We start from the raw sequence: 144,179 nt of genomic DNA, 5'->3' as shown, positions 1-144,179 counted from the left end.
ACATGAGAAGTATCCAGGAATTTTACAGATTTTTTTTTTTTTTTTACTGCTTTGCCTCTACAGTTAATTTTATAAGCTGGTTCTTCAAAGCAGTAGGTAGACAGTCAGTATTTCAACACAGCTGATACATAAAGGTGCATACCTGGTGTTATCATGAAATGCAATGAGGAGTGAATCAACCAGTATCTGCCATGTGTGAGCTCAACATACTCATTAAACAGCCTTTTCAAACATTTTCTTTCTCAAATAGGAAATGATGATGTAAAAGAGGAATATGAAAGTAAACAAAGCACTAATATATTTAGGAAGTGTATATTACCTTTCTCCTCAAGATTTAAAAGTGTTTTATAAACTACTAAGACTGAAACCTAGCAGGGTGTTATTGTAATAAGTATTGAGACATCCCACTTCACCCTGAGTTGAAAATAGACTTAAGAATGCCAAAAAGTTTCTATTATAGATTTCCCTGTGTTAACAGGAGTTGAGATATTATGAATGGGATGGGCAGTCCAATATTCAGGTCAAAGTAAAAAATGTTGTGGTTTACAAAGACAACAAAAGTAGTTTCTTTTCCAAATGCCTCTGAGGAAAATAATATTTTGGGGTTTTTTTTAATAAATACAAATGTTGATTTACCCAGCAAGGGAAAAGATCTCCTTCTTAAAATTCCAATTGTAAATCAAGTTCCAAAGCCCATCTATGTTTTCATTGTTTAATTTGCTTAAATTTGTGGGGGAGAAGCTTTTTTTTTTTTAAAGCAGAAATGTTCACATCATCATGTGATTTCAGAAGGTCTAGTTTTAAGTAAAACACCAGATATTAAGAGTTTTATGATAAAATGATAAGATGTAGCAAAAATTACAAGAGAAATATTTATTGAGCCTAAACCAAGTCTTGTTCATTGTTTTCTTCATGGATCAATAGAAGTTTTAAAGGAATATGAATTGTTATAAAACAACGTTAGTGGGGGAGTAAGGAAGGTGATACAAAATTCTTGCATAGAAAAGAACAAAACCAGGAGCATTTTAAATTTCTGGATAGGATGTGACACTAACTATGTTGTAAAGAGCAAAGGTGTTGTGAATAAGTTTTAAGGAAAGTTTGCATTTCTAGTCTCACTGTAAGCAAGACTTTAGCATGTGTAACTTTGCTATAAATATCTCATCCCAATGGCACTGAACTTCAAAAACTGAAAATATGAATAAGGTCATAGAATTATGTTTTTGTCAGTATTTGCTGGTAAACTCAGAAGGAGCATGAAACTCTGCCAGAAAAGAGTTTTAAAGTGCCTTTAATGATCACATGGCATCCTTCAGGATTTTATCCAGGCCCAGGTCACTACAGCCCAGTACTTGCTGGATTCATCACAAATTAAACTAGTGATAATCCATTAAACATACTAATGATTGTTATTAATGGGTTTAGTACAGAATTATTGGATACTGTTCTCATATACATGATGGGCTTTTCACCCACTTAGACAAGGATATATTTTCTTTTGGAATTTACTGTATGAAAATTGTAGCTCTTCTACCCATATAAGCCCTTGAGGTTTCTAGCTAGCCAAGGGCTTTTTGTGTTCTAGTTTGATGTATTTTTCTGGCTTGGCCTATCTAATCATGCTACTATTCTGCCTTTCCTGTTACCCAGCAGAAAGATCAAGGAATGAGTTTCAAAACAATAAAAGATCCCTTCTGTCTCTTGATTCAACAACAAGAAGTAGACAGCTTGAAAAACCTGGAGGCTGATGCCTGCTATTTTATTTTCAGCTTTTTGCTCAGCTGGGAACATTTTTCTTATGCTACTTGACCAGACAAGTATGGTCCCCCCAGTATTCAGTACTTGCCTAATTTATGTGCAGGCATAAAGGCAGCTTCAAGGCAGTAGCTTTGAAGCACACACTTTATTGCCCATTTCTTGGTAAGATGTGACTCATCCTTGAAGATTACAAAAGCCACACTTACTGAAATTATTTGTGCCACCTTTCCTTTTTCTGTAACATTGCTGGGACAAGTCTCGTGCACACGACCATTGCCAGCACCACAGGGTGGTGCCCGGGGCAGTCGGGTGTGCAGCACTGACCACAGCTCTAGCTAATGAAATGAACTGTTTAAACCTGCAATGAGGCTTTCAAGTTTGTTAGGAACCTTTAATATCTGTGTGAGGTGGCACAGACAGAAATCTATTTCTCATGAGAAGAGGCCTCCATTCAACTATTCCTCTTCCCATCTAACTTGGTGGCAGATCTTAATGGTGCTGGGTGACAGAGATGTGGTACAACCTTCTCCCTGTCACAGACAGGTGATACAACTCTTGATTCAGCTGTGAAAATACCTGTATTTTTAATATGGAAATGAATGAACCCAACTACAGCATTCCTGTTTGTAAAGATTGGCTGAACCATTTTTCTGTGAAGAAAAATCCTGGTAGCCAGTGATACAGGGAACAGCTGAAAAGACCAAGTGGCTGGATACCAGTGCAAGAGGCAGTCCCAGTGCACTGCCCTACAAGCAAATTCTGTCTTTAGAATTATAGCAGAATCATATTAATTTCTTAAAATGCTTCTCTTGGCACATACTTATGTTCCAGCTTGGGAATCCACCAGCTGTATGACAATGTCCTGATGGATTTAGCTCTGCCTGTACCTCGGGGAAGGTTCACCATGGGTAGCACAAGGAGCTTGAAGGAGCACACCAGGAATAACCCTCCTAAGTCACAGCCACCCAGCTCAAGGGAGAGTGGGAGTCTACCCTGAGAGGGATGGAGGACAGAGGAGCTTCAGGCAGCCTCCCATTATGAGCTATGGGTTTAGCATTACTTCTAGAGCAGATGGAATTTAATCTTCTTTCAGTCGATACATGGACATTTCTGCTTAAGTCAGGTACATACCTCAGAAAGACATATAGAGCTATTATTCTAAAGCCACTTGGTCACTTTTCCTTGCACAGACAAAACAGTCGGGAACAAAATATGCTTGGATGTTTTCATAGATATATTTTTTGAGGAATGCTTTGGAAACATAAGGTAGCTGGCAGGAAAACACACCAACTCTGGGCTGCCTTCAAAATCTCTGCGTTTTTCACTCTTTTATTGATGTCTCTGGTTTTTTACCACAGATATTGATTCTGTCAATTCTGGTTTCAACCAGGCTGCATGTGGGAGAAAAGTGAGGTCTGAGCAGATGGATGGTTGACATGAAATGAACAGCAAAGAACTGCACAGCTGTAGGAAGTCCAGCACATTTTGCAATGCTCTGAGTCTACATGTAATACAGATGTCAAAGCAATCAGACTTGAGGGACACTCAAACATTTAGGAATAGATGGAAAGTATATAGCCTAAAGACTGAAATCCTTGATACTATGAATTGAAATGCTTTATCAAAATTTCTATAGATTGGACTTTTGTTCCAGTCATAATAAAGCAATTTTTACAGCATATGTTGGGGGAATATGTAGAAATCCAAATTTTATTTGTCTCTGCAGTAAAGCTTTCAGATCTCCCAAGGCATGGGGCTTGATTATTTTAAATGACTGAACAGGAGCTAGGAAAAGATTAGACAATTGTCTTGATAACAGCAGTACCTGCAACCAGAATAGATGGAGTGAAAGCAGTTGTGCAATAGATTTCTAGTTTATAGTTTTAGGTCGTAGGTTAATCAATACCTAAAGGACATAGAAGGAAACCATTTTTCAGTGCAAATCATTCATGAAAACCTTGAGGACAGCTCTTCAACTTCTGGACCCTCCAGAGATGGCTTTTCTCAGAGATGGAGGACCAGGCTTAAGGAGCTGAATGAGGTGAAGCTGACCCAGTAGTTCCTTGCTTGCTGTATGTCCTACCTAAATGCCTAATGGAAAAAAGCATTAAAATTGTGTGTGCTCACCATGAGAATGTGTTATGGCTGGCATCTGGCTCAAGTGGCTCCATCCCACCAATGTAGTACCCTTCTGTGGGTAGGAAGAGAGAGAACACAGCTTATGGTATCCTGCTTTTATGTCTCTATACAACACACCACGTGATTTCAGTCGTGAGTGAAATGGTCCCTGAGCCAAAGTTATCACAGCAGTTACTGACTTTGCAAAATATTTTGAAACCAAAAAGGTGAAACATACTAAATGAGTGCAGAATTTTCTTATTAAGTTGAAAATAAAGTAGTTCTTGGATGATCTGTCAGGACTAAATCCTAACAGTAATTTTCCTGGCCTGAAATGTTTCTTCCCCAGTTTATCTAGGTCACAGAAAAAGCTAATTCAATATTGCAGCCATGAGTACTCAGCCTGGGTGGATTAATGAACTGAACTGAGCTTCCACCTCTTCCCCCATGATACTGTGTTGAAGACCTTAGTCAGTAATTATTAATACTATTGGCCTACATTCCTGTCTACTTGTGAATGTATGTGTATATATATATGTATAGATACATATATATGTATATACATGTATGTATAAATTTCTTTTCTGTAAAATTATCTTCTTCAGTTTTAGCCTGGTGAAAGGGGTTTTTTGATGTTTTCATTCACAGGCAGAGAGCTGGATCACAGGCCATCACAGAACTAAGGCTCCTGGGCTGAACACAGCACTGCCTGTCTCCTCTAAATTTCAGTCTGATAGGCAGCAAAATATTTCCTCCATGCTGAGCTTTTAAAAGGCAGGCAGAGAGATTTGGGCCTGAAAATCTGGATAGAAGCTTTAACAGTCTTTAGATTTTGCAGTCTTAGAGACTGGCATAATATTAAGCCTGTTGGCCTAGGGAGAGCTGGGGAACTGGAAATGTTTCAGTGCTGACCACAAGTATAATCTATGAGGCCTTCTCTGGCATTTCCTTCCAGTGCTGTTTTCCACCACTATTCTTGCCTTTTTCCTACAGAAAAATGGGCTGATGTCCTTTGCTTGCCAAAGCAGTTGCCAGAGTGTTCTAGGACATGAGCATATGCCATAGGAGCATTTCACACAACTACACTGGATGGAATAGAGGATTCCTTGGGATGGAACCAGGTCTTCAAAACTGCCACACAGCTAATATTAAATTTTCATTTTCATTAGTGCTGTAACATCCAGTGCTCTGTAGGGAAATAGTGGCCAAACTTTACAGATGCCATTTAGCAACAATGAAGAAGGAGGTCAATTTACTAAGTGCTGGTCTTCGTGAGAGTTCACCTTCTCACATACTGCAGCTTCAAAAATGGAGAAAGCATGGGACCAATTTCCAATTGACTCTGACAATTATTTTCCTTCTGGAGGGCCTACATATACCATGAAGTTTTCAATAGGGATTGGGGAGAAGCTAAACAGAGGAATTTGGATAATACTGGAGGTTTTCGCAGGGTGTCAAATTGCTTGATTTTGGCTTATTCGCTTTGGAAGTTATTTACACTACTTGTTTATGTATTTTAAAAGACTGAACAATTAAATGCAGCCCTTGTGACACAGAAATAAAATCAGGTTTAATTTGATGAGAAAACAGGTGCTTTCTAACACACTTACTTCTTTCACCAGGGACATGGTTTAGGTACATTGAAAGTATGTTAAAGTATAGCATTCATGATTGTTGAAGTATAGCATTCATGGCTCACAATTAACTTCATAAATAAATACTCAAAAGTCTGTAAATAGGAAGATGATTTATCATGAGATCAAAAGGCCCATGAAGAGCTTTGATATAGTTCTTGTATGAAAGAATCACCATTATGAAAATGCATGTTTGGCTGCTGCTGCTTAGGGCAGCTAAATTTTCACAATCTGGATGGAAAATTGATGCATTTTTCAATGTTACTCATAATTTTCATCAGCAGACAGAACCATGCTTTTTCTGCTCTTGGGAGTGCAGCCTAAATGTCCTAATAAGTACACTTTCTTGTAAACTGGACAGATTATGATCAGTTGAAATACAGAGGGATACACCTAACAACTTCTTCAGACTCTTTTGCTTTATCTTTATTTTTTGATCTTGTTTTGGAGTGACCTTGGTAATAATGAGTAAGTTAGGAGACAAGATTTTTTAAGCCTTATATCAAATATGGCAAAGTTTATGGAACTGCATTTCTGTCTGTCAGTGAGTTATTTCCTCCAAATACTTCTAAAATCCACCTTTTTCATCAGCTTTGACTAAGATAAGGAGCCTGAAGTTTAGTAAATGTCAGTAAGTTTCAGAGAGGTAGAGAAGAGAGAAATCAGTCGGTCTTACCTCGGCAATAAAGTTGTCTGTGAGAGCTCCTTGGTTACGTGCTTGGTTTGACTCATCAGCTTTCTGCAAAAGCAAGAACATGGGGCAGCAGGAGTGTGCTGCCTAGGGCTTCTCTTCTGGTACTTTGGTTTTCTTCACCCCTGGAGCAAATTGAAAAATGATGTTTCTGTCTTGTATTCTGGATGAGCACAACCAGCTCCAAAGAAGTTCCTTGTGCATGGAAGGTTTTGTTACAGTGGGATACATCAAGTTTTTACAGCACCCAGCTAGAGGTATCTTGTCCAACAAGCAAGAAGTGATGTGCCAGAATAATGCCCTGGTAACACAGGTGGATTTTGTTGGCTATCCCAAGCTTTTATTGCCATCATTTTGCTCACAGACTTAGTATGACTTGAACAGCAACATGAGTGAGCTGGACTCATGGACACATCTGTGACAGCCCTGTCTCCCTGATAACAAATGTGATCACCCTTAGTCTGTGAGATACTAAACTACACTGAGCACCCTGCTTTCTCCCCATTCACCTTTCTAGGCCTTTCTTCCATAAGCACAAGGGCCCCCCTTTACCCCAGGATGCTGTAAGCACCAAAAAGGGGCTTACACAAGAACAAGAAAAGTCACCAAAAGGACCAAGAAATGGTGTTTAAGTATTTCCAAAGCAGTTTAATATCTTTTTTGTCCATATTTTTCTCCCTAAAATTTGCAGGCTGTCAGGTCTCCAAAATGTGTTCATGCAAAGGAGTTTGGGTGCCACAGCTGAAGTTGTCATCATGTAATTCAGCTGAGTCCGGTTTCTGGATTAGGGTACCAGAGGTCACCTCACAACGTGACTTGTAGAAAAGAATCTCTGAGTTCCCTTGCTCCTTTGATCACTCTCCAGCCCCAGAAGTTTTTCTCCAAGAACTAAGGGAAGTCAGAAAAAAAGTCCTCTATTTCCCAGATCTGCACTGGAAAAGGACAGCCTTTTCCTCCCTGTTTATTCTCAGCCTTAAGTGTTCAGAGACAGAGCATAAGTTCACAGAAAAAGCTCACTTTTTTTCCCTAGGAGAATGGGGAGGAAGGATCAACCAGAGCTCTTCCATGACACTGGGCTCTTGCTCTCCTTCACTATAGTTCCAGTCAGCTGCTCTTTCAAATTTTCTGTCCCAGTATCATGGCACAGTGGCTAAAGCAAAGCTCTATTAAAATGGTTGTGTTAGGTCTGGCCAGGGCACACAGCTTAGGTGGGGGGATCTGCAGCAGTGTTACGAAGCTGAAGCATTTTGATTTCACTTATAGTGCCTTTCCAAGGGTGAGTTTAGCAAGGCTATATTCCTTCCCTGCCTTCATCTTTCCCAATGGGATGTGCAACCTGCCGTTAGGACCCACCGTAATTGTGGTCCATATCCATCAGGTCTATGGATGTGCTGCAAATAACACCACCAGTATGGGGAAGCTGCAAGTCAGCAAAGCTATTTCCAGGAAAAGAAATTTCCCCTTGCTCTTCTGCCCTCTCAAACTATCCTCCTCAGAGCTCCTTTGAGTGGGGTGGCAGAGCACTGGGACAGCCAGCCAGAAATGCTGTCAGCTCTGCAGCTCTGCTCTCTGCCAAAAGCAAATCAGGAAACCTGCAGTGAATTCAGGAGCTCAGAGCTGACATGGAGAGCTGAAAGGATTTTGCAAAGTAGAGATTCATTTCTGGCAACGGATGTCTGACATTCATGAGCTATTAAAGCTTTTGGATATAAAAAGCACTGGCCTGTTTTATTAAGGGTGAGCCCAGCTAGATGGCTTTCTTTGCCATGGGAACTGAAATGCTGCTGCTTTCTGAACCCATGAGTCAGTTTTATAACTCTGCTTAATTGCCATTTCTTTGCTTGTACTCTTCACTGCATGTGCTTGGGTCAGAGCTGAGTGACATGAACTGGCATTCATTTGTTCACATTCATTTGTTACACATCTGGATCCTGTCACTAGAAATGAAGATATTTTTAGCCTGAGTTGAATCATTGCTATTCTTAGATTTTTGGCTGGAGTTTTTGCTGTATTCTTCCTTCTTCTCCATCTTCTATCTCCTGAAGGTTTTTTTGCTTTGTTTCTCCCAAAACTCACTAATGAGGATATTGGGAATATATCACTGCTAATAGAGGAGGGAGTCTTGGGATTGCTCTGAATTTTAAAAGACAAGAAGAATAATGTGCAAGCCTTTCTGTAAGAAACCATCATCACTACATTAACGGGGGGGGAGGGGAGGGAGGGAGGGTTGTTACTCTTAAAATCTGTCCCAAGATTTTTCTTACAGGTGGGGTCTAGTCTTGTAGTCTTGACTTGTTTGGAGTAGGAAAAGCATAAAGGTAAGATAGATATAGATCCTGACTTCTTAAATGGTGAAAAATGAAACACAGAAGTGAAATGGTCAGAGATCCCTGAATGCATCAGCACCACCACCAAACCCAGCTCTTCTCAGCTGGGAGTGAGGTTGTCTTTACCCTGTGTCTGAAGTTTCAAATTGTTCTTGCTCCCATTTTGCCCACCATTGTGTAACCTTTTGAGAGAGCTGGTAGTTTGAGATTGTGCTGTAGAGGAGAATAAATAAACCGATAACATGTTTATTTCCCATTTTTTAGAAGTAGATATCTTAATTTAATGCCAAAGTTGTTATTTAAGGTCTTTTTTTGGTGATAAGGTGTTAAGTGTCCCCTAAATTGTCTAATTTAAATTAGTTGGGGGGGAGATAATTTTACTGTAACTGGTTATAATAATATGTAATAATAAAGTTATCATTATCATTAATAATAATAAGAATACACAATGCTCAGGCATTAACAGAACTGGATTTTTCTTGAGATATTGCCATGCCATGAAGCTGCCAATTGGGGTCCATTCCCTGGGCTCTATGGTAGCCAAACACTAACTAGGAAGCACATGGGTGTTGTACTGAGATAGTTTTCAATGCAGAGGCACAACAGCTCCTTCCTTGCAGGAGCTCAGCTCAGTGGCTGTCTCTGAGCTGGTGGTCACTCAGGCTGGAAGGCAAGGAGAGAGTTCAGCCAACCCAGGCTTGCCACTCCTTCCTCCCACAGGGCATTTGGAACCTGGTGGATAATTATGCAGATCCCCATGAGAAAGGGATTGAGCAGCATGGTGACCCTCAGAGCTGCCTGTTTCCTACACTCTGTCCATTCATCAGGAGATACATCTGCCCTTACCAGGACCTCTGAGCAGCTTGTATTAGCAGCTACAGGTGCAGGAATAGCAACATACCCAGATAAACATCTCCCTTCTCTAGCTTCCCCAGTTTATGTTCAGTCGAGTTCGGTCCTTTCCTGTGACTAGGATATGATTTCCCACAAAATCCTCAGAACAGAAATGAGGAAATTATCCTTGTGGAAAAGTTAATTTTCCTTCAGAAATTAGGAACCAAAGAGTTTGCTGGAGACACAGTTGAGTGCAAGTATGTTGCTCTATGGAGAAGAAGAATTTTCAGAGCATTATAAAGAAAACAGAACATTGAAGATGAGAGATGGTCCCTCTTGGCCTCACAGGAGACTCTCTGGGAGCTCCTTATGGCTTCTTCAGCCTCTGCATCTTCAGGCCCATTGTCTGTCAAGGCTGCAGATTGCACAGGCCAGCAGAGGTGCTTTGCTGTGCACGGGCTGTAACAGCCTGTAGGGCTTTATCCTGCTCCTCATAAGCAGCTCTGTGGCAGCTGCCTCCAACTCAATGAACCTCCATGCAAGGGCTCCAGGGTGTGCTGGATGTGGGTCACTCCAACTTCAGCAGCACCTCAATACATCACCCATCCTCTCAGGGCATCCACTCCTCTGAGCACAGGGCTATGGTCTCCCCTTGACTTGTTTCTGACAGCCAGATTGAAATTGTTCTTCATAGGGAAATGATGAAAACTGACACCACAAAAGCAGTCTAAGATACCAGTCTTCCTTACCAAAAGGTTGTTACAAGCAGAAAAAATGGTAGCACATGAGAACAGACCTGTTACTGACAGTCATATGATTTTGAATGTCTATGTTTGGAAAATTCAAGGGTAAGATTAACTAGATTAACAAGGACATAGTTTTAAGCAGTGTGCCTGCCTGTGTGTATATGTAGCTGTGTGCATGCTTGTTTTCAGGTTTCTAAAATGCAAAAGTAGCAGAAAATAAGAAAAACCTTACAAGTTTTTGGGTTTACAACAAGGTAAATGCAGATACTTTTCTTCAATTCACATTTCTGCTTCTTTTGTTATCTGAAATAGACTTTCATTCCTTTATACTGTAATAGAACAGCAGGACCAGAGAGGAAAGCACATTTGCTGCCATTCCTTATCAAATCCCAGTGGCAGAGTAAGGAATTAGACTGTTTCTTGTGCCACAGCAGTCCTTTCAAACAAACTCTTTCAGAAGGAGAACACACACAGTGCACAACAGTGCATTACATGAAATTGCTTTCAAGGTGGGAAGAGCAAGATGTGCTGCTAAACCAAAGTGTGCTGCTAAACATAATAATAGATGTGATGCTGTTGGGTCACCTGACATAGCATTGCAATAACATAACAATGCATCACTGCTTCCCTAACTGGCCAGCCTGAAAGATAGATGTAGCTGTATCCTCTGTAAGACAGCTACACAAAAATAGATCACTTAATTTCATTTTAATGCATCTAAAATTATAAAGAGCTGAGCTTCAGGAGGGAGGCTTCAGTCCCATTTCTCTGTATTGGAGGTGATCAGATTTCTGTGTCTCTGAAGGTTTGCTGCCCACTTATGACCCTTACCAATTTCTCACACCCTACCCCAATCAGCTGTAGTATTTCTATGTGTGAAAATTCATGAAAGTTTGGGATTTTTCAGCTGGTGTTTGATTATTCAGCCACTTACACAAGAAAGCAGCTAGAGAGTTGAGAGAAGCCTGAGGGCATTTGGGACTGAGCTGTGACCTGACAGATTTCAGATGCTTACACACAAATGCATCATCTTAATGTGGGTCTTGGTTTGATAGAGCAGGGAGAGCAGGCTTCTCCTGGAGCTGCAGCATGAGAATAAAAGGAGAGGCAGGAGAGTTAGTGCTGAGCTGACCCTCCACACAGCTGGAGAAAGCAGCTTTCATGAGCTCTCTCACAAACTTTGTTTCCACATAGAAAAAAAGCAGAAAAATATGAGCCAGTCTTGAAGAGAAAATGTCTCTTTATAGTGCTATTGTCTATCCCTCTGTCCTCCTAGAGAACCCTCTGGGAAAGCAACAGGCTTTTGTAAGTATCACACGTCTCAGTACCAGGAGCCTTGCTTGGTCCTGGGGGGTCTCAGTTTGGATCTCTGAACTCTCCAGTGATCTAATGACCACATTAAACATAAGCAGGGACACATCAGCTCCTGGTCCTTCTCTAGTCACACAGCAAGCCCTGGCTGGTGACCTTGAAGGGTCACCTGGTCCAGCCAGGGAGCCTTGATGCAATTATGTAACCCCCCCTCCTCATCACAGCTTGAAACCCTTGGGTGCTGGGGCTCCACCACACCCCTGCAGAGGCTGTTACATTGTGTGATCATTCTCACTGTAAAAAATGTCTTTGTTACATGGAGATGAAACCTCTTCTTGTGCGACTTGTTGACCTCCTCTCCTTAGGGTGCCTTTGTGAAGACACTCCCATCCTCTTTGTAGCTTTCCTTTAGCTATTCAAATGGTCTGATGAGTCTCCCTCTGAAGACTGAGCCATCTCTTCTTCAGGGTGAAAAGAACCATCTCCTTCCACCTTCCTTCACAGGGCAGGTTCTTCAGCCCTTTGAACATCCCTGTGGCTCTCCTTTGGACCCTATCCAGTCTGTTAATGTCTTTTTTGAATTGTAGGAACCAGAACTGAACATAGTAGATGATCTCCAAGCACAGGTTCATCTTTATTGTCCTTGCTTTTGTTGTTATCCCTTTTATGACATTGTCATCCATGTACAGCTTTTCATACACAAGAACTGCAAATGAAGATTTTGAAAAAAAGGTCCATTTGAAGGAGTTTTGAAAGTTTGCAGAATCTGGGGAATATTCAGTACATAATACCTCAGAAAGTTTAGGTGAAAGGTTATTGTTCTTAGCTGTGAAATGACACTTCAGAATTAGAGCTGTAATGGCTGCAATTTTAATCTTAATGTGTGGCTTTAAAAGATGCACATAAACATTTGTTTATAGTCAGTGTCAAGTAGTAACTTCTGAAGCAGCTTCAGGGTGGTCTTGATAATGCTTAAAAATACATTCATCTCCATTGCAGAACAAGAAGGGTGACAAAGCAGGAGAAAGCACAGAAGTGCATTTTGAACTTGTCAAATAGCTGAATTGTAAACATCCTTTCCATAAGAAGTTAGGATTTGAAAATGTTCCTGAGAAAATATTTTTAACTGATGTGTTTTGAATGTATTGACAAAGATCCTGTTTACTATAAAAGGGCAGAATCATGCACTTAATGAAAATGCATGAGTTTGGAAAAGATAATTTCTCTCCTCCAGTCAGTTCCATAATATTTTGCTGCTGCAGCATCTCGTTGTAAAGCATTTCAGTAAGGTTGAATGTCAGGTTCACTGCTTGTCTCTTTCTTTAATACATATTTTGGTGTTTCAGTGTTGAGACTTTCTCTAATTAAAAATTATTTATGTGGCATAGAAAGCTTGTTCACCAGATTTTTTTTTTAATAGATTAATTCAATCACTTGCAACTTTGGCAATTAGTTAGCATGCAAATTGAGATGATCCTCAGACTACAAATTCACCACTTTGCCTTCCAACTCTTCTCTGGCTTTCCCTAGATCTTTTAATCATCAGGTTGTGCAGACAACCCTCTTGTGCTTGTGCCTCTGCCTCTTTCTTATTTTAGGCTTTGAGGCTTTTTTTCCTGGTATTCTCTTGAAATCTGATGTCAAAGTGCTCGGTGCTGCTGGAGTTAGCAGTGTAGCAAATAAACACCAAGTGAGGTTTTCCCCAGCAATAGAGACTGATTAAACATGTTTGCCTCTAGTACATCAATATGTGGAATAGTGTGTGTGGATCAGGTCACCCTGTCTCCCAAAAATAGAGTACAATTGAAATAGAACTGAGAAAGGCAACAAGGACAATCACACTGCTTTAGGAGGAAAGGCTTTAAAAGGGACTTCATACTGGAATGAAAATGAGAGTGGATGTGACAAAAGAGGAAAGGATTAATTCCTTCTCACAATCTGTGCCAGAGGCAGAACCCAGCTAAATTACTAGGTCATAGGTTCATAACAAAGAAGAGAACACACTGGTTAATAGGAAGTGCAACTTCACAGTTTGGCTTCTTAAAGGAGGTCAAAAAATAAAAACAGGCTCTGAAAGGGAATAGATAAACTGACACAGTAATGAACTATGAGCAGGTATGAGACATGGTTATCTGGGTGAAGCATCTGTCTAAGACATCATCAAAGCACTGTTTAAAAACATTAAAATTATTTCAGGATGGTTAATTTGAACTTGCTCCACTCTGGCTCTGAAGACTGAATACCCACCAGCAGTGGGAGTGCTTGGGGTGCTCCAGGAGAACAACTCAGATTTCATTTCAACTGAAAAGCTCAAATCCTGTCCAGCAACACTTGAAGCAGAATAAAACAATCAAGAAAATTTTTTTCTGAAGTGCTTAGATGTGAACTGTGACACATGTGAAGACTCACCATTATACAGTTATGGACAAGGTACCATGACTTCAGTGGATTCACTTTCTTCAGATGAGGAGGATGGAAGAAAAATGATCTCCCCTCATTAGTATTCAGATGGCATAAATGCATGAAATGCACTAAGTGCACCTAAATATAGGAAATGGCCTAAACATACAGTAACACTGTGGAGCACCCATAGAGGTGCTCATAATGACCATGTGGAAAACAGTCTTTGAGTGAAATATTATTTTCACTCTTATGGGTGAAAATGGGTTTGGCTTTTAAGGCTGTCACCAAAGTTTCAAATTTTGCACCTGCAGGGACCTCCTTTCATGGTATCTCTCTCTCTCTCTCTCTCTCTCTTCCTCATCCAACAGCATAAATTTGAAGGGTCACATAAAAGCATTCACTGATTAACAATTGACTGAGGATTAGATCCAGGCTAAGAAATTCTCTTCTTTTAAAACAATGTAGCACAAAAAGTTTTCTTGCTTTGATACACCAGAAAAGGAGAAATAAAACAAAGGAATGTTGAAATTATGAAATTTGATCCTATTTGATATGAAGATATTTCTGCTCTTCACAGTTAGTTTACCCCACATGTTCTTGGAGCATATAAAAAAAGTTTTTGAAATTAAAAATTCAGAATATATGTAGGAAAACATGTTTTCCTCAGGTGACTGGCTCCTAATGCCACAGTGACAATGTAGGAAAAAAGCTAGACATTTTTCCTGCCTTGTGATTTCTGTTTTTCTGGGTTTTTAGTGGGCTGCAGTGACATCTATTAGCTGATGAACAGTTATTTCTCTCTGAGCATCACTCTTTTTCTAGAGAGGGTAAATTGCATAGTGTGAGATATCAAGAACCTGTTGATTCTTCTGATGTTGAACCTTATGGTGTTGATTCTAGTTTTTGGTTGATGTTATTTAGGAAATTTTATTTCTTGTGTATTTATAATAATATCACCCTTTTTTCTGTTTTTAAAAGTCTCTCCTCCATGATAGGAGAAATTGAAAATACACCCAGAACACAATGTACAGGCTTGAGCAGTAGAAAGCAAGCAAAGAGATGTTAAAATATTTATATGAAGTCTTGGAAGAATTATATCAGGGACTGAATTTTTTTTTTTTTTTTGGCCGGAACAAAGATTTTTTAAATGCAGCCATTCACTTCCACCTCACCTGGGAATGTTCTTGGCCACGTGCATTTCTAAGAAACATGAATCCTTACAGGAGTCTCACTGGATTTGCTCTTAATTTGCTGATCAGTTAACATGAAAATGATATGCAAGTAGCAAGCTAACATTATTCAGTTGATTACTATACATAATTTTACATTAAATTGATAGTGTTTCTATAGAAATGTTAGAAAGTGGGCACAACATATAAACAGCTAGATTAAAAATAATCAAAGATAACCATCTTAAGCTTCAGAATTATAATTTAAGCACCCAACTTGTTGTAATAAAATGGCAAATAAAAGCAAATGAGAACAGACCACAAGACAGACTTGCAAAACTCCAGTCAGCTTCTTAGTGAGCAGTCAAAAAAGCATATTAAAGATTGCTGATGAGAAGCAGTATTCAGAAGAACATCTGGTTTGCCAAAATTATTTCTGTTTTGTACTTTTGTCAAAACTAATCACAAATGTTATTGTAGCCAGGAAAGAGGGAGAGCATCAGTATTAATTTCACAGGGACAGAGCTGTTTAGATCCACAGGTCATGTCAGTTCACTTCAGTCTCTGGGAGTTAGTAAATCTATTTATTTTTTTCCAGCTTTTTCACAGAGACAGATCAGTTCAAAGCTTAGCACATATCCCAGCTGAATTCTGTAATAGCTCCTTCAAAGCACCAGGTACTTCTGGAGGTTCTCACTAATTTGTTTCATGAGCACTACCAGAGAAACAACTATTCTCACTGCTGTTTTGCAGGTGGGTGGCAGTGCCATAGGCAGGGGAAGGACTCAGACACACAATCCAGTCACTGCTTCAGCAGATCCATGGTCCTTTTTCTCACTTTGGAGACTGTGGCAAATGGGATTCAATTGGATTTTCCTTGATCCTGACTCAGACACCAACCTGTTTGGAACTGTTTCACCAGAATAGCTGTCTTGCAAAGATGTATCATTATACATCATGAAACTCAGGCAAAATTATTCAGCAGCCTATTAATGCTGGAAATAATTCTTCAGGTAAATTCAGCAACTGGTCACAGCAGTAATGCTCTTTTCAGTCTGCCTGGTAGGTCACTGATGGAACAACAGCCAATATTTTTGCAAACCCTTCCTGCACCTTTTGGTAGTACTGCTGGATGGGAAAGGCCAGAGGTAACAGCCCAGCCTTGCAGCAGTTTCACTGTTCTTGGTGGTCTTGTAGACATCAGTGAAACTGCATGCCTTAGATCCTTGAAAATGTGAGTCCTGGCTTTTTGCAGCAAGAATCTATAGTTTCAGTTGAATGAAATTAAAAATACATATCTAATTACATCCCTTCCTTTTTCTGTCTGTTTTCCCATCTGTGCAAGTTACATACACACATTTTAATGCCTTTTTGGTTGTGAAGTTTCATGTCTAAGTCAAGTAGATTTATTCCACCACTGGAGAGATGGAGGGAGGAATCCAGCCTGACCTATCTGGCCTCTGTGCTGCCCCTTAGCTGCTCACCCATCCTCCATTCTCATCCTGTAAGCATGTTCAGAACTCCAAATGAGAAATATGGTTAGGAAAAACAGGATATGTTTTCATGGGTGATTGATAGAATTGCTTTGCCTAAACAATCTATTCAGAAAAGCCGGTTGTTTCCCGAGTCATGCTGGCTGCTGAGATGTATAAAGAACTTCAAACTATTAATTACTGAAGAATCAGTCAAACTGAGATTTGAAGTTCCCACAAGAGAGACAGCAAAGAGAAAATAATAAAGGAGCTGCATGTCCCCTGTTGGTGCATATGTTTGAAAGGAAGATGTAAAAGGGTTTTATATTAAGAATAACACAAAATTTCCATCCCTTCATGTCTGATCAGAGGGACTGCTCCAACTCTTGGCAGTTTGATTATTTTGTCATCTGTGTACATTCAGCCCTACAAATACACAAAATTGTCCCTAACAGAGGCAGCATGCAGAGTGACCCTGTCTTTCTACCATTTTGGCTTTATGTAGGAGAAAGGGCCTTTTTCTAAACTGTCAGCATGGTATTGTAATTCATTGTCTGAATAAATATATCCTCTGCTGGACATTCAACATTTCTAAGAAGGAACTGAGGGAAATCATTTTCCTATGATTAAAGGATTCTGAGATGTTGTTGAACATCCACTCCCACAGTTACTGCAGTGTAACTTGTCAGGCAGACTGTAAACAAACACTTAATTGTTGTTGACTAACTCAAAGTTTTTTGAACATCCATATGGGATGAACTTTTTCCATGCTGAAAAAAAATGACTGTAAAAACCAGCAAAAAGGAGGCAACCCCATCATTCAAAATCCAGTGTATGTAATTCATCCATGTAAAACCATGTCCCTCTGCCAATGAATGCAGCATCCTGCACCCTGCACCTCTAACCTGAAGCACAGGCATACTTTTGAGCTCTGTGAAACATTTCTATGTATCTGCTTCTAAAATACTACAAAGATTGACCATGAAGGTTCATTAGACAGTTTTATCTGTCGCAGTAAGAGTTTTTGGAAACCTCAATGCCTATAAGTCTCTTGCTCTTGCTAGTACAGGATAGCTGGGAATGTTGTGTACCCACTACAGGCCATTAATTTAATAAGTTTCTCCTGAACAGAACCCAATAGATTTTTTTTTAAACAAAGCAATAACATTGTTAAAATCATCATTCAATATGCCATTTCATAGCAGCTATAAAACCTAGGCTAAAGTTTAAAAACTCTGGTTATAGTTTCACATTTCTTGGGAAAAGTTTATCATCACATTCTAGGTTGATAAAACTAATCCTTGCTGTTGATGAGTTTGGATTGCTATAAACCTTTCATTTCTTGATAGTCTACAATTGGATGTTGTCATGATTTATGTGATGTGGGTAAAATGCAGGAAGAAAGGGATGCAATATTAGCATATTTAAATTCATTTACCTTTTGTTTCCACTCATATTTTTATCCCTGGTGAATGGTATTTAATAGTCCAAAACAACACTCTCATTGTGTTGATCTGAGTCCTGAGCAGACAAGTGATAACAAAGTGGCTGAAGACATTAGAAAAAGCCAAAGGGGAATGAGGTATCAAAAGTAAGTAAAATTTTCAGTTTGTTTTCAGTTATTATCCAGAAAGATGTCTGAAATGATTGATTAATTCTACATCCCATCTTCTGATGGCTGTTCTCACATGTCCCTAATCCCTGACTTAGATGGTTGTATTTGACACAGACCAGGTTCCTTGGTCTTTTGTGCTTGCAGTAAAACTTAAAAATTAACTTAATGACTTAAATATCAGACAGAATGCAAATTAAAAGGATATTTTTTCCTAGATATCACAGCTCAAAGACACCATTTGTGCATATGGTTCTTGGGGTGGTTTTTGGGTGGTTTTTTTTTGTGGTTTTTTTTTTTTTTTTTTTGTTTTTGTTTTTTTTTTTTTTTTTGTTTTTTACTTTTGGGACTATCATTCAGAAAGAAGGTCCCAAAATCTTAATATGGAAACCATTTGGATAGGAGCTCTTTATCCAGAGACCAGTGTATCCAGTGGTTATAAGCTCTGATCAATTTTTCACTGTATGAAAAATTCATCTTGCTGCCTAGAAAGGACCACAGAGTGCACTGCTGGTAGTGCCACATCCTCTCCTCCCTGTCTTGGGGCAGCTCTGGAGTGCTGCTGCAGACAGCCCGTGGGGTGACTGTCACTGAAGCTGTTCTGCATTCCTGTCTGTGACCACACGTCCTGCAGCATCCCAGCTGAGGAGGACTCATAAACAAGCAGACAGGAGGGATAGATCAGGGCCTGGGGAGACACTTGTTCCTTTTTTCTTACCTAAGATTTTGGCAGAAGAAAAGCTTTGTGTCAGTTTACAGCCTGGTTTGTTTCCAAAGTGAAATCTAACCCCTTCAAAATTATGAAACCATCTGTTTGTCCAAAGGCTGCATGGAACATTTTTGTACAAATGTGAAGTGAAATAAGGCAGGGCACCAGCCACATGAGGGACTGCATCATTCCCCATCCATCCCCATGAATGATGACAATAAGGAGTTGATTTGCTCCTGACACTGGCATGGCACACATGAGCTCAGTGCAGCCCTTTTTAGAGCCTGTGGAAGGACAAATGTTTGTGGAAGAGAGCCTGGGGTAACACAACCAATAGAGACTGGGGAAACAGGGGATCAGGTGGGAACTCATCAGAATTTCACCCCTTCTGCTGCCACCACACAGCACAGAGGGAAAAACCTCAGCACCAAAAAATCTGATCTTCCAAATTGCTTTCTACTGCAGTTGTTGGTAATATGGGCCATTGAATGGCTTCAAATGTCTTTCTTTTTAAAACCACATCAGCTCCCAGCTGTATGTAAGACTGAATGACCATAATGATTTTAGTGCCTTCTTAGTACCTTTTTTCCCCATCTGTAAACCAAAATTAATAACACTAAGCCCAACAGAAGATGTTGTGGGGCTAAATGAACTTCTGGCTCCCATGAAAGGATACAGTTTAGGGCCACTGCCTTTGATAATGCTACTCTTCACTAGATTTATCCCACTGGCTGTTTTATCTATCTCTTTGTATTGTAGGTGTTAGATAGAAAATAAATGGGAAAATATTTGCAGGCTGAAGAGTAAAGCCATTACCAATTTTGTCAACCATTTAATAAACAAGAAGTATCTGATAAACACCAAAAAAGATTATTTAGAAAACACTAACAAAAGCTAATGGGATTATTTTCACTTGCTATCTAGTTTTTATTCTTTAAATGCATAAATATTAAATCCAGCAAAGACGGTTAATTAATTCACTATGACAATCTGAATGGAAGGAGCTTAGACTTCCTCCTTTGGACTCTTGGATGAGACCTAACAGCATGTGTTTGAGTAAAACAAACCTTCCAGAAACACATCTTGTTCTGTGGAGATTTCCAGAGAGGCAGAAGAGTCTCAGGTCCACACTAAGGTTTAGAATGGGAACAGCTTACAGGTAAATATGAGATTTTTTCATTGCTAAATATGACCCACCTCAGCATCAGGGACTTCCAGAAAAATACATTGTGAAGCCACGAGAGTTGTCAGCTAGAGGAATTTGAAACAACTGATGTTCATTCTGTGTTGTTTGTGAACTATTAAGCAGGTGTTTGCACCTCTAGTTTCATGAAGACTTTCCACTTTTGCTCCTGGCCATTCACACAAATGCTCTCTCTGACAGGGAGTGTACAACCCATTTTGCTTGGAGCAATACCAAGAATTCATCCCCTGCCAATTTCAAGCCCTGTGTCAAAGCAGGTTGGTTTCATTTTTTCCTTTTTTTTATGAAAATAATTGTCTTCAACAAGGGATGCGTATGACAGATGAATAAAACAGGTTTTGAGACCACATGAAAGATATATCCTAACAGAAATGGAAAATGCACCCATAAATTTTCTAACTTGTGACATTTTGGTACAGATGGAAAAGATAATGGGCCATGACTCTTCTGCCTCATTCCCATCTCTGGTACAGCTGCAGTGTAGGGGCAGTGGGACCATCTAGCTTGCAAAAAGTGCTTTGCCACAGAAAGGCTCCCTTCAAATCAGAGGTCTCCTGATTTGGAGGCAAGGTCATGACTCCTGTTTCTAATTCTCAACTCTGGTCTGTTTTTCAGAGCTAACCAAGTATTACTTTATGGTTTACTGCAGCTGGTTGAAGATAGCTGTGTGAGCAGGACACCTTTTTGAGCTATTGCATGGCAGGCCCTGCTCCAGCCCTCGAGAGTGGAGAAGGCAGGAAGGCACATTCTCCACATTGTGGAGAAGGCATTATTTTCTCCTTCTGGATTGGATGACTGCATGATTTTGGTGTCAGATTTTGGGCATGGACCAGAATGGCACATGACAGATATTATGTCCTATGCAAACAGAATGAAAAGACAGTGTTGGATGGAGAGGGCATTGTTAAGAGTGTCTTATTTTGCTCTTTGTGTCAGTGCTGCAGACTGCGAACATAACAGAGTGAGGAACTCACTTCAGCTCGTGCTGAAACCACATTTTCTGTTATTTTCATATTTAATGGTCTGGCTTAGACCACACACAGATTACAAAGTGTGTTATGACACATGGCTGTTGCTGCTGATTGACCTTTGGTTTACCAATACCACAAAATTTCTCCCCAACTTCCTTCGGCTGATTTATAGTGTGGAAGAACAAGTTGGAGTACTGTTCTCATTGGGAAATGAATTCTCATCTCATTGTTCAAGTAGATTTTCAAGATGACAGTCCCGTGCTTCTTCCACATCCTGCAAGGACAGGAATAGCTCTTTTTGTTCAAATATGTGTATTTGTCTCTGGCCAAGCCATCCACTGAGGATCTACATGGCCCTGCAATCAATCATAATCTGTGCTAGAAGTGGATTTTTAAATGGGTCTTCAGTGTTAAGCTGTATAATTGATAATGTGGGGATGAGACAGAAAAACAAGGAAAATTAATGTAAGCCTGTTTAGGAATCTATGTTCCTTACAGACTTTGCCTATTTTTTTGAATGCAGAGTAAATTTTTTCTGTCTGTAGATACAGAAAAGAAATTGCCACATATGCAAATGATCATTGAAGGTGGAGCTTGGATTTTTCAGAATGACTGTCTGGCTCAGAGAGTAGCCAAACAGTGGAGATGGAACAAGTCACCTCTGGTCAGTAACTGTCCAAGTTACTACACTACAAGGTAAAGCCCCAAACAGGAGGTAGTAGGTCAAAATTCAGTGGAAGACAATACAGACCAACTTTAGGTACCAGATAAAAAAGCTTGTCCCATTACTTTCTGACTGGTAAGACATAGTTATTAATAGCCAAGTTTACTAAGGTTTGTCAAAATCACTTTGGATGCCCACAGAACATTCTTGAATATTGATCTGGTAGTCAATGAAGACAGACCTGTGGGGAGTAATTCTGCTTATTTAAACACCGTTGCAAACAGAAAAAAAAAACCCTGAATATTAAATCTTTCTGGTCTACTTTGCAGACTTGGAGGTGGAGACATGGATATGTAGAAGCCAGTATTTAGTCAGAAGAATACTGGTTGTTAATCCTCCCAGTTAAAGCTCCAAAACACACTATATATCTGGACTATGAGTTGCTTTGGATCATTTCAGATTATCTGATCCACATAAAATAAGAAAAGATTGAGTGATTTTTCAAATACCTGTCCAAAGACTGGAGATATGAACACAAGTGTGCACCAGAAATCCCAAAACCTCGAAATTCCAAAGTTAAGTCTATAAAACTATTACCACAAATTCATGCTGATTTTCATCAGTACCATTTATTATGTTGGAAAGTACTTAGAGGATTAAAGTAATTTAGTAGTAATCATGCTCTGAAATAGAATTAAATTACTTGAGATCTTTAAAGTTTTTCTTTAAGTTGAACTCTTCTTCCAGATTATGCACATTAGTTTTCCTTTTGGAAATGTGCACAACATCATAGCCCTGACTTCAATGCACAGCCAATACAGTCACGTGCATGGCTGTAGATTTTCTTGTGCAAGTGGGGTCTGGTCTTGTAACCACTGAATGTGAACAAAAGCATTTATTAACTCTGGTGTACAGGACCATGATCATGGGTACCTGTGAATGTGACTTTAGATTTTTCCCTACCACTATCACTCAGCTTCTAAGACTTGCAGGACCTAACTACACCAATTTTTCCACCATAGAAGTTCCACTCAATTGATGTGAAAGATATTCCTTTCATCAATGGAATAATGTGGCAAGAAAACAGACTACACATTGTAGTTTAGGTTTTTGGATCATGTCAGGAGAATTCACACAGTCTGGACACATAGTTGTAAATCTCTGTTGCCTTCCCCTCACAACCTGTGTACAGAAGAGACAGGTATTTAAAAGACTTGGGGAAACTGTTATAATCAAGTGACTGAATAGAGAGGATTTCCCCATCCTCCTTGCCCCCATGCTGCTCCTCCTCTCTCTGGGACTGTGAGAGCCAGCAAACACCAGCCCCTTCCTCCCCAGGCAGCATGTTTCAGAGAGGCTCCTGGTATTTGCAGGTTTCAGGCAGTTCCATCTGCCATGGGAAAAAAGGACTTAAGCAACTGACATCGGTGGAGGACAGAGTGCCACAGAGCTTGCCTGGCTCTGTTTGTGCCCCTGCTGCTGCTCCCTTTGGATTTGGCCCGTGCATTCCCCCCTGTGCTGTGCAAGCAGAAAGCAGTGCATGCCCAAGTGTCCTTGAACATTTCCCAGCACGTTGCACAACCTTGTGTCCGAGTGAGCTGGGAGGTACGTGACCTCCACACGTCTTGGGAGAACATTTGATACTGCCCACACAGCCTCACTGGCATAGCAAGTTCTGCCAATTTGCGATCAAAGAGTCCTCTGAGCTTCCTGGGAGCAGTGGGGTGAGGTGCAGTGCCAAGGGGGTTGTTCTTCTCCACCCACCTTGGTGCAGACCCAAGGGAACCACAGCTGATGTGTGCCAGCCTCCAGAAAATCCTCTGAGGATGGGGAAGTCCAATCACAAAGGCTGGGCCATTGTTCATTGGCCTCTAAGAAAACCCAAATCAAACAATTATGCAGTAAATACATGGTACCTTCCAGATGGAGTCCTGTGGGCTCTGGGGCTGGGTTTGGCTTGCCATGAACACAAGGATGCCCAATGCTTTTGTGAAACCAAGACTCTTTTGTGAAGCCAAGACCCAAACTGGAAGCATTAGAGCTTTTTCCAAGATATATTTGGTCTTTAACATGCAAAACATAAACCATGTCTCAGATGATGAAATGGGTTGAGCAACTGGTAAGAAAGTCTTCTCTTAAAGACTTTTAAAGCAGGAACATTTAGATACATAAAGACCATTGAGTAAAGGCCAACAAAAGCTCATCCCCTGACAAGCTGCTGCCTAAATTCTGCTACAATTTTTGACTCTCTGAGTCAAAATTCTAGACTCTGAGCATGCTCCTAGACTCTGAGCATTGCTCATGCACTGAACGCTGAAGACTTGGTGTCTCATTTTACTGTTGCAAAGTTGGAGTGATTTGGTACTAAAATTACTGGTGTTGCAGAGTGGTTGTGGACCTGCACAGCAACTGGACCCTGCAGGAGTGTGGGACAATGTGCATTCTGGGGACACTGACAGCCAGCATGTGGCCAGGTGGCCAAGAGGGTCAATGGCACCTGGCCTGCATCAGCAATAGTGTGGCCAGCAGGACCAGGGCAGTCCCCTTTTCTTGGCACTGGTGAGGTAACACCTCAAATTCTGTGTTCAGTTCTGGGTGCCTCACTATAAGGAGGACATTGAAGTGCTGGAACATATCCAAAAAGGGCAGCAAAGGGGAGGATCTAGGGGAAGCCTGATAAGGAACAGCTGAGGGATCTGGGGTTTTTTGGCTTGGATAAAAGGAGGCTCAGGGGAGACTTTATCAATCTCTTCAACTACCTGAAAGGAGGCTGTAGGGAAGTGGGGGTTGGTCTCTTCTCCCAGGTTAGAGGTGACAAAACTAGAGGAAATGGCCACAAGTTGTGCCAGGGGAGTTTTAGTTTGGATATTTTGAAATATTCCTTCACTGAAAGGGTTGTCAAGCATTGTACAGGGTGCCCAGGGAGGTGGCTGAGTCACCATCCCTTGAATTGTTAAAAAAACATGTGGCTGTAGCATTTGGGAATATGGTTTAGCGGTGAGCAAGACAGTATTAGGCTAATGTTTGGATTTGATGATCTTAAAGGTCTTTTCCAACTTAAATGATTCCATGGTCTCAGTGTTGAATGAGGACAGAAAATATTATTATCAATCCAATTCCTATCTTTAGGTGGATTCTTGCTTTTTCACAGGTGACATGCTTCTGTATCTAATGGTATAGAATTGTGCAGGACATATTTTATGATAAGGGATCTCTTTTGCCCTTATAATTGCCTAAAAGACTAAACTATCAGTGGGGTAGAGCAAATTTTTCTTTAAGCAGAGACTGAGCAGTAATGAGACACTGAAAAGGACTTGAATGCTGTTGTGAACATTAAGTTCCTTCTTCTGTTCTTTATTTAGATTATAGGTAAGCATGTAGCCAGTTAGATGATTAAAGACACAGAAATCATAGACTTTGGGGAAATGAAGGATTAGGGCTTGGCTTGACCTGAACTCATGTGACAAATTCCCTTTCAACATTTATTATTGTCTTGAACACTAGGAGTAGGCTGTGCTAAACACTGAGGGAAAAAACCCCAAACCCAACAACACAAAACTAAACAAAATCCCTGCTGGTATGAATTTACCATCTGGATGCAAATGACACTGTGCACAGACCACATGCAGGCTCTCTCCTGCCTGTGTTCAGAGCTGAGGTTTTGGTCCTGATCTATCTACCCTCAGATTCCCACAGCTATTGTTTCTCACCACATTTGTAGAATGATAGGAAAATTGAGTGGCAGGGGTTCTTGATTCTGAAAAGTGGGCCACAAATGTGTGATTGTATGGGATGCATTAGAAAGGAATTATATTAAATCCAGGTTTAAAATGTCTTAAACAAAAAAGGAGGTAGTGTTTCGAAAGAGATATGTACACTGCAGTTATACACAGCACTTGAAACCTCATTACCCTCCACATTTTGTGTGCTGTGTGAGGAGATCTGCACCAGAGCGTGGTGTCCTGTCCTGGCTGAATGCTCAGTCTGATCCTGAGTGACTGAACCCTCACTCACTCAGAGGAAACATGCATAATAATTAAGAAAAAGCAAATTACTAAAAATTTTCAGACAATAAACAAATCAGTTGTTGACTTGTGCTAAAAATACTTTCATGGTTAACATGGACATAGGACCACGAGATCCTGGATCATGCATGTGCCCCACAGGGCCTAGGGTCATGTGAATGAATGAGCAATAGTACTCAAATGACCTTTTTCCAGTGTGTTAGGGGAGCATGGCTGGAGGTATAAATCACTGTGAAAGCTACCAGCATTTGCAAGCTAACACAATGAACAGCTGTGGCTTTTTCCACTATTAAATCAAGTGCAATTACAAACTACAGCAATCAAATATGAAGATAATGTTTAAAATAAGAACAGTGTTAGGAAGTGGAAAGAAAATAGGAAACTGTGTGCTCTGTAGCCTGGAGGAAAGCAAAAGGAATTGGGACATATTTCTGGATTTTGTTCCTTTATGTCAGTCAGTTCCACACAGCATGTGCTGAGCAGGAACCAGAGAAACAGACATAAAATAGCAACAAGAACACAACATAAGAAGAAACGTAATCCCCAGTCCAGAGCAGGGTAGAACTGGGAGGTGTCACTGGGAGGGGTGTCAGTGGCTGTGGCAATTCCTTACAGACAGGAATTCAGCCAGTTTAAAAATAGAAGTTGTCAGGCAAAACAGAAAGTCCTGGAGACAAGCAGGTGGCTGCAGCAGATTTTTGTTTGAAATGATAAGGTGGAGGAAAATTACCATCTTCATCCAAATTTTCTGTTTCTTGAGATTGAGAAGAAGCCAGGAAAGTTCATGAAAGTCTCTTCCCTTCCCACTGAACACCCCTTTTCATGGAAAAATTAAGATAATGTGCAATATGAACTATTGCCTCTTCTCCAGTTAGTGTATTGACGTTCTCTTTGCTCCCACAGTTTGCAAGGTCACTTAGAGCCCAGATACTCTTCCAAATGTAAAATGTAATTTACTGCCTGTGTCAAAGGTTTTTTTTTAGTTTCCCCAGGGCTCTGAAACACTCATCCTCATCCCTACTAGCACTTGGAGACAGTTGCCTCTGGCAAGGAAGGAAGGGATCTATTCCTAAAGTAACCAGATTATGTCAGAAACAGGAACAGGCAGAAGCAGACATACAACAGCCAGAGCAATCTATCAGTGATTCCCAGGGGCTCTTAGCACACAGCCTTGACACACTCTGTGCAGGAATTTACCATCAGTGTAACCAAATAAAGTTCCATGCACTGCAAGAAGAACAAAAGCATTTTCATTCATTAGATGCTACATGCAAACCAATAAATATACTGTCAAAGTACATGCTTTTGGAGATAATTCATTTTTAAAAGAGTGGACATAGTTTTTTGTGTCAAAAGTACCTCTGCTGTACAGGGAAAGACACATCATTCCTAAGTTTGGGTGACAATAGTGCTTGTTTCTCTATCTGAGCTCCTGACACTGCCAATGGAAAGAAAAAGTAGTCAGTTTTAAATATGATTTATATAGTGTGTTTTAGACAGTGACTTTAGAGTGACATAACGGACAGTTATAACCACTGTTAAGAAAAGCCAGGTGAATGTCTCTGACATACTGTTCTCCACATCTGGTCACAAGGAAAGGAGTAGTTAACCCAAGAGACCTTGGCCTGTGTAGACCAGCACTGCCCAGTAACTATAATCTCCTGTCCCATGTGGATAGGCTGGTTTATTTAACCTGCAATGTTTTACAGTCATCTCGGGCAACATCACTAATCTGATTAAGCTAGCAATGGGAGGATTATGACCCCTGCCTTTTATAGGCTACCCCGGACCGAGTCCCGCAGGGTGGCCTTAGTTGGCTGTCAACGGGTGCCTGGATAGCGTAATTAAAATCCCCACCAGGAACATGGAAGGACTCTTGAGCTGCTGGAATCCGAGCGAGTTTATTGAGGATTGATCGAAGGAGTAGGGAGGCAGAAATAGGAGCAGGGGGACAACCACACTCAGGGGAGGCATTCTCCGAGAGCCCTGGGGAAGGAGGGGCCAGAGTCTATAACTGGGGAGGGAAGGAGTAACTAGGGTACAAATGATACAAGGGGAAGAGGGTGTAAGGGATGGGGTAACACAAACTGGGCCAATGAGGGAAAAGGGAAGGAGTGGTTTACAGAGGGAACCATTAGAAATAACAAGAACAGGGAACTTTCCAGAACTTGGGGAGATGACAACCACAAACTGACAGGTGATGGGCATGTGCTCATTTGCACTGGGGGGCAGAGGACTCTGGGGAAATGCCTTATGCTAAATGACTGTAGTTTCCCATGGCATTCCTACACTGTCCTCCCCATGGGCACATCCCACAGCCTTGGAGCAGCAGTGCCTGAACCAGGTCTCTTTTCTGGACTGCTGTATCTTTGTATTTTCAGGGATGCCTGAACACTCCACATTTCACTCCTCAGACAGTGATAGGGACTTCCAGAGCTGCACTTTGCAGTGTATCACCAGGAGGACAGGCAGTCTAGTCTTTTCCTGTTCCACTGAGAAAGGTATTGACAGCAATATATGAGCCTACAAGGTTCTGAGGCATAGATGAGTTCCCCCCCAATCCTTTGGTATTGAGCTGCACACCCTGATATACTCTGGTATGTAGGTGACTAATTTTCACTTGGTTTCTTCTGTAGATCTACCCTACTGTCTTCATCTTTCTCCTGAAGCTTCTTGCCATTTCTGTTATTTATTTTTCCACAAAATGTGTTCATATTGCAAATTTATAACTGTTCAAAGGGGGTATGGAAGGCATGCAGTAGGCCTGAAATCAGAGTCTGGATAGGACATTTCCAATTAATTTCCATCCTTTGAGTTCCTCAGAAATGGCAGTTTCTACCACTGGGAAACTCTAGCATTTCTGACCTTGTATTCCAAACTGAAAAAACCCAGACCAATCAGGAAATCTGAAATCTTATACCAGTACAGGCATTTTCACCTGTGGCTGTGTGATAAGAAATTAAGAGAGAAGTTTGAATTCTGCAAAATAAATATTTTTCAAAAGAAAAATGTTAGTCATTATATTTTCAGCCACAGCTAAATGAAGTCTATCTCTTTATTCAGATCTAAATTTCTTCACTAAATTCACTTGGCAGGATACTGGCTTAGGAGAGATTATTTTGCTGGCATGCTGTTCTGCATCATTTTCCAATTTTGCTCAAATAGCTTTTCCCCAGATAGCCCATGGGCAGGTGGTCTAAACAGTAGCATATGAATTGTGACTACCTTTCCATTTCAAAGAAAGTTCAAGTTAATTTGCTATTGCAGTGTCTATCTGGCAAATGACTTCTAGTCATAATCTATGATGCTACCTTCTGTGTTTGTGCAATTAAAAGGAGATGATCAATCTTAAAAATGTCACACTGTAATGCCAGTAATGACCTTGCGTGCACATTCAGGGGGGATGAACACTTTCCCTATGTTTCCTCTAATGGTAAAGAAGTGTCTTTGCTCTTGTTACTGCCTTTTCTGTGGCAAAGGCAGGAAATGTTGGATACATCTCTGGTGTAAACCAATGCACCTTATAAAGAGACAGATTTGATTAAGGGATTTTGAAGAGGTTTTCTCCAACTGATAGAAAATATGAAGTCTCAAAAGTTCAAGACAGGATACAAAGGGATTTTGCTCACTGCATCTGTTAGAGAAAGCAGTATGTGTGCACATATTTCCATACTCAGGATGCAGAAAGGAGGGGGTGTTAAGATCCAGTTATTAAAATTGTTAGCGTTATGCTTCTGCCCTGATCAAGGTGCAAATGAGACCATATGCCAAAGTCAATAGTATGGATTGTATTTCACAGTAAATGTGAGAGAGAGAAAGACAGAGAGGAAGAAATAGAGAAAAGGAGTGGGGAAAAGAGAAAAAGAGTGACAGAGAGGTAGATTAAGTAGAAAATATCTCCACTCCCTGGATCCCAGCAGTGTCCTGTTGATCCTCTTCTGGTCTTCTCGGTGTTGGGTGTCCTGCTAAACACAAAGTTCAGTGGATTAATCTATGTTCAGACTGGGTGGAAATACCCAGGTACCTCACCTTGTTAGGGGGAAGTTTGGAACTGTCTCTTGCAACAGACTCTGGATCTGTTGCATCATTTGGCATCACATGCAGCCCTCTGGAATGAGTCTGGGGGTGCTTTGGGTGTCTGATGGTTTATGGCACCTCCTCAGCTGCTTCTCACATAAATGTCCCGTGTGTAAGTGGCCTTCCCATGGTGGAGGGTTTTACAACAGATTCAGTTCGTGTAAGGTAGGATGGGTGTTCACAGCCTCTGACCAGAGGTTACACCACACATCAAAAAATTTTCCTTCTCCCTCTGTGCTTGGAGGGGAGCGTCTGCAAACCTGGCATCAGGGGCTATGGCCCCTCCCACCCAGAACCCAGCCAGGGCTGATTGTCAGGACAGGTGCTGGGTTTGGCTTTCCTTGTGGATAAATTCTCCTTAAACCTGGGGTGGTTTGACTCACAGTCCGGTTCCTATCAGGAGGCATATCTGAGTGGGGAGTGGGCTTTGGTGGTTGCAGCTTCTTTTGCAATGTTTAAGCCAATTACCATGACATTTCAGTCTCACAAAGGGGTTTTATATTGTGGGCACTAGAACAAGAACTTCTTCAGTATCTTCTGGGTCCTACCAGAAGCAGAGCACTGCCAAGCAAGCCAGTCCCATGGGGACTGTTCAGCCATCACCTCACTTCACCTCTGTCCTGGCCTTCTAATATTTCCTCTGTGAGCAACAGCTGCATGTCAGGGTAAGCTCTGTTCAGGACAAGGCTTGACTGGCATCTTCCTCCCACACCATCCTGCAGAGGGATTTCACTGGCAATAGATCTTTGACCTCTGCTCTTTTTCCCTTTCTTTCTCAGTCTGCTTACTGTAAGTTCAGTCCTAAGGGGAAAAAATATCATTGTGACACCTGTGAATGAAATGAATAACAGTAACTCCTTTTATCTGAGATTTTTGTGCTTCTCAAAACACTTCAGGGAAGTCTGTAAGTTGGCATCTCATTTTTCTTTGGCAGAGGTTTCTGAGGCATAAGGGCAAACCAAGGACTGTAGGGCAGTATCTGTGCCAGTCTTTAGACACTGGTTAGGAAAGGAATAGAATAGCATAGAACAGAATGGGACAGAATATTTTGGTTGGAAGGGGCCTACAAGGATCATCTAGTCCAACTGCCTAACCAATCCCTGGGCTGACCAAGCTAAACATTTTGTTAAGGGCATTATCCAAATGCCTCTTAAACACTGTTAGGCTTGGGGCATTTACCACCTCTCTAGGAAGCCTGTTCCAGTGTTTGGCCATTCTCTTGATACAGTAATGCTTCCCAGTATCCAGTCTAAACCTCTCCTGGTGCACCCTTGAGCTATTCCCACATGCTATCACCGGATCTCAGGGTAAGGAGTTCAGGCATCTCCCCCTGCCCTCGTCAGGAAGCTCTAGCAATGAGGTTGGTGCTCAGCTGCCTCTTCTCCAAACTAGACAAGCCCAGAGTCCATTGCCACTCCTCACAGGACATGTCACAGGATGTGTTACCAGCTTTGTTGTTCTTCTCTGAACATGCTGAAGGACTTTGACTTCCTTCTTAATTGTTGGGGCCAAGAACTGCAGAGTGCTCAGGGTGAGGCTACACTAAGAGCCTCAACAGAGGGATAATCAGCACTTTAGATGTCTCCATTTGAACTGGACCCCATAGCTTCCCTTTCCAAGTAGCAGAAGCAGATGATTCACCGTGCCTGTGGTAGATGAGATAACGGCACCATTCCTCCTCATTGATCGCAAAGGTAATGCAGTGATGACAAGCTTGGCAGCAGATGTGGATGTTTTAGAAACTGATGTGCAGTGAGCTGCATTTTCTTCATTGTGATAAATGTCAGCATTCTCTAGCATTACTTTTGACACACTATCAAGACTACCTGCTGCCCTGTGATAAATGTCATGTTCATCCAAGGTACGGATGAGACTGATGTTGTTTCATCTGGGGTGTAACTTCTAGGTCTTATCTAATGCCTTTGACAAACCTGGTGATTGAAAAGTTCCCCAAGGTAGTTGACAACAAAGGGCATTTGCCAACAATAACTTGTGTAAAAGGGTGAGAAAATAAGATGAAAGAACTATTTTTTGGTCTTGATATTACTCAGAGAGCTTTAGAACCAGTTAGCCTTGATTAAGGCAAACAGGAAAAAGAACATGCGAACAGGAAACAACTTTGTAGAGTGTTGTAGCTTCTGAAAGCTCAGTCCTTCCTACCCATCACATTCCAGTGTACATCTCTCAAGAGACACAGATTTTCCAAGTGTAGGCCATTGCCAATCCCAGGTAAAAAATGCCCTGTTCTGAATTACCACAGATTATCAAATTTACTCAGTGTTAGCTATTTCACCAGAATGTTTTGGAAAACAGCATTTGTAGGACTGGAATTTTGAGAGCCAAGATCTTTAGGTAGTAAGAAAATGTCATATTCCTTTCCACTTTATTCGCAGTTTTACAATCTTGCATGATAAACATAAAACATATCACTTCTCACTCATTAATCTTACAGCGGAGAAGACCCAAGCCATATCTCCAGGGTAAACAGTGTAAAAAGAGTCTCATAAAATTATGAGACACCTTGTCTCATCACAGCTAGCTGTCTTTGGCTGGGAGAAATTACAGTCATTCTGTCTTTGCCTGGTCAGCCACTGGGATACACATCTTCTTGAAGCAGTTACTCTTAAATTCCATTTGAGTCCCTCATGATAGTCATAGTACCACAGAAACCATTTATCAGTGCCTTAAAGGGACATTTTGATTTAACTAGGGGAATCAGGGAGATAAAATATTTTTTTTTCCAGATTAAAGAAACCCCAAATATCAGATTTCATTTTAATGGAGGGGGAGGGAGGGGTGTGTTTAAAGAATCATATCCATTTGGCTAAATTAATTATTGATATTAAAAGCTCTGACATAATCAAGCAGGAATGATGAAATCATACTGGGAAGCAAATATTGTATTTGGAAATCAAGACACTTATTTGCATATATGCCACGAGAGGAGGATTAAGGACAGATGGCTTCTTGATCATCAATTCAGTTTTCCTCTTGTCGAGTCTTACAGAGATGCCAGCTTCGCAGGCCAGGTCAAAAAAAAAAAAAAAAAACAAAACCAAAAACAAAGCAAAAGAACCCCACACTAAAACAGTAAACTGAAGTGTAAAGAAGGATTATGTTTGGTTTTTATATCAATCTTGTGATTCTCTGTGCAGGACAGAATCAGTTCTCCCTGAGCCATGCTGGGCTTGAAACCAGTTAATTGTGTAAGCACAATTTCTGGCTACTCTAATATCATCTTCAGATGAGCTCATACTTAAATTCATATCTGAATGTGAAAACAAAAAAAATACAAGCAAAAATACAACAAAAAATTGAGAGGAAGTGCAAAGCCCAGAGGAAAAGGATTTTTATGTCTTCTGTTCAGCCAAGTCTGAAAGTCCATGTGCTCAGTGTTCCAGTGGACCAACATTATCTTACAAGGCAGATAAGCCTCTCTTAGCAGGAGTAGCTCAGATCTCCTAGAGCTGCTCTCTCATCTCACAGTGCTCATGAACTGGCTCAGCTGTATTACAGGATCATGCTTGCTCTTCATAAAAACACAAGCAGAACAAGCAATTTTAGAGTTCAGGCTTTGCTTGTTGTCTAAAGGTCAGCTAGCTGATTAATTGATTGGATTCCTTTGTTAGCCAGAGAGGTGACTTCTCTAGACCTTACCTGCTGGCCAAATGTGGAAGGAAAGACTGAGCATGAACATGGAAAAAACTGAGATAACTGTATTAGCTATTTTCAGAAACAGGTTTCTGAAAAAGTGGACATGTCTTAAAATTCTGGGTACTGAGCTGAATCCTACAGAGGAGTCTTTGGGGAGATATGTGCTGACTTCAGTAGCAGCTGAACTGTGCCTAATTTCCCCAATGAATTATGATGGAGTATCCAACTTAACTTCTGTCTCATTTTATATATATAGGCCTGTAATCATTTAAAAATGGATATGATGAGAATATAAAGGAAAACAGAGATGTCCTGTGCTGTTATATTCACTTCTTGTGTCCCTGTACAGAGGGGAGGTTGCCTAGACAAACCAGTGTGAGTGTCAGCACAGGTGCCCACAAAGATGGAAAATCTCTGTCCTTGGAGATTTCCAAAACTCAGCTATGCAAAGTGCTGAGAATCCTTATCTAACTTTGAAAATATCTATTCTTTGAGCAGGAAGCTGGAGTAGATGACTTCCAGAGGACCCTTCCAAGATAAAAGTACCCAAATCAGGAGACTGTATAAAACTGCTGAGAAGTTTGAAAAGGCAGTAGGAATAGAAGAAACCTACCTGATGTTCTAAAATAGTAGAAACCTACCTGATGTTCTGAAAAGAAACAAAGAGGGGAAAGTTAGAACCCCAAAACTACAAACCTACAATTCTTCTCTCAAATTTTTCAACTGCCCATAATAATAATTTAAATCAGTCATCTTTTCCTCTCATTCCTCTCATCTTTTCCTTGCTGCTACAGTAGAGAACAAATTTTCCTTTTTGCAGCCCCTTTTTGCTTTTGTGTCCCACCCTTATACATCTTTGTAGTATCTGTTCACCACCATGAGAAAACACTACAAGAAGTTGCATCTATTGCCACAATCTGCAGTCCTTGAGTTTCATGAATTTGAATTCTTAGTGCAATATTTTCACAGAGTGACACCTTCCTGTATACTCCAACCCAAATTCTTGAGACTATTTTGTGCCCTCCTACTCCTTTAGGCAAGGTAGGCTGCCATGTAGGTGTCAGATCTTGCACAGCTCAGCCCATCACCCCAGTCTCTCAGATGTTACATTGCCCTGCCACTGAGGTTTTACAAATCCACTGACAGGGCCCTGCAGTGCCTACTTAGGGTTAGAGGCCCACAAAGCTGCAGGTAAGGGCCTCACACTGTGTTTGCCTTGAACAGGCTTCATCAAATCCTACTGGCACCTTCTGCTTGCTATTGGACCACCAGACAAAAGACATAAAAGTTCTCTCTCCAAAAAGTATCATATCTGGCTATATAAATGTAGTGGGATGGAGGAATATCAGCAGAAAGGGGGAGTGGGAGTGGGACACTGAGAGTGTGCGCAGAAAGGAGGCAGGATACCTAAGTAGGTGACTTGGAGGGAAATAGAGCATGAAGTCCTGTCTGGGACCTGTCTGTGGCTCATGACCCATCATCATTCATAAATCCCCATCCTTTATAGGAAAGATGTAGGTTCATGTGGGAGGATGGATTATGAGATAATAGAGAGAGTGCTGAAGGCAATCTCGCCCCTGAGGAATTGCAGCTCTACTAATTACCAAAGAGTAGGAACAGTCTTGCCTTTAACAGGTCACAACTGTGTCCAATAAGGATGGGTGTTATAAAAGAGTGCGTTAACTGCTGGAGAAGAGAGCTGGAGTTAGTTGCTTGTGCTGCTGTGAGGAGCAAGGATCAAGTGGTTGTGCTAGGGACAGAAAGGGTCAGCTGGCTGTGTAGAAGAAAGAGAAAAGGAGGCAGTGCTGTGAGGAGCTGCCTGTGAGAGCTCCCAGAGAGAAGGTATGAAAGTCTTACAGTAGGATAATAAACTGATAGTGACAGTTCACATCCACTGTTGACTGGTGCCAAGCACTGATGCCGACAGGCTCAAGGCTGAAACTTTCTAGAAGATGGTCAGAAGGACAAAGCTGAGCATGATCACATTTAAATCTTTAAAGATTTGGTGATAGGCACACCCTCCAGCTGGGTGGCCTCTGTTGTGGCGATGGAGTGACCAGCTCCCTGTGGGGGCAGCAGGGTGCTCAGAGATGAGGAGCATGATGAGTGCCTGATCTCTGTGCACCAGATCTTCACGGTGCAGGTGCCAGCAGAAGGCACTCAGATGTGCCCAGGGTGGCCAAGAAGTCTGTGCCCTGCCAATGGCTCCTTCTGTGCAGCACTTTCATGAGCTCCTCTCCAAACACAGCCAGAGAACAGGAAAACTGGTTTCATTTCATAGTGATTTTTTTTTTTTAATGGAGATTTATAAATATATTTAATTTTGTGACTGTGAAATAAAGACATTATTTCAGGCAGGATACTGGAGGGGAAAAAAAAAAGAAAACCAAATTAAGGTGGGAGCATGAATCAGATTATTTTCATCAAATTCCAATACTTCTGTGGAGAGGAGATAGATGGAGACTCTATTAAGTGCAAATTTTTTACCCTGGGGTTTAAATCAGCCTAGAGAGGACAGAAAAAAATAGGAATTATGTTGGATTTCCAAGTGGAAAATTTGTTGTATAGTTTTATTTTTCACAGAGAAAAATTAAAAGCAAGGAAGAACAAGTCACAAACCCCCAAGTGGAACTAACTTTTGCTCAGGTAGAGGGAGGCAGCTGTCCCAAATCACCAGAAGACCAGTTACACAGCTGGGACTGGACCTCCCACATGCACCTATTCTGCCTCCCCTGTGGCTCCCCTTCATCAATTCTCTTCCCTGTATATAAAACATTTTATCTGGTTATTAATTTCTAGAGCTCTTTTTGTCTTCCATATCACTTGTCCTGAATTAGGTGTGAGCTATAGATGAGATAATACGTGTATTGTGCCCCTGCACAGGGAAGGAAAGCTGCTTGTGCAGTCTTGCTTCCACAGTCCACATTTTCCAGACATAAAACTGTCTCTTTTTCCTAGGCTAATCCACCTTTTTTCTCTGCTTCCTTCTTGAACATTTCATTGCCTTTCACCTAAACATTTGAACTTTTGCCGATTTCCTTCCTCCTATCCTCAAAAGCAAGGGAAAAGAAGACAAGAAAAGGAAAAAAAAAAAAGGAGGCTGACATTTTTAATAGCTGAATTTTCTGGCTGAAGACTGCGATGCTGCAAATCCAGAGTAAAAAGTAAATTTCCCAATTTTCAGCATCTCAAAGCATGCCAGATATTGCTCACTGAAAGAAATTAGATATAAGGAACTTGGTGCTGTGAAGGAGGTTTTCATTGGCATTTTGTCCCTCCTGAATCTTCATCAGTGGAAAATTCTGAGCTCTTTTGTCCATGGTGATACATAAGGGATTCATTTGGTCTTTCCTGCTACTTTATAATGCTGTGGGGTGTTGTGTGACTCAGACTGAAGCCCACAGTGTGGCTGAGCTGTGGCTCATTGCCCGTCCCGCAGGGAAGGACCACAGCCTCCTCTTTTCCCAGGAGCTCACAGGACAAGGGCACAGATATCAGCATTGAAACTCCTTAAAATGGGCTGTAAGAGGAGCAAGGAGGAAGATGGAGGGAAAAGGTTAGCTCTAGAGTTGAGCACTTCTCCAAGTAGTGCCTGAGAAAACACAAGGGCACCATTCTTATTTACACCTGTGGCATTTGTGGAATATGGTTCATGGATCACACTGAGAATTGAAGGTTGAGCTCAGGAGTAGGGCTGGAGAGATGGGGCCAGTGCTTGAGTTCTGGTTCTGGGATAGTTTGTGCAACCAGTTCCCTTCATGGGCTTCATTCAGTCATCTATTAACTCTTCCATAGTGGGTCATTCCCAGGGTTTGCTTAATGTAATATCACACTTTTTTCTTACAAATCCTTTGTGTCTAACCCTTTAAATGTGACTTAACATGTAGCTATATCCTTCTAATATCCACTTACAATTTCCCTCTAGAAAACATAACATCAATTTCACAAACAGTATATTAATTAATATAATTAATTTCTTCCGCTAGTAGAAACAAGTTTCTCTTACACATTTCCTCTGTTCTAGCCTTGGAATATTTTCATGCTGCATTGACACAGATAAAAAACCTTTAGCACTCTGTAAACAATGTGGGAAAATATTTATCTTATTAAATCAAAGATTAATGCAAATGCATTAAAACAGAAAGATTTCAAAAAAGCTTCACTGGCTATGGTTAGTCAAGGTGCATCCTCTCACAGTGGAGTGCTCGTATCATTTTACTGACTTTATTAGAAATAAAAAGAACTGAGTGAAATTTTAAATGGATTCAAAAACTTTCCACCAACAAACTTCTCCAGAATTGCACTTAATTCAGTCCTTAATTTCTTTTCATTTGCCACTCTCTGGATAGCTGAATCACTGCCTTTTATTGCACCAGAAGAGGGATCATGAAATAATTTATAACAATAATTAATCTTCTGCCTAGCCTGTCACAAGTAATCCACTACCAACAGAAGTGGGAGGTTGAGTTTGCACTGTCTTTGGGGGATACTGTAATGTGGTACATTTTTTGTCTGCTCTATGAAGTTCACTTAATAATTGCTATCTGACCTGAGGTCAGGATAAGACATAGAATTTAGATGACAAATAGATGCAAATAAGTAATGTCTGCCCCTCTCTTGGTATTTGAAACTGTCTCTAAGTGAAGCTTTTTTTCTTAATATCTCCTCTGCTCAGATTCTGCATATAGTAGTACATAGTGTCACTCTGCATATAATGATATGTTGGAGTAAAAAGGATGTAGAAGTGTCCTGATACAATAAGACGTGTTCCACTCTTCAGTGTATTGTGCACTCCCAAAGTACCTTTCAACTGCAAAGCTTCAAGAACAGCCATATAGATCCACTGGGATTAACAATGGAGAAAATAACCTGATTTCTTTGACCATCTTGTTCCTTCTCCACGGCTGGCTGCAGTGCATGCCTAAGAAACAGGGACAACAGAGCAAGTGACTGGATCTGCCTGACTCCCCCACTTCTCCCCAAGCAATTCAGCTCAGCAGGTCACACCAGAATAATTATTAAGGTGACTTTTGCAGTTAGACTACATGGCCCCTGAGGTTACCCTGCTGCCGTGTTCAGCAGGAATGAGGTCTCAGCTGATGCATTTGGATACATTCAGAATCAATGACTCAGAAACAATAAAAAGGTCTTGAAATATGTCAAGTTTCAATAGGGGAGAAAGGAGCAATACCCACTTCCCTCTCAGGATGGGTAGGATAAGAAGCAGTCAAGGAAACATGAAAGAAATCACATATTGGAGAGAAGAAAACACTTTCTGTGAGAACAATAGATGTTCTACTACCTACTCATCTGCTTTGAAGACAGGATCCTTCTAATCCCAAAATTTAAAATTTGCTTTATAAGCACTTTTAAGTTTGCTTAATTGTAACTGTTCGACATAAAATTTTTCAGCCTGGGAAATCTCCCTGGGCCTGAGCTTTAGTGAAACTTTCAGCCCAAGTTGCAACAAAATTTTATGTTCTACTTCTCTTGGCTCCATTGCAAAGTTGGACTGGAAGGATTTGGGTTGGGAAAACTGCAGTCTTTGCTCTTCCCAGTCATCCAATCCAAACTGGAGGAGCTACTTTAAAAAAACCCCAAACCTCAGTACATACCCCAACAAAATTTGTATTTTGTGATTATCAAACAAAAGACATTGCATTCAGGGACTTGAGCTCAGCTCCTAATAGTTCTTCAAATAAGTGATGTTTCAGCAGGTGCTGAAGAAGTTCCTTCTATTGGTACTTTTAACAGAATGTGAAAGGCTCACAAGGTCTTTAATGACTCACATGTGGCTTTTCCCCCTTGTAAACAAAGTGAAAAAGTGATGCAAGTGTGGCTACATCTCCAATAATTGGTATAGAATCTATCTCAGGCCCTTATCTCCACTTACTTCAAACACTCTTCTTGAATTTGGAAACTGAGATGAAGCACAAACTTTTGCCATCGATTTGATGTCAGTCTGCCAGGATCACTAAAGCAGCTGTGCCTATTGCCAGAGTGCTGTAGAAAGCTTCTGCACCTTCCCCTGTCTGAGGGGAGATGGCCATTCAGATCCTGTCAGCCTTTCTGAACAGCATCTACTCTCTGCTACTATTCATGGAACCAGCATCCAACTTCTGGGCTGGTTTCAGGGTGAAATGGACTTTTTTAAAATCAAACATCTATTTGCAACACGGTTTAATTCTTCAGCTAGTTAGCTTTAATAATAGTAATTAGCAGATTGGATGAGCCTACTCAGCCTCTGAAGTCTCTGCAATGAAATTCTTGCTATTGAAGAACAGCAATGCCCTGAACTCCTGATAGGAATGTAAGAAATATCTGTATCAGAGCAGCTGTGAAAATATGACAATGATATCACCATTTGAAGAGAAATAAACAGATACCTGATATTGTCCAAAAGAGATTGATGGAAAAGTGCTGTGATGATAACAGATAATGGTATTTTTCCTTGGGGAAATAGAGAGGTAATTCCTACTTTCTTCATGTTATCTCAGATAGGTCATGCCCAAACATTGGCTGAGATGAGGCAGTGCAGCCCATGTGGGGAGAGAGAAATGCCTGCTGGGGCAGTTGTGCTGGGCCTGGGCTGTGACCTGACAGGATCAAAACACAGAAAATACATTCTGTAGGAGGAAAGACACGAGTGCTTTGAGGAATGCCATGCATAAAACTTTTCATTCCCTTAGACAAGGGAGGCATGTGCCAAGAGCAGACAATGAGAGAAGGGTGCTGGAGCTGGAAGCTGTCCCCTAGGTGCTGGAGAGGGACTTCTGTCTGGGAGCTGTCCCTGGGGAAAACTGCCCAGGGAGCTGCCTTTGAAGGTCTGCAGGAGGCACAGCCTCACTCGTCCTGGCTGGCAGGTCCCAGTGGTACTGCCTGTGCACATCTCCAACTCCCCTGATCTACGGGCTTCTCACTTTCCCAAGGCTTCTCACAAGGCAAGGCAGGGATGGGAACATGACAGGTTTAGTTCAGCCAAACCAAATTAAGGTAGCTGCACTTTAAGTAGGGGAAAAGATTACAGAAGAGAAAGGCAGAATAAATGAACCCAAACTCAGTTAAATGAACCCAATCTCAGATCCTATCTGTGCAGAAACCTTCCTCCCTGGTAGTTGCTGAGATGCCCTGAGGCTCTCAGAGAGAAAGGAGTTCAGGCGTTGACACTCCTCTTCCTGAGCGCTGCTATTCAGTGTTGAACCCTAAAGGGGTTTGAACTCCTGAGGTCTTAGCTCTGACCAAACACCTTCTGTCCCTCCTGTGGTGGCTGTGGTTGAAGTCCCTCTTGCTCTTTTTGTCTGTGGTGGGCCCCCTTTCCAGCTGCACTTGAATTCTGCTTGCTGGTTCTTTCCTGTGGCAGGAAGGCAGCATTGCTGGCTCAGATTGTTGTTATATTGGACTATCTGCTCTAACAAAAGACAGGCTCCAAAAGGCAGTCCTGGAGGGATAACGTGCAAATGTATCAGGAGCTCTCTTGTCCTCCTAGGCAGCCCCTCAGTTCTAGAATCATCTTAGGCCAAGGCTTTCCTTTTGAATTCCTGACTCACACTTTGTAAGATGCATTTATTGTACCAACACCACGGGAAACCCACGGCCCTGCCGAGCTTTATCTCTCTGCAGGGACTGAGAGCTACATCAGTAATGCAGAGGTTGGAGTTGTCCGAACTGCTCATTCCCACACCTGCCCACACACCTCTCACAGAGGGCCTGCTGGGAAGTCAATATCTATTTATTTATTGTGCCATGGGGTGCAGATGAAGCAGCTGAAAGGTTTCTCATTACCTTGGTCACTACCGAGACCAAACTTTTTCCTTGATTTAAATAACTATGAGGGCACACTTTCTGAGTGCCTCAAACTCTTTGAAGGGTTTTACCACTTCCCTGACTGTGACAGTGTGCTTCCCTCTCCCCCTTTTCCTTCTTATGCAATAGCCACTGGTGGTGGTCATGAAGGACAACAAAATAATTGAGGGCCATAAATCTTGTTCAACAGCCAAGGACTAGTTGAACATGTGCCAACCTAAAATAGAGCAGGTGTGTAAATATGACTAAGTCAATCACCCTACTCCATAAATAGCAGGCAGCCCAGGGTCCATTGGATTCTGCTGCAGGGCAGCAGGCTGCATGACACGATCTCCCCTTGTGTAGGGGTGCCTCTCAAGGTTACACCTCGAGGCTGACAGATGCTTACATGCTAAACTTTGAAATCTTACCTAAAGGACATAAAAAATTGATTGTGCCATATAACCCTCTAGATATAAATGGTTGATTGAGTCCGGGACTAAACTTGGATCTGCACCTACATCTCTATCTCATAACCACAAAAGTTTGATTGGTAGGGGTATTGAAACAGCTTGTTCTGGGTCAGTGCTGCTGCACAATCTGAACTCAGGAGCTCTCTCTCCACTGGCACTCTGAATTGCTCTGCTGTGTACTATTTGTTCCTTCTTCCAGCATTGAAATGCTCTTGACTAGGAGGGCTCAATTCTGCAGCCACTGACTGCTAAAAATGCTTTGTGGCATCTCCTGCCCCATCTCAGTATATCCCATAAGGTGTTATTTGCAGCCCCAGCTCATATCCAAGCTTGGATAAGCATCTGCAGGCCTCCTGGTGAGGCTGGGCTGGTGAGGTCCTTGCATCAGGTGCTGCAGGAGGGGTGGTGGGATGAGCACAGGCAGCTGACTGTGCTGCTCTGCTCTGCCTCCAGTGCTGCTCCACCTCACCTGTGCAAACGGAGCGTCTCATGGGAGCCCTGCCCTCATGTCCCCAGGGTGATGCCTCTCCATGCCACCCACTGCTTCAGATCTGCACCATGAGAGCCTGATGGGAAAAATGGATCTCCAGGGCTGCAGTCACACTGCAGGAGTTTAGAGAAGGTTGTTTTTTTTTTTTTTCTGGAGAGGTTTCTTGAGGGCTTTTTTTTATTTTTCCCAGCCCTCATGTTGAGTCCTGCACTACAAAAGTCTGCAAATGTGGAATACTGAAGGTACTTACAGCTTTTTTATAGCAGAACATTTGATCACAGTGGCTCTCTCTTTACTGTGTGTTCTGTTTCCTCCAACATATAAAACTATGAGAAGCATATATATTTGATGAGAACCAACAGAGGATTTTTTGCAAAGCCTTCAGCAGCAAAGTCACTTACTCTCAGTCTGCTGATTATTTGAAATCTAGCAGTCTCATGCCCCCCACACACCAGAAATACAACTCCCACTGTGTTCAGCAAGAGCAGCACTGCTTTCCTGTGTGATGCTTTGGCACAGAGTCGTTTCAGTTTAATGTTTAAGCTGTGCCAGGGATGATTGACCACACAAGCCATATTGTCTGTTAATTAGTTAATTGAGCATGAATGCTGTGGCATCCCAATGTTTTAGGGGCTCTTCTCTGATGGTGGGTCTCATTATCGGGGCTTTGTAAGATGTGAGCAGGATGATTGCAGCTGCACACAGTTCAGCAGATGCCTTGCAAATGGACAGATGCCCCACTTGGTTTGCTTCCTCTTCGGTGAAGTATGTAAAGTAAAGCCAACTCACAAATATTCTTGAATAAAAGACCATATTGCCCTGCAATGACAGGTATTTTGATGGATTAAAAAAAGGAGATCACAATCATGCACATTCATATATCAAGAGCCTGGTAAAAGTTCTGAGTTAATGTAATTATAAGCAGGGCAATCAAAGAGCAAGAGCTGTCCCATATGAAGTACTTGCCAGCTGCCCCAGGTTAAAAGAACATTTTTTGTTGACAAATTTGCCTTGCTCTCTCAAAAGCACTGAAAAAAAAAAACCATACCACCTGCTTTTCTGATACAGGGATCATCGTTTATTTAATTTAGTTACAAGAGAAACTGCCAGTGGTTTTGAATCAACCGTAGCCCTTGAAAAACTTGTAAAATATACTGAACTTCCCACAGACCCATAGAGTTGAGACAAGACCAGGTCATGTAGGGTTGAGCTATTGCTGTCAGACACTGACCCTGATCAGTGCTGAGGAGCCTTGGCATCATCAGAGCCTGTCCTCAACCACACATCCCACAGGGCAGCCTGTTCCAGTTGAAACTTGGAGGTAGCAGGATCAGCTGTGAAATTTGGAGTTGGTTCCTCCTTCATGCTTCTGCTGTGGGTTGGAATGCGCAGGAGCTGGATTCCAGGTCTGGGTCTGATTTGTGCTGCCAAACCTGCTCATAAAATGCATTTTCTGAAAGTAAATTTCACTTTTCTCCAAGCAGGCAATATTCCCAGTCCCAAGGACAGCAGAGATGTGAACCACCTGATTTTGTATTTTAATTTACAGCCAATACCTGAAAAAAGTCAATAATACAGGCTCAGTAATTAACATGCTGTGGGTACTTGGCCTCACAGGAAGCAATGATGAGCGTAGATAAACCAGGTGTGAGTCTGCTTTTCATTGCTTGTGGATGAAGAGCTTGTTCCATCAGTACTTAAAATGAAAGAAGAACCCAAGAGGTTGCTTTCATCTAAAGAGGGAATTACTTATCTGCTCTTGCAGTAGTGGGAACAGGTGGCATAGGGGAGAAGAAACAGGAGTTTTAGAAGGCCACTTGGCAATGGTGAGTGTTTAATTTTAGTAGTGAGTGAGAGCTGATTTGGAAACCTTGTCTTGTGATCAGGGATTGCAGGAAAACCTTTGTGCCCTTGAAGGAGAGGTCTGAAGGCAAGGAGTCACCCAAAGGTAATTAACAGGTAGGATTCACATCACTTGCTCTGCTTGTCCTTCAGCCCCACTGGATGGCTTCAATCAACAAAGCAAGGTGTGATCAGCAGGACTTGTTAAATATTGCAGTCCAAGACCAGACTCAAACAGAGAACTGACATTTCTCTCACAAGGGGTCAGTCCCCCAGCCTGTCTGGGAGTCCTCAGGATGCTAATGGGGACTCATGAGGAACTTCCTTGCAGGGTAGCAAAATGAATGGGAGTAAATTCAAAGGCAAACCTGTCACTTTTTTGTGAAGCTAATGAAATGTAAGTGATTGCAGGAACCAGGGTTTAGTTTTGTGTGGAGCAAGATCATTTTCTTCCCATGAATAAATTAGCATATCTGAATAATAACCAAGCAGAACAACCTTTCAGGCATTTATCAGACCTCTTTTATTCTGTGCCTAAAAAAGGTTTTGTGTGTGGCATAAGCAATGGACTACCTGGGGTCTGACACAGACTGAGATGCCACAGGGAATTGAATCAGCACCCCAGTGACCACAGGGGCAGGAAATCTATAGGTGCAACTTTCCTCTTTGGCTCCAATGGGAAGACCACCTTGGAAAATCTACCATCTGCTAGGAAATAATTTGCTCAACATAGTAATAAAAGGCTTTGGCATGAGGGAGTTCAGCTACATGAGATCTCATGCTCTGGAGTGTGTTTATGATACAGGCCCCCAAAGATTAATGGAAGAACTCAGCTCTTGCTGGGTGGGCAGATGACTTTAATGGCTCACAGTCCAGACAGAGACACTAAAACCAAGTTCTCATCAGTCTCTGCTTCCCTTTCCATAAATTCAGCTGACTTCTCAAACCACTAAATGGAAATGGAGCCACTAAAGCTGATCTATAAAATTTCAGCTCCCAAACTAAAGATACTGTGTGGGAAAGTGAGGTTTTTGGAGAAAAAGATGCTTTGGTCCTTGACCTGAGGGTCTGTAGGGGCTCTACAGTCACTTGAATTTTAGAGCACTGTAATAGGATTTGAACTACAAATATAGTCCTTCCCAAACTTTCCCTTTTTATCTGACTGCACAATCTTTGGTTTTACAAACTAAAAAGGCCCTGACTAGAACCTGTGGAGACAGTAGAAAGCATTAAGCCTTTACATCTTTCCTTTCCCCATCACAGATGTTATAAAAAAAGAAACAAATATGCTGACAAAGCATCCCAGCTTCACTTTGCAGGCTGAAAACTCTCTCCTGTCCAAAACTCCAACAACTATTTTTACAGCATTTGTGTTGGCTCCACACTGCAAAGGTCTGTGGTGGGCATGTCCTTCAAGGGCACATCTATCACCAGTGGTAGATGTTGAGCCAGGATCACATGGACAGCACTGGTTAATCAACTCTCTTAAGGTACTATCATGGCATTGGGAGGGAAAATCAGAATGCCTGGCTTTGAAACCCATCCTCCATATTGTCACATTTTAAATATTCAGTCCATAAGTGCTCCTCACAAATAGCTACTGCAGCTCCTTGTGCCAAGAACAGGGAGACCTGGCCATGGTACATCAAAATCCAATTTCCAGAGCCATGTGCAAATCCACTTTATGGTCATAGATGCTGATGGAATATCAGTGTGAGCTGCATACCATCAACATTCAGTCAAAGCTGAACTCGGGACCATTTCCAAATAAAGATAACGAAGGGGAAGAAATGCACTAACTGAGAAGAACAAATCCTCCTAAAGGGTTGCTCTTATAATCAGTCTTTTCTTAATATATTGACTTTTCTGTACTGTATTCACCACAGTTGTGTTCCACATACAATTAAACAGCCTTTGAAGCTGCTATGGTGTAGCACTTTTGCACAAGTTGTGTGCATCCATCTCTATGGTGGGTACCAGCCCCAGAGAGCCGTCGGTTGAAGGCAAAGCTGTTCTCTTGGGTGAAACTATTCACACACCAAGAGCCAAGAGCATATTGACAGTGTCAAGAGGCCTTTGAAAGTGTTTTGTTAAGTGCTTTGGTGAGGTTTTATTGCTATAGCTAATTAAAAGTTCATCACAAGCACTAAATGCAGCCAATGTTTATTTGCTGTACAGTCATATTGACAGGCCAGTGCTTTGTCAGTATATTAGAACTGTGTGCTGGTTTCTGGAGAGGATTAACTATCTGCCAGGGAAAAGAAACATCACTAACAAATAAGTAAACAAACATATAAATCCTTGCTTGTCTCTTATGTTGTATGGGCCTTTGCATTTGGCTCTTTTCCTAATATTTTTCTAAAATCTGGCATTAAGCAGCAGTGCAAAGCTAAGCAGTGTGTGCCAGCATGCTTTGGGCCCGACAAACCTATCTGGATTTTCTTGTGCCTGAAATATGTCCATTGCCCAGCAGGAGATTGCAGCTATAACCTCTGCTCATGGGTGCAAGATGCCTTGATCCAGGATGAAGAGTGGAGAGGCAGGGCTTCCAAATGAGACTGTAGCCACTTAGGCTGGAGGTAGAAAAGCGGGTGAAGGATTCCTCTGAGATGTGGTGTCCCAGGATAGCTGACTGCTCTGGTTCAGGGATTGAGGACACACAGAGACTCTCAATGGATGAGAACTTCAGAGAATGACAAAGAACTAAAGGAAAAGGAATCCACTGGAAGAGGGAGATGACAGTACATATATACTGTTTGACCATCCCACCTGGAAGTGTAGACATCTGACAGGTTTCTGATCTGTATTTGTTATATAATTTTGTATATATCTTACAGTATTTCCCAGTCTCCAGTGATTCTCAATTTTGCCCACTAGTGGATATCGAATTTCTGTATGTGCCTGTCTTAAAAGACATTTGGGAAAGAAATTTTACAGTACCTGTTGATATCACCTACAGGTCTGCCATGTTTTCAGTATCTGAATGGAGAGGGAAAATGCAGGCTGCACATGACATGTAAATGGGAGGTGATTTCCCTCCCCTCTGTCAGTCTCCCCTTCACTCCAGCTTCTGAAGCAGCAGTTGCCTGCAGTGCACTTGCAGCTTTCCAGTTGCTCCCCGGCAGGAGCCAGCTGCTTGGAAAAGAGCTCCAGCCACCCCTGCAGCAAAAGGAGGAGGCACTGCTGGGAGCAGTGTTCTCTTGTGCTGGTGGGTCAAGCCACCAGCAAGAGCCCTCTTGAGGAGCTGCTGTACGAAAAAAGGTCTGAGCTGTGATGGGCAGGCACTCTGGAAGAACAGGGTGTTGGAATTAGCCAGGTAATGAACTGTCAGTGTCATCACAGAGGGTTCAGCCAGGGCCACTCTCCAGTCAGAGGGAGGGAAGGAACATCCATAAATTTTTCTGGCTTTTTCCTAATGAAGGAGGCCTCTGTTCCTGTTGTGGAGTCCTGGAGTCATGGCAGAGACATCCAGGAAGCAGACACAGATTTCTGCTAATCAGTGTAGCTCTGATTAGTCCTCATAGCTGCTTACAGAAGTGCTTAAAAGAGAGGCTGTCTTGGAAGAGTTTTATTAATTATCCTTTCTCCATAGAAAATATATGAAAATTTATTTGTTTGCTATTGAGACAGATTAATTAGAAAATGGAAAGAAGAGGTGGCTGTCATATTCCAAATGCCTGGGAGGCTGGAACCAGATCCTGGGTTGAGCTCTTCCCCAGTCACAAATAGCTGATAAAAAAAGTATAAATTAGTCTGGAAGTAGACAGCTCTGCACTTTGGAGCTGATGGCAAGCAGGATATTCAGCCAAGATGATAAAAATCCCTTTGGAGCTGGCAGCTGGCACACAGAGCAATGAGGAGCTCTGCCTGGCAACCAAAAACCTTTCTGTGACTAAAATATGAAGAAAGCAAATTCTTATATCACCTTGTCAAGGGATTTCTTTCTTACAAATATAAAAGTAATTTTAACATAGTCATTAGTCACTAGGAGACCAATCTGCTGGGTCCAGTGCAGTTTGCAGACTGGGAGCAAGGCACAGAACAGTCTGCAAAAATCAGGACAGAGCAGACCACAGTCCATGGCAGCAAAAACAAACAAGCAGAATAAGGACAGATGAACTCAACAGCTGCCATGCAGCTCTGGACTTCTGACCTCACACAATGGAAAAAATTCAGATTCATTGCTTTTTGGCTGTCACAACATACTCCGGTCATCAATAATTATCTCTCATCTTTTGCACCAGAATAGTTTTATTACTCTTACTGGAGCTTTTAAATTGCATTTCCAAAATTCATGGTATGATGAAATATATCAGGAGAAACAACATTTTCTTTTCTGTTTCATACAGGTTCAGTTGCAAAATAGCACAAAATTGAAAAACGTGGTTTCAGAGGAGCATGTCACACATGGTGTGTGAGCAGAGACTGCACCAGACAATGGCCTGGTGCAGAGGGATATGAGATGAAGAGGGACTCAAGGGTGATCAGCACCTTTTCACATCATTGTCTTCCTACATTCAACTGGGGCAGATTTAACCATGTAATTGTGTTTTAATTTCTTGGTCAAAATAATAACTTCTAAAGGAAGATAAAACAGAAAAACTCACCCACTGCAGTCCTTTGCCACATGTCTAGTTCTAATATACTCACTCACATATCTGGATAATTTAGTTATATTTATTATATATTTAGAAGATCAAATTTAGAAGAAAAGCGATCTGCTGGATGGAGTAGGGATGGGATGCTTTCAGCTTTCCTTTAGCAATCTGCCTCTGTCATCAGTGGAATGGGGAAGAGCAAGTTGTCCCATCCAAAATAAGCCTCTAAAATGCTTTTCAAAGGTGAGATGTGTTGTCTGTGGAAGTTTCACTGATATCCATTTTCCAGACTAATGCAATTACCTGTGTTTTAGGCCAGAGAACAGAAACTCATTGCACAGCTTTAGGATCTCTTTTTGTTGCCTTTTGATACTTCGAAATGTGCAAAGGGTGCTCACACTTTGTGTGAGGGGTGCACGGTGGAAAGCATTTTCACAAAGGTTGTCTTTACAACAGATCTAACTGTGGGTGACACTGGAGGACATTTGGATGGCTATTTCAAATTCACAACCACTCATCTGAAGGCCAGATGGAATCATTGAGATATCAAGCCTTGCCTTGTGCATGACACAGGTGGCAACATTTTATGTATTCTTAAGTAGATGAGGATTTTCAATTGACAACAGTGTAAGGTTTTATTCCTTGTTTTCTTAATATGCCATGGTTTGTTCTGTTCTGCAGTCCATCTTTTTTCCATTGCTCTTTGTCTTTGCTTTACAAGCAGCAGGATTTTCCCTGTTCCCTGTCCTCTGCAAGGATCATTTGTTTCCACAATGCCCATGGACAAATCTTCATCTTCCTGATCCCTCTTCTCCAGAGATCAACAGCACATTCAATTTGCAGCTGGAAAAAGTTCTTTCAATCTCTGCTACTACATCCCTGTCATTGGCACTTAGCTCATTTATGAGTGTGTGAGATGTTTTTGTAGAGCACAGCATTTTTACTGAGAGGTGCAGAATAAATTCTACATGACACCAAATGAGACAATTTAACCTTAGAGTTCTTTTAATAATACCTTTTATCTAAAAATAATCATGCCATTATAAAGTTGTTGAAAAACAGTTAAAAGAATTCATTACAAAACTATGCAAAGACTGTATTATACATTTATCTTTGTGTAAAGATTTTGACCTTCATACTTAATGATTAATCTGTAATAATAAACACTTGACTGAGAAATTAATTTCTACATAGCATTGAAGAATTGACTCTTAAATTCAGTTTTTGGTGCATAACAACACTTTCAATAATAATGTCAATAAAGCTGCAGTAGTAATGACGTACATCATTAATATACACCATTAATGTACATTAATGTACATGAATGATAATGTACCTTAAGGATGGGTCTGAATGAGTATTCCAAGAAGACATTCCAATATTCTGAGAGCTCCAGTTTCTGATGTAAACAGTTACTTTTCTTTTTACAAGGTATGAGATGTGTTTAAGGTTAATTATTTCTTTTTGCCTTACTTATTTTTAGCAGAAATTTTCTTATTTGATTGACTAGAATGAGAGCCATGATCTATCCTCTTCCTATAACTATCCTTTCACTAATTGCACCTGGCAGTGTGTAGATAAAGAGAACCAGGAAGATAATGAGAATAAGCAGAATTATACCAATGATGATGTACTTCTTGTAATTCCTCCAGATCAGGTGATACAAACACTTGAAAGGGTTTACAAACCAAGAGAAGGATGTGTCTGGTCGGCTAAAGGGGAAGAAAGAAAAAGAAAATCTTTTGTTAAGGCAGATCCATCTCTTTCCAAAGTTATCTCACTACAAAATATATATTTGAGATTAGAAAGGACCTTTAACTCCTTGGAACCCACTACAGGGATCAGAGGGAATGTCCACCCAAGTGCACAAGCTGATGGGTCACTTTTCTTCCACCCATTCCCGAACCAAGCTCCACACACAACTTGTAATGAAATTCCAGTTCACACATCATAAATACTTCAATTTATGTCATGATATAGGGTTCAAAATTGAAAACAGGATCATGATAAACCCAAAAGAAGAAATACAGGCATCATACACTTGAGTACAAAAGCTTTCTAGTAATTTCAAGGAATTTAGCATCACAAAAGGCACTGCAAAATTAGTCACTACAAAAAATCTGATTGCACAGTGATTGTTATGGTGCCATAATAATCAGAGCCAGCTCAGGTTGGGCATGTGACCCAAATGGTGTATTTTCAGAAGGAAATTTAACACAGGCCTCATGAAAACAGGAAATGATGAAATGAAACCCAGATGGTTTGCCTGTGTACATAAAGAAGAGCTACCTTCTTCCAGTGGAGAATATCTGCATCCCACAATCCAAGTTTTTTCCAAATATTGCCCCATGTTGTGTTGTCCTCCACACCCAGAAGTTTCTTCCCACTGTACAACAAAGCTGACTGCACACAGAGAGGAAAACAGTGTTCTGTTCAGGAAAAATATTGTCCTGGTCTCTCTGGCATGACACCTGGACTGGGAGGGCACTGTGCTGCTGCTCCAACAGCCCTACCCAAGGCAGCATCTGCCAGCTTTTTCAATGGGATGATCAGATGAATGCAGTGGTGTTGGGCAGCATTAACACCTGCAAAACCTGGGCAGATTGTCTTTCTTATCCAATGTCACTGTAATTGTGCAGATGGTGCAGCAAAACTGAGGGTCATGTCTCACTCCAGAAAGGTGTTCCAGGAATTTAAGCAATGTCTCAATTATCTAGTGAACTCAGCATTAAGCCAGTGGAAGTGAATGCCAATGTGACAGAAAGTCTGTGAATGTAAAAGGCCAAGTGAGTATCTTTTTATGAAAGATACTTTTTATTGAGGTGGAAATGATTCAGAAATAAATCATCAAATTAGCCCTCCAGGTTAAAAGGAATTATTAAAAACCTGGACGACCTGAAGATTAAAACTACTTGAGTAACAAGACCCCTAGTCTGCATATACCAAATGTTTGAGGACTTTTCATAACCTTTAAAAACTGGGGAAAAAAAGCCAGACTCTAATTATTTAATTTGTTTCTTTTGCAATGTAGTCAATAGAACTCATTATCAGCTATAGCAGTGTATTTATTATAATAGACTGCATCCGGAAAGGCATCATGTCTTGATCAGCAGAACTGAAGAGATTAATAACCTCATAGTGCTTTGGCCAGCAGGAAATTACACTCATTTAACCTTATTATTTGTTTGCATGTTCCTCTCTCTAGTTCACATTTTATCTTTGTCCACCTTAGCTCTGGCACATTAAAGATTCTGCTACTGTCTATAGGTCCTCGAAAATAATTTTTTGTTTTGAAATTATTTTGTTTCTTAATTAAAAAGAATAACTTCACAAAACAATCTGAACATTTCTTTGCTTCTCTGGGTGTTCCTACATGATGAGCAAAAAAAAAAAAATAGAGTGAATCTATGAATCTGAGTACTGGCATAGAGATCTAGAGGTCCTGAGAAAAGAGGTCCTTGACATCCACTCCTTCCTGAAGAGAAGTCATTTGAAGGGTGGAATCAGTTATTTTTTTTCTCCCAGCTGATTGTGACTACTCTGCATGTATGAACCACATATTGCATCACCTGGGGGCACTGAGCTGGTAATCTTTAATATCTTTAAACTTTAATGAAACTGAGGCATGCTATGTCTTCAACTGTTAGTTTATTTTCTTTCCAGTGAGTGAGTGTCTAGCTAAAATAATTTTTACTATTCACATGCTGATATTGCTTTAATAACCTTAGGATTTATTCTGCCTAAATGTAAAGCCTGGGTGCTCAGTCTGGTTCTTCATGGGCTGTCTGCATGGGGAGAGGAAGGACCTTCAGGAAGCCAAGTCATCTCTTTCCCCAGCTCATATCTCAGGATATGTGTGCTAAGGAAATGGGACGACTCCTCCACCTGTACCATGAGCACCTACAAAAGGAACCTGAATGTTTTGCTTCTGAGATGGGTAGTGTCAAATGACATTATCCCCACCCTACTTTTGATTTAATTGAGGCATACATCTCAGTTGAGAGTAGAATTATGTTGAGCCATATGTTGGCTGTGTATTCACACCACAAAAACCACTGATTACTCAGTGCAAGATCTGGAGGAAGACTCTGGTTTTGTGGCTTCTGGGTCAAAACACCTTCAGGCTGTGCAGCAGAGAAGAGGCCACCAGGCTGCTGACAACTTTTTGGCCCAGCAGCACATTTGCAGATAAAATGTCCTTGAGCTGAAAACACAGGGAGCCCTAGGCAGCCATGGGTGCATGGGCTGGGTCTCAAACAATGAGAGGAAAATAAAACAGTGCCTCATGCATCCTGTTGACAACCTTCTGGAGGTGTAATTCTTCTATTCCACTTGACACTTCCTCTTAAAACTCCCTAGGCGGATTGCTTTCCACCATATGTATTTCAGAGCTATCCCAGTCCTCTCTCCTCTGAAAGAGCTGCTTTAGTTTCCATTACTGGGAATCTTTCAAACAGACCCCTGTCAGGCAAAGGTCATCCTGCCTTTGGGTAAAGGTGTTGGGTGAAATGATGGATTAAAGTCTTTCCAAGACTAGTTTTAAACAATGCTCTGATACCTCTGATCTGATAATTCCTTTATGCTGCTTCCTCCTTTCTCATGTTTATCCTGAGATGTATCTTAAACCAACAAGAATAAACAGAATGTGTAATCATTACCATTATGGCTAGCAATTGAATTTTAGAAGCTTTGGTAGCAGGAAATATAACATCAATTTCTCACACTCTTTTTTTTATCCAGCTCATAAAAAAAACTGCTCAAGTGTTTTAGTAGAACAAAGCACTTGAGCCAAAATAGATTAAAAGTACTTTTTTCCTGAATGCAAAAAACTCAGCTGATAATTTTAATGTGACAAATGCTGAAAGATAAACTGCTCCTTCTAGATCATTTGCCTTTGTTAAAACACTATGTCCTCATTAAACAGTCTTATGATGAAAAATAAGCATCTTCATTCTTGGAGTATGAAGTACAATAAAATTAGAGATGGAAGTCACACCCTTCGTGTGTCTAAGGAAGGGCAATGACCCTGGTGAAAGGTCTGGAGCAAGAGTCTTGTGAGAAGCAGCTGAAGGAACTAGAGTTGTTCATCCCGGAGAAAAAGAAGGCTTCCAAGGAGACCTTATTTCTGTTTACAACCACCTGAAAGGAGGCTGTAGCCAGGTGGGAATTGGTGTCTTCTCCCAAGTAACAAATGACAGAATGAGAGGAAATAACCTCAAGCTGCTCCAAGGAGGGTTTAGATTGTGTATTGGTGAAAAATTTACTGACCAAAAGGGCTGTCAAGCATTGGAACAAGTTTCCCAGGGAAGTGGTAGAGTCACCATTCCTGGAGGTATTCAAAAGACGTGTAGATGTCATGCTTAGAAACATGAGTTAGCAATGGACATGGAAGAGCTGGTTTAATGGTTGGACTCAATAATTTTAAAGATCATTTCCAACCTAAATGATTCTATTACTACTATAATAAATATAAACCAACTGATCTTTATAGGTAACCAAACTGAGATGTTGGCTGTATGTGTAAGCTATGATGATTTAAGATGTTATCACGTGCCAGGCCAGCTATGGAATGAGCTCATGTGTGAATTGCAGCTGAGGACAAATGCTCAGCAATACATTTTATTTGGGCTTCCAGAGGAAGACATTTCAGCAGACCTGAAGGTGCTGGAGCAGCAGTGCCAGCCACCAGGCCATGCACAAGCTGCACAATTTCTTGCTGAAAGTTGCAGCAGGAAAGAGAAGAAAATCCAGGAGACCAGAGAGGAGGTGTCCTGCAAGGAGGTCAGGTGGTTGCCCTTTCCCATCTCCTGCTGAATGCCATGTTTAATGAGTATGCTCCTACTCACTTGGGTTTTTCCAAGGGCTCAGGCTCCTTTCGAGCTTTGCCTACTGGATTCTTCTCAGCTTCTTCTGCTGTGACCAAGTGAAACTCAGCTTCCACCTTGCCCTGGATCAGAGAGAGAATATGTAAGCATTGAGTCCTGGGTTTTTATCACTAATTCACAGCAGGATTTGTCTTGTGGAGAAATGATGGAACCAATTGAGGACAAAGGAAATTGATTAAGGAAAATAAGAGAGTCTTTGCAGTTGAAAAGAAAGCACAAAGAAAAACCCAGGCAAAAATTGCTGATTTATGCTCAAGGGAAGAGAGGTCAGATATTTTCTTCCAGACCCACAAATACCTTTTCTGCTTCTTAAATTATCATGTAATTCATCTGAAAAGACATGTTTTCTATCTACCACACATCCTGGCAGAGATGAATGCCTGAGCTGGAAGCTGTGCTGCTGACATGGACCAGATGTAATCCATTAGCAGGGGGAAATTCAGCCAGTCAGAAGTGCTGGAGCATTGAGCTGTGGGGTCTCAGCTCACAAAAGGAAGATGGGATGTAAAGAATCCAGTTACAATTCAGAGTGGATAAATCAAATCAGCTTTATAGAATCTGTGATGGATGAAAAACAGACAAATGACTTTACACATATTTGTGATTTTCCTACCCTATACCTTTGTGGATGGTATTAATCTGAAGTGTTCATCTATGCCCACTGGCTGTGATTCAGCACAGAACAGGGCTGAAAGAAGGATGCCAATAAAGTATAAATGTAGAAGCAAGGTAGTGATTAAAGTGGGACTGGGAGAAAGGGAATCAATTGTACTAGAGTTGAGAATAGGGAAGTAAATCTGGGATTTGGAAGTGGAGTTCATTCACTAAATCCATGGAAAGTACACAGTCAACTTCAAGCTGAATAAGGCAATGAACTTGAAGATGGCACTTTTCATTAAAACATTCTTTTTGCTGGAATAGACAGAAATGTGAAGGAATGGTGAGCTTTAGGAACATCCTTGGAGAATCAATGAAAGTCTAGAGACAGGGGAAGAAACCCCCAAAAAAGGATCAAAGTAGGTGAATATATAGAGGGCTATCCTACTGGAAATGAGTAGCTGGTAGCTCTTGGTCTATGTACCCCTAGGGAACTGAATGCAGCTGAAAAGGCACTTTAGTACTCAGTTACCTGGGTTCTTCTGAACCAAATATCTGGAGAACCACTAAAGCGTTTGGAGGAATCTTATGGGTTGCCAGTGGTTCAAAATCCAAAATTAGCATATTAGTCCTAGAGAAAAGCTGTTCATTTGTAGTGAGCTGCTTACCGTGAGCTCCCCAGCCTTGATGAAAGGCCACCAGCCTCTGATGCGCTTCTGCTGAAATATGGAGATCTTGTTTTCTTCACTTGCTGCCACAACTGTGCCTAAGTCACAGCTCTTGGCTGTCTTTGCTGCTCGAGGGAACCCATTCAGGTCCAACTCAAGAGTACCTGGAGAAAAATAATTTGACAATACTCAAGACCAGACAGACACAAAGACATTCAAATAGCAGCTTCCAGATGATATCCGTGGAGGAATTTAGCAGCTGAGGATCTCTCTGTACTGTCAGTCATTCATTTGTATTGCCCTGGCATTCTCATCTAACTTAATTATTGGCTTTACAAGAAATGTGTAAGTTTGCAATGTGATGCTTCAGAAAGAGAAAAGCAAAAGTTGGGGCTCAGACACTACTTTGTGCATACCTCTGCAGAACACGGGTCTGGTGAGACCTCAGAGGGAGTTCAGGCAGATCCATTGCATACTTACCCAAGAAATCATCTGAAGAGAGTCTTTCAAAATCCCACACCTGAAGCACCAGCTCAGCAGGTATTTTGCGTTCTGTCTTTTCTAAGGAAAATATGTTTTCTCTTTTAGTAACCACCATTTGTTTCTCTGCTGGGAGGTAGTGGAATGGGAACACAAAGCGCCAGTTGAAGTTGCCCTCTCCTGTCAAGGAATTGTAATGTACATCTGTCTCCTGTTTGTCCTCTTCCAGGCCCTTTATCCACCTACAGCAAGCACACAGTGGAAAGCATTGCTGTCACCAGGGGATCTTGAAATGTAATTGTTAAAGTGTAATTTGGTTTCAGGCCTGAACATTTACTAATTCCTCCCTAACTAGTAAGAGACAACACAGTGTTCGGCACAGTGACAGGCAACAACAGCCCTGGCTTGGGGGATCTTGGGACACCAGCCACTGTAATGACCAGTGGTGATCAACAGTTGAGAATGAGAACATGGTTTTTATTTCAATCAGACCCCAAAGTACCACTTGGCCAGTACTAGTTTGCTATTGGCCAGGACACCTCTCTTCTTTGGGACAGGCAGTGGTGACAGCATCAATTATCCAGCACTAATCACCCTGTATTGATGTTTTGCCACACTAATAAATTCTGTGTCACTCTCTCAAGACTGTGATCAGTGCTCAGTATTAGAGCCTAAATTTTTTGCAATTCCTGTTTGCAGTTATAAACATGGTATTTATATGGCTGGAGAAGTCTCTCTTGGGTTTTTTTGTGATTTCCTCTTGGTTTCTGCTACAGTGTGCACAATATCAGATGTGCTGTGGTACAAAGGATGCTTTCTTAAACATAATTTTCTCATCTGAAGAGAGGTAATGACCCATGTTTTAGTTCTGTAGATGATTTATCACACCTTGAATAAAGATTAACATTTTTGTACTGTATCCAAAGAGCAGCTTTTCCCCTGCAACCCCAATATTTCAAAAAGGATTTGTGAAAAATGGTAACAACCTGAAACATGACACTGCCTCAAGTGCAAATCCATGCCTGGTGACAGATACAGTGCCACATGTACTGTTTGAACGTAATGAGATCTGTTTCTTTATCACTAAGGCACAGAAGCAAAAGTTTCCCACTCCTGCCTTCTCTGTCAGAGCACTCTGGCATTGATGTTGGATGTTCTCATCACACAGCTCAGCACAAAGGCTGGCTCCCCATTTAATTCCTCAAATTCGTGTTCTCAAAGCTACTCTGCTGCTGCTCTGAACACTCAATTCATATTGGCCTATTAAACTTACTCTCTAGGAGTGGAAAAATGGCAAGAAATCTAACCTGAGATTTTCAGTACTTTGTACTGCCACTTATGCCCATACTTTCCTCCCAGCCCTCCCTGGTACTCTTTTCTCTAATTATGTCAAACCTCTCTGCATCCATGTAAGCTCTTACAGTTCAAGTTCTGTAAGTGTTTGATCTCTGTACTAAACTCTGAGCTTGGTGCTTGTTGTGTGCCATCTCTGCCTGAGTAGGAATTAATGATTAGTGTCATTTTTGTTACTTGATTTTCAGAGGAAGTAAAACAGGACCAAAAAGGAGAAGTATCCAATATGGGTGAGTAATTTTGGCAGGCATTTAGTGCAAAGTGTGAAGATCACTGAATAGCTCATCAAATATTCTCACAACATATTTTTTTCCTCTGATTTTTGAGTGAAATATTGCATGTTGTTTTGAAGTGTGAAGAACTTACCCTTTTACATAGATATCACTTGATTTTTGCCCCGTAAAGATATTTTCATCTTCTAGAATGACATCCTCTGTATTCCAGATTATTACCCTCAGTTCATATCTGAAAAAGAAAAAAGGGTTGTGTGTAAAGCCCTGGTCAGACACTAATGCCAACCTCTATCAAATCATGTTCTTTATGAAGCAAGAAATATTGTCTTTGTGCATCAGTCTCAGGCCTCTTCTGTTTACAAGATTCTGGTGATAGAGTGGGGATGTTGGTTCCCCACAGCTCATGGACTATAATGGACAACAGCAGGATCACTGCCAGCTTTGGAGGGATGGAAAATTCCTCGCTTTTTATACGCCTGTTCATTTTCAACGTTTTTCACAAAAATCCTGCAGTGGAACAAGGCAAAGTTGATCTGAAAAACTTCATCAGAGCATCCAAAACAGTAATCAGCTTGCTAATAAATAATAGAGCTCCCTAAGAGATGCTTTTTAGAAGAAATGCCTAAAAACATTGCATTTTGTGCAATCTAGGGCATTAAAAGGGAAGAGGACTGCTTGGAGATATTTGCATTTAAGCAGGTACAATCATCTTTAGAAACAATTGTAAAAGGAATTAAAGTTTCTTCTTCCTTTCCACTCCCTATATGCAAACATTTGTGGTGGTCATCCAAAGCTCTCAAAACTTGAGCTGAAATACACATATTGCAGGTGACATAAAAATTTAATACTGAAAAATTTAGGTATTCCTTAAGTCATTGTATGAACTGCAAAATACATAAAAAAGACAATCTAACTATGCTTGATAACACCAACATACAGTTTCCCTGATATGACATGTTTTGTCTTGGAAATAACCTCAATCTCAGGGTGTGGCACAATTTGCTTCAGAAGTTACCAGACACTCTACATCATGGAGCTCCTAAGGAGCATGAAAACCAAGCCTCTGCAATAGCCAAAGAAACTCGAATCTGCAATGCCTCACCTGAGTCTTGTTCAATCAAAGATCATCAATAAGAGATGTTTTCACAAAATGTTTGAAGTTTTATAGAGGCTGGAGCCTGTTTTGCTGCAGCAAATATGCATTTGTCATCAAGACGTGTAACTTGTGTCTACATGTACTGGTGTTTTTTCCTCATAATGAATGTTCAACATTATTTTCCCCTACTACAGTAGACTGAAAAAAAAGGCAGCAACCATTTGGTTTTATGGGCTTGATTAGTTTTAAATCTTTTTGGATTGGAAAATGTTGTTAAGGAGTTTTATAGAAAGTGCTGGTCTGAAAGAAGTGATTGCTACATGGATTGTTTGTTTGTCTAATCAAAAAACATAGGAATAGTACCTGATGATGTTTCATACATGAAATTCTCAGGAAAGGCCTTGCTAAAATACAGGATGGGCTGAGAATTCTGTTTCTCATTTTTGTGTTTTCTTTACAATATTCAATTACCTTGAACAACTATGTGCAGTATTACATGTAAAGAAGGGAATGGGAGGAGGCTATTCCAAACAGATCTCTTCTATCTGTTGCTGCTGTATGTGTTTCTTGATCTTATTCTTGAACAAATTGCTGGAAATCCAATACATGTAATGCTATTGCGCTATTGCAGCAGATTTAAGAACTCAGCCAGGGTCGAGGAAGTTATCTCAGTGAAAAAGCTAGTGAAACTAGAATTAATTTTGCTGCTCAACAAGTAGATGATAACATCAGAATTACTTGCCTCTAGCCACCTGCAATCTCTTTATTATAAAGGATAAAGGGATAAAGGATAAAAAAGGACATCTTTGTTAGAGGTGTGTGATAGCTCTTGCTGAAAAATCACCAACAGTTCTTAGAGTTGTTTAATGGAGGAAACCAAACTAGATGCTCCTCTTTGATTTGAAGTCATGTGAACCAAAGAAAACTTTCCTCAGGACTGGAGAGGTTTGTTTTAGTAGTTAATTTTCTATTTATTTCCAGACACTTAAGAAAGACTTGGTCTTTGAAGAGTTATTGCCACTGTGGTGGGAGGAAAGCACAGAGTATTACCCTTTGGGTTTTCTTGGTGAAATGTCCACGGGGGGTCCTGGCAGAGGCATATCATTAGGAAACATGTCAACCCACATCTGTACACGACCCTTGAAAACAAAGAGATAAACATCTCTGTAACCCTATTTTACAGAGGCTTTAAAAGGCTTTCAATGTAGTTCTGACATCCAAAATCACCACTTCCTCTACAAGCATCAATCAGCTCAATATCCTGTAACTATGGTTTAATTTAGGAACTTTCTATACAATATTTTTTTCATGCACATATTCTTTCAATGTTTCAGATATTTGGTAAAGTTGAAATAGAGCTCAAACACTGTCAGCTTCAAGGTAAAACACATGCAAAAAACCACATGCAAAACACACGCAAAAATAGTATGTGATGAACAGAAAAAGGAAAACCAAGGTTTAGATACAAGCAGAGGCTTTGTTAACTTAATGAAGTAAAGCATTTAAAAGAATGAAAATTTGCAGTTACACCTTGTGTGATTACTGTGTATTTGGGTAAGTGGCTGTGTACACACATGGGTGACAATTTCCAGGTTAATACTGTACAAGGTCTCACGTTTGGTGCAGCACTGGAGTGCTGACTCTGTAGAATTGCAGTTACAAATAGAAACCACAATAACTGGAGGGAATGAAAACTGCTTCTGCTACCAGGAGCTGAGCTGCTCTACCTGTTCCATGCCTGGCTTGTCCTTGTGATAGAGAGGCCGAGTCTCAATGTGCTCTGGGACCAGCTTGTAGCCAGCTCCAGGGATTTCCTCCCAAGCACGTAAAACCTTTAAGGAGAGATGTTCGTATGATTCAACGGGCTCTTCTATAGGAAAGAGTGAAACAAAAAGAACAATGAGAGCTGAATTATAATGTTGAACCCTTTGGTAATATGTTTCATTAGTTATTAGAGGTACTCATTAAAAATTTGCTTGAGTTAAGAGGAAGGTGTTATGTATTCCAGCTAAATAAAGAAAGGCCTTGAAATGCTTCTAATTTGCATAAATAAGGGGACCCACTGGGTTAATTAGAAGATTAGCACTCAGGCAGCAGTTTTCCTGTAAAATATAGCAAATCATGCCACTGCTACAGCATCAGTTTTTAACAGGAAGATGGAAGAAACATGTCAGTTATTCTTTTGGCAGAAAATTGCAAAGCTTTAAAGCCTGTGAAAGACAAGGAGCCTTGGATTTGACAACGTTGACAGTAAATAGGCACTAGGAGTTAACTATGCCTCCTTTTACTTTTTGATGGCAACAGCAAAGACTGCCTTAAAGAATTGAATCACACCTCAGAGGAAGAGAGTTGAAGTCCATGGGCAAGAACATTTCACCTCCTGACCCTCTCACCTTGGCCACTGGAAGGGATACCCAAATAATTCCAGAGAATGGCACCTCAAGGAGGGACCAGTGCTAATATTGAATGTAGCATGGATGCTAGAAAGCAGAGAAAGCCCTTTGAGCTCTTGAGCTTCTCTTTCCTCCCTTTTTGTGTGGGCTCCGCACAAAAGGAGCCCAGACTTTTGACAAGTGATATCTTCTAGATTAGAAGTCCCTAAGTGAGAAGAAGGTTAAGATTTATTTGTGTCAACAAATTGTTATCACTTTTCCTACGCATGTTGCTATGCCTGAATTACTGATCGTTGGCAAAAGACTCTTTTGGAATTTAAACAGTAGATATTAAACCCTCCCTAATGACTCAGAGAGTGAGGAAGGATGATCTTGGTTCCCTCTTGTATACCAACATCTAATTTTAGCCAGCTAAAAGCAAGGTCTTTGCTGCTATTCAGTCAGGCAGCCTCAGTAACAATGACACAGATTATCCTACAATATCCTGTATCTTCTCAAAGAAACTTTTCTAAAGACTTTTTTTGTGGGTTTTTGTTTGCTTGTTTGTTTTTGTTTTGTTGGGGTTTTTTTTTTGTTTGTTTTGGTTTTGGTTTTGTTTTGTTTTTTTTACCTCTGAGGATGCATATTTCTTCCCATTGGCTACAGGTAATTCTAGACTACCTGGGAGTAGTGGTCAGGCAGTTGGACTAGATGATTGTTGTAGGTCTGTTCCAACCAGACTATTCCTTTCCTATCCTATCCTATCCTATCCTATCCTATCCTATCCTATCCTATCCTATCCAACTTCATTGTTCCTAAAGCAAAGTTAAATTTTTCCTTCCCCTGCAAGTTAAAGCTGGATGGATAATTATAATTTTCTCCATCTGTACAGGGGAAATGGGACTGCTTTCCCTTTTCAGTATGCCTCTAGAGCTCAAATCTGTGGCCTTTGTTAGTTTACAGATCCAAATGATGGCCACCACAGAAATCCATCAGGAAATAAGGACCTAGATGTACTTGTCAGAACAGCAATCTGGATAGAAATTATGTAAAGACTGCATGAGATAAACTATTTCTGTACAATATTGAAAAACTTGTGTACATAAGTCTTTTGGTCTTTGCCATCTGGTTCTATATTTCCTTGCTTCTAATTTCCATCATCTTATCTGACATTGGTTTGTCTGAATCTTATTTTAGTGAACCAGAATTTTGATTGAGACATCCTGTTGCTGGTAGCCACACTCAGTCATCTGCCAGTGAGGAAAACAAACAGCAATATTAGAGTAAAAAATCTCTTTCAGGCCAAGAAACCAAAAATGGATCAACTCTTCTCCCTTCAGCAGTGCTTTCTTGGCAGCCTTCCACTCAAGGTGTGAGCTGTATTTTGTAGTGCTAAGAAGAATTGTGTCAAAGAAAACCAACACTGATAAGGGACTGGAGGTTTTCTTACACTGCCACAGTGTCACTACTGTCTCCAAGACCAGCTCCTTTCACTCCCCTTGAAAGGCTCCATCCTCACATCTGTTTTCCTTATTCTGAGTACAAAATTGAGTCATAGAATGGTTTGGGTTCGAAGGAATGTTCAAAGACAATCTTGTTCATCTCCCCTGCCAGGGGCAGGGGCACCTTTCACTGATGACTCTGTCCCCTCCACCCCAATGTGATATGGACACTGGAGGTCTCAATTGCTTTGACCTCTTTTTAACCTGCGAGCTCTGACAGTAAGTTACATCCTGCCACCTGGATTCATGGACCCTACAGATACCTGGATCTATAGAGTGCTATGTCAGAAGGGGAATCAGGAAAAAAACAACACTGAGGAAAGACAAGTAGGTAATGTAGGACTGGCTGGTAAGTGGCCTGGAATATAACTATGGTCAGAAATTTGTCTGACCTTGAGTAACTCCCTTCAAAACAGTATTTCCTTTCCCTCTACTTCTCAGTTCCTGGGTCTGTCTATTCCAGTGTTTTAATTTAGACAGAGAATACATTCTCTGAAAGACTCTTCCTGACTTCCCCTGCTTTGATATTCTGTGGGGAAGGATTTCAGAGTATGCACAGACCAACAATAAGCCAGAAGACATGTTCCAAGAGGGTCCCCCACACTCCAACCAATCTTGGACATCCCATCCTTGGGATCAGGTAGGAGCTAGTCCAAGGTATTCCCCAATAGCCACCAGGAGGATATCAAATCATCAGCAGCAACTGTTTCACTCTACAGATTCTTTGCAATTAAGCTACAGCAAAAGCTAATACAGACACAGCCTTCATTGCCAGAGTTACATGAGCATTTAAGAGTAATCCAGCTTGAGAGTTCACAGCACAACAGGGCTCCAGCCACATCTTGGCAGGCTCCTGGTACTGCTACAATGCAAAGGGAGGATGCTGAACTACTTCGTTACCATTCTCATCTTCTTTGAAGACTGTCTGTCCCTTGAAGATTTTTGCTCCTACTTGTATCTCTCCTGGCCTCATGAAGGGTCCACTTATTCTGTAGTCCTTGCACAGCTTAGCGAGGATCTCGCTTGGCTTGGTTGCATCTCGCCATGCATTGTACCCTTCTCTGCAAGGAGCGGACAGAGTGAAGTGAAATGGGTGAGGTTTTCCTTCAGAATAGTACATTGACAGATCAGGAATTTCAATGCAGAGATTTGCTTTGTGGTCAGTGGCCTGATACCAGCTCAAACTTTTCCTTTCTCCAGCACTGCTTCTGATTTGAAACACTGCCTCTTTCTGCTCAGGACTTTGGAGATCAACCACTCCTTTCTCTTAAAACACAGGAGAGGCTGAGGCAGCCTTGCCTACAACTTAGATAAAGTAGTAGCATGGAATGCTTCCCATGAGGAAAAGGAACAGAGCTTGTTCCCTGTTGTACCTAAAAGATTTGAGATTACATGTGCTGCCTCCATTCAAGGAGAATTATTCTGCAGCTCCCAGATGCAAAGGATGAGCTCAGGTTATCTGGGACACACAATAAGCACATGAAGAAATATCTCACACTGGAGATTGAGCTGGCAAGGGAAGCTTTGGGGTTTGGTCTGTGTTCTTGGATTGCTTTTTGACATTATCCACCCTTGCTTTTTAGAAAAAAATGAGAAAATCATAGAAGAGCCCCAAACACACATCTCCCAGGTTAGTGCCCTACACCAGGGCAGCTGAGTTATTTTAGGTTGACTTTCTCTGCATGAATTAATTTTTATGCGCAAGGTCCTTGAGAGTGCAGCTGTCTGGCAGGGACCAGGAGCTCAGCCTCACTGCCCCACAGCTCACCCTGTCACAGAGGTCGTGTCAGAAGTTTCTGTTCCTGCTCCCCCCAGTGCCACCCCAGTGCCACCAGCCTTGCTGCAATCACTCCAGCTGCAGCGGAATAGCAGAGAGCAAAGTAGAGCCCTGGCATATTTTCTCTGAGAGATTTTTCCCATTTGCCCTTTATGCCTGTCCAAAGGCAGTTTATCAAGCAGGTATGTTGTAAACATCAGCTGTTTACTATCTAAAATACTTCTTGAACCAACAGTGCTGTTAATTTAAAAATATCCACTTCCCACTGAGGCTGGCAGCTACCCAAAGCCACCACTAAGCTCTTTGGTAAGTTTTAATTAAAATACCCTCTGTGACACTTTTGTGCTGGAGAAAGTACAAACATCTGGAACACATCTGTAATTTCTCCTTCAAGTCAAGTCACTCACTGTGAGCTCTGTTGCTGCCTGAAGAAGTACTTACATTTCATATTGACTCTGTAACCCACAGGTAGCTCGATGTCTGCTGTAGAAACGATTTTCCAAATCAATTTTAGTCTCTCCAATAAGATCATCTGTCCCAATGAAGTCATGGTCATAGATCAAGACTGTGAGCAATGAATCCTTGGGGAATGTGGCTTGGATTTCAAATGATCTGCAGGAAAAATTGAAACCTACATGAAGTCAAATCAATTTTGAAGCCTCAAAGTCTAGGCTAATTAATGCCATGCAAACAGTGTGTGAGTGGTGTCTCTTCTAACACAGCTTTTTTGGTAGTACTTTTTGCTTCAATTAAATACATGAACATGCTGGAAACACACAGTGCAAAAGTATATTCTTTCTCCAGCTTCCCTGGCACCCTGTGTACAGTCCTAAGATTGTTCCTACAATCCTGAATCCAATAATGCTAATACAGGTGTGGGTAATGGTTCTCACACATTTTTCAGAACCCCCAAAAGGGACATCTAAGTATTTTCTGTCTTCTCGCAAAAGCTGCAGGTTAAATATTGAATATAGGAATTTGGGGGCATCCAACAAAATGATCAGGCAAAAGTTTTAAATAAATCTCAAAAAAAACAAAGATAAGAACTCCCTTTTCACTTGGTGCATTTTTCAGGAATCAGTATTGTTGAGATGTGATAGGAAGTTGAAAATATAAATGTGATTGTAAAAGGGATTTGGCAAATTAGTGAAAGACAGGACATCCTGATTACAATACTGGCTCCAGATTTCTCCAAAGCACAGAAAAAACTGAGCTTTGTCTCCTCAAGGATGAGTTTTCTGCTTTCCCTCCCATTCTAGGGGTCTTTCAGTCCAAAATATTATCGTTTTTCTGTCTTAATGTTCTTCCACCCCAATTCAAAATATTTTCAACTTTCTTAAAATAGAAAAATTTACTGGAAAAAAAAAAATCACAGCTATTAGCATAAAAATATAAATAGCTACAAAGCATTGATAATAATAAACTGGATATTTACTGACAGTTTGCCCCTGGCTCCCCCATTCAGAAGGCTGCTGAGTTCAAAAAACTCATATGTCCTAGAATGATGAGATTTATTTAGCACTCTATTCAACCTGAAACAGCAACAAAGATTGTGAAATCACACTTTACTGTTCTGATATTTGTTTTGCTTTAAACTTAATGATTGTATTAATTTTCACAGACAATTATTATTTGTTGTCTCACTTCTTCTCACACATCATTTTGCAAAACCTCTCACAGATTTCATTATTTGGTATGTTTTGATGGGTATGAAAATGAAATATTTTATTATCATACAGTGTTACACCAATTCCCAACATTTTAACCATCAGAATTACAAAACATCCAAACAGGCTGAAATCAGCAAACAGCAACAGTGGTAGCAAGAGAGAAAGCACAAATTACACTGAATACAAAAATAAGTCATCACTGACCTTCCAAATATAGGGTTTAGCTGCTTGGGGATGTAGTTTTCCCTGTCTTTAATTTCTGTGTTGCCCAGCCTCAGCACAATGTAGGGATCTGACTTCCCATCTGGATCAGCTGGGCTGAGGTTAAATGCCTGTTAAGAAGAAAAATTGTGTCCTCAAGAAGTTTGCTTAAATACAGCAGGGTCCCTACACAGAACTATGGTTTTCCTGCCCAGTCCTGGGGGTTCTGGAAGTTCAGGGACTTTGCCTGCCTCATGTAATGTAAAATTTGGCTGTGGTTTTTTAGCCTATTATGAAAAGATGATCTGGAGAGTTTGCAAAGCTGGAAATGTTGTCTCATCACTAAGACAGAAAAAGCTGAGCAGGAGAGGCAATGCTGGAAGAAGCTGGATGCACAAGTGCAGGTAGGATTCAGGAAAGATTTACCCACAAATATTGAACATTTACCCACATGGAAGAAGCTGGATGCACAAGTGCAGGTAGGATTCAGGAAAGATTTACCCACAAATATTGAACAGTACAAACCAACTCTTTACAGAATCACGGAATTCTTAAGGTTGGAAAAGACCTCTAGGTCCTTATATGCATTCAGGAAGCAAAACTATCTCTTCACATTTTGTTGCCAAAGTCTCTCTGCATGCCATCTTTCTGCCTTATATACCTGAAACTCTCTTTTTTCTCTGAAATACCAGTTTCTTCTACCAATTTTACCTCTCATGCCATTCTCTCATCTCGTGCTCTGTGTTTCTACCTTAATCGACCCCAAATTTATTCACATGTAAAACTTTCATAGTATGCTATTCACAGCCCCTCAAAAATACACTACCATTTCCCCCTTACTGAGGTTTTGTTTAAATGTGTGTCATTTTTAACAACTCTGCTCATTAAAACTGGCTGCATTTGGATATTGTGGCTGGAACAGGTTATCTATAAGTTAGATACTATAGATCTATAGTATCTATAAGTTAGTTATGTATCCACAGCTTTTAGTTTGAACAAGTAAAGTGATTCTCCAATCTTGCAGAAATCTCCAGCTTTATTGTCAGGAATATATATAACATTTTCTACTCTTAACACATATTTCTACACTATGAAATGTTGCCTGAAATATAACCAGAAAAAAGCCCAAACGCCATGGATGAGGATTTTCAGAAGCTTCACTGCAAAGGCACTTAAAGTAAACTGAATTGAAAATGAAAATCCAAGTTACTCCAAGGTTAAAAGAGCATCTGTCTACTTACTGCCACAATATAAACCCTGATGAGCACTTTGACAGAGTGGTTTGGGGGTATCCCTTGCAGGATGCGGGGCTGCCCTCCATCCAGCAAGCTGCCATCCTCAGGACTTGGATATATGCAGAAGGAGCCCTGGAAATATACTGACTTTTATCTCCCTTGAAAACAGATCAAGTGCAATAAAAAAACAATCATTTGAATGAAAAAACCATCACTCATGCAACTTATTTTGTCGTAGCCCTCACAGGGAACCCAAACTGCATTGCACTAAACATCACCTTTTAAAATGTCTTTTCTATACAATATGGTACTATCATACCATAGATATGATATGTAAATATCATAGATATTTACAAGGAGTACCCCTGTGCTTATTGACTATTTTAAACGAATACCTGTAGGTGTTCTAAATCCAGTTTTCTTATCATGAATGTTTTAAAAATAATATTTTGACCTTAACTGTATATTGGCAAATTAATAATTCCATTGAGTAAGTTTCATAACAATGTGACAGGAATCCAAATTATTTTTGCAGCTCATATAAATCAATAGGGACTTATGTTGCTGAGTAGCTCATACTGCCTGAAACCAACTAACAAGTCATTTGGACAGAAATCTGCATTGCAAGCTAATTGAGATATCAATAATTTTAATCAGTTCCTATAAACTACAAACAAATCCTAATAACATTGCTCAGGCTTTGAACTTTTCAGATTGCCTGATGGAGCCCTGGATGAGGCTGTAGCTGTGAGGGCCTACACTTAAATTACACAAAATTACATATAAGGTTCTGTAACTGATAGTGTAGAAACCAAGTTACATTAGTGAAATCTGGACTACATAATATCTCTTCTTCCCCTTCTGTAATTTCAAACTCCTTGTGATTCCTTATTTCAAAACAGAAGTGAACACCTGATATTGGATGATGCTTTTTTCTATCAGATAATGGGAAAGGAAAAACCTTGACTCCAGATATAATAAAGCTAATTCTATTTACAACAGACTATTAATGTTTGTTTTGTTCATCCCTGGCACACCTGAAATATGTATTAAAACCTAAAGTCTCTAAATTATTACTCATTTAATCAACATTAAAGATTACCTTAAATTTTCCTATTATTCTGTCTTCAGCATCAGCATGAACTTCATCATTAGATTTTCCTCTTAAGAGCTGGAAAGTTTTCACCCAGTCCTCAAAGTTATTAAATTCACTCTCCAAGTCTCCTTCATAAATCTTTGAAAATAGAAGAATGCTAATATTTTGTGGTGCAGTGAATGTATTTATAGCAACTTTTTTATTAGAGAATGAATAGAAATTCATTTTCACCCAAAATGAAGATCTTAATAAAAACCAAGGTTTTGCAAAAGTCCTTGAGGGAAAAAAGTTAGTTCCCCATTTAAAACAGGACCAGTTTTGTCCTCAACCAAAGTCTTTCCCCAACTATTGAAATAACACATTAATGCAGCAGGTGGAAGTGAATCTGGAGGCCAAAATGAACATTTGTAGCCACTGGTGTCAGTGAAAAATTGTGGATGTGCTGCTCCTTGCTTCTATTTCCTTGCTGCATTGTGCCTTTGTTGAATGGACCCAGTCTATTGTGTTAATGTGTCAAAACTTGAGAGCAAAGCAGACAATAATAAAGTGCTGTGGGGACAGAGCTTTAAGATAGCCCAAAAGACCAAATAATTTTTCAAAGAACATGTTTTTTCAATACTGTCCCCCAGTAATTTATCAAGCGTGAAATAGAAGGGCCTAGATTACTGCCATCTTTTAAAAAATGGAAAGAGCAGTTTTAAATTACCATTTATTCAGCCACAATCTAATCCAAACTGTCCTAATCTTTTCAAACCTCTCATTTCTTCAGACATTTTGCACAGCCCATGTAGTTTTCTTTGAATTCCTTCTATCATTACCCAACCAAATCTAATTTGAGCGGAGTATTATTTCCCATCAAGGAGAATCCACTAGCCATCACAGTAATGCTCTCCACCTCTATTTTTAAGACATTCTTAATAGGCTGCAATATTTCTAACATGAAATTTGGGATTTCCAACTGCAGTACTTTACATGCAAACAACAAAACTGAATTTCACTGAAGTTTCTCTGGGTTTGTCGACACCAATAAATTATGTCTAAGACCAAGTGGGCCACATCCACCCTATGAGACCGTGGTCTCCTCTGTGTCCCTTGTGCTGAAGAGCATTATCACTATAATATAGTGTGTTTTATTAATTTTAAAGTTTCTCAAATATATCTAGGGAGGGTTTGCCCAACTCAGCTGCTGATGCCAAACTTTGGAGAGACAGTGAACAACAACAGCTTACCTCAGCCTTACTTTTCTCTTACCTGCAGTGTTGCTAGCTTTGGAGTTTCTTTCAGTATCCTTTTCAATGTCTTATCCTTCTTCTTTTTGTCTGGCTCATCCTCTATAATCAATGCTATGTGGTCAGAAGTCTGCTTATCTGCAGAAATTAATGAGATCATGTGTGTTTTAGTAAGCAAAGCATATAAAATGCTTCAGAGAAGGATGCAAAATACAATTTTTAGAGTCCCCCTTGCTCTTTCTCTATTTATTCCTCTACTGCCAGACATGGGGATCCTCTCTTTTACCACTGGTCCCCCCAGGCAGAGAGGTGGCAATTTATGCTCTCTGAGGCTGCCAGTCTTCATAAAGAACTTGCTGGACCAAATGTGATGGTCCTGTATGACCCCTCCCTGGCGGCCACCTCCCAGACCACCCTTTTCCTCCCTCTCTGACTCCTCCCCAGTGCAAATAAACAGATTTTATCAGCTTTCACATAAAATTTAAGGTTTATTTAAAACAGAAAGATGTTGTTTAGGCTGACAGCTGCTTCAGATATCAGGACCCAAGCCCTTCTCTGCTTAAAGATATCACAAAATAGGGTGTATATTACCTGGTGAAAGCCTGGAAGTGTGAGAAATGGGAGAAGGTACACCAGACTAAAGTCAGATTCCAAACACTGAGAGGGGATTTCCCAACAAAAAGAGGGTGAGCCCTCAAAAGTTACACTGAGATGGTTCAGTTCTTTGGCTGAAATCTGGATTTTGAGTTCACTTTACTTTCATTTTTTGAGTAGTTCCTGTGTGTTTAACAGCACTAAATATTTAGAGATACATATTTCATGCCAGAGATGTCTTGTATGTATAATGCTTATCATCACAGATGAAAATTTGTAACAAAAATTATCAGAAGAAAATTTACAAGGTCTGAAATCAGCAGTCAGAACCAATAAGCCACAACTGCCTAAATAGCCTATGAGTGGATGTCACAACTGTAAATGAACATCACATTTTTGTAGAACATTCTCTATGTAAATATTTCCTCCATTTGCACAAATGAGCTTCACTCAGAAACCAATCTTCTCATCTCTCAGCAGCCCTGATGATCACTGAAGCACGATTATCTGCTGTTCCCAAGCTGATGTCATGTGATGTATTTAGGTCATGTCTTCCATTCAGAGCAACCTCAACACCCCCTTTAAACCTTTAAATCACCTCAGTCATTGGGGGAGTGTGGTCAGCTCTGGCACGAAAAGGTCATTAATTTCATTCTGAATAGCAGCTCTGTGTAAACAGTAAATATTTCTTTATTTTCCCAGCCTTCTCAAGCAGTCATATTTGTCCAAAAATAAATTTTTCCAGAGTTTAGTTTGATTGTGGCAGGACCTGTTGAGCCCTGGAACATATATGTATGGAGACATACATACACACAGAGCCTGTTTCTGACCAATTCTTTTAGGTTCTTGTGAAAAAGAAAATTCCTAGAACCTAAGCTGGATAAAACTTTCCAGCTATGGAAAAAACACACATGACTACAAGTCTCCTAGCAGAAGCTGTTCCTGCATCACTGATCCTGAACTGGCTTCAAAATTGAGAGGAGTTTCTTTTCCGGAACCTGTTATAAGTGCAGCCTAAGATCAGGATAATCTCTATCTTGTATCCTTTAGGACTTTGACTTTGCTAATCTTTGTGCATGATATTTGAATGAGAGGAAATTCATGATAACCCATCACTGGCTATGAAGTTTTAACCTACCCAACATCTGATCAGCTGCAGAGGAAAGAGCCCAGTACACCAACAGTACTCTGTTACCAGATATTAATTGTTGCCAGCAAAATAGTAGAGAAGCAATACTAGAGACACTATTGGTGCAAAATAATAATAGAAAAAATGTAAATAATTTACTTACTGTCTTCAGGTTTTCCTTCACTGGAAAAAATTCCTTTTGCCTTTCAAAAGAAAAACCACAATGGACAAACTCCTCATTATGAGTGTAATATCGAAAAGTAATCATTCAGCAGTAAATCTACTTTTACAATATTGCTCATCTGTGAGAGTTTTGGGCATGCTGGTGACTCACCTTTTGCATTTTGAGCACAGAAGCATAGTATTTTGACCACCAGTCAATAACATTTTCAGCTGATTCATCTGCAATGGTTCTTTTTCTCCTCTTTGTTGACCGTCGGATGGATTTTTTCATCTCCTACCAAATGATGGCAAAAGCACTAGAACTGATTGAAACTAATCACCTGACTCATGACATTAAGCATGAACAGCTGTATACACAGAAAATTTCACCCTCCAAGAGTTAAATAAAATGCAATATGAATTCCTGTCTCTGTATTTTATTCCATGACACTTCATCATGATCATCATATTATTAAAGCGATTTCTGTATTTTATACTGACTATGCCATGACTTTAAACATTGGAGACATTGCCACAGGAGCAGCCCATACAACAGGCAAATCTACACAGATAATAAATAATGATGTTTCAAGGGATGCAAACATCCAGATACAAATTGGCTTCTCCCACTTGAATCTGCAAGTATTTTAAGAATCTATCAGTGGAAGTAACGAAATTCTGTGGGGTCAAAGCTGCATTGTTAACTACTTCTTTTGAGGGTCAGCAAGATAGTGTAGGTGTCAACATCAATACCCAAAATCTCTAAACCTGGGGTCAACAGGTTACCACTTTATAAGGAAGGGCTGAAATCTGCAAGACTTCAGGAGGAAGTTAGCTGGTAGCTTCAGCTGTACCCACCTTCTGTTTCTTCTCTTTCCCTGGCTCAGAGGCAGAGTGCTCTGGTTCAGTGGCAGGAAGTGCTGTGAGGGATGGGTCTGGTTCTACCACTGTCCATTTACCCTGCTCCACCTCTGCACAGATGTCATCAGCTAAAAATGGTTCTTCTTGGGGTAGCTCAGCAGGCTGGGATGATTCAGGGGAAGCTGCAATTGAAACTTTGCAAGTTAGGTAAGATTTTGCAGAAATACTGTCATAGCATTTGATGATCATCAAATAATCACGTGATTAAGGGTTTGATCCTATGCTCAACACAATAAAGCACACTTCTAAGTGTAAACCTCTAAGAAGGTCCTTTGTCCTTTTATTTGGGGTCAGAATTGAACACTTACCTTCCTCAGTTTCTGCAAAGTCTACTCTGTTAGGTGTAGCTTGAGGACCTAATGGGGTTTTACATAGGAATTGCTTAAGACAGTTGATGGTATGTGTTCCAACAAGAGTACTCCTCCCAAACGCTCTCCAGTCAACCACACAGATGCTTAGTGGTGGATGCAAGAGTTCATTTTCAGGCAGCTCCTAGTGCAGGGGGCAGACAGCAGCATGAGAGAATTGCTAGAGAACATAGGACACGTATAGAATATTTCTCATGCACAGCAATAAGGCTTCTACTCTTCCCTCCTTCCCTCCTTCCCTTCTCCTCCTTAGCAATGAACATATTCATAATGCAAAATGCATTCAGCATTGGCTGAATAGCTCTTAGGACAGTACAACAGGAGCTAGAAATACTGTAGAAACTGTACTTCAGTACCCATGTTATTGTTTTGATATACTTTTCTCAAGAGCAAATTGAACAGACTTACAGTTTTATTCTGCTGGTGACTGATTCTGAAAGTGCCAGCTCTTATAACCCAACCAACAGGTGATACATTACTTTGCAGTTCATAAAAGCAGGTGTGACAATATAAGAAGGTCCTGAGCTCAAAAGCCAGCAATTATCAATCCCCTTAATAGCCCAGTAACACACAAAGGAAAGTCAAAAGAATGGAAAGAAAACAAAGGAAACCAAACACTACCCAGAAAAACTGGAAAGGAGGAGGAAAAATACTAAATATATTTCTGTTAGCTGCCCACATGTTCCAATCTATCAGTAAAAATCTGATTGCAACATATTTTCTTATCTACTTGGGACTTAACATGAAAAACATCATCTTCTTTTATCATATGGTTGTAGCAAAAGTTTTTTAAAGCATTTTCAAATCAGTAGGTTTTGCACAAGAACTGATATCCCTTAGTATTTAATCAAGACACAGAAGAAATTATTTGACAAGAAAGGAAGATGATGGTAATTAACACCTTGTCTGACCAGAGAACAGACAGGCAAGGAGCAGCATGCTGTACACACCACTTCAAACCAGTCTGCAAGGCCAGTGAAATTGGGATTTTTCTTGTAGCTCTGTATGACAGAGGATTTGACTCCTTTCCCTGCACACTCGATGAGAACCTGGGGCCGATCCACCGAGAGGAGCTGGACTTTCTTCAGCTCTCGAACCCCCCAGAACAGGACCTGTGGTGTGCAGAGAGAAAAACTGTTAGCCTGCAGAAACCCTGGCTTGGCCTGGCCAAATGGGCTAACAAGCAGGTGGTGTGAAGGCTGCAGAATGAGTGGCAGTGCCCAGTGAGGCTGGGCAGCATCTGGCATTGCAGTGATAGGAAAAGCTGCCACTTTTCCCAGCTTTCTAATATAAGGCTACTTTGGACACAAATTGTACAAGAGAGAAGGCCAGGGAAGGTGTAGACATTTGTACACAGGCAGAAGGCATTGTTTGGCTTAAGCCAAGGAGCCAGAAAAAGCCTGTGAGATAGATAGCTGATGCCAAACTTCAGCTCCAGTGATGTCATTTGCAAGGGGAAGCTCTCCATCTCCTGTGGACACTTCCTTGGCTGCACAGAGTGTGGATCCATCAGCCATGCTCTGCCACAAGAGAAGTCCCTTCCCAGCAGGTCAGGATTGAGACACAGCCCCACTGTTTCCCTCAGTGGAAGCACAGCCATGCATGCCCTTATATGCTATTTGCATGTGAATCATATTGATCAAGATTGTAAAATCATCAGTTACTGTTATAGTTCAACAAGAGACTAAAAGGAGATGAGGTTAGGAAAGGGAAATAGTCAAAGTATCTCACCTCCACTCTGTATTTACTTAAAACAGGCCGTATGTTAGCTGGGACTGGGTAAATCTGGCCAATATCTGGTGGATCCAGTGGGGGAAGTCTGTCTGGATCTGACTCAGGAATCTGAAAAACAAAGCAGTTGTAACTCAGGCTGGTTTTTGGATGAATAAAACCAGTATTGGAAGTATCTGTTGATAATGACACATAGAACACACCAATTCAATCAATTTTGTAAGACAAGCTGCAGAGCAGAACTGTTGTGCTGTGAAAGGAATGTGACTTGAAATACTCTCTCTCATGCTGTGATGCTAAAACATATGGCAAAAAAAGTATTCAAGAGATTGGGTATATGTGCCTTTCTGAAAAAAGGGCTCCTTTTGGAGTCCTAGGGACATAGTTTGCCCTAAAGACATGCATGTACTAAAGCATGGGAATTCTGCTTACTAAAAATAGAAAGCATGGTAATTCTATTTAACAAAAATCCTGAGCAAAAATGCTCAGAAGATTTCCATAGGAAGATTATAGATGTGATTCTAGTTAAAAAGAGCTGGTGAACAGACAGTGCACTTCTGCAGAAACACACATTTGCTGGAGAGACAATATTCTCCAGCTGCTATGGAATAGTGTTCCTGCATTATTGCATGCTCTCACCATCTAAAAACTTCCAAACCACCTCTCCAACATTAGGGTTGAGCCTTCTCTGTACAGCCACTAAACTCTTGTGGCACTTCTGTTTTTTATGTTTGATTGTGCATGAGCCTGCCCCACTTTCAGGAGCATATTTGAGTGTACATGAGTGCCCTGTTCCAGCTGGGTGGGAGGACAGTAGACTCCAGAGCAGCTCTGAGGTGTGACCATCTCTGCCTCTTGTGTGCCCCAGGCTTTGGTGCACCTTCTGTGACAAAGCTCATTGGCTTCACTTCCCAACTCCTTCCTTATTTTTAAGTGTGTATTTATGACCTTCTCATTCCATAACAGGACGGAGCTGAAGCCTGGCCTGATTCAGAAAATTCCTACATAAAACAGTGGAAGCCAGCACATGATGATGAGTCCTGTCAGAAGCTCAGGCTGTGGCACCAGGGAACAACCTACAGACAGAGCTGTTCTCAGCTTTCACATGAAGCATGGTACCTAAGGAATACTGATGTGCAGCTTCTGGGAAAAGAAGCACAACTGCTGGAGTGCAGCAGTGCTCCTAAGCTAACTTGTCACTGCTGAGAGGTGAAGCAGGTGAGATACAGCTCTCAAAGTGTCTGTGAAGTTGAAGTCTTCTGCTTCATTTAACCAGGCAATCTGTCTATGTACAGTTGTGTGGGAGTCTAATTACTATAAGGGAGAAAGGATGGGTTCCTTGGTACCTTGTAGGTGGAGGAAGAGATGGGTGGAAAATATAATATCAAGAACTGCACCTGCAGCAGAGATGAGTATTCACATAATTACCAGCAATAATTCACATAATTACTAGCAATAATTCACATAATTAGCAGCAATAATTCACATGCACGTGTGATCTACATTTTATCAGTAAAAATCCAAAGCAATTAATTTAATAACTGCAGAGAACAAGAGGTGAAAAATTATCTACTACTCAAATGACAGTAGAGTGAAATACCTGCATGAAGGTTTACGAAGGGATTTTGCTTTTTTGATTAAAAAAAATCAATAAACCTTGAGCTCATTCTAAGCAAAAGCAAGACTCTCAGTATCCATTAGTCTGTATTTTTTTAGTTTACTCTTTCTCTGAATACCAGGATGCTTCATTGTAAGAATTAATTTTATTCCTTCAGCAAGACAAAGCATTCATTTTGAAAGGAGAAAGGAGCATTCACTTCTTCACAACACTCTTCAGCTGAACCAAACAGTACCTGCAGATCAGAGTTATCAAGAATGCTATGTCATAGGAAAAGTTACGGGTTCAGAATGAGAATAAATCAGTGATGAGAGAGGGTTTTTTTTCCTTCCTTACACAGAGCACCATGAGGAATCTCCTGATGTTGGAAAAAGCCAAGAGTATACCAGCTCTTGGAGTGCTTTGAGGCCAGGCAGTTTCATTTCATGAAAGAAAATCAAATCTTGAAATCAGAGAACAGACTGTAACAAACCCTTTGGAAAGGAGATAGAATAAAGCAAAATGCAGTTGAAAAAAATAAAGGAAATTTGGAAAATGAGTGAACACAACAAAATGGATTGGGATGAAACAAGGTGCACTAAAAAGAACCAAAAGAGGCCAAATTCATACTCCTTTTGTCTTGCAGCTGGAAACCATGTAGTGTTTCTTTTAATATAGTAGGGGTATCTAAAAACTCAGCCTCCCTAATCCAATCCTTATTATTCACCTTTTCATTTTCCTAAGAGTGAAAGCAGTATTGGGAGCTTCAAGGCTGGTAGTCAGGGCCATGTGCTACTCCAAACAGCAGGTCATTGCAACAGCAGTGGGATTTTCACAGTTTCTCAGGCCAGAGCAGAGTTTAGGGCAGGGCAAGTGACAGGCAAAAGAGACTTACAGCATGTGAAGGGCTGGCAGCGGTGGGTGTGTGTGGGCAGTAGCCCCTGACAAGGTGGAAGGGGTGACAAGAGTTGCATGGGAACTATGAGCCATTTAATTCAAAATGGTCATGGACCCTGATGCCATGGCAGCTTTTGTGAGCCCGTATTGATGCTTGGGGTCCCAGGGGTCCGTCCAGCCCCCCGGGCAGCCGCTGCCATCGGTGTCCTGGATAGCGCTGTGCTAATCAGCTCAGCCTTCTGGGCCCTCGGGCTGGCTCCCAGCCCCAGGCAACTTAGAGAGCAACTCTGCAGTGATTTCAGCTCTGGTGAATTCAGCTCTCAGTGATTTCGCTCTGTGCTCGCGAGTGCCTCGGCAGACGCAGGGATAGAGAGAGGAGAAGTCTGTGTGGAGTTCCGCAGCGGTGTCTTTTATTGGCAGTTCCTATGAAGGTTTCCAGTGACAGCTCTTCTGTCAAATTGGGCAGATATGGGGGTTTATGCAGGATACTGGGGTGTTGGAAATTGTCCAATGGCCAGGGTTGAGGAGAATACGACCTATAGCCTTACAGAGAGATAGCAAGGCTCCGAGGGCAGAAGAGGGGCTACTTTGGTCCACTCATCATGACTCCGCATTTCTTATCTTAGGCGAGTGACTGCCAGGGAGGCCTTGCAGGGCCTCTGACTGCTACAGGCCCCAGGGCATAAAAGTGTAATTGCTGAGAAAGTAAAATTTACCTCCAGAAGCTCAAATGTGGCAAGAAGGTCTCCTCCTGAAAGACTTCCACAGTGCACTGGGTGGTAACAAAGTTTTGGTGGCTCATAGTTTTGGTGAGCAAGTCTCACCACAGGGGCAGCCACTGTAGATCCAATATATTCTGCCTTACCCTAAATAAAGGAGAATACAGGGGTCAAATACATTTGGATTTCACAATGGTTATAGGAGCTGAGATGATGCAGAGCTTAGTATTTAGGAAAAAAAAAAAAAAAATTCTGAAGGAAAGTCCAAGGTAAGATGCAAGGCAGCTATGAAGAGGAAGAGCTGAGTACTTATTAGCTCTTCAGTGTACCCAAAATATCTGAGGTCTATATTTAGTCAGTGAGACTGCATCAGAGTCTGCATGGTTTTAACCGAGACTTAGATACAATATTAACAGAAGTGTTCAAGGGGCCTGGGGGCAAAATGCTTCTGATTTCTGTAAGCTGGTCTCTGGGAGCAAGATTCACTTGGGGAAAATAAAAGGCCGCATTTTTGCAAGGCCAAGTAGTGAATCTCAGAGCTGTTCCCAGATGTTAAACTGCAAACCACAGTAGCACTGAGCTCTATTCAGTAAGATGATCCATTTAAAGTTTATTCAGTGACATAGCTTTGCTTTCATGCTTGCAGTAGGATGTAAAAGCCCAGGTTTTTAGTGAGAAGAACTTTGAGTTTACCACTGCATCATCATCATACAGCTCGATGACAATCTCCGGTGGGAACTGGGCGATCTCCTCTTTGTCACCATGAAGCACAATGCTGTTGAAAAGCAGTGTCTGGTTCCAGGTGGGGGATAAGGTCTGTGAAATGATCTAATGGAAGAGAGGAAATGTTTAATGAGCTCTTTGGTTGAGTGCCCTTCAACAGGGCATGTTCATCTGCTGGTGACCTCCTTGTCCACAGCCTGAACAATGCCATGTCTGAGACACCACATTTTTCAGCAGCTCCTCCCAGCCAGGAGATTACAAATCTTTTGCTGTGAGGCTGGTACCTCCAATTTCTCCATTTCCCTGTTTGCCTCACAAATCCCTAAAAACAAATAAATACATGAAAACCGTGTAGACAAACTTCAGTATTAAAGTTAGAGGAAAGCTGTTGGTTTAGGAAAGCAGGCACATGCCAAGTGCTATTAAAATAAAGCTTTTGCCCCCACTGAGGCCTGTTTTCACTTCTCCAGGGCACATTTTTTTAATCTTATTTTTAGTTCTGTGTAATGACACCTAACACTTTATGAAAAAGAAAGAAAATATTTTCATGAATCACTCATAAGAAATCAGAAGTTTTTAATTTGTTGTAATTTGAATTAGGTGCATGCTTATAGCATTTCCTCATAGAGAATGTTTTAACTGACTAGGCAGGAAATATATTTAACAAAGGTAACAGTTAAAGAGGAAAATCGTGCCAACTGCAAAATTACTCATAACCCGCTATTATTCTTTTGAATGGGAATAAGGTTCTTTACCATTTATTGGCTCTTAATTGACACTTATGAAAATATGCAAGTTATCAGCTGCAATATTTTATTCAGGTAGTGAATAAACTTAACACTTCTGTGCCTATAAACACCTATTTTTCCTGGGCCAAATTCTACTTTCCAGAATCTGGTGCATCTAGACAGTAATTTAATTGGATTCATTCACCATCTTCTATTAGAAGTTAAAATCACATTACAGGAAAAAATCAATTAATAACCCTGAGGCAGAAGTAGCACAAGCAGGCATTTACAATTTAAAGAAAGGCTTTTATTTTTGCTGCCTTTGGCACATGCAACAGAACTTGCTTTGTAACAGAATAAAATGTCTGAGGAATATTAGAATTAATTAAATCGAAACAGTCTTCTGTGAAGTTTTAGTGGGGAGGGGCTGGATAAGAGGGTTAAATATTTTTTCTGATGCAAGACTGTATTTGATGTGAAGGAAGAGCCCATTTGGCTCAGCAAATTCTGTTTGTAGCATGATTGTCAGAATTCCTGCCCAATTTAAACTCCAGGGTAGTTGTAAAGGGCTCAGGACCTTTGAAAGTAAGTCTCCATGTTCTGTGAGGGACCATCCTCCTGCTCACTTGCCCAGGTTGTTCTTCAACCCTTCTTGCTGAAACTCTTTAAGTTTCCACTTCTCTCTAGAGGCTCCACGGGAGCCCACTGATCCCCGGACTTTCCTGAGGGAGATGGGAGACCATTCCCTACTGGGCATATTTCAGCAGCCTTTCAGTCTCCCTCCTCTCTGTTTTCAGCTCATTTCCATTTTAATGCTCTAAAACCACCAATGTGCTCTGCCACATTGCATCACAAAGGGCTGTGCTGGCTCACATGGCTGCAGAAGCCATAGAGAGGTCTTCACTCTGCCCAATGACTGAATGCACAGGCTAGAGGAAAAGAGACCCATGAGGGTTCATCCTTACACCCACATTTATACCTAGCAATGACAACAGTCCAAAACACAGAAATAAAAATGTGAAGAAAGGTACATTTACTACAAAGCCCCAGTAGTCCCAGAGAATATGATATCTGAGCTAAAATAAACTAATACTGCTGCACCTCTTATTAGAGTAGTGAGTAACATGTAAACTTTTGCCTGTTTGCAGTGGACTTTCAGGATCTGCTCTTTAACAGCAGGCATCTAACTTTTCCTTGCAAAACCAAGATTTTCCCTTTCCATGCCTTAATTGTTTAAAAAAACAAAAGAAAAAAAAAAAGGGAAAAAAAGTGTTTTCAGTCACCAAGAGAAGCTTTGGAATTTACCTTTGTGGTCTGGCAGCATGATGTGAAAGTAACTTTTGCAAAAGGATCAGAAAGTCCAGTGCTGTCAGCGGCAATGAGCCCCCTGGCCTGGTACATGTGGGCTCTCAGCTGGAAGAGGTGTGGGGCTGCATCATGGCAGAGAAAACAGCAACATCAGCTCCATGGAAACAGAACAGCACATGGGCAGGAGGAGAAGAGCCATCAGCTGCTCTCCAGCCAGGATCTGACAAGGGGAACTGTTGCTAGTGCTGTCTCACTGAAGAAGCACCTGAGACACTCAGAAGTTGTGCAAGAAATCTGAATTCACTTAAAATCAATTATGTAGGTCTCTACTGCAGGGCTATTAAATGCCAGTTTTTATCTCACATCACTCTTTTGTCTACTAGGTGTTCTGTGCATCATCAGGAGAACTGAGGGATGCTTCCTCTACAAGGAGAGAGATTCATGGGACAGGGAACAGAAATTGCAAGTGAACAAGTTCCTTCTTTCCCTGACACCTACAAAGTGTCAGTGGCAGAACTGATGACTTGGCAATGAAGCCAGACTTTTCTGATGAGAAGAAGCAAAGCCATTATCATCTTAGAACAGTTACTTTATATAGGGGTTGTGCCACACTGAACTAGAGCTTTTGGGGGCATTACTCTTAATTGTTAATAGGGAGAAGAAAGAGTGCCTTACTTTTATACAGCAGGCAAGCAGGTGAGGGCAACACACTGTGCCCTGAGCTGGTGTTAGATGGTAATTCAATCTCATATCCTACAGGCAAATTCTCCATGGCACTGTGGGCATAGCTGCTAGGTCCAAGCCATAGGTAGATGTCCACCTTTGCCTGCACAGTCCAGCCCAGAGGGCGTTTGCCTGGGAGCTGAAAAAAAAAATCCAGTGTTTACCAACAAGCTCAAGAGAGGTGGCTGGGTGCTGAGTCTTACCAAGCCAGAGTAAAATAAATAAGTGTTCTCTGAGCTGATATACTGATAAATGGCATTTCTTCAGTGAGTGGCTCTGAAACTCATTTAGTACAAGAAATTTCTGTGATTCTTAGGGAAGGAATTAGTAGGTTACTCAACTAACAGTCTGTGTAAACTGCATACTGCCTGATATGCACAGGTTTGTGCAGACTATCTTACAGCTGCACACATATAAGTGAAATTTTATGCTCTACTTTGCCCAGACTTCAGCCCACTTTCCATTTCATGCAGTTTTGCTGGTATCCAGTAGTTAGTCCCATGTATTACTAAAAATATTACTCCATTGGGCAGGTCAGAAAACATTTCCACTATAAAATATTACTAGTCTTGACCTATTATTTCCTTTTTCTTCCTTCCCACTTCATCTAGATCTGCTAAGTTCAGAGTTTAGTATTGTCTGTTCCTAAGGTAATTCTTGATACTGAAGGGGCTGGATAGTTAACTGCAGAATATTTTATTTTATGCAGGCAAATAGTACTTTGCTTAGCAAGTACCTATGGCAAGTATCTCAAGAACTTAGATGTTTTTATCTGCTCTTTAGCTCTGCTTTATGGGAGTATTCCCAGAAGTCCAAGGTGAAAACCCACTAAAAACTCATTATATGAAGTTACTGTTGTCTGGAGCATTTTTCCTGATGGTCACAGTAACAATTACATTGCACAATATTCCACTGTAGGTACTACTGGTCACACTGCCTTTGTAGGCATTCATCCACTAGGGCTTTCCTTTATCATGAATAATCCCATAACAGTACTTCGGACATACATTGTGCAAACTTAAGCATGTTTTAAATAGAAAGTATAAATAATTCCTGTATTACCCCTGAATATCTAGGTTTCCCCACTGAGTTGCTGAGAGCTGATCTCTCACCAGTCTCCTCACAGGCTTTCATGTGCTGCTGATGCTTTTGTCAGCAAAGAGGCTGTACCTTTTCTATTTGTTTAGTATACAGCCATTGACAAACAGTGTTCTATACTTGCCATAACAAGTAGGGAATTAATTACTCATACATAAAAAGCCTGGCAATGATAGAGTGATTAAAGAATGACAACCATAAACGTAAGAAGCAAATATTAATAAATGGTGGATACAAATCTGTACATATTTTTACATTACAAAGATTAATCTGTAAAATTGGAAGAAATCGGAATACCAAATGCTCCCCAGGCATTACCTGTGTTTGCAGTGTGCCACAGACTTACTTTCAGGAAATGAGTTTTAATCTTCCCACAGTCCTTGCCTCTCTGCTCTTTTGCTGGGGAGTAGAGTATGCTTTTTGCTGGGACTCTTGAATATGCAACTCTTTTGTTGTTGCTGATCATCCAGATGAACACATCAGGGACTGTATTCTGTGGCTGTTAAATAAGGCATATTGAACTAAAACTGAATTCTTTCTATGAGCCACCACCATCATATTTTTGTTGAAATACTCTTACTAAGAGCTGATGCCCTCATGGCTCCTGTGGAGTGGCAGATATGCCTCTGAACTAAACGAGGCTGTCACTTCATGCTTTGCAGTCCATACCTGAATTTCTAATTACAGCTGAAGGTAAGAGCTTTGTAGAGTGATTAATGATTACTTCATAAGTAATTTCAGGAGAAATTAAAGAAAATTATGAATCTGGGTATGGCTCTCTCCCAGGAAATAACCACAGACCACGTAAGTAACTACCATGTAAGTACCACCAATTTCATCTATACCAGCAAACCAAAAAGGTCCAGGACCATGCTCAAACACTGGCATATGATCATCTTTTCTGCTTGTGACAATGCTCAGTGAGACTGCCTTGCCCTGTCTCAGATAATGTTCCCCAAACAAAGCTTCAGTGTGCTTTGAAGAAAAGACCAGCCAAGGGGCTGCTCCCTGAAGGAGCTGTAAGCAGGGTCACCCTGTTTTAGGAAGGAAGAGAATTTGTGACATACCACTGTGCCACTTGCTCTCTGAGCCAGAGAATAGCCATGGCCCTCTTTGGTTTGCTAGCACAGGCAGCTCTCAGAGGCACAGCTTTCTAGTGGCTGGATTTTGGCCCAACCAAATATATTGATTTTTCTGTTATTCTCAGGCTAAATGATATAGGCACCCAGAGCTCATATCAGTCCAGATCCATACAGGTATCCATACAGGTGGAGACATGAGTTCATATCAGAAAGCTGGCTTCTCCAAGCCACCACGTATGGGATGACGTTATTTAAAAAATATATCTGTGGTGCATCCTCTCCATACCACAGAGCCCAACACTTCCTACCCTGGTTTGACAACAGCTCCATTTAATGCAAAAGAGAATAAGGTCCAGCTATCTGAAGGAGAACTCTTTGGATAACCAAGCCAGAAGTTATTATTCATATGGAATTATAAAAATCAAAGACATGTCCTAGATTTTAAATTTTTCTGAATTCTGTGTGGATTACCTCATCAGCCAAGAATCGAATTTTATCTATAAAGCTCTGAGTCTCACGAATCATTTCATCCACTGGCATCTTCTTTTTCTGCTGCTGAATGATTCCCTTAGCATCACTGGACATTGCTTCCTGCAGTGAGGAAATACAATATATACTTTCCATCTGTTATTAAGTAGTTTGAATTGGAAGAGAAACAGTATTTGATTCAATTTGAAAACAGAAGATGGGAGACACTATGTTCAATGTTTCTTTTGTCCCAACAGAAACTGATCAACTCTTTGGAGCTGGACAACAGAAAAATTGAATGTCCCCCATTTTGTCTTTGTTTGTTTGTATACTGCATGTATGGAAGTCCCAAAAAACATGTGATTGCCACCTGGAATTACCAGGCCTTGATCCAGACAGAAGCCACAATCTTTTGTACTACAAGCAGTAAAAAAAGGTAATAAATATTCAGATGACCTCCACCCAGTTCGGTTTCTTCTCACTCGTTCCCTGGAGGAGATTCCTAGGTCCAGTAAGGTCCTCCTCCTAAGGTCTTTACGAAAGCCAGACTTTACTAGTCTTGAAGTTCAGTAGCACCACAGTAGTGAGACACCTGACAGCAGTGTAAGTTTGGTGCTTTTACACTGAACTCAGCATCATTCCATGTTAAAATGTATGGACAAGAAAAATAATCTCATTATTATAATGACTTATTGGCATTTAAAAACATCTTCTGATTCATTTTAGTGTATCTGACAACTCTTTATTAAGCACAGTGGGATTTATTAAAATAACTGCTCATGGATACTATATTCATATGAATTTCAAAGCATTCCCATATGGTGCAACCAAATAGAAAATAAAATAGGAAAAAAAACCAAAGCAGTGTGCTTTCAGTAATCATCATTGCATCAATGTTTATAGGAAAGGAACAGCACATACCAGCTCTTGCTTGAACAGCATGAGCCTCTTTTTGTCCAAAGCAGTGCAGTTCAACCCTTTGGGCTTCTTTTCAGCAATGACCATGAATGCCCTAGGACACAGGAATAACATGGTTTTTAAATCTGTTATTTTTTTTTTATGTGAGGATACTAATGTGCTAAAATACATTGGACTGTTCTGTGTCTGCTGCAGTACATGAACCAGAAGACAAAGGTGCTGAAAATCTGTAAAATATTATGTACCTATAAGATTAAAGGAATAGAGTCCAAAACCTCTGCACCATACTTCCCAGAAATGGATTAATAATATCTAGAAATAAGGGCTTATATCTAGTTTGAGCCCAATCATGTCATTTGATACAGAGCCCTCTGGATCTATACCAATATGTGGTATCCTTTGCTTTTATATTAATCATGGTTGTTTTTTTTTTTTTTATGGTGTATCTATCACACACTTTATTAAATTCTACTTATCATCTATACAACGTATTCTTAGAGTTCTGAAAGCCAAAATAATATGACAATGATTGGCAGTTATCTATTGCCAATATTGAATATTGAAAATAACAATAAATATGTTGTTTGTCTACATAGAAACTGCATTTTGGGAAGATCTTTGCTTTTACAGAAAAAAAAAAATACATAGCTCAGTAAGTTTAGTGTACTTTTTAAAAATTATCATCAGTTTCCTTGTCTAGCCATGAATTTGTAGCCAACATTAAATTTAATTTTCTGTATGCATCTAGTAAAGGTTATTACCTGCTTTGATTGATAAAACCATTTAGGGTCTTCTTCATTTTCTCCTCAGCTGCGGTCTCTGAAACCTTGATCAAGTCCTTTACTTGCTCCAATGATTCTTCCTATGAAAAACACACAAGAAAGCCATTATGCACAGGAGGACACTTTGTCATTCTGTTGGTGTTACAGTGCTATTTATGACTAGCAAGAATGAGGGAGGCGATTTTGTGGCCTGACAGAAAGAACCTTTGATATATCACTATACTTGAAGTGCACAGAGAAAAGACTCCAACAGCATGATATATTTTGACCTTTTCCCAGTCTTTCCAATTACTTGTCCAAGCTATTACTGCTTGGAGCAACTTTGTGTTCTTAGCTCTTTGAGGAAGATCAGTAATTTGGAAACATTTTCTGCTAGGTAGAATTAAAAAATGGTTCTTCTTGGTTCTGTTTCTAATCTTGCTGCTTAACTTTAACAAGTTGCTGGAGTTAACATCTTAAAATTCAGTGATCACTTGAATTCATATGTAAGGTCCATCACAAAACCAGTAATTATCCATGAGGAATGGAGTCTGTTCCTAAAAGCTAAAATAAACATCTGGCTTTTCAGCAAGGCCTGTGGGTGTTGGGGTGCACTGACAAACATTATCTCTCCACATACATCTATTCAGATGTTTAATATTCAGATACCTGAGTTCAAAATGTTTCGTTATAAGTCATTGTCTTCTTCTGATACAACCTTGCATAAGTATGACTTCAAGTGTTGTTGCTCATGAGATATATATGGATGAATGAGGGATGAATCAGACTCTTAATCTGAGGCCCCACATTAAAATATTCAACATTAGGAGTCACTTAAAAAAAACCCCAAACAGCAACAAAACCTACTTTCTTGAGACTGTTGATAGTCAACTTTAAACAAAGGTAGAAAATAAAACATCATTGTGGGAAAACACTGTGACTAGGACATGAGAGTGACTGCCCATGAGATGATATGCCTTTCTGTCTCTGCCAATGTTTTAGGAAAACTAAGAGAAAATATTGTCCTTTAAGGAGTGCCCAGTATAAATATAAGGCATAAAGATATTAGAGGAAGAGCCATAGGAGACACAATTACTCTGTTTCTCATAATTTAATTGTTTGAAATGTTTTTACAAAGAATAAAACACTGCTGAGGAAAGAAAGCAGACCTATGGCCAAAAATAATTGTTGTGGTCAGGAATACTTGAGCAGCTCTAATAGTTCAAAGAAATTTGGGGGAAATAAAAATATATCAATTGCTTTCTCACAAAATGAACAACAAGAAATACAGCTGAGAGAAATTTTGAAGGTCTGATTTGGGAAGTGTGGCCTTTCACTGCCATACTTTGCTGAATAAATGAGCCTGGGGGGATGGTTGCCACTTACCAGGTGATCTGCCATTTTCTCAAGAGTGTTGGAAGAGTACAGCCGAAAGGTCTGGTTGCCCCAGTAGCTCTTTACACAGATACAGGGCTTCCTCTCATCATATGGCAGGTACTGGTAGTTCCTGTGGAAACAAGGTAGGGAGCAGATCATGAAGATGACAGAGTAGGTCAAGGGGTGGCAGAGCAAAGAAAAGTTGTTTGGTGCTCTCACAGCATAGAAACTGTAGGCACAACAGGATGTGCTCTCACGTGCTAACAAGTAAATCCTGGGAAGGGCAAACACAAACATCAATTATGCTACCAGTGAGATCCTTGAAGAGAAACAATTTTAAGTCAATGGATCTAATTTCAGTGCTTTCCAGGGTGGAAGAAAAGCCAAACAAAAAGGTATGCAGTGAAGCTCTGAAATACTATTAATGGTGGGAAACTATAAGGGAAAAAGGAGCAAAGATTAATATCTGATCACATCTTCAAAAGCAGTGGTTCCACACGCTGCACAGTGGGAGAGCCATGACAGAGTCTCAACACCACATTCCTTTCACAAGTTGCTCTTTTTCAGGGTCTGTGGAGACTGACATTCCCTGTCAGAAACTGATCTGCAAGGCTTGCTTGGTAAAAGTAATACCAAACTCCTAATAACTCAGTGATAAAATGCATCCACTGCTCTCTCTTCTCACACTTTTGATCTTAAGTCCAAGTTGTCATACTGACTCTTGTAACTCTGCTTTCCTTGTGTGTTCAGCTGCAGGAGTGACTTGCACTGAAAAAAAATGAGCAGGAGGCCAGCATAACCAGAGTCTCTGCAGACCTGCCACAAAGCTGCTGTTCTGATTAGATCTGCAGTACAGATCTGCAGTACACAAAGCTGCTGTTTTGATTAGATCTGCAGTAGGTACCATGCCAAGTCCGTGTACCCAATAAGCACGTTGTCCTCCTTTATACAAATACTGCAGCCTTATGAAACTTCATTGCTCAGCCACGCTGGATTTAGAAATAGAGGTCTCCTCATTTTCCATAGCAATGGTGGGACTGTGGAGACCTTTTTAATGTGTATGAACATTTGCAAACCACTTCATAGTCCTCTGGCCATGGATCTAATGGCCTCAGATAGTCTCAGTGACTTCAGGTAGAACTGGCAACATGTGTTAGATCACCAAGCCAAGACCATGGAAACCAAATCACTTTTTGCTCTTGAGTGTCATATCAATGACTCCAAACTTCCACACATCCCAAAGAGGTTTATGTGTGAATTTTTTCCGTTTAAAAAGATTAATATCTTCTCTATAACTTCATTTTCCTACCCTATGTGATATCAAAAGAGAGAGAATTTTCTATTTACTTTCTCCTCAATAACCTACAACAAGGTGAGGATTACCTGTTGAATTTGGTGCACAGCAGAGCTACACAAGCCTTGGGTGACATTAATTCTGGTGCTTTCAGAAGGGACAAAAACAATTCAACCATCTCCCGGGGCCTGAACTTCTTAACCTGAAATTCTTAGAGCTTATGAACCTTTTAATTTGATTTACTAAGAAGAGTATATAGCCATGAAAAAAATCAAATGGAAAACTGAAAATTCATGTCTATTATTCCCACTATTACAATTTTGAGGAATTGCTTTTTCAGTTTTAGCTCATCCTTAGTTTAAGTTTTGGCATAAATGTGGAAAACTCCTGGGAGTTTCATCGGGTCTGCTTTAGAAGTCTTCTGATTCTGTCTATTCCTTTAATTAGTTAGTGGTTTTAATCTCCAAAATATACTCTTCCTTTTGTTTTCCATTGCTCATTAATGAATCTCAAATGCAGTTTATCTCAGGTACTGGATATCCCATTAAGTACTTATTAATACTAAAAATATCCAGTGGTGAGACCACCAAGACATCATTATGAGGAGACAGTGAAAAACTCATTAATTGGTATCTGTGGCTGACCAAGCTGTTTTAAATGGCACAGGAGGGAATAAAAGATGCAGCATTCTACATAAATTTGAGGAAAAGGGATCTTTAATGAGAGAAAATTTTATTAATACTGGAGCAAGTCAAGAAGCAAATAGCTGATCTGAAGAGTGATTCATTCTTTTACAATGGCTCTTTAAATCTAAACTCCTGTTAAGGGAAAACTAAAAAATCCCAGCTTCTCTCAGGAAGATAATAACCCTCTGCATATACCCAAATTTGCAGTTCTGTTAACAAGGAAAGGCAACTGTCTTTCTATCAAAGCACTGATAGAAAGTGCTTTTCTCCTCTCTTTTTTTACTTGCAGCAAAACCAGAATTTTTTACCACGTTATTTTCATTCTTGTTTTCTTTCACTAGCTCCTATTTCATCTAAGTGAGCCATTGATTGCAGAAAAGAATTAAAGTGCTTTTTAAATTTAGAGACATCCAGAAACCAAACAGATCCAGGTCGATATTTTGCTCCTGGCCCTTACATCTGTTTACTGCTTGGCCTTCTAAAAGAAGAAGTGCCATCTATTCTTGGCAGTCACCAATACCAGGGATTGTTCTACCTACCAAAACAACAATGAAAATATTTATTTTTATTACAATCTTTCAAATGAATTAAACTTTTACTATTCTGTTTATAAACAAGGTTATTTAGAAGAACTGTTCTGCAGGTTTTCATCCATTGCTCCATTTCTTTTCTCAAAGCCTATTTCCTCCTTCCTCTGTTACTACTCGCTGTTTAAGTCTGTATCTGTAATTATTAGCTCTAGAAAGTGTTCTGGGAAGGTGGCTCTGCCTTGACCAGGTTTCAATGTTTACATGTGACATTGTGCTTCTGGAGCTGGACACTGACTGGGTGTTACTTGTGATCAGAGTGTGGGACCCTAAACCAGGGATGGCACTAAAGAAGTTGCATTTTGCTGTAGCTTTCCAATTTACAGCTGGTGCAACACACAACACTTTCAGAAAGGATTTAAGGGCCCATGAGGCCAAGATTAGATGCATAGCTCTGAGCCTGTTCACTTCAGTGAAGACAAGAAAATTTACTGTTGTGAAAGATGTAATTGAGGACCTGAAAGCCTCCATTTCACACAAACTCTTTAATGTTGCCTGGGTTCATCAATGAGTCCCACAGGATAATAAAATAAGAACTAGAGTCCTACATGATGAGGTTTTGAAACACAGATCCTCACCTGTTCCCACCTGTGATCAGTGGCTTCTCAGGGGGTGTGGTAGATACCAGGGGTACTCCAAGGTCATGAGAAATGTCATCTTCCCCCTCATGCAGAAGGCTTTCTTCTGCTTCTCCATCATGTGTCTTCTTTTTCCCTCCAGCTCCTGCTGACACTCCATCAGTAGTACTTCCAAAAATACCTAGAGACCCAGGGTTACAGGAGATGTCTAAATTGGAGGTGGTAAACATGAATGAGGTTTTAAAAAAAGAAAATGGCCAGTCATACCAGCGGAAAATCTTTGTCCCCTCCTGTTCATTCAGCTGTTTTAACCACACCACAGTTTATAAACGTTGTAACAGGTTATGTTTGTCCCTGGAATGTCAGGTTCTAGAACAGTGCTTCCTTGCCTGTCCCAAGTGACATATACCTAGCATATATCATTTAGTGATGTGATTGTCTGATTGCTGGCCCCAGGACCTTCAGCTTTTGGTAAAGAAATTCAGAAACCAAAGCAATACTGCTGTTGATACTTCTATACTCAGGAGCCCTCATATGGGATTGATTCACACAGAAAATGTATGTCTTCTTCATAGCATATGGATGATCATTCCAAAGTTTGATCTCAGAAGTGATAAACTCTTTTTCAGACAAGTAAATTTTGCACATTAGGGTTGCAAAGTTAGTAATAACAGTGCTTTGAGGCCTCAGCTTCAAGCCTAATGACAGACAGCTCTGCTAATGATACAATCATCTTCCCTAAAAGGATTTTGCCTTAAAGGGCAATTATCAGCACTGGGAAAGAGGTACATCCATCAAACTGATAATTACAGATTTTAAAAGAGACAGACAGAAAACATTCCCTGCAGGAGAAGGATGTGCTGAATCATCCCATATGACATCATGATCTGGATTTTTTGTTCGGCCTTTCATGTAAATAATGACAACTGGCCAAGTTTGGGTCCAAATTTCAGCTACACAGGGGGCTAAGAGATGTTCAGGTCCAGAATTCAGGGCCAGATTCATCTTTAGAATTAATTCTGACAAGGATCACTATAATTCCTTGCCCAACTATTTAAATGAGTTTCTTGTCATCCTCAGCTCAGCTTCCTGCTAAGTTTCAGCAGGAATCAGTATCACTCATTGATTCCCCTATTTTTACAGCATCTCTCCCTGCACACATAGCCTTATAGTTGAGCACAGTCATGGACAAGACAAGACAGTCACTTCCAAGACTGGAAGTGCCACTGTGCACCTGGACCCTTGGTGGGTCTGGTACGGAGATAATCAAATCCCTGCAAGGGAAAGGAGACCAATTCAAGCTTCCCTCTTAAGAGAAAGTTCCTCTGCTTTGAAAATATTGATGAAAATGTCTTCATTTTCTCTTTAATTTGCTTTGAGGGATAATTTAGCTCCATGATGAGGAGCTCATGGAGTATGGTCCTACTTTCCCCTGAAAGAGGAAAGGACTTACCAGGAGGATGTTAGAACAAGGTGGTGCCTGCAATTTGAGTCTTGGCTGTACCTCATCCCCCTGCCACACTCACAGACCCACAGGTAACTCACTGGGATTGGCCAAGACAATGGACAGGGATCATCCCCCACAAAGGGCTCCCTCACAGCCAGGAACTGATTGAAATGGACATCACAGAATGAACTCTGCCTGAAGTAAATTATCTGAGGTTGATCTCCCAAGTGGTTAAAAGGGTAAATACTGGCTAAGTTGCTGTAAGTTGCTGTATATATTGGGGGAGGGGATTTGCATTAATACAGGGCATCTGGGGAGTAAGACAGGCATCTGTATGTTCAGCTTGACTGTTATCCAGAGAAATTATAATCAGGGTTAACTCAAATGTAGGCTCTACTCTGAAGCTGATTCCTGAGCCCTGAGACACATCAGTCAGTAACACCTATCATCCCCTTGCTCCTGAGGCAGCCTCTCTCCTTTGGATAAGACCTTAACACACTCACCAACAGAAACCTCAAATGTTATTGGCTTGTCCCCACATTTTCTATCAATCATTGTGGCTTCAAAAAATGTCCCAAAGAGAAGGAATTCTTCAAATTTCTCTTCATAGATCTATTAGAGAAGAAGGAGGAAAATGTTGGCATTTATTTTATCTTCTATTTTTTACAGCATAAAAGAAAAGTGCAGTGGTCTTTTGTTGAATTTCAAGGCTCTGCTAGGCTCTGTTTACACCTCTTCGAAACCCAGCATCTGCTTGTGCCTGGCATGGACTCTCAGTCAAGAAGGGCCAGCTAACATTTCTGACACTCTTGGGTCATTAACAACAAAAGCTATTAACCCCAAGCCAAGACTAAGCTCACAGGAGATATGTTTTATGGTTTGAGTTCTCCCCAAATTTACACCCCAACTATAGCAATCTTCCCATCCAAACCCTTCTCATTTCACAACATCTGCAAACTGATGCCCATTAGGCAAGACCAGCCTTAATTCTTCTGCACTTAATTCTTCTGTGAGTGAGGCAATGAATAAAACATCAGCTCTACATGAATATTTGTTTCCCTGACTTCGCAAAGCAGGAACAGTTTTTGACACAGCCCATGATCTCTTCATTTTGAAAAACCTCTGCTATACACAGCAAAATATCATAGGTCTTCAGTGAAAGGATTAGCAGCATCATATGTCAAAATCAACAGCTCAAAAAGATTGCAGCTCTAGCGTAACTTTAGCTTTTTATACTTGTCCAGTATGAAACCCTAATAAAGCCAAGGCTCAAAGACTATGACACACACATCTATCTCCCATTACAAAGAAAACAAATTTTAATATCTTCTTGCTGTCAGAATAGGTCAATAAAGTTGTGCTGTGGGGATGGATACTTTGCCTCTGTTGTCTCAGAGGCTCTATGAGACATTTTTCGCATTATTGGTAATGTCTCCAGTTCCTGCTTTTCCTTTCAGAGAGTTGTAATACAATTACTGTCTACTGTAGCATAAAGTATTGCTGAATGTCAAAACTAAAAGAATATCAAACATCACTGTATCATGCTATTGCCTTTTATGTATTCTCTATTTGAAACAGCAGCTGGAAATAAATCCTTATTATTACTATTAATTTTTGTTGGTGGGTGTTACAGCAGGGTTTGTTTCTCTACCTGGGGTATTTAGCCAGGTCCAATAACATAGTGTCTGAGCTACTCATAATAATGGATTTCTTGCATATAAAGGATGGAAATAAATGTCTTTAAATGTCATCTCTATTAGTCTTCAGAGAAGAACTGAGAGACAGAGGTAATTTGCAACTATATAAATAAATAAAGTAACAGCAGAGCACAAGTTCACATAACTGGCTTGTAATTACCCACACCAGCTCTCTGCTAGCACACTCCTTGACCCACTCCAGCCAGCCCTCAGGCCAGAAATGCCAGGGCACAGGCCAAGGAAGTGCACTTCTCAAGGCTAGGCCTCAAGACCAAAGAACAATTGCTCCTCTCCTATTTACCTGTAGAGATGTAGTGGAAAGACCAAGAATCAGAACTAATAAAGGACACAAATAACTTAAGAAATGAGCTGGAACTGCCAGTACAAAAGACAAAGTTTTGATGAATGACATAGAATCACAGAATCATCAAGGCTGGAAAAGACCTCCAAAATCATCAAGTCCCAATTTGACTGAACATGCTCACCAAACTGTATCATGAAACACCACATCTACTCAATTTTTGAACATTTCCTGTAATGATGACTCCACCACTTCCTTGAGAACCTGTTCCAAAGCTTAACCACTCTCTCAGTGAAGACGTTTTTCCTAATATCCAACCTGAACCTCCTCTGGCACAACTCATGGCCATTTCCCCTTGTCCTACTGCTAGTTCACTGGGAGATGAGGCCAAGCCACCACCCCCCCATCCCCCCAGTCTCCTGTCAGGTAGTTGTAGTAGATATAGTGAAGTGGGAGGAAAATTGGTTATGAGAATATTTTTCCCCTATTTATTGGGTTAAAAAAAAAATGAGCTTGCATATGCAGCAATTGCTGTTGCTCCCAGAGAGTGATGTGGTGGAGCTGAGAATTAAAGCTCAAACATTGGCTCAGCTCCAAAGCCCACACACCCTGCCACAACTGCCCAACCTTCTCAAAGTACCATAGTGCAGATTTCCCCATGATGTAATCCTATACAACAGGTGGAATTAGGCGAACAACATCAGTTACCACTGGTTGAAACTGAGCACATAATTTTCAGCTCTTCTTCTAAAGAGATTATCAGTCTAACACTAACACCACATTGGCAATGCAGTATTAAAGGAAGAGACTAAATCAGGCTAGAATGTATCTATCTCTCTGCATTTGCACAGATTTTATGTCAGTGGTTCTCTATTGACTTCAATTGACAACTACAGATTTTCTTGAATGAATGTGTGACGTCAAGCTTTGTAATTCCCAGCTGTCCACACTGATTCTCTGTTCATTAATAGATATTATGTCAGAGAAGTTTCTAGTAGGAACATGTGGATGCAGCTAGTGCAAAAGTTATTATATGACAGGAGACTAAATTTTATGAAAACCAAATCCTACTTGAGAGTTGAATTACAGGTAGACATTAATGTTCCATTTGTGTATTATTGTGGGGAGGTCCCAAGACTGTGAAAGCATGCAGAAACTGCAGGGAGCACAAATAGCAGTGTTATATGGCCTGACCCCAAATACACACACCAGTGCCATTCTTGGCGGTTCAGAGACATATGACAACCAATCTCCTAATGTCATACTGACCTCTAAAGGTACATCAAATGGTTCAACTTCCACTTCAGTTGAGTTCATCTTGTCTGAAGGAGAAGCTGACTTTCGGTCCTCTCCTGCTTTGTCAGTTTTGTCTTTTCCTTTGAGTGCTTTGAAGTCTTTATCTTTAGATGATGATTTGATATCCTTGATAATGCTTGAAAACTTTGACTCACGGGCTCCTCCTGAAAGTATCTCCACAGCAATCTCCAGGAAGAGACGTCCCCTGAAGGACACCCCTTCTCCAAAACCTTCATTAAGCTCCTGGTGGTCATCAATGAGGCTGTGGTTCCTGGGTGAGCCATAGAGATTGATCCAGGCAGGCCCAAAGGTAGGCAAAAAACCTGGAGACAAAGTACATTTTGTGGCTTTTCTGTTGAGTATTAGTGTGCTCTCCTCATTGTCTGCTCCAAGAAATCTTGCCTCTAATGCCCCAAAAGCCAAACCTGGGCCCATTTCTGGGCAGTGGGGAATCACTTCATACAGAGCACTGCTTTGCAGGGCAATCCTTAGACACCAAGGAACCTCTGCCAATACCCGACCAACTCTGCTGGGTTGGAGTTCTTTCTCAGAAGATGATGGTACCACACCTGCTGGGCAGGAGGTCCATTGCATCTCTTGAAAAAGAGCTTTCAGTTGCAGACTAAAGATTGGGACATGACGGGAGAGGGTGGAGGCTTTCTCCTTTAGGTCAAACTGTTTCAACTCTGTGTCACTCAATTTATACAAATTTTTCTTTTATTTTCTGATTAAGGACTGAGATATAAATTTAAATTGGCAGGTTTAAGGAGTTACTGTGGCTTCACTGAGCTGTGATAACTGACCATGTTCCACATATAGGTCACACAACATAAACAAGGCTATACAAGTAGACTCAAACATCAGTGAAAAGACTCCAGATAGTGAGCCTCTCCTCAAAAGGAGCATAACACACTAGTCCATGGTGCCTCCATGGGCTGTGATAGCACCCAGCTGAGCCTTACCTAAACACTTTGCTTCCAGTGGGTAGATCCAAAATACAAGCCTGCTCTGCCTTTGATTTTTAGTGATTTTCAGTTAGTGACTTCATTGCTTAATAGAAACTCACATGAACTATAAACTTACATCTGTCATCCCCAATGGATTAGAGCAGACTATTGCCACAGTCACACAGATGGTAACAAATTATGCAGCAGCCCTTTAACAAGAAGAACAATGTCAGACCCTCCATGTGCTGGGCACAATGTAATATAATGTGAAATTAAGCAACAGAAGTTGTCTCAGAACCAACACTTGAACTCTGGACATCCCTAAATTAGGATTAGTCAGTGCCAAGATCCCATGCAGGTAGATTTTACCTTAAGGGTATATCCTGGAAGAGACATTTTCCCTTTTACCTTTGTCACCATCTTGTTCATTTGATATTTTCTTCAAATCAATGAAGTGGGTGGCTAAGGCCACGTCATTCATGCTGCCTTCATCCCAGACCTGGATTTTGACTCTTCGACAGAGTGGAGGGAACATTTCTTTGAAGATAATCTGTTCGTGCCACACTGGATCTGCACAGTTCTTTTGCACTGTTGTCCGGCCCTGAAAGGAAAGTCCAGCAAATTTAATTCCAGAGGGGTTGAACTCTGGAGAATGGCAATGAGTACAGCAGAAATTGCGCTTAGCAGCATCTCTCTGGCCATTTTTAAAGCACAAATATTCTATCTTGAAAGTACTTTGGCTTTTCTATTAGCTTCTTCATTTTGCACTCCATATCGAATAAAAGACCACATTATGGCTAAAGTATTCTCACATGCAAGCAGCAGAGCCTGGAATAAAATCTAATACTTCAGGACCCTTATTCACAAAATGTATCTGTAAAGCCAGACTTTGGCATTTCTACTACAATCTGCACATCTTCAAATGTCTTTTGAAATATCTGGGCAGTGGTGATGCAGCACAGTTTTTCTCATAAAAGACTAAATTCATTACAGATGCCAGGCTGTGTGTACCAATGGGATTACCTTAAATGAGGCAATTTATCTAGCATAAAATATTATTATTGTGGTTCATGTTCTGGACATATGCCTGTGTGCAAGAGGGGTAGGTCCTGGAGATGTTCCTCCAAACCTAAGGAGGCGGCAGGACTGTATCACAGTCTGTACAATCACTGGTTGTGGCAGGACTTAGACATTCACATTAAGTGGAGAGAACTGAGTCAGAAAACCCACCAACCCTCTCTATAAAACCTTAATTTGCACACCAGTGTGCAAACTCATGTCACTGACCCATTATTGTCTTCTTCAGCCCTCTATTCAACCTGAGGGTGCTGCATGCATTTCCCTGTTTTAACCAACAGTAGTACTTTACAATTTGGATTCATGACAAAACATGCAATCAGCACCAAGAGCCTCGTTCTCATGCCTGAAACATCTAAAAAGAACTAACTGGAGCTGTGCCTAAGGCTTCCTTGCATACAGAAAGCATTGCTGGCTTAAAATAGTTTCCATTTTGATCCTTTGTTTATTTACACCAATAATCAGGACAGGCTCCCTGACACAGGGTTTCATGGTGTGCCCCAGGGGAACCAGGCCCTGGACCTCCTCTGCATTCCTCTTCCACCAGAGTCAGAAGCGTCTCTAAGCCGTAATATGTCACACCATGTTTGATGCTGAGGTTGCTCTAGGAGCAATGAAGCCAGGCAACACTGCCAGTCGGCTAAAATGCTTACTCTACACAGGAAAGCTGAGAGGTTCCTGAATTTCAGCAGGGTAATTCAGAAATAAGTACATAGTCCTAAAACCCCAATTGAACCATATTCACTGATTTCAGCCCTGCTCACTTATTTCATTGGAGGGAGACCAAAACATAGCACTTACCTAATACAGTGCTGAGTAAATCACTGTCTTGTAACTCAGTGTTTTAGTAACAGTGCTACAGAATTCTCTTTCCCCTCCTGCTGCCTGCCTCTAACCTACTGCTGTGAGCCTGATATTAGATCTGCTGGCATTAAGTGTCTCTGTGACTTTATTTCTGCATAATTTAAGAACTGAACATTTTCTGATGACCAAGATACACGTTTTACCTAATTTATGTAACTATAAGTTAAAGGACATCAGCATAATCACCTGCCTGTAGCACAGCTAATAGGAAAGAAGGCCTACGTTTGTGATCAAGAGGATCCCAATTACCATTTGACCTGCAAACATGACCACCACATAGGGATCCACAAGGTCCTTACTGTCGCCTATGAATGCTTTGGTGACATTGGCCATGATGCTAGAGTTCATCTTTGGAAGTCCTTCAGCTTTGTAAATTCTCACATAAAATCTGGCCCATGGTCTTTCAGATGGAAAGCCTTTGGGGATCAAGAGATTCCTGAAAGGAAAAAAGCAGCTGTTTTCTTAAAATTGAAAACTTGGACAATGAAGTGATATTTTTTCCAACAGCACTGTGATCTTGGGTTAGCATGCACCTGAGAAGACACAAAAAGGTGTATGAATTTGCTTTTTCATCTGAACAACAACAAAAAAAATCCTTTTACCACAAGAAAATAATATGGCATTACTCAGCAAACTTTTCTATGTGATATAGAATCAGGTCCAGTGAGATAAGGTTCTCCAGACCTTGTTCAGTAAATTCTTAATATCGTCAAGGACAGCGATTTCCCGCTCTCTTTGAGCCTCTGTTTCGTTTGACTGTGTGCATGGTAAAAAACAATCTGTTCTGAAATTTCATTGTTCTTACCTGCCTCCAAAGCCTCTCATTCTTCTACTGAAAAGAGCCACTCATCTGAAAAGAGCCTGTATCTGCCCTCCTCATGTATGATGCCCCTTTTGAGCTCTCCTTTAGGCTCAAAAAACCAACACCCACCACCTTTCCCGATAGACCATGTGCTCCATCGGCTTGGTGACGTTCCAGAGACTTGATCCAGGATGTCATTACTGACCAGAAACATTGCTTCAGTAAAATTTAAAGTATGCTGATAGCATATTTACCACTTTGAACTTTGTATTTTACAAGGAGAACGATAATGTGCTTGAGTTTATCCAAGGATATGGAAATATCTGTACACTCACATCCTCATATATTTTCTTCTTGCTTCACTGCTTTAAGAAATCATGAAATGATTTTAGATCAATGAACATTCTGTCAGGGGTAACTTGGAACTTAGCCAACAGGACTTGTCAATTCTATCAGCTGCAGAGAAGCAACCCTAATGTGGTCTTCAATTTAGATGAGAGCATTGTAAAAACTCTCTTTGAGCATGTGAGAACAGCCAGGTGTACAATGTCATCCTGCTATTAACCCCAAGTTAAGAAGGAAAGGACTGAAATGAGGGCAGAGACTTATTGAGGTACCTAGTAAGGAAGAAAGCAGTAAAAAAAAAAAAACAAATTATTGCAGTACTTTTCAATCTGTTCCTCAGTATCAGCTGTTTTCTGTGTAGCTTGTATTGCATCACCTTTCCCCGTCACACTGAGGTCACACTTCAGGTACCCTTTGGCTCCTGTCCTAATGTCAGCAGGGTCTGTGAGAAGTGCCCACTTGTCACAAAACTGATGACCTGTAAGAAGGACAAACTTAAACACCCAAACAGAGGATATAAAAACATGCAAGTGTTTTCCTCTTCACTCACAGAAAAGGTACATCAAACAATGTTTGTGCTGTCAGGAGGATTGTGCTGAAATGTACTTGTTTACCAGACACCTCTAGAGGGTCCAAAATATTTTGTGATCAAAAAGGCAAGCAAAGGATTCATCCAGAGCTTGTCAGAAACAAGCTCATTTTCATCACTGTTTACTGAGATCAATGACTAAAGATCAGATTTCAGCAGCTGAACTAAGGCTGAGTCCTTATGAGGAAAGGCCACCTCTTTGATGAGAACTGTCTGAAGATCTCAGAACTCCAGCAGCAAAACCCTTGCTGGGTGCTGTGGCCACTGTAATGTTGGCAGAGAGCTGAGAAAGGGAAGGAGAGTGGACAGCCATCAGAAGAAGAAGAATGAACCAGAAGCACGTTCAGCTCCATCTTTCAAGGGGGAAAATGTACAAGGCAATTCACCAACAGCCCTTGCTGTAACCCTGTTTCAACAACCCCATCAAGAAAGGTCCTAAGAGCTCATGTTAAGTCATTGAACGTCACCTTGGGTGGGTAAAGGAGTGGAAAGGAGAAACCACAGAGTACCAGGGATATGAGCTCAAGATCAACCCTCAGACACCACCCTCCTGTTAAAGTGTGAGTAGGAGATATGGACAGAATTCAAGACTAACACAGCCTGAGCATGGACGTAGACTGCTCATTTCAGATAGGCCATTCCTCTCTGACTCTTACAGGAACCCTGCAGAGAGGGTGGTCCAAATGACTCTACACTCTTGCTATAACTGTGTCACATCTACAGCAAGTGGCCTAAATATGTTCTTTCCCAAAGACAAAGAAGAGACCATGTCCTTGAGTAATTATGGAAGAGAAAAAAGTATATGTTTTGTGGACGGTTGTAAAAACACCAAAAGAGAGGTAGGTGATCTTTTTTTAGGTTCCAATGTCAGAAAGCAGTGAACAGCTCTGAAGATGACAAGTGGACCCATGGTCACCTCTTTGTCATCTTCTCTCTCCTGTTACGGTCTGCTTCTCCTCTTGTCTTGTGCTCTCCTCATCATTCCTTCCACTCTCCATCCTCGTCTCCCTCCCTCTGCTCCTTCTACCCCAACACAGGTGAAAGAGCTTTGGATGCTCTGTAACAAATGAGTGAAGTTGGGTTTTGTGGAATATTCAGCTGCCCACTCTGAGCACTTAAAGAAATGCCATCCTTGAAAAGTGCTACCCACCAATGGGCAGATTGCCAAGGTGTTTTCAGTGTTGAACTTCTTTCCAACAGTTTGGCTGGTACGCTGCTATCCAAATAGGAAAACAACTCTCCCAAAAGCTTTAAGTTGGTATAAACCACAACCATCTGAGTGGAAAAGCAGCACATCTCTGTCTCCTCCCCTTCCCTGCCTCAAATCTCTCTTAGCAGACAAAAAGGGCAGAAAATGCACCACTTACCTGGCTGAATGTACACCGTCCCCAGGTCCACTTTAAAGGAGCCTATCAGCACACTCCCAATCAGTTTATTGTGCATAACCTGTTAGAAAAAGCTGATTAAAGAATGTCACTACCTCTCTTCCCAGTCAGCCTAAGAAAGAGAATCCTAAGATCACATTTGGTTCAGGGGCAAACATCCAGCCCTACCCAAAACTGGAGGCACATAGCCACAGCAGATACAGCAAGTATTTGAAATATGTTTTTGACCCAACACTGTGCCAGTTTAGAAAACAATATAATTGCATCTGGGTGGAATCGCACAGGTTCATCCCAGGTCCCTGGGATATAGAGAGCAGGAATTAGATCAATGCTCCTTCAGAGCAGGTGCAGTTATATTACTTATCCTGGCAGTTTTAACTAAATCATAATGAATATAAACACATGGGACATACTGGTTTCACACTAGGCTGCAGAAATCCTATCACTTTCTGTGCAATAGCTGAATTGCCATAAAAACTGAGTATGCTTGAAGGGGAAAGAATATGTTTCTTGGTAACATTTTAATGTACACATAAACCAAGAGATTCAATTCTAATCTACTCCTCCACAATATTAATGAAAACAGAGAAGTGATATAGATGGATATTAGAAGGCAAGCAGGCCCCAGCAAGTCTGTCTCTGTATTCTTCCTGCCAAGTGATAAATTTAATTTAATTTAATTTAATTCAAATTTAATTAATAATTTTCAATTGCCACGATTCCCAGACCTATGTATTTCTGTGTCTCGTTTTCAAATACTTGCGTATGGTTCACTTTACAGACAAGGCAGAGGCTTCTTCTAAGGGAAGATTTGCTCTAGAACTGTATTTCTCAAAAAATGTGTCTCATCTCATTTCAGAATAGCTTAAAAGGTTGAAACCTATTCCTTGGTTGTGGAAAAGCCTCTGAAAGAGGCTGAATTTTCTGAAACACCTTGCCCAAATTGCAAAGAGAAACTAAGCTCTTTTAAGTCTACAGAAGTTAAATCTATATACTGGAAGTAAATAATCAAGCCTCCAACAGCATTTCAGGAGTCTGGAATACATCACATTCTCTCTTTGGATCTACACACTGTAGATAAGGATATTTCTCTGGATAGGAAGACTTCTGCAATTTTGCACTGGATTGGTCATGTGACTTTATTTTCAACATTTTTCAAGAGCTGGAGACATATATTTCTAAGTAAAGATAACTGACACCTTCATCAAGATTCACCAGAAAATTCAGGAAGTTTCTAATTGCAATATAATGTTTTTCCCCATTAAGGGTCTATGGCCACTGTGACCTAAGGAGCACACTAAGCTGTCCTTGGTAATTCCTCACTTCAACACAGAAGCAGTTTCTAGAGCTGAAAAATCAACAATGGACAAAGGAGCAGTTTTATTTTATTATTAAGCTGAAAAAATTAAACAACTTTCATGTGGAAGAGGAGTTAGTGTGAAGTTAGTGCTTCAAGCACAATTACTGCTTTTCCTCAATCCCTGGTGCTGTCAGGTCCGATCATAGCACTGGACCCTCCCTTCTAAGAGGTTGGATGAGAGCACACACAGGGTTGGGAAGAAGCCTTGAAACCTGTTGGGCTTCTCCCTGAAGCCAGGCAATATTATAGCTTTGGAGGAAGTACATGGGAATGCCCAAATCAACAGATCCAACTAAGATAGATTAAAGGGGGAAGAAGGTTGTAGCCTTTCTGTAGGGAAAAAAACCCCACAAGATTCTTCAAGACTCAAAAACTAGATGAGGGTATGTGGTGAGTCCAAAGTGGTGCTGCCTCATTGCTCTTTGCTCATTTGCTCTCCATGACAGCCTGTCCAGAGATCTTTAAATGTTAAATGTGTAAAACTCATTTCTCTGTCCCTGAGATTTGCTTTGTGAAATGTAAATGCCTCTGTGCCACTGAAATAATGCAGGTTTCCACTCCCTGCAGTGCATGTTGCTTTTAATGTTGAGGAAAAAACTAACTGCTTCCATCAAACACTCTACATCTTTTCTCATCCTCTTTTTTCCAAGTGTATTTTCTTCTAATGCAACAAAGCAAGTGAGCATGAAGTTTATAGCAAACACCTCTTGTCTCCTCTGAGGGGGAGCATCACATCCACACCATATCTAATTAAAGATTTTTGTCTTTTCACACTTGATTGTATATGACTGAAGGATTTTCTTCAGAATTTCTGAATGAGCACAAACATGCATAGTGTTACACTGAGGAATATTTCAGTAAGGGAGATACAGGTTTAGCACACAAGGGTCACCTTAGTTTTACTATGGCATTACTACAAGTTTGCTGAAATGTACAGGAAGATAATAATGAAGAAAAAAACCTAGTAATTAGCAGGTGCTGGGAAATTGAGTGTCTCATTTGTCTCTCAAATGCAGTGTTTGAATACAGCTAGACTAACTGCTAAACTGATGGACAAGGGCACTAATCTATTTTGTTTTCCTTGAGCTTCCATATGCAGATAAGTCCATAATGGAGGCTGCCAGCCTTTGTTTCTTCTTAAGTAAGATTCATACTAAGCAAGTGCTGTGAAACTTTCCATCCCTCAGGCTTTCCTTCACTCCCAGCACACATATTTCCTCTCTTTGTTTCTATTCCCCTAATAGATTGCATTCTCCAAAACTATGTTGCAAGGTAATGCCCAAGGTTAGTTCATTGCTGCTACTGAGCTTTTTCCTAAAGTCATTTTTACCTAGAATACCTTTAATTTCTTAGTGTTGCACCTTCACCAGCTATAAACAAAATAAGTTTGCTGAGCTTGATGAAACTGTGCAGATATACAGCAGGTAATGGTAACATGTTTTCCCACACCCCCATTGCAGTCAGAAGAAAGCTGGCACTTTCCCCTCCACCACTGGATATATGGAATCTTTATCAAAATAATGTGAGATTGGAAAGACTGGCCATATCTCAGAGAAAAATAACTGTACAACCCCAACAGCATCAGCAGCACACAGGACCTGGTGCCTTGGCAGTGTGCTGATACAGGAACCATGTCTGAAACGCCTATGGGGCCACAGGATGTGATATGTCACAGCAGTGAGGTGATATCTACTCCCATGCCATTGTCAGCCTGTAGTAAATTCTGTCCTCACAGATGAGATCAGATCTACAGATACCTTATGTAGGTATGAACTTCATACATTTGAGCTGTGAGTGTGATACAGTGGATGTTAATGGAACTTTAGGATTCCAACTGTCAGTTTACTCCCAGCATTGAAAACCTAGTTGTCCAGTTGTCCATGTGTAAACAAATACATTTTATTCTGTTGCTAGGAAAAGTCACTCTATTAGCAGCTCAGGAAAGGAAGTAGACAGTGATGTGTCCTATAGCTCCTGAGTTCTGCTTGCTTCTGTCAAGCTCAACCAGCACAGATCTTTTCCTGGTGTACATTATTGAAAAAGATAAAGCACTTCAGAGAAAAACAAAAAATTCCTGGAGCAACAATACACTGTTTATTTGCCAGAGAAATCTCTGACAAAATGGATGGACTTTTAGCCAAAAAAAAGGGTTCATGAAGGGCACCGCTGTTGAAGTTTCCAAATAATACAAATACAGCACTGTCCAGAGTCTCATGAGATCTCTAACTCCTTAGCAGCTTTGCTACATGTGGTGATGAGTTTTGGACAAGATAATTAACATGGCTCCATAGACTGGGCCTTCCAATCTGCACAGCATTATCTAATGTCCAAGCCCAAGAGCATGTGTGTCTTCCATCAGGACTGTTCTGAGATGTCACAGAAACATAGAATCATTTACGCTGGAAAAGATCTTTAAGATGGAGCCCAATCATTAACCCAGCATTGCCAAGTCCACCACTAAACCATGCTACATCCACATGCCTTTTAAATCCCTCTGGGAATGGTGATTCCACCACCTCTCTGGGCAGTCTATTCCAATGTCTGTCTACCCTTTCAGTGAAGAAATTTTTCCTAACATCCAGTCTAAATTTCTCCTGGTCCAACTTGAGGCCATTTCCTCTTGTCCTGTCGCTTGTTATGTGAGAGAAGAGACCAAGCCACACCTGTCTCTAACCTTGTTTCAGGTATTTGTAGAGAGCAATAAGGTCTCCCTACAGTTTTGCTGTGACTTGCAGTGAGCAGTGGAAGGAGCACTGACTCTTGGAGAGCACTCCCACGCTAATAGCAACCAACCAGTGACGCTCCCAGACAGCCCGAGAGCCCCTGCTGAGGAAAAGTGTCTGCATTAGTTTAGTTTCATTTAGTTAGAAACAGTTGTATCTGAGGAACTGATGTAAACAATAAGTTTCAACTCAGTCACTTGAATCAAGTGGCAGGTTGAAAATTAGATGGATGAAGACAGCGAGGAGAAGAGAGAGCTAAGCTGAATTTTCTCATTCTACCTTGAAGTTTGCCACACCAGCAATGAGTGTCCCTGAAAATGCGGACTAAATCTTCCCTTTGGGTATGTTCCTTCAAATCTCTGCCAGCAGACTCCTCTTCCTTATCTTCTCCTCTGTCCTCTTTCCTATACTTCATGGTGACTTTCTAGCACTCTTGGTACCTAAAATTATTTATTTTTAACTACATTAAGAATCATTTAGAGTTGAAGTGACACAAAAACAATGACCTTTACTTACTGTGCTAAGCTTTCCTAGGTACTTACAGAGATGTTGATTATTTTGTCAAACAGCAACACCTGCGGTCCAACGAAATCAAACACGAAGTACTGTGGGAAGAGGGGACAGCAGATAAGAACCATCCCTGGGCAGGTAGCCAGCACTGTCAGCTGCATGGCTCAGCATTTTGTGTTACTGCACAGAGCCTCAGTGAGATGCTGGGGGTGCAGGGGGGCAGTGGTGGACAAAGCAAAATTCTTTCCTTGCCCCTGACATGTTTCTGCCATGGCCCAGGCTTGTTTTCTACTCTATTCCTTGCATGGCTGCACAAGACTTGCTTTACAAATGCCCATGGGCCTCAGTCTGCATCAAAAGGTATTGTCAGACAGGAGGTACAAGGAAACCCAAAGGACTTGTTGGTTTTGGGGATTGTTTTCGTGTCATTTGTTACCAGTTGGAACAAACATATGTCAAGGAAAGGCTGAAACCATGAAATAGTAGAAAAGGCATGGAAGTATGGGGGGGTGCAGTACAGACAAAGTTCCTAAATGGATGATTTAAAAAACTGCAGCAGCAGTGACAGTAAAGCAGAATGTGCAGGAGAGGGTGGGGAACAGGTTGGACAGACCTTGAGAAGAGAAAGACCAAACAGATCTAAAACCCAAGGGAGCTATTGCTGGTGCTTTGTCTCCTGGAGAGACCTCCCTGCTCAGACATGGAAGTGCTATAAACTTAATTCATCCCCTCATGAGCTACCAAATGGCAGAGTCCACCCAGAACCATTGAAGAAAGTGTCTTCTTTAAGAGAAAGCACCTACTTCATTGTAGAAAGGGGCATTTGTGCCTTCCTTTACTGTTGTTTGCTTCTTCTCATCACCTATCTCGATGATCACCACAGGGTCGATGTTCTCGCCCACCAGCTGCCTGGCCTCAATGATGGTGATGGCAATCTGTGGGGCACAAGGACACCATGGACACTCCTGGGCTCAGGTCCAGCCTACCTAGGGAATTCACAGTCACGTAAGTGCTGTCACCCCCTGCTCACCTGGTAGTTCTGGGATTTCATCTCCTCTTCATGAATTCTGGTCACCAGCTTTGCCCTGTTCAAATGACAGAAGTCATTAGACATCTCTAGGCAAGAGCTGGTACTTGGACACACATTGGAAAGACTTCTTAACAGTAAACAAGTATTATTTATGGCAGACAGCTTTGTTGTGAACTGTTAGGCTTGATTTCATCAGGAGAGACCATCTCTGTCCATCTCATATACTTTTTGAAAGGGACATGTTTTGCATCCACACAAACCAGTGCAGCTACCTATCATGGCAAGGATTTCACTTGTTGATCCCATCAAGCTTGACTCAATTCCTCCCCAGACTGCATTCCTCTCCTGTTTGAAAACCACAGCTACAAAGCTCTTTGCTATAGAGATCACTGCTCCCTTTGGCTTGTTTTGTTTAGCAGAGCTCCTTAACACAGTTGAGGCACACTCAAGATCCACTTCAACCTCTCCCTGCACTGGATAGCATCTTGTGATATCACTGAGTGACAAATAGCATCTGGTGGTATCACTGAGCTGACAAATGCATTCCACTCTGTCATGTGGGAGAGCAGGAGTGAAGGGATCACTGCTATCAGCAATGGGATTTTCTGTCAGATGTTTTGTTCAAGGGTAATGCTCTTCCCCAGAAGGGCAGAAGAGATGTTTAGGGGGATGTTAGGTAAGATACATGAAGGAGTACCTTTTCCTATTTGGGTTTAAGGATCCAAAAGCAGTGGACAGAGCATCACTGTTCATTAGGTCTTCCTCTACCTCTTCCTGTCTTCCAAGAGTGTCGTGCAGAAAATTTGCAATCTCATCATGATTACCTGATAAAGAAAACAGACAAGGAAGTAAAACCCACGTCTGATTTCTAGTAGCAAAAAGCTCACTTGGAGAAGAGCAGTGAATTTATCATCATGAACTGAATATTTTATTTATTTGGGTGTCCCAGTTAGAGACACTTTCGTGGTCTGTATCGAGGAGCATTGATAACAGCAGCAGTTCCCCTCCTGTGCAAAAACATTTCCCATATCTATGTGGCTGTAGCCACTCTGCTCACCCTGTGTGCACTCACAACAGGCACATACACACTACTGAGTCAAGCTGCCAGCTTTATTGAGCCAGCCCATCCAGCCATCACAGCCTATGCAGGTTGTGTATTTACGGTTTCTAAAAGAAGCAGAACTTTGGGAGGAATTACACACTTGTAGTAAATTATCTACCTGTAAAGTAGAAAAAAAAACCTCAAAAATGTGCCATCTCTCTATGGTAAGAGGCAGGCTGACATTTTTAGTTTACTCTACCAGATAGAGCAGTATGAACTCACAGAATCTGAATGTGAACTTCATGAAACAGTTAATATAAAAAGAATTAGCTGACTGTTTATTTGGGAGTGATAAAGAGTTTACTGCCTGTTTTATCAACGCTAAGCCTTGAGACACAATTCAAATGAGTTCACATGAAATCAGATCTAATATAATCCCCCACCACCTGCTCATCCCTGTTGAAATATTGATTTATGAGGCTTACCTAATGCATCTTTGTTTGCAATAGTCAGCCCTTTCTCGCCTTTTTTCTTTTTCTTCAGCTTCATGCCAGCAAACAGCCCTTTTCTGAAAAAGTAAAGAAAATTGATCAGTGCAGTATTTTCAAACCTTTCTCTGTACTGGATTCTAATTTAACTCCAGGAGTTGTTAAGAGGGAGTTTTGATTTCCAAGCAAGATCGTTATATTCTGTATTTCCTTTTATCGACAGCAAACAAGAGAAAGCTCTGACTTTTTGCTTCATCTAATGTAGTTTCTTTTTAAAATTTGGCCATGTACAGGCAAACATAATGTGACAAGAACCAAAACTTCTGTTCAAACCAAGACGGCAGATGCAAAGAAAGGAAATCAAAGATAAGTTTCCAATCTACTGACTTCCCACACATGTAGCTCATTCCTTATGCCTGTGACAAGACCAGAGATAAAAGGCAGATTAGAGGATGCAGAACAAAAGCAGTTTTCCACTGAATTGAGATAAAGTCATTTGTGTAAATACCTTGGTCAGGACACCCACTACACCCACGGTATCAGTGGCACATACACCAGATAATTTGGGTAGTTCTCACTCCCCTTCAGCAGCAAAGCAATGAACAAGCCTGAACAAGCTGTGTTAGAGAGGTGTTTCTGCCTAGCATCAGTTCTTCCAAGAAAATAAATATGCCACATGTTTCAGAGGGAGAAACAATCCATGCTGCTTGAGAATTTTGTGCTATTAACAGTACTGACAAACAAACCAGTGGTGAGAGGTAAACACAAAGGATTTCATATAACAGCAGCATTTTTCAGGTTCTTTGTTGGCCACAAGCATGCAGTGACAAATATTCAGCAAATTTTCTTCCCCCTGTTATCAGAGGATTTATTTGCTTAAATTATTGTAGGTATAAAAATTTACCTGCATAAGCACACAGTCCAACTAGCCAAAACCAGCAGGCACCTGCAAGCTGAGTAAATCTGATAGTGACCAGTGCTCAAACATCTGAAATCATCTGCAAACTCAAGCTGTGGATGAAAAGATACTGCAAACTGGAAAGGGAAGTTGGTTATGTTTAAAGGTTGTATTCAGAGCAAGCAAATTAAGTTTACTGGCCAGCCCAAGAGGAATGTCAGCAATGTAGGGCACAACAGCAGAAAATGTACGACTTCTTTCTGCCAAAGAATCCTAAAATCTGGTCAGTATGAGTGGAAATGTAGCACCCAGACAAATACAGGCCTCAAGCAAAACAGTCAGAGGGTGACTGCAGCAAATGGCCATTAATAAAGCCAGATGTGTTCACTGGGTTGTCTTCCATGATTCTTATGTTTACATAACACTTGAAACTGCTTAAAGACAGAGCTGCAGAAGGTGCCATAAGGGAAACAGAAAGAGAACTAGCCAGGCTTTGGATAACTGCATGGTGCCAAGAGCAAAATCCATCTTTGAAGTAAACCAGATTTCAGTCTCAGCTTTTCAGTCTGTCAGAGGTTTGGGCACAAATGACATCAGGCTGCATCTGAGCTCTTCTGCACCCCTGACCCCAGAGGTTAGCCAAGATAACCATGCAGAGATGTGTCCCTCAACAGCAGCAAAGAGGCAGCAACCATAGGTCACTTGCAGGCTCAGCTATGGGAAAGAAGAGCGTGGGTTTGTTCAGCAGGAGATCAGGGCGATGTTCCCTGTACATGGGATTTGCCAGAGAGAATCTAAGAGTCTAAGCTAAGTAAATTAAGTCTTCAGGGAACTGAATGAATCAATCCTTCACAACAGGCTCCATCACTTTGGTATGTAAACTACTTGTCAGCCAGTGTCAGTGTACACATCCTAATACTGTGCACATGGGTAACATCCACACTGCTTAATATAACCAGTTAGGCTTCCTGAAAGTGTTCTGTGGATATGCTTGTTGTCATAGACAGTTTGTTCTCATGGAAGGAATAAAAAAAAGTAAACTTTCTTCAGATTTCCACAAAATGTTTTTCCCTGCAGTTTTGACATTAATTCAATCAACTGCTGAAAATTTGAAAATTATTCTACCCCTTCTTCCTCAAGATAGTGTAAATTTTAACAAGAGAAAGTTTGGATCTTCTATGCAATTATACCAGATTTGAGAATGACCCCAAAGTTATCCATACCCATCTGTATCCCTAAGCCAGGCATAAAACTTTGTGCCACCTCTAGGTAAGATACAAAGATATTGTAAGGAAATGTCTCCTGTGTTCCCCCAGGATCTCCTGGCTATCAGTGAGGCATAAACATGGGAAATCAGGAGAGACTTGGGGCGCAGAAAAACTCATTCACCTGTCATGGACGTGTGGGGAGGTTGGAGGTTGTTTGTGTTGAGGTATTTCTCACAAACTTAAGTGAAGATTTAACCCCCACATGCTACATAATGCACAAGTAGAGGTTTTGCTCCTTACTGGATCCTACAAGCTAATTTGAGATAGAATAAAGCAATTTCATGCCCAAAGAGAAGGCAGATGAAAGAATTCTTACAAAGAGGTTTCCTGTTTTAAGTGCTTTGATTAGAAGCAATTAAAAATCAGCCATCTCAGCTAATCAAGAACATTTCTTAGTTCAAAGAAGACCAAGTGTCCCAGGTCCTTTCACATGGGGTTTGTAAAAAAATCTGAAGTTTGGGGAACATTTTCTTTTCTGCATATGCACAGTACAATGTAGACCTTAGTTTATGACTGTGATTCATTGAGGTTTCCCTGATATAAATAGTAAATAAGAGTGAGACATCAACCATACCACAGCATTTGCCTATACTCAGACCATGTTGAATTTGCGCTTCTGTAAACACAACTGTTCATTTCCTGTTATCAGTGCCACAGGTCCACTGGGTCTCTGAATTAATTTTCATACCTTGAAAAAAAGACTCACAAATTTCATTCTCCTCTTGTCAAGGTTCATCCATGGCAGCCTCCAGCTCTCAAAAAATTGCTTTCATGCTCTTCCTTTTCATCTAAGCTATCCCATCATCACAGAGGCTTTATGATCAGTTCTTGCACAGCATAATGTTCTCTTAGATATCCAATAATTGCAATTTGTAGTCTAATTTAAAGGAAAGTTGGCAAAAAAATCTGCTTCAGAGCTGTCAGCAGGAGAGTTCAAATGACCTTACTAATACTGAACCTCAGAGTTTCTCCACATTGTTTAAACTTAGTATTTTCTTGCAGCAAAATCTTTGAGAAGTCTGTTTGCTTGAAGAGTTGACTTAAGAGGAGACTGGCTTCCTGCTGTGGGAATGGTTACAAGCCATCCAGAGACAAACAGGCACTTCTGGGGTGCAGGCTATCTACCTCACTCTAGGCACTCACTGTGGGATGGCAGAAAATATTTCTCCATCACTTATGAAGCTGGAAGAATAAACTGACCCATTTAAACACAGGCATGTGTAGCTTGAGGAGGGACCTTCTGTTCCCTTCCTCAGAGCCCCCTCTCCGTGCAGTTTTTCAGAACTCAGTCAAGCAAAACCCAGGCTTGGGCTTAGCTACATTAAGCCAAGATATTTGCCAAGTTCCATTTCTGTAGCCTTGGGATGCCCTTCCCTTGTGCTGGTGTGTGAGCTGTGCTCCTGGTGGGCAGAAAGGAATGAAACCAGGGAGTGGGATCTGCACACACAGAGGACAGACACAGATACAAAGCCTGTTTTATCCAGTACAAATCCCAAGACCCTCCAGCTCTCACATGGACAGGCTGAGTGAGCTGCCAGCTGAGTGAGCTGCCAGTGCTCTTGGCAGCAGAAAATCCTTATTGGAGCAGCTACCCTGCTTTTTCCCCCAAGTCCCTTCCTCCTTGGAAGAAGAAGTCTCAGCAAACCTTTTGGAACCATCAAAAGGATTTAGTTCAGGGATAATGGTTTGTGCACCTCATCTCTGAGCCAGCTCCAGTGCCTCAAGATTGTAAGCCATGGGTACAGTGATTGCCTTGGCTGGGGAAGCAGAAACTGAAAAAAGAGGAAAAAAACCCCTTCTGCCTTCCTACATATGAACATAAAATTTGATAGGTAGGTTTTTATCTCTAGATTTTGTTATTTGCATTTTTTAAGATGTCTTGGTGGGGTTATTATTCAGCTCCTTAAAATTCCACTTCTTTCAATGTAAGTTCATTTTCCAGAGTCTTTCAGTAGATCAAACAGTACTGCACTAGCTGAATGAGCTATCTACAGATGAGTAGTTCTAATTTCCATTAAATAAACACAAGTTCTCTAAGTTATAAAAATGTTACTTATTTTCATTTCAAATGAAAAAAAAAAAAACCCACCAAAAAAAACCAAAAAAAAAACCCAAAAAAACCAAACAAATCTGCAATGTAGGAATTACTCTTGGCTCATTTTAATGCTCCCACAAATATGTACTAATCAAGAAAATTATCTCATACCTTAAATCTCTTTTTCCAAAGAATAAAATATAATTACAATACAAAGATGTGGCTTCAAAATGAAAAGTCTACTAAATCTAAAACAGCCACATAAGCACAGTTGGTTAATCACAACCATTTTTATTAAGACACTATGTCATTTGTGATAGTAAGTGAAGTCCCAGAGAAGAAATTTATTGCACTACATTTAATTATCAAGGAGGGATAAATAAAATAAATTCTGTGATCTTGGGCATATGGAAAGCAAAAAAATCTTAATGAGTGGTTAAAATGTATTCATTTCATGCCTTCTTTTCTCAGGATTATAGAAGTTAAGGGAAGATTTCACCAATTTAGTAATTTAATTTACTCTGTTTCCCAGTGTAGGATTGCTTTGTTCAGTATACTGTCAAATCCTACATCCTGCTTCAGCAAAGAACCTCCCTTTATCCCCAAGTCCATAATTTCTGATGTGGTTCTTTCAAAGCTTGGAGCTTTTATGAGCTGTCTTAACTTGTTTATACTTTTCCTGATTTCCCCCTGGTTCTGCTGTTTTGACAGGTCCAAGGATTTGCAATAGGAAAGCTTCAGCTCTTCAAGAAGGTGAATACAGAATCCTGTATGACAAGCTGCAATTTAAAAAACAGCTGTGGCAGCCACAGGTATCAGTTCTGAATCTTGGGGTTTTTCATATCTATGTAGCGCTGTGACTTTACATGTCTTGTCTCAACTATTAATATCTCCTCCATAAGAAAAGAAAATTGCAAGTTGACAATACAGTGGTCAGGATTAGTTACACGCTGGCTCTGTGCATTCAAGAACAGGCTATAAAATAGCTATTCAGGAGAAATTCTGCTGTCTTTGTGGATATTTCTGTGTAAAACTTCTCTTTCTTGCACTGCAGCAGTCAAAGCCTGAAATCAGCCATTAGAAAGCATAAGAAATTAAATAAAAATATGGCAGGGAACATCTTATGCCACTAAATTACTGCATTTTGGCTACAGCTTGCTGCTTTGTCTTCCAATCTCAAAAGGAACCTAAAATTCAGAAATGCAGAGAAAACACTGTGAAGTGTGATCAAAAGAGGGTCCTGGCAGTCTATTTAGCCTAAGAAAGAGATGATAGCTTGAGCTTTTCAGGTGGTGCAGTGAGGTAAAAATAATGAAGCATATGTGAGAAATTCTGAACTGGCTACCAAACACTAGAAGATGGTCCCAGAATTAGCAGCTCAGTGTGCAGCATCAGTTAAAAACATCCACAGTGTGCTGGGTGTTGTCAGAACAGGTGACAGAAAGAAGGGAGTGAGTGTCAGTTTGCCTCTAAAGCCCTGGTGAACCTACACAGGGTCATTACACAGGATCGCAGAATAAATCAGTTTAACATCTCACATTCTGGGTGCAGCTTTGGTCTCCATATCTCAAATAAGGCAACAGAGTTAGAGAAGGCACAGAAAAAAGGTGGGAAAAGTCAGTTTACGATAGACTGAAACAGCTGTAACTCTTCATTTGGAGAGGAGATGACTGAGTCAGAATAGGATGAAATTTTATAAATTTCAGCTGGCAAATAGGGTGAAAGCAGAGCTGCTTCTTACACAGCATAACACACAACACTAGAATGAGGATGCACTTGATGAAACAAGACTGAAAATACTAAAAGGACTGGATGGGGATGTACCCATTAACGCTCATGATAAAAATGTTCTGGATGCTAAGGAGAATAGACCACAGAAAGTGCCCAGGCTCATGTGCTCTCCCTGAATCCCATCCTTTTGCCATTGCTGGAGAAGAGCACAGTGCCAGATGGATATGAGATCTGACCTCATAGGATGTTTCTCCCGTTCTGGTTATTCCCTGATCATAAATATCAAATCCATGCATGGCTGGGTCACCTGGCATGGATTTGAATCAGGTATGGGTTGATTATTGTGTTTCTGTCTGAATGATCAAAGCATATAGCACAAGCTTTAGCCAAAATTATACCTAATCCAGCCTGATAGTGAAAAAATGAATCCATTCTTGGAGCACACTTGAGCAGGAAGGTGAATTCCCAATTATCACAGTCCCATGTGATCACCATGTCTTTGAGAGGCATCTGGGTTTACTAAATTGTTTAACCACACCTGAAGTGTTCTTTGGAAGTGAGCTATAAAACAATGAGTGACATGGAAAGAGGGATAGAAAAGGAGTGTCTCAGTTTCACTCCCCAGGCCACAAAACCACAGTGCTCAATGACATTATCAGGCAACAATTTTAAAACAAATGAGGGTGTGAACAAATGGGGATTTCTTCAGTGAGACGTATATATCACACATGGCAAAGAAGAGAATTGAGTTAGAGAATTCAAGGAGATTTCAGGCACATTTATGGAGTTTGTGGACAGAGGGTCTAATATGCATCCAGCTCATAAACTTTCTAAGTCTATGAAACTGCTGAGGGCCTTGCTCACACCAGTAAGCAAGTTTTTTTCACAATCTATACTTCCAATTATTCACCTTTGGCCCTTCTTGGCAGGCAGAAACTGGTTTGGCACAGTTGCTTCCACGTTTTTCAGCATTTTCATTTAAAAAAATTATTTCCCTAGATGCAGAAGAAATACCAGGTCTACTGATATGCACTCTGAGCAACCTATAATTTGAACTTTTGAACTGTGCACAGTTCTGCCACAAATGATCTAAAACTCCAAGCTCTGAGAAGGCTTCAGGAAGAGGAGCACCACAGCAAGGTATCTCTGCAAACACCAGCCATCTACCCTGGCACATTCAACCTCAGCTCTTCCAAACCCTGGCCCTCCTGCAGAAAACCAATGACTTTTTATTGACATTTAGCATCCTTATGCATCATGAGTCATGACAACAAGGAAGCTACATCCTGAACAGATGCAAATTATTGGTCATATTCAACAACATTTCTCATGTCAATACACAAGACCCGGGTAACAGATCTACTAAATACTAACACAGGCCTGCAAAATAAAGAATGCAGGTGTAGAATGTAGAGTTGTAGAATGTAGAATGCAGAGACGTCCTTTCTTTTGTTCCTGCACCTCTTAGAGTTCTTAGTTGCCTCTACAGGGATCTTGACCCCTCACTTGCTGAACTGTGAAAGACTTCCCATGACTTTGTGCAGTTAGAAATTATTAAAGACAGCACAAGGCATTACAGACTAGATCTTACCAAGAATAATAATCACACCCCCCAGGAGCAGCTAAAACAAGCATTAAAGGACTTGTTGATTTCCTTCAAGAAAAAGTCGTTAGTTATAATTAGCTGGATTTAATTTAAACCTTGGAAGAATTTCCTGAGGGTATTAGACATACCTGTGGGCCTGAGGTACCACTGTTGAGGGCTCCATCCTGCTATTTTTCTTTCAGTCTCTACCTTTTACATTGTGAACAGGCTTTCCAAGCTTATAGAACCCATTAGGCTGGAAAAGACCTCCAAGACCATCAAGTCCAACCGTTAACCTGAGACTGCCAAGTTCACCACTAAACCATGTCCCTGAGTGCCACATCTACAAGTCTTTTAAATACCTCCAGGGATGGTGACTCAGCCACTTCCCTGGGCAGCCTGTTTCATCGCTTGATAACCCTTTCAGTGAAGAAATTTTTTTAAATATCCAATCTAAAACCTCCCTGATCACATTTGAGGCTGTGTCCTCTTGTTCTATTTGCATTTAAGTTTGCTTCTTGCTAGTAGCAAATGTGGTGCCTCAGTCAATCTGGTAAACACTGAACAAGAACAAAGACTTATCTCAGTGCAAACATTAACTCCTCTTGCTCTGCAGAGATCTGCAGGAGCCAGTCTGTTGTGGAAGCCATGCACTGCTCTTGAACAACAGCCCCGAGCTAAAAGGCCACCAGGCTTACCACACCCACCAAGACACCTAGAAAAGTTTAGATTTCAGACAGTCTTAGTAACCACTCTCTGAAAAATAGGCCTATCTAAAGTATTCTTGTATTTGCATTCATTTCTTTTTTAATAAGGACATAATTTCTTTTTTCTTTTTCCACCCATATCTCGCCTAACTTCTCTCTATTGCAGCTCAATGTACAAGGCTCTGGATTGTGGTTCCCCCTTCTACTCCTCTAACCTCCCCAGTTCTAAGGCTTAATATCTGTTATTCTTAGTTAATAAACCATCATATTAGTCACAGTTCTTGTCTCCAGTCTTGTAAGTACATCTACTTCCTTGACATTTCCTCTTGGACATACTTCAGCCCTTGCTGAGAACGAATTACAGAGGCACAAGATCGCTTTTGTTCTGCACTTCTCAAAGACAATTTTCACATTGTTCTTAACCTTGTCTGGTGGCAGCTGGCCTTTATAGAGGACACTATATTACTGTGAGGCAAACATCTCGTTAAGGACACCTTTTGAATGAGGTATTTGAACCCCAGCAGGAGGATTCATTATTCGCAAAATACACACTTAAGATCCCTGCAGTGATGAAGCACCTATACCACGTGAGGTATCAGTAATTTTTCTGGAGTGAAAAATGCAGAGAAATTAAACTACAATAGGCAGCTTAACCCAAATGGTCAACAAGGGTCAAAATTCTCTATCCTTTTGTTTCTTTCAGTGGAATCTGGGCAGATGGCTACCTCTGAAGGTAAGGCTTATTTGCTCTTCTTCTGTTCAAGAAGATTCCAGCGTAGCTGTCCAGAAGCTGCCCTGCCCTTCCCAGCATCCATCATACTCTTGTTTGACTTAAGTGATTGAGCACAGCTCTGCTCAAAGGAGAAATGGTAATTAAATCAGAAATCTCATATGCTCCTGTATCTTTAGAAAGCATAGGCAAAATTCCCTCTTCTCCACTGGAGCAGAAAATAAATGTTTGTTTTTTTTCATTCATCCTTCTGAATTTTGCAATTAGCCCCAAGTTCTTGTGCTGGCTTTTACTGGGGATACTCTTCTTCAATTTCTTTTCTTACTTTTTTGTGGATAACAGCACACCCAGTCCAGACAGACTGGGCTGCCAGCAGAGTGGTGTGGTCTCCTGGGACACCCCACACAGCACAGCCATTCCAAAGCACTTTCACCAAAGTGAGGTTTTAAAGCACCCTGTTCCTAGATGAAATCCTAAACACCAGGTGAGGTCAGTGAGCCCTTTCATGGACTGCTAAAATTAAAACAAAAAAATTCCCTCTTGCAGGGCTGAATTGAGAAATGATCCATGACCTCCACAGAATGGTTTCACTACCCTGTCCTAGAAATTGCAACCAAGTATGCAGAACTGCAGGAGAAAGCTGTCAGGGAGAGTCCTGGGCACCCAAGTACACTCAGTGGATGATCAGTTTTGCTTACCAACATCCTGTCAGGCAACCAAACTCTGCTTACCTCTCCAGAAAGCTTCTCTGTCAGGCTGCAAGCCCCCTACACCATCCAGGTCTCAAAAAGCTTACTTTCTGACTGGGCAAAGCTTCCCATAAAACCTGAAATAATCCAATAGTATCCCCTTCGCTCAGCTGGACATGGTGGCTCTGTGTTGAGGACTCAATTAATGTTTGAGTGGCAAAAGCTGAGGCAGCTGCCCTGACCTATTATTTTTCTCCTCCTTTTCTTTTCTTTCTTTTCTTTTTCTTTTCTTTTCTTTTCTTTTCTTTTCTTTTCTTTTCTTTTCTTTTCTTTTCTTTTCTTTTCTTTTCTTTTCTTTTCTTTTCTTTTCTTTTCTTTTCTTTTCTTTTCTTTTCTTTTCTTTTCTTTTTTTTTCTTTTCTTCTCTCGCTTTGTTGAAGGAGAAAGTAGAGAGTAAGTTTGTCTCGACTGCTTCATTTTCTATAGGATATGTTTTCAGACTTACAAAATTTAACAGTTAAGATTCACTGTGTAAAGAGGTGTAAATCAGCCTTCAGGCCATATGGGATGCCTGCCTTGAGCTGCCAACAGGGTGGATGTAAACATGTACACTGCTCCTCAGTCTATGTGCCTCCAGACTGGCAGGGCTGGCAAGAAATCTCACAGATTATTTTATAACTGAGCACTGTAACAGCAGGGAAAGGCTGTGAAGGTGGTATCTCCTGTTCTTGTTGCTGTAAGGACCACGTTGCGGGTGCAACCTCAGCCCATGTTTTCTGAAGTTTATGTTTCCAGAACTGCTGTGCAACAAGTAGGGCAGGAGCAGACTCCATGTGTGTATCTATACATACTCTGAAATCAAGCCATGTTTGCAGAGCACATGGTGCAATGGAGAGTCTTCTTCCAGGAACAACCCTTTCCATTTATTACTACTCACTAGAAAAGCCATGGGTGCCATGTAGAAGCTAGACATTAAACTAGTGACATCAGACCATGTGATCCTTCCTAGCTGTATGACCACAGTACTGACAATTCCATTCCTCTCACCCTTTGCTAGTGAAACTAAAAACTCTTCAAGGCTTCCTCAGAGACTCTGTGAGACTCTCTGAGACTTTCTGTGAGCATCCCCATGACCCAAACACAGTGAGGTGCTGGTCTTTACCTGCCATTGTATCAAAGACAGTGAAACATGTCACCATAATAATCCTGCTGGTTGCTGTGGCACACAGTAAGTGCTGGGTGAGGGGCACCATCCCCGAGGATGGAAGAACAAGGCTTCAGGGTGGGGATAGCCAAAAGTGAAACTTTCATCAGCAGGTGATTAAGAGCATCCTATTAAAATTGGTGGAAGACAAAGGGAGCAGTTTCCAGCTGGAGTGTTCATTCAGGAGAGCAGCAGCAAAGAGCCCCACAGGAACCCTGCCTTCACCAGCTGCCCATCACAGATCACAAAACACATCACAAATCACTGCCTGAGGGGGAACACTTTCCCGAGCCTTGCCCCTTTTCTCCCCTCCCATAGTAAATCCAACCTCAGAAATACTTGTTAAAATAATTTTTCCCCCACCATGCTCAAAGTTCAGCTTTGCATCTCCCACTGTCACCCAGCAGGAACAACCCTGCACCAGCTGTGAGCCTCAACCCACCAGCCAGGCACCACAGGACAGTAGTTTCTCTGCCTCATGGATTGCTCTGTGCCACAGGAACAGCAGGACAGAAAGTTCTGGCATGTTCATTTTATGAATCTGAGGCTGAACAGAAACTCCCTTGTATTTACAGAGTGGGTGTTTCTCTCAGCTGCCTGATAAATCAAGGTGGGGGCTGTGCCCAGTACCAAGTCATAGGATACTTGGCAACTTAGGAGCGTCAAGAAATAGAAAGCTTACATAAGGGGAGGTTTTCAATAAGTCAATATGTTAAAAAAGTGACTCAGCCCCTCTCCTGTCATAAAAAAAAGTAGACCAGAGCTGGGCTAAGTCCAGCCTCCAGTGGAAGGGCAGGGATGAGAAGAAAGTCAACATACAGAGTCTATTTCCAGCCTCATTCCTGCCATATCAATAAAGTTGTGTAGCTTTGAGTGGTCTCTTCAGTTGAGGGATTTAAAAGATTTACCTGTCCCATGGGAAGAGAGCCAGACTTCAGTGTTTTGAAAAGTGCTCTGATCAAACCATAGCATTTATAGAGATGGGCTGGTGCATCTGAGGACAAGATGGTTCCTCCCAAATACCCCGGGCACTTAGTGATCCATATGTTTCATGTTTGGTTTCTTAAATGGGTGCAGAATATTGTTCTCAATCATCTCTGAGACCCTGAGGGACCTGGTCCCATTTGTTCCACTGAGACAGGTGGTAGATGCCCCATCTCTACATTCAAGGACAGGCTGGGCAGTTCCCTGAGCAGCCAGATCTAGTTGAAGGTGTCCCATCCTATGTCAGGGCATTGGGAGCAGATGACCATTAAAGATCTCTTTCAACCCAAACCATTCTATGGCTCCAGATGGGACCAAACCGGGCGTGTTCCTGCCAATGCAAGCAGCGATAAACAGTCATCACTTCATTTTGTGGCAAGTCAGAGAACAAGAAGCATAAATTGTCTGCTGACAGGGAGTCCTCAAAGCATTGGAACAAGCTCTTTTGGAGAAAGTGATACTTGGTTAGGAAAAGACATTAAATAGGCTGTCCACTCAGCAGGTATAAATTGGTGTGTTCTCTCATGACTGCATAGCCCTATAAATGGGTTTTCTCTAATTTTTCAGAGAAGACTGCATATGTCAAAAACAATACAGGATCATCTAACTAATGATCCAGCTGAAAAGAAATAAAGAAATTTGATAGAGCCAAGTATAAAGAGCAGAATTTGGCTTTTGTAAGTGATGCTGCAAAGCTGGCCAAGGGACAAGAGAAGTGCAGATATGGAAGTGGCTGTACAGGGCCATAAGAGCAAGAACATTTCCCCAATGCTTCCTACAGCTTTGGGGAGCAGGTTGCAAGGTGGTTACACTGGGAAGGAGAGTCAGAACCTGCCAGCCTCTACAAGACCTGGCTGGTGTGGGACAATGCTGTTGGATTTCCCTCAGTGAGTGTATTTCTTCCTGAATATTGAACAGATGGATGCTTTGATGTAAAGGAAAATATTTCAAATTTGAGAAATATAAGTGCTTGTGGAAGTGAAGTATTACATTCAGTGCCCTGCCCAGGGGTACCTCTGTGTTCTGATACCATCCCTAACTCAATCTTTCAGCACTTGCTTTACTAAAAACTTTTCTTTCAGGGAGATAAAGACATACAAAAGAGCAGAGGAAGTGTACTCAAAAGTCCTGTAATCCCAGCTTTGCTCAAGGCAGGTGAGCAGCTGCTGGAAGGTCTCTGTGCCCCTGCTTCCTCTTCCACCTCCCTGCTTGTACAGCAGGTGTTGCAGCGTGGCTTAGGCAGCACAAAGTGACTCAGACCCCCCTAATGCTTTTGGCTCTACTTCTGCAGTCATAAAAACTACTCTATCTGCAGAAATAATGAAGCATCAGTGACAAACTTAGGCTGTGCTGGTCTGCAAAAGAAACCTGCTCAGCAGCCAAGTCACAGAGCAGTCTCAGTGCCAGCTCAGCCAGGAGGGTCTGTAATCAGCCTATAGTCAGTGATGATACCTTAGTGCCCTGTGAGTGTTAAAACAAGCCTGGGGCAGGAACTGTTCCTGGCCAAGCCTTGTTCTGTGGAGCCAGGCAGACAAGCATCCCTTGCTGAGCCATTTCTCACAGGCAGTGGCTCAACCCTTCCCAGGCCATGCCAGATCTCAGTATTCAGCCCAGTCTTTGCAGCTCAGCTGTGCAATCTACCTCTTCCCAGGGACCATGTTATTTACAGTACTCACAATATACCTACTCTTTGACTTTACAAAGTCCATTAGCAAGATTTGTCAGCAAATTATTGTGGAGCTAGAAGAGGAGAGGAATCATAAATCCCATCTGGGTGCACTTGGCCCACAATATTATGTATGCTTTGGATGTGGTTGTTAATCCCAAGTCAGAGGTTAGTCTCTTGTCAATTTATGAGTTAAATCACAGTGGTTTAATTCCTCTCTGTCCCTTGCATTCCTGGTTCTAGAAGGCTTCCTGGGCCATGGATATGAAACACACTTAGGGCTGCCCTGTTTTGTACCAAACCTTGTCAGTGCCAACAGCAGCGCTGCGAGCTCTCACATGCTCTGATGGGGAAACAAGGCTCTGCCTTCTGCCCAGTACAGCCATCACCAAAAAATGCAGCCCACCAATATAGCCCCAAGACTGCTGTCTGGGTCATCACCCTCCAGTGGTGACATAAAATATACTGTGAATGTCAATTAAACAGTGACATTTGCAAAGATGCTTCTGCTTTATCAGTAGATTGTCTGCACTGGAACATAATCATTGACATTGTGCAGAGAAGTATTAATCCCTGTAAATAAATCCTTTCTGACACAGGAACAAAGTCAGACTGTTTGCTGAGGGAAGTGCTCAACATCTCAGTTTATCTCACACACAGTGAGATTCTCTACCAAGCAGACATGAAGTTCAAACACTGCTCAGGAGGACAAGCAGGTTGGTTTCCATATACAGAAAGCTGTAAGCACAGAGCAGCTCTGAAGTCACTACACCTGGCACAGAGCTGCTTTTTTATTCCTGCCTCAGGTTGTAGCCCACCTTACCAAGACAAGTACAGACATCCAGTAGCAGGGGTACTGGTGGGCAAATGTGGAGGATAAGGAATGTACATTGCCCTCACAGAGTTTTACCAAAAGCTACTGACAATTCCTGAGTACATAACACAGTTCTCTATTTACAAATGCCTATGTATGAGATTAAAGTTATGATTTTTGCATTGCCCACGGACTGACAACACTTTTTCACTTCCTATGTCTCTGTGATCCCACACTGCCAACATTAGATCTCTTTTCATTTTAGATCTCTTCTTCCATTATAAATCTGTTCTTATTGTCCCTTCCTCAGTTCCAGTCCAAAAAAAGTGAAAAGACTATCATTGACCAATGTAAAAGATGCTCCTAGATGAAGAGGCAAGCAGCTTGTGATTCTGACATTTCTTGAAACAGGATGCGTATCTCACTTATCTTAAAGTGCAGAGGACTCTTATTTCTGGCTCAGTGGGACTGTAAAATGCTAGAGCTTACCAGTCACATATTCCAGAATAACCTCCTGTTCTGCAAAACTTTCAAATTAATCTTCAGTATGATTTTAGAGGATTATCTTCACAAAAGACATATCTTTTGAAAAGTGGATGCTGCCTTCAGCATTTCTATAGATACCAAGTTTAAAGGGAATATTTTATGGAATAGCTGCTGCAGTAATTGTGTTCTGGTCCAGACAGCAATCATTTCAAGGTGACTTGATTTTCACTATGGATAGCCTGTGCCCTGCCATGCCAAATAATCTTCTTTATTCTCCAGTCCTGAACCAGTCATAAGAGAGAGAGAGAGAAAAATAGTAACACCTTGAACAATTACTTAAAGAGCATGAGGATAATTGCCTGTGGAAATCCCAGGGAGCTCAAAGGCTATGAGTGGGACCCAGGGCTGCTGACACCCAGCACCAAGTGACCCTCTGTAAGTGCTGATCAGTGCCACACTACACGTGAATTCTGGGTTACCCTGGCAGGCAGCTGAACACCACACAGCCATTCACTCACCACCCCTCAGTGGATGGGGGACAGAACAGGAAAGAAGAAGGGAAAACTCTTTCATTGAGATAAAGAAGTTTAATAGGACAAAAATGAAGGGCAAATACTACTACTAATAATTATTATTAATAATAATAATTGTTGTTGTTATTATTTACAAAACAAATTATGCACAATGCAGTTTGCTCACCACCCACTGACTGATGCCCAGCCAGTCCCTGAGCAGCAGGTCACCACCTGCAGTCAGTTCCCCCAGTATATTGTTCAGCAAGATGCCACGTGGTATGGAGTATCCCTTGGATCAGCTGGGGTCAGCTGTCCCAGCTGTGTCCACTCACAACTTTTTGTGCACCTCCAGACTCCTCACTGGCAGGGCAGTGAGAAGCTGAAAAGTCCTTGACAGAGTGTAAGTACTTCTCAAGAACAACTAAATCAGTGTGTTACCAACATTATTCTCAATCCTAAATCTGAATCTTGCAACACTGTACCAGCTACTAACTATCCCAGCTGAAACCAGGACTATGTGCTTCGCACTGATGCTGCAAAATGTCTTTAAACTGGACTAGCAAACCTAGCCTTTAAACTGGTCTTCTCTGGTGCTGCAGCAACTCAGTTTCCATTTGCTACCAGAAAACCCAAACTTGTAAAAAGAAAGTGTGTGACCAGTCCAGATTTTCCACAAAATCACCCTTTAATTCAAAGACAGTTTTATCTTTCAAAGGAGAGGGCCTGAAAGCTCTGGACAAATATCTTCTCTCACACCTTTTACACAGCCATCAATATGACATTGTTTATCAGTATTATTCCTTTGTTTCACTGTTGCTAGAGGGAAGCTGCTCAAATAAAGGCTGTATAAAATGTCTACAACACTACTAATGCCTACAGTAACATCTTTATGTGCCAATATTCCAGTCTCATCAATGTCCTTGAGAGCATCCTCCCCTCACAGGGTAGAACTCAAAGAAGTTTGCTGTTTGGGGGTATGAGTCACACTTTATCAAAAATAAGCACATTTGGTTGAACCAAGTTCTTCTGGTTATTGCAGTATTTCTCAAGATGTTTGGAAGCAGCCAAGTCACTGGAATTGTCACAAGCCTTGTTAGTGTCAGAGATGGAAATGGCTGGTCAAAAATACCTGTCCATGCAGTCTAGCAAGGAGCCTGTCTCCACATAAAAATTGATCCTCTTGTGAGGAATCAGGTCTGCATCAAATTTAATTCATATTTTACCAGGACTATTTAACAAAGAAGAAAAGCAAACATACATGAAAGAAGGTACTGATTATTATATGAAGAAAGATTGATGGTGGAATTACTAATATGCCCCTTTGTATATAAACATACAGAGGAATAATTAATCTTCTATTCACAGAATCACAGAATAGTAGATAGATTTGGGTTGAAAGGGAACTTTGAAAATTATTCAGCCCAAACCCTCCACCACAGACATGGACCTTTTTCACCAGAACAGGTTTCCCCAAGCCCTATCCAACCTGGTCTTGAGCACTTCCCAGTCTGGAGTATCTACCACTCCTCTGGACAACCTGCTCCAGTGTCTCACTGCCCTCATCAAAAGGATTCTTCCTTATGTCCAACTTAAACCTACTGACCTTCAGTTTAAAACCATTGCCCCTTGTCCAGCCACTACAGCTCCTGGTAAAAAGTCTTTCTCTGTTTTTCTCTAAGTGCCCTCTGTACACTGAGAGGCTGCAATAAGGTCTCCCTTGACCTTTCTCTTCTCCAGGCTGAATAACCTCAATTCTCTCAGCTTTTCTTCACAGGAGAGGTGCTCCAGCCCCCCATCATTGCCATGGCCTCCTCTGGACCCTCTCCAAGAGTCTTTCTTATGCTGAAGACCTCAGAGCTGGAGACAGAGGGAGCAGGGGACTCCAGGTGGGCTCTCACAAGAGCACAGCAGAGGGGAGGAATCACCAGCTGGCCATGTGTCTTTTGATGCAGCCCAGGACATGCTTGGCTTTCTGGACTGCAAGTGCACATTGCCAGCTCGTGTCCAATATTTCACCAGCCAGGATCTCTAAGTCTTTCTCCTTGGGGCTGCTCTCAACCCACTCATTCTGCAGTTCTGATATTGGGGATTGCCCCAGCCCATGCACAGGACCTTGCACTTGGCCTTGCTGAACTTCATGAAGTTCACATAGACCCACTCCTCAAGCCTGCCCCTCTGGATGACATCCCTTCCTTCAGGTGAATCAGCTGCAGCTTTGTGTTGTCTGCAAACTTTCTGAGGATATTTGTATGACTCAAAGAGGAAAGCAATATATGCCTGAAGTAATTTTCCATATTCACTATTTCAAAAACTTTTCATCCCTAGCACAACTGCTTTGCTTTTCCTTGTGCTGCAGTCCCTAACAGAGCTGCTGAGCTGTAGTGAACAGGAATAAAGCTCCAAACTAGAAATAAAGGCCCCCTCTATGTTCACCATTGCTGAACATAGTGGATTGAGGGAGGGAGCCAGGGTTTGGTCCCACTGCATATTAGCAGGCAGGATCCTCCTAGAAGACCAGTGGAGACAGACAGGCTTTTCCAGAGAGCATTTAGCCACAAAGGCTTATGTGGAGTTATGTGAATTGTTTTCAGGAGGAACATTTCCCTCAAGGACATCAAGCAGCCTGGATACAACATAATACCTAAAATTAATCTGAATAATTCCACCCAGCTTCCTCTTGCCTTTCTTCTGTGACAAGCTCTTTTGTTAACTTTAAAGGTATTCCATGGAGATGCAGAATAAATATCTATGTGATAATAACTAGAAATTCTCTCTTCTCTGATGGAGATATCCCTTGTCTGCAGGAACAGTCCCACAGATTATTAAATAACTTGGACTCCAAAATCACACACACACACACACATATATATATATATATATATATACATCTCAGCAGAACAAATACATTTCAGTAGAAGAAATTGAAAAATTTATATAAATCTTACCAGAGCTAATGCTAGTTTAGTTTTAGGTAGATATTCTTATATTGTTTCAATGAAGGAAGCATATCATTAAAGCAAAACATGACTTTCTCTTTACACAGAGAAAAACCTTGTGCAGTTGTCCTAGAATTTAGGGTGAGGCACAAATTAAAATTTGTCACTATGTCAAATTTATTTAATCACTACCATCTATTTACTATTTATATAAACTATATAAAATTCTAAGGCAAATTCTCTAAGAACTTTGACCAAGCTTTGGTCTCAGTTCCATATCTCTGAGTCTGTAGAGATGCTATAAAATCCATGAAAAAGTTCTGGGTTTGTTCTACAGCCAAGGCAAAATTTATTTTCTAGATCCACATTCAGCTCTACTGCAAAAGAAGGTAGAAACAAGAACATATGCTACAAGCAGGATATCCCATTTAAATAATCTTACTGTTAGCAGAAATACAGAAACATATGAATAAACAAGGAATATGCATATATATATATATTTGCATATGCTCAAAGACAAAAACACCCACATATTCCTCTGTTCTCTTTCAGCAAAAAGCCAGTAACCTTTCCTATGAAAAACAAGCACTTCAAAAACTAGAGCTAATCCCCAGCTCATGAATCAGATCAATTTCACAAAAGTAAGATTATTTCTGGCTGCTGCACCTGAGCATTAAAAGATTTAAGTGCCATATTTTGCCTTTAGATGCATCCTATTGCAATTAAAAGACATTCTCAATGGATAAACTGATGCCTTTGTGTATCTACCTATATATCTACCTGTGAAACACAGCAATGCTGTTCCTGAGTACTTCTTCAGGGCAGAATGACAAAATTACAGGGAGAGATAACAGCTATGTTAAGCCAACTGATGCAGACACAGAAACCACTCTTACACATTCAAGCCCCACAGCCCTGGACCAGGGTGTTCCAAGGGATTTCTGTTCTCTTAACTTGCACTGCTGGGTCAATGCACACCAAGTGTGAACTAGAGTGATCCTGAAGACATTAAAATTCTAGAAAACAGTGGACAAGAAAGACCTAAGGCCGCGAGAAAATACGCTTGCCAGAGACATTCATCTCCTCCCGTTTGTAGTTCAGTAGAATTCATGAGCTTCCCCTGAAGACTTTCAAACAAAAAGAAATAATAGTACAACACTTGCTGACTTAAATGAAACACTCATGCAAGCACCTTAATGTTGAATGAAATTCTAGGTCTCTAGGTATTCCTAAATCTTATTTTTTCTAACTGCAGATGTCTTAAATTTTCATTGTCAAGAAGAGACATTACCTGGGCTTTTTTCCTTCCATCTCCTACACCTTCCTGTTGTCTGGTGTCAACAACTGGCCTTCAGCAACTCATCCCACACATGCCAGACTCTCCAGTCTTCTTCCTTTGGCTGCCATAGGGATTCTGCCTGTGTTTATGATTAACCCACCGAGAGATCCGCCACGGCAGGGTGAGGCTGTTTAAACACTGAATTGTACTCATGATGGTTATTGCAGATAAGGCTTCCCAAAGCACCGAAGTGTACAAGTGCTGTTAGCTGCTTACTGAAGCCTAGCAAAAGTCTGTGGTTTTGGCTCACAGTGCTCCTTTACAGAGACATTTTTTCCTCCTCCTACTATGCTGCTGCAGTTGGGTGGGATCAGCTCCTGGCTCAGCCAGTGTTTTGGCTCATAAAACAGCTCCAGAGGCTCAACAGCCTGATGTTCTGGGGTGCAACAATGCCAAAATGGGGTATAATGGGGTGGGTTTTTGGGGGTTATGTGGTGTATATCCTTTCACAGGGCTTCATGTGGTCCAGGTATTTGCTGCACTAACACAACTTCTGCTCCTTCTCCACATGCATGGACCCTCTCTCCAGATTTACCAATCCAGACTTTTCTCCCCAGTGTTCAAATATCCCAACAAAATCAACAGAATCTTGGGAGTTTTAACTCCAAGATATCAGAGACTGGTAGACTGGATAGGCACAAGAAATATTTTGTTTAGTTTAGATCCTCCCAGGGTTTGGAGCTATTGTTCCCTGTATGTCCCAGATAGAACAAAAAACAAACAAAAACAAAAAAAAAAAACAACAAAAAAAAAAAAATCTAAATTATGAGGACAGCCCAGCATCAGAACAACCTACTCAGAGAATCTGTGTGATCTCTGTCCTTGCAGATTTTCAAAGCCTGTTTGGACCAAGCCTTGAGCAACCTGGTCTGCACTCATGGATCACTCTCCTCTGAGCAGGAGGTTGAAATGGAGCCCACCCACAGGCCCTTGCTCAGTTCTCCTGTGATCCCATCCTATGATCCTATATTCTGGGTATAGTGTGTGCAGGCATATCAGGATTTACAGCATGGGTTGAGGATAAAATCTACTCCCTGTAGAGATATTGGTCATGTATCTTCTCTGAATTACAGCTTATGCAGCTGCTGAGTGGGAATCATTTTCGTTTCTTATTTCCCTGGGGCATTTGCAGGCATGCTATAACATTTAAAAATTATTCATATGGCAAATGATGTTGTACAGCCTCACAGCAATACATCCAATGCAATATTTCCATTAGTCCTGAAGTGATACAAGTGTAGACTTTGGGACAAAGCACAGGCACAGTTTAGGCAATGTCTTGTTTAACCTAATTAAATTACCTGAACATCAACCTGCTGAGCAAATACACAGGGTGTTAACTAGCTCATCATTTAATGTCTCGTATAAAAACATGTATATACATACTGTGCTCCACAGTTCTGCAAAAGTAAACATCTCCCATGTATTAAAAAATGCATGAAATGAATAAAGAATAAAGAAACCACTGTAATTAATAAAATTAGCACAAAAAGAGGGGACCTGTGTCACTGAGCAGTCCATTGCATATGTAGTCATTTTGTTATCATTGATGGGTTTTCATATGACAATCTGAGTCAATTTAACAGCTCTTTGCTGCTGGGAAGGTGAGGGCAGTATTCCCATTTACCAGTCCCCTTTTTGCTCTCAACCATCTTTCTGATGCATATGTTACACCAACTATAGCAACACTCCTCTGAGACAGTTTATCCACCAGAAAGGAGTGGACAATTTGGAACTGTCTTCCAGGAGAAACCAGAGAGTCTGGAGCCAGGAGGAAAGGAGGGAGAGCCATCATGCAGCTGGGAACAGAAGAAAGGACAGCAGGGAAGATAGAGCTACCAGGGTGGCTCAGAACCAGATGAAACCACAATCTTAAACACTTTTTCTCCACTCACATGTTCCCTTGTGTGGCCTGTGAAGGTGTCAGGTGAGCAGTTTCTTCATTTCTTTACCCAGTTATATGTTTATCCTGACAGAGTAGTTCTAGCAGCTTTCTGAGGAAGGCTCTAGGTGTGTTTAGGTGAATGCTCATGAGGACAGCAGTTGGAAACAGGAGAGGACCTGGACTCTGAAATGAGGATGCAAAGGAAGTAGTGCAGCTCAACAGGGGCAACCAGTGCCATCTGTGGTGCTTCAGGCCATCCTCCTTGGTCTCCCTTCCCTGCTCCAGAAACAGGTAGATGTCATGGATCCTGTGTTCTATTTACCAGCCTTTGTGGGTGGCTGGCCTCCATGGCATCTCTAATGGCACAAGATGCCTGTGTTCATACAGTTCCACTTTGTTGTGATACAGCACTTCAGGACTGAGTGTGACCCACTAGTTTTTGATAGGTAATGCTGCAGGGCTCAATTTTGAAAACTGAATGAAATAAAACAAAAGATGGAAAATCAATTTAAAAAAAAAAAAAAAAAGTCACTCCAAGCTATTCTGGGTAATCTCAATCAGTCCAGCTCCAACATTCAAGAAAATTTTTCTTTCATGGTGCAGAGCTCTTTCACTTCATAATTATTTTGGGCATTTTTCTGGAGTACAGTTATTTCAGTGGATATTATAGCTGCCACTGGTCATTACCTTACAGAATTGATGTAGTTTCCTTCACATACAGGATACTGACTGATCTTAAGGTGGGAGAATCATCTCTCATGTTGACAGACATCCATCAGGTATCAGCTGTCCTCAATTCAGCACTCCAGGGGGCTTTCTAATGTGCCTGTGCAGAGGAGGCCAGCAGAGCTGTGCCCCACTGCTCAGCATGAACTGGAGGGGGCCTTTTTGAGGTTAAATGACACTAATCTCTTTCTAGGTATTTTTATTTCTCTAATACCCTGAAAGATGCCAGTCTCTTGGCTCTGTGGGAGACCACTGATGGCTCTACTGCTCAGGGGGCACAGGGGAAGTTACTCTGAATTAATATTTAAAGTGGACAAATTCAACTGCATTCATCTCTGTGTAGAGACACATGCTCAGAACTACCATGACAGTAATTTAATTTGGTTTCCTAATTTGGAAATTAAATAAATGAAAGTGAAATGAGGCACACTTCAGTGCCCTGGAGGGGGTCACACAGGAGCCCAGTGAGGTCTGTCTGATCTGCTTGAACACCATGGGGGCAGAGGAGGCTGAAAAATATAACTGTGACCTAAAAAGCAGTGGCTGTAGCAAAGGTCTGTTGTCTGCAGGAAGGAAGAGAAAAATTGTGTCAGTACCAGGCTTTCAGTCTGCTGATATCTTAGGGATAATATACCCTCACAGAAATAACAGGGTATCTTGTAGCACAGTCTTTGCAATGAGAAATAATGATTGACACCATTGGAAATCCACAGTGGGGCTCCTTCTGTCCTCAGACAGTGGGATTCGGGTCGGTGTTAACTGACACTAATAACTCAATAAGAACACATTAAATTCCCCCCCCCCCCCCCAATGATTAAACATGGAAAACTGTGCTGTGTTTCAATAGTGGGGAGAAAGATGAAAGCAAGTCTGTCTGGACCCATCTCCAGCAGTGCACTGCTCTTTGGAGGGACCTCCCTGCCTGAGGGATTACATAAATGTGGGCACTTTCCTGCTTCCCAGGCAGCTGTCTTCCAGAAACACTGTGACTCAGAAATGTTTACCCACCAATATCCCAAACCTCTGACAAGGCAATTTGGTTGAGTTTAGCTGAGAGCAGCCACAAGGTGTGGCTGGTTCTCAGGACGTGGTTATCATTATTGGTTTGAACAGTGCCATTATACCTGCAAGGGAGGGTTTGGGTAATGCAATGTAGTGCACTAAAATGCCGAGGAGAATACGTCTGGGTAAAGCACATTGCTGGACAGAAATGGGAAAACAGGCAATGAGGAAAAGGGCTCCACCCAGGCAGATGTAAAGCTGGCAGAGTTTCTTATGCACTTCAGAAAGGAAGGGGAAAGAAAGAAAAATTAAGAGGTTCATTGAGAATATTCACTCAGGGATTTAATTACAAGGACATTTTATTCATGCAGTGGCCATGTCCGAGAGTCCCTTTTGTGGATAAAGCATCCATCATTTCTTTGTTTTGTGACAAAAAGGATTATGCCACTCTAAACACCTAGTTTTACACTCTGAGTCTGTGCAGTTTTCTCAAAAGAAGACAATAGAAGTTGTCAGGGGACAGAGGAGAGTGACTGAGGTCACCAAGGGCATGGGGTGCCTTCCAGACAAGTTACAGCTTGGACACTAATGCTTGAAAAAGGCAAGTGAGTGGCACACATTAGGGACTCTAAAATCATTAGTGGAATGGCAAAGATGAGCAGGAAACACTTGTTCACAGTTTATCACTGAAGAAGCATTTTGCATAAGACACATAGCTACAGTGTGGAACAGATGAAGCCATTCAGCTGCTGCTACTTAGCACATGACCACGTAACATTGAGATACCAGAAGAAATTAAGGGTAAAGCAACTCCATTCAGAGCACAGAGTACAAGGTTCTCAAATACAGTCAGTTTTTAAAGAATGGGCTTTTTTAAAATTCACAATATATAGATCATCATCTTTGGCTTCTCTAGCAGTTCATGACTCTTGGAAAAATTTGCTGAGTTTTCATGAATAAATTCAGTCCTGAAAAGATGGTTATTGATGTAGAAGAATTGGAATAGACATCATGCACAGCTACTATAAAGACATTTTCCATGTTCTGAAATGGAAGAAAAGTTCTCATGTAAATTAACTACAACTGCCATAAAAGTTTGATGGCCTCTTTCTCTCAGCTTTCAGAACAGGACCCCCGAGGCACATAGAAAAAATTTTACGCTGGCTAACCAAAGCTGATGTGAAATCTGGAGCATACCAGGGAGGCTGCAGCCCATCCCTGGCCAGCCACAGCCTGGGCGAAGCATCAGCCTGTGACATCCTCTCCTGAAACTGCTTGTGCTGGAAGTTGCTCAGGCATGAGATCTTCTGGAGATCCAAGCCTTCCCTGCTTTTCTCTGAATTAGTTAGTAGAGACAGCAGCAAGAGGAATATCTACTGGGAAATGGAAGCAGGGCACATTCCTGAGAAACCCCAATAAAGGGGCCAAACCGCCCCAGAGATGGATTTTCTTAGTCTATAGCAGCTGAACTGGGAGGAGGCTCTCTTTCATTTTACTTCATTTATCAGCTTACTCCATCTTACAACAATCCATTTCCCCTCCTGCCCTCTAACCTAATAAAAATCTGCAAAGCAAAGACAGGCACAAGCCAACTCTAACATAAAAGGAGGAACTTGAACCTGCTGTCAGATTTCTTACTCTTCTTCTGTTGTTTCCTCTCCTCTTTCCTCTGAGAAGGGAGATGTGCTGGAAGTGACACAGTTTTCTAGGTCATGATCCACCTGAAGTGGATGACAGAGAAGAGATTCATCTCTCGTAACTCCATGTGCCTGCAGACTAAATGTTGATGTGTGAAACAGTCACCCAGAACCTCTTGGTCAGTGGAAGTAAAGAAACATTTTGAGACTTAGCTGACCTAACACATTCTAGAGAGCTCATGTTGGTGTGGACATCCAGCAAGGGAACCCCCCTGAGCTCTCCTGTCAGGTTCAGACTTAACATTTGCAGCCTTGGCTCAGCATAGAGGGTGGAACAAAAGATCCAAAAGTCCTTCCCAGTCATATGGTACTGAGATTACACTCAATGGCACAGAAGACATAGCTAATAATTAGTACAATGAAGGGAGTAGCTCCTGTTCAATACCCACCTCGAGCTCAAAACATCAGGCCACCCTAGTCTTACTACCAGTGAGGTCCCCACACCATATTAGCTGACACTTCCCAGGAACTCTGCAATGTTTGATTCTGGTATCAAGTGGAAAGGACATCACACAAATACACACCAGACTGACCTGTCCTGCAGTGTGACCACTAACAACTTATCCTCCTGCTCCACAGGCAAAGCTTCAGCCATGTGCTTCGCTTAGTCTTACATAATAAAATCAAAAGCAGCTTAAAAAGACTTGTACCTGGATTCCCCAATGGTTTAAATGTGCACTTCCTACTGAAGGTAACATACAGAGAGACATCTCTGCTTCATATGCATCCATTTCTCACTCTTATATATAGTGTGAAGAGACTGGAATTTATTTTGCCCATGTGAATCAAATAAAATTATCCTTGTTTATACACCTACAGCTTCTCATGCACTCAGTTATAGATGTTTTGGGTTCCCTCTGTGAAACAATTCTGTATAAACCATTCAAACTGTTTCGTGTTCACAACTGTAATTAAAACATGGTAAATTGGTTTGTTTCCTTCCTCAGGTATGTTGCACTAGAAAAGGGAAAGAATTTTTTTAATATGTGCACTACTTAGTATTTCTTACAGATATGCTCCGTTGGTTTATTTAATCCACAATAAGCTTATTCATTTAAATTGAATCTGAAATCCTGCGGGTGACATTTTCATGCCCATATGTCAGCAGACGTCTGTTTTAGGTTTGTATTTTCTCTTCAACAGAAACAACTTTATACAGAATTTTTTCAGCAGTGTCCATAATTCAAATCCCACCTCTAGGCAAGCTTCCAAGCCTCAGTGGCTTGGTCATATGCATGAGGATGTGTTCTGTGCTTTAAAACCTCACACAGCATTACCCGCAGTAATCTTCCATTCCCCTTTCCAAAATCTATCATGTTACTGTTCCCTGCTGATCCTGAACTTAATTTTCTACAAGTTACTTTAAAGCTAACGTTGTCCATATAATTATTTGTACACTTTCTCCCCTTCTGCAAGACTGCAGTTACTGCATCTGCAACATCACATGTTTCTTTATTACAGGCTTGATAAGGCAAAGACAGCCATACCTTTGAAATGCTTTTCACTTGGGTGTGATTCAGACCAAGCCTCTGATTATATCCCATTATATTTTTTTATTTCCCAATTTATGCATTAAACAGATTTCATTTCTTCTATATGCACTTGTGAGACATTCACTTCTCCTTGTAAAGTTAGATTGACATTTGACATTTTGATTTTATCAGCTTTGTAATTTTTTCTCTTTGTGTATAGCTATGGAGAATAGTTATTGCTGATGCTTTGCACAGCTTCCCTATTAGTCCTCCAGCCTCAGCTTTGTGAGCATTGCTTAGAGAATGCATTTTTATCAATTTATGGACACCTGCCCACAAATTTCCGTAATAGGCATGGGGTTTCTAAGCACATCCACTGCTAATGTATTTGGAATTGCTCCATGTATTTTATCTGCATTTCTTTGCCTTCAAAATACTAGTGGTATAATTTGTAAAACAGTTTTCACATTATCTCCTTATTTAATTTTCTTCTGTGATGTTTCAAACCAGGATGAGACCAGAATGGTGATGTCTTCATATGGCTCTGCTTCAAAGCTGCTTGCAGGTCCTAAACAAGAGTTCACAGCAGCAATAGGTAGCAGCCTCTCTTCCTGATTCCTTGCAGACCAGCTCCAGAAACCAAAATACAGCAGAGGGCCAGCTGCAGAGAGGGACTGTCTGAAGAGCAGCCTCGAGTACAAGCACTACAGTCCCTAAAATACCCAGTCACCCAAACACTGTAATTTAGACCCCCAAAAGTATTTCACAATACTGTTGATAAAGACTTTTCATGTGTGGCCCCACTTACCAGTATGATGTGCCACTGTCCCCCTCATTTGATTTTATAAGGAGGCAAAGATCTCACCATGAAGAGGTCTGCCTAGGTACTGACTGTCCTGGGCCAGGAAACTCTGACTTTGCCTCTTGAGCATCTCTCCAAACAAGCTTTCCAAATGATTGTGTTAACTTTTGGGCATGGCAAACACCTTCACAAATAGCCACACTGGCACTTCTGAAGATCTGATAACCTGGCCCTGATTTAGGCATCCCAGATGGTGTTCAGCTCTCATTAGCTCTTGAAAACCACTTGGCCAATACTAGCTTAATTCAGTTAAAGAGAATGATGAACAAATGTCACATTTTCTGATATAAAAGCAACAAGTTGGAAGCGTTTTTTACCTAGTGAATAGGGCACAAAGTCATTACATGGACAGGATCAATGTTACACATTTTTCACAAGTATTTCCATGACTGGGTTTATCTTTATTTTGTAATTATTTTCTCATTCAAGGTCTAAGAAAGTATTGTAGCCTCCTTTTGCATCTTTATTGGGTTTGGGTTTAGATTTGGGGTTTTTTTTTAATAGCCTGAGCTGTTGGAATAATATCACCCGAGAATCTCAGCCTTTTCTTAAATACTCCTCTTCACCTCTAGTATAATTTGGCTGCAAAGCAAAACCCATTCATATGTCCAAACCACCAAAACCACCTACAGGTTAAGAAATCAAGGAATAACTTCAAATCTTATCCATTGTGGGAGTCCATTTCAGGTGATCTGCCGTTTTTAATGTTCCCACATGTCATGCAAATCAGTCCTAAGACATCAGAGACTGACACAATTATCATAAAATTTTCAGGCACAGTAGGTATCAAAAGGTAGGCCAGGTAGAAGTATAAAATTGGGCTATAATATGGAATTCTGCCAAGTTGTTTGGTGCATCAACACCACTGTGCACTGTGTGTTGTGAGACAGGTGAGTCAATATTGAACAAGGAACTAAATTTGAGGAAGTATCTTGTTATTTCAGTGCCACTCTTATGAGAATTTTCCTTGTGCTTTTGTCAAAAGTATATTTACATAGTTAGGATTTCAGGTGCAAATTCAGAATGGAATGTGCAAAACCAGGATGGGGGTTTCTCTGACTCTGAGAACCCACTTTTCTTATCAGGGCACAGAGGAGATGGCAAGGCTGGCAAACATAACCCAGCAGAGTCATCCTTGTGGATCTCACCAGCCTTGCCCCGGTGGTACCTCCTGGATCCATGTTTGCACTTCATACTTTTTCCTTGATCACACAAACCTCTTTCTCAGAAAGATGCTGCTATTGGCCAAACACAAGCATTTTACATCTCCCTGAGCAGCCTCAGCAACTGCTTGAGAGTGTCTGAGTCGTAGCAAGAGTGACAACTCCTTAAAGACCCCACTCAAAATTTGGGTGCCACCATCTTAACACCAATTCAGACCTATAGAGAGGAATAGTTCCTTCCCCAAAAAACTTAAAAATCTGAGCAAACAGAGCCTGCTTAAGTAAGTGCACTGCCATATAAACAGATGCTAAGGCATGGCCTTCTCTTCATTGACTTTGATTTTCATGTCACTTTCTTATCACTCAAGTGATAAAACTGATTGACAAAATGACAACCTGGGGAAAAGATGAGCTCAAGAGAACAGGAGGGGGGTATGGTCACACAGATTGAGCTCTGAGCACTCAACTCCCACTTTAGAGAAAGAATGAAGCAGCCCAGAGCTCCATAGTGAGGTGTAGAAGAAAGCAGAAGCATTAGAAACGCCAGAAGCATCAGTGTGCCCCAAGGCAGGAACTTCAGCAGGGCCCTGCTGAAGCCATAGGAGGTGCCAGCAAGGGAAGTGAACCCAGGCTGTGATCCATGGATAGTGGGACCACAGTGAGGCAGAGACTGCCCCTTTGCTTTGCACTACCCAAAACCTGCCCCAAGGGACCCTGAGCCTTAATAGGGATAATTGTAATAACCAGAGTCCTGTTCATTCACACCCTGCATGACTTTGTTCTCTCAGTTGGTGATGATGATCTTTAATTGCCTGACCAGAGCTGGCTGAAATGTGGGTCCAAGTTGTCTTTGTGGCAGCATCTTCTCCCTACCAAGAGTTCAAAGAATGGACAAGAGCATTTTGGTCTCAGGACTTTTAATTAAGAGTTTTAAAGTCCCAGGACTTTAATTAAGAATTTTAAACCCAAACCAAAGGTTAAAAAGAGCTTGAATATGGATACACATCCCTCTCCAAACACCAAGTACACAGTCTGACTGCAGGATGAAATGATTTCACAGTGCAAGTTTCATTAATGATCTTCATTAAGATCATGGTCTCATACTATACTAAAAAGACAGTAAAAACAAGAAGTAAAGCTAAAAGTAGATTATGCTTTTTATACAAACCACTTCTATGCTCATTTTATATCGCTCTATGAGATGTTCAAGCCAACATTCCACTGAGCTCCATCTGACAGAGACAGGAAAACTTAGCTGCTGCCTCAAATCACCCATGACCCAGCAAAGAGAAAATTATATGAGAGATGAGGCATCTCCCTAAGCTCCCTGTGACTTGACTCATCGTTTATCAGGAGGGTTTGATTTGTAAATGGGAGGAAATATGTCTCCATTAAATTGTCTTTCCACACCAAACACACGCTGCAAAAATTATAGCCCTGGTTAAACAAGGAGGCACACAAAAAGCTGCATTGCTTCGTGGCAGTTATTCTGCAGAAAATGAAGTTAGGGATAATATTTGATATTCTGAACTGCATGTAAGTCATAGCAGAAATGCCCAGTTACTGAACACAGTAACACTGCCAGCATCAACACAAAACCAGCCCAGACTCCTCACAGCACCAGCTCTGGTGAGTAAGGCACAAAAGCCAAATACTTCTGTTTCTCATTTGGAAAAAACATTTGTTTGCCTGTAAAGGGATAGCTCTATTTTAAACAGGAAAAATCCACCACACTGGGGACCTGAAAACCAGATAAAATAAACATTTAGGAATATAAATAAGAAAAAGCAGAGAGAGAGGAGATAAGCTCTTTTGTCATTCATCTCGATAAACATGAATTAAATTTTTTTTTCAAGACATTTAATTCAGTTTTGTGAAAGCTACTGTGTGGCCTGATAAGCCACACTTTTCAATATGAATTTAGATATTATTATAATTAAAAGATAACAGAAATTTCAGATGTAATAAAATTTCATTACTACAAAATAAATCAAAACAGCACTGTGAAACTGTGAAAATTGGAAATGCAACTCTGTCACCTGCAATATAAATTACACCAGATTTGAGCACATACTGCCTTTGCCTTTTTTCAAAATCTCTCTAAAACACAGACCTGGATTGCTCTCATACAGGGTTCTATATGCAGGGGTAGCTTATCAAATCACTTATACCCAGGAAAAGGGAATATTTAAGAAATTTATAGCTGCACCCAAAAGTCTGCTTTTTCTCTGTGTGGTTCATTTTAAAATAATTAGCTGATCCTTCATGAAAAGAACTGTGCACCTAGAAACACTGTTCCATCTACACAAAAAAAAAAAAAAAATTCAGCATTTATTTAAAGATGGAGAAAATTTAACAAAGTTAACTCCAGATGGAACTGGTTTGGGAGAAAATGACTGCAGATGGAATAGAGGAAAATTCAGGATCTGTGAGATTTCTCTGAAAAGAGTCACTTGCAGGAATTTCTGAGTGAAAAAATGAGCAACTGCATTTAGGAATCATAGACTTGCAGACCTCAGTATCTGTAGGAGTCTCTGCCAGAAAGTCTGCAGGGAAAACACTCAACTTTATTTTAACTCCTCTGCTTTCTCCACAGCTAGCATGGTTTATGAAAGATTTAGCAAAGCTCATTTAACTGCCATTATATTTTCACCAAAACACAGACCAGAAGTGGAGGGAAGAAAACTTGATGCTTTTTTGCAAAAGATAGCCAAAATCCTTTGTCACTTAATTTCTCTCTTTCCTGGTATAGAACCCTTGGCAAGAAGGGCCCAAAGTCCTCCTGCTCTCTCCCTTTCCCCTCAAAAGCTGCAGCAGCAGAACTCCTGCGGCTCTCTGTTGTTTCTCCCGGCTCCGGGCAGCACCGGCACCTAACACCACCGCCTCCCTCTGGAGAGGGGGTTCACCGCTTGCTCCCTCGTGCCGCTGCCGCGGCGCGCCGGTCGGGGCTTGCCGGGTTCTGTCGCCCATGCGAAGGTACGAGGCAAAGAGGGAAGGAATTGTCCAAATCACCCACGAGGGAAGCGGGAAGGTTTCAATGGCTGCAGAGAGCTGCGGCGGAGAGGCCGCGACCCGCGCCTCCAGCGCCCACGTGGAGGAAATGGCGGCGGGACCGGGAAGGCGCGGGGTTTTATCGGGGCTGGGGCGAGGGGAGCAGGAGCCCCCCCGCCCAATGGGGACAGGCACCGTGGCGGTGACGTGGACCATGGCGCCCAACGGGGATGTGGCAGGGGGGGACCCCGGGCTCCGGGGAGAACGGGGTTGCGGGATCGGGGTGACAGACACCGAATTCTCCGGACAGGGACAGGGAGTGGTTACAGCAGTGACGGAGGGAAGCTCCAATGGCAGGCAGCCTGAAGCGAACCACCGTGGGGAGGGGGGGAAACACGGGGGGTGCACGGGGGTACACAGAACTCGGCTAGCTAACATAGATCAGAACCCCTAATCTGAACCCAAACCCGGGATGCAATAAACTCCCATCCCATTTCTTAGAGATCCATTTCCACCACAGCTACAGAAACTCAGCTGCAGCACCAGGAACACACAGAGCCCTGACCATAAGCTGCAAAAAATGTCATCTCTATATTTGCTCGTTATATATATATATATATTCAGGAACCAAATATCCACTTCTCAGAGGCTGGTTAAGGCCAGTTACTAAGCATAGAATTGTTTGGGTTGGAAAGGAACTTAGAGATCATCTCGTTCCAGCTCCCTGCCATTGATTGTGATACCTTCCACTAGGAGAAGTTGCCCAAAGCCCCATCCAGCCTGGCCTTGAACACTTCCAGGGATGGGCAGCCACAGCTTCTCTGGACAATGTTTTCCAGTGCCTGACAGTAAACACAAAACATGAGTCTTGGTCTGTCTGGACCTTGTTCTTCTGCATGATATAAAGAATCTCCTCTCCTGCTGTGCCACGGGGAGGGGCTCCTTGAGCCATGGTACAACCTGCAATTGTTCCCTGCCCTCGGCTGCGCCGAGTCCGGCGGGGTCTCGGGGCCAGCAGACAAACACGTTCTCCAGATAGACCAAACTAGAACATGAACAGAACTCGGATCTCTGCCAAACCCACCCCACAGTGCCAGGCTGCTGCAGGATCGCTCGCCCTGGGGCAGCCCAGGAAGGTGTGATGGCAGCAGAGCACACCATGGCAGCCAGGGCCTGAGTGCAGAGCAAATGCAAGACTTTGAGGGGTGGTGTCAGTGTTTTCTATTTTATTTTCATGTCAGCTACCCTCAAAACCAGTTTGCCTGTAAGAACTATAAAAACATCTTTATTTTTTCTGAGAGCAGTTCCCACGTTGCTGGAGCTTTCCCACTGCACAATTCTAGTCTCCCTTTACTAGCACAATTCTGCAGATGTATTTAAATACATGCTGTTCCCGTAAAGCAAACCCTTGGCTTGGAAAACCTTGAGCCATTGCCTGCCCAGTTCTCTTTCCAGATTTACTTCAGCCTCTCTTACCTGGTCTCTTGCGGTTTTAAAAGCCCCAACAGATTTCTAAGACAAATTCAAGCTTGAATCTTGGCAACAGATGCCTGAATAACTCAGGACTACAAAAGTCCCTATAGATACAGGTCAGAGGAGCTGAAGCCAGACCTTGTATTTCTGTCTGGTTATACTGCGATGACTGCAGCAGTAAATCCCACAATATTTGTGGGGGGTTTTACCCTAATTCAAGAATACAACGGGAATAAAATTCCCATTTTGTCTGACAGTGGGATAAAACTACTTCAACCAGCACTAGGAACAGGTATGTGGATCTTGGTATTGTCCCTGCCTGTGGCAGAGGTCTGGAACTAGATAATCTTTAAGGCCCCTTCCAACTCAAATCACTCTGTGATCCGACAATTTCAAACCATCCCACAATTTTGTCCTTTAAATTGCAATGATAAATCCTTAGTATCAACAACAGCAGTACAGGGCACATTCCCAAAAACATCCAATTTAACCAAATATTTGCCAGAAAGGCAGGACATTATGCATTTTGTGAGTCTGCTTAGAAATACTCTCTGCCAAAGAGCCATTCCAAGGTACACAAAGCCAGCTGTATTTGAAACTATGCAGCGCAGGAATTTGTGTGGCATTTTCAGAACTAATCTGGTGCATTGAAAACCAAGACACCTTGGACACTTCACCTCTCTTACTGATCTGTCACAGATCAGATTAGGTGGGTTGCTCCTGGTGCACTACTGTGGTAACCATACCGGCTTCAGAGTGTTTTAGCAATCTTGCATTCGACACAATTAGGAAATAAACAAGTTTTCCACTTCACTCCATTTTAATGATAAAGATCTCTGGTCCTTTCCTCTGAACAAAAGGAACTTTTGACCACCACAATGTCATCCATAACACTTCTGTGATGGTGAAGCTGATGAGTCAGTCCTGAGAGGCTGGTGGGGACCATTGTAATTAGGACATCCCTTCACTTCTGTCCTCCTATTTTTATCCAGCTCTTCACTTCTTATTCTGAAGTACTATTGTTTCAGGTATTAGCCACACAGACACAGCACTGCTGCTTAGCAAGCCAAGAAAACAGAGTTAAAACCTCTTTGCCCTTTACATCTCTCCAACAGATTAACCTATTGACTTAGTTACAGTCTCACTGCAGCATCCACAGGGTACACACAGCAGCCTCACAGCTGTCCCCTGTTGTGCTGTTGACCAAAAGGAGAGGAGCACTGGTTCTGCTGGTGAAGTGAAGAATATAACCTTGGTCAGTTTGAGCTGAATCAAACACCTGTTTTAGCACGGTTTTGTTGGTTTGGGGCTTTTTCCCAAAGTTTAAACATAGGCAAAATATCTCACAATGGCATACATTTAGATTAAATCTGCAAATAGTTCAGCAAAAGAAGCCTGTTTCATTTGAATTTTTTCAACAGGCAAACTATTTGTCAAATAAAGTCATTTAAACAGAGTATCTGAGCTCTAGTCTGCAGTTTTAACTGGCTTGTTTGCATCAGGAAAGAAATGGGGTGACCCTTCAACCTGAAGTTTTAAAAACTATGATGATTCTTTCAGGGATTATCATAAACCATAATATCCCTCTGTAAATACATACTTTGAAGCATTTTTTTTTCCTTTCTTAGATAAAAAGTCTTTATCAATTTTCTGTTTACTTTTGGTTTATTCTTGATGCAGGAAAAGATCAAATAAATTTCTCTAGAAAATACCACTTATCTCTATTCTTTGAAGCGACTGATAAAAACAAATTAGAGTTTGGTGCAGGCATGAATCTTTCTGCCATCCTATTTCCTGCACAGAACTGCAGATTGGTTTGCAAATTTTTTAATCGAGTGAGTGTGAAATCTCAAGATAAATTTTAGCAGCAGAACACAATCAATTTTTTGTCCTGCTGTCTGTGTTCATCCCTATGAAGAGCTGCCAAAAGCCAGGCCTGTGGGGGACACCTGGGAGAGGAATGCAGCACAGCAGAAGATATGTAGGGCATGGCTGCTGGATCTCTTCCTCAATATCTGGCCAAGAAGCTGCAAAAACTATTCCAGTCTTCAGAGTTTGAGATGACAGGCTGCAGAAGTGGAATTCTACCTATTTCAGAATAAATAAAATATGATCAAAGGAAGACCTTCAAGTGATTTTTTTTCCCAGTGCTCACAGCACACTGAAATGAAACTTCTGATACTTCCAAGCACAAACTGTCCACTGAATTTTTCCAATTTTCAGCCATAAATCCCAAGGTAAGGAGCTTTGCAGAGAGGAATCACAGTTAAAACACAAACCAGATAATGCATGTACATGATGCTGTCCCATCCACTGCTCTTTCTCACCTGAGGACGCTAAAAAAACCCCAAAGGGCATCAAAGACAACACTAGCAAGAGGCCACAAACATCTTGGCCAATAAAATATTTGTGTGTTTTGCTCCAAAACCCACCAGAGAAGTTGGTTTCCCCTTGGCTTTGCCCAAGGCAGGCAGCAGCCCAGGCTCACTGCAGATTTGCTGCTGTTTGTGGTAGGTGAGGACTGAACTGAGCTCAAAGTAAGAGCCAGAAAATAGCACATGGCATCCCCCTGAGAGGAACACCCAAAACAGGACATTGTGTCTTACAGAGGAGCCGTCCCAGTCCCTGCCTGTACAGGGGAAGAGAAAGAACAGCCCTATCCCAGCAGGAAAGCCTCCTGGCTGCCTCCTCTGTTCCCTGCCAGACACCCACCCTGCCATCCCCTACACCTCACTGCTGATGGCACTGAAACCTGGAAAGCTGCATGCTTTCCTCTCTGGCCATGGCATGAAACACCCTACATCAGCCTGACAGCCCAGCCTGGGGATGTTTTAGTCACAGTTTCCCAGGGCTGAGCTCTCAGTGACAGCACAGCACAGCCACAGCTCAGCTCTCACGGTGAGCAGGCTTTAACAGAACCATCGCGCTGGATTTCCTTCCAACATCACCGCTCAAGGCACGACATGCACGCACCTAAATACACACACAAAACCTGTAAATGGCCCTTCTCAC

General features: G+C 41.3%; 1 protein-coding gene across 1 annotated transcript; it reads right to left on the bottom strand.

Annotated features, from left to right (window-relative positions):
- Positions 1–49,606: 49,606 nt before the first annotated feature.
- FER1L6 (fer-1 like family member 6) lies at positions 49,607–116,011 on the bottom strand. Its single transcript, XM_053980685.1, has 41 exons — positions 115,977–116,011; positions 108,308–108,390; positions 107,478–107,604; positions 106,781–106,835; positions 106,554–106,685; positions 105,783–105,845; positions 101,140–101,218; positions 99,505–99,661; positions 98,286–98,472; positions 96,504–96,696; positions 95,122–95,471; positions 92,358–92,466; positions 90,408–90,588; positions 87,272–87,392; positions 85,886–85,986; positions 85,128–85,218; positions 84,210–84,329; positions 83,003–83,155; positions 81,511–81,697; positions 80,833–80,957; positions 78,770–78,904; positions 78,074–78,223; positions 74,864–74,974; positions 74,083–74,244; positions 73,073–73,256; positions 72,702–72,886; positions 72,016–72,138; positions 71,845–71,884; positions 69,981–70,096; positions 68,736–68,867; positions 67,640–67,765; positions 66,402–66,529; positions 64,969–65,139; positions 63,651–63,811; positions 60,604–60,746; positions 59,927–60,015; positions 57,914–58,012; positions 56,195–56,436; positions 55,715–55,878; positions 54,411–54,511; positions 49,607–50,276 (listed from the first exon to the last, which is right to left on the bottom strand). The coding sequence occupies exons 1-41, from the start codon at positions 116,009–116,011 to the stop codon at positions 50,090–50,092; spliced, it is 5,598 nt and encodes a 1,865-aa protein (XP_053836660.1). The 3' UTR covers positions 49,607–50,089.
- Between the last annotated feature and the right edge of the window lie 28,168 nt (positions 116,012–144,179).

The sequence above is a fragment of the Vidua macroura genome, chromosome 1 (genome assembly GCF_024509145.1).
Source record: "Vidua macroura isolate BioBank_ID:100142 chromosome 1, ASM2450914v1, whole genome shotgun sequence".
Classification (NCBI taxonomy): domain Eukaryota; kingdom Metazoa; phylum Chordata; class Aves; order Passeriformes; family Viduidae; genus Vidua; species Vidua macroura.
This window is presented reverse-complemented; position numbering and strand designations above follow the sequence as displayed.

What these genes read in the sequence shown, in the direction of transcription:
- FER1L6 (XM_053980685.1), bottom strand. Translation starts at nt 116,011, where the DNA reads ATGGAGCCCTCAACAGTGGTACCTCAGGCCCACAG. An exon ending in ACTGAGGAACAGATTGAAAA is followed by an intron (nt 98,473 to 99,504) that starts GTACTGCAATAA and finishes TTTTCCTTTCAG; the next exon opens with GAATCTCTTGATCCCCAAAG. An exon ending in TTAAAACTCATTTCCTGAAA is followed by an intron (nt 81,698 to 83,002) that starts GTAAGTCTGTGG and finishes TTTTTTTTTCAG; the next exon opens with CTCCCAGGCAAACGCCCTCT.